The sequence below is a fragment of the Vombatus ursinus genome, unplaced genomic scaffold (assembly GCF_900497805.2).
Source record: "Vombatus ursinus unplaced genomic scaffold, bare-nosed wombat genome assembly UNPS02005197.1, whole genome shotgun sequence".
Taxonomy (NCBI): Eukaryota; Metazoa; Chordata; class Mammalia; order Diprotodontia; family Vombatidae; genus Vombatus; species Vombatus ursinus.
In genome coordinates this window covers 226,222-370,400 of record NW_020944975.1, presented here as the reverse complement: position 1 = coordinate 370,400, position 144,179 = coordinate 226,222, and the positions used below count along the sequence as shown (strand labels likewise).

Here is a 144,179-nt window from a genome sequence, read left to right as displayed (position 1 = left end):
CTTAAAATCCATTTTTTCTTTCCTCTCCCTTACTGCTCTAGGCTAAGGCTGGCTCCTTAGTAACTCAGGCCTTTGTTGATGATTGATCTAGTTTATGACTCTTGACTAAAGCTCCCCATCTGTTGGGATGGATGTTGGGGTAGGTCTCTTCTCCCTTACAGGACACCTGGACTGGCCAGTGTTGAGAGGCGGAGACTTGGGCAATTGCTGAACACTGCCCTGGGCATTGCACTTGTCTCGGTCTGACAGTGCTGGCAAAACACTGCAAATCCTGGGGGGAGGGGAGAGGGGTTGAATGGGGGGTATCCCTAGCTCTTTTTCACATACACACAATATTTGGGTAATAGCTTCTCTCTCCTATGAGGTAGGTAGTGAGTTGCTCAACAAAAATTTCTCTTCCCTCCCCCCACCCTTCCCTAGGCTCGTCTGCGCATGGTGGACACTGTAGAAAAGGAAGACGTGAATGAGGCCATAAGACTAATGGAGATGTCTAAGGACTCATTGCTAGGGGACAAGGGGCAAGCAACAAGGTGAATTAACTGGGGGAGAAGGGAACCTTCGTTGTTATTTAGTAGGTATTCAAACTATAGTCCTTTGACACTTGTCTCCCCATTTCCTTAGAACCCAGCGACCAGCAGATGTGATCTTTGCCACAGTGCGGGAGCTGGTCCCTCTGGGCCCAGGTAGCCAAAGCATCCGTTTTTCAGAGGCTGAACAGCGCTGTGTGTCTAGAGGCTTCACACCTGCCCAGTTCCAGGCTGCACTGGATGAGTATGAGGAACTCAATGTATGGCAGGTTAATGCTGCACGAACACGGATCACATTTGTTTGACCTTAGGGAACACTTGAGCAGAGCTCCTAACCTCTTCATTTTCTAATGCTTAATGCCTGAGTGCAGGGAAGATGGAAGTTTAAAACTGCTACAGTGTGTGTTTGTTACATATTTTCATTGCTAATAAAATGTTTATAGAACTCTGACTGCAAAAAAACTAGAATTTTCTTTGGGTGTGTGGAGTGGGAACCACCCAACCAGTTATGGTTAGTTCCCCGGGCTTTTCGCTCAAGTCTCCGAAGAAAACCATCTTTCTTCACATCTTCTAGTGGTATCCCTGGCCTCAGAACTTACATACAGGGACTCTAAACCCTAACTCCTTTTAACAGAGAGGACAGAATCACGGGAGGGGGAACTATTCCCCATTTATTAACAATTTGGGTGGAGGGAAGCTATGCAGGCTTGAGGGCTTCTCTAAAGGGGATATAAGCCACTTTCCTGCCTTTGGGGCAATTGTTTTCCTCAGTGAAGCAGATCTCTCTGCCCTTTGCCCTCACTTATTGTGAGGGAAGGGTTGCCCCCTTCTAGAAGAAAAGTCCTCGCATTCGTCTGCCGATGCCCTGGCGATCATACAGGACGTTGAACTTATTTACAAACTGGTTCATTGTGTTGCATGTTTTGGTGATGGTGCCAAGGTAGGCCATGAGCCCAACATCATTACATTGCTGGAAGGGAGGGGAGAGACAAAGCCTGGGTTACCTTCCAACCACCACTGTTCCCAAAGCTTGCAAAAACCTGTAGCTCAAGGGTCAGATGACAAACCTATAGTTATCCCCCAGGTAAAGGCTGAATGACATTCCCTTGCATATATTACTAATGCATCCATTTCCCAGCCCCACAGGTTAGACTCACATCATAAAAGTCTGTCTTGAACTTATCTGTGCTGAGCACAGGGAGGCAATGACACAGAGCATAGGCTTCACGCAGGATTTCATGATTAAAAGGAACCTCCCCTGAGGAGATAAGAGAATGAAAAGTATGAGACATTTATCTACAATTTCCAGCCCTTTCCCTGATAGGCTTTTTTGGCAAAGTGCTATGTTTCCCAAGGTTCCATTCTGGTTTAGTGAAATCCTTAAGAAACAGGTAAGGGACACATTTGTCCTACCTGCTTCAGAAGCCTTGACATATTCTAAGATAAGCTTGACCCGACTATGCAGCATCTTGATGGCACTATGCTGGGCTATTAGGTGCTCTGCCACTGTATTGTAAGGAAAGCATCAGAAATGCTAAGTTCCCACCTCTCAGGCTCCAGACAGTGGAAAGAACTCTCATCATGTTTCTCCACTTACCAGTAGAGTTCTCTCCACTACCTGTAGCTGTCATTCGAGCCACATGATCCACACCAATCCGCTCAGCTTCCTCTGTGGCTAGTGTGTAGGTCAGTTCAGCAAATAGCATTGTTGCCTGGAGAAAAAGTTATCAAAGAGGTGGGAATGCTGAAGGAGAACATCACAAGCAGATACTAAGGCCAAGGAATAGGCAGAGAGAAGGGGATGAGCCATAGCAAAAAGGCCTTGGGCAAGTAATTACCTCTCCATTGATGATGTCGATGACTGACTCAAAAACACTGACTGGCAGCTGTTGTGAGAGACAATGGGTCAGATAAAGGAGGAAACAGGACTGACATTGAGGAACAGATGTACTCAACTGACAGGCCCAACCTGAGGTCTGGAACACTCACATCAGTGTGCTTGGTCATGGGATTTAGCTTCAGGAATAGAGGGCTCTCGATGATCTCACACACCTGGGGAGGGAAGGGAAGTAACTACACCAATAGAGTCACAGAATATTAAAGAGTTAGAAGGAATCTGAGATCACCTATTCTAATCCCCTCAATTTAACCAATGAGAAAACAGGCCCAGAGTTGGGACCCAAAAGCCAAGATCTAGTCAACAACAAGAAGTGCTTTTCGAAACCTTTTATGTACATTTGCTCGACAGTGGCTATATATAAACCAGGCTTCCAGATTTCTATTCCAGTGCTATTTCTATTGCATTACCCTGTTTCCTAGAAATCCTTCCATATCCCCCCCTCCCTCACCCCCATCCACAGAATCATATAACATTAAAGCTGGTAGCCACCTTAGAGATGATTTAGTCTAATACTCTCATTTTACAAATAAGCCTAGGGCCTTACAAATGAACTGTGGTCTTTCAACTCATTATCCAGGGCTCTATCTACCATGCTGACTCTGCCCCACATTCTTCCCTGCCCAACTCACATGTAGCTGTCTTAGGGCTCTTACCTGCTTGTGGACGTGGATGTCAGAGGGATCTGGTGGACCCCCTGTGGTATACCAACCTAGAAACTCCAATTCCTTGAATACCTGCTTAACTGGGAAAGGCAAAGGGAAAGGGTAGAATAAAGAATTTCTCACTCTACCCATCCTTATCTGGGACTTCCTGGCATATTCTCTTTCCCATCATGCCATCCCAACCACTCCTGGATTCCTATATAAAACTGATCATTTTTACACCCACCTCCCCCTCCCCACTCCCCATCTAATCCTTCCCAACCCTGGCAGCCCCTTCCCTCTCACACTGCTCCTCTTTGGTGTAGTAATATTCTTTGTCAATGATGATCTTCTCCTCCACTGTGTGGGACAGCAGCTCAAATGAATTCATCACCTCAATATTTCGTCCCTCCTGTTTCCCAATCAACGCTCCAATCACTAGGAAAGGAAGGAAGACCAGATAAGAGAAAGACTCTGGATCCATCATCAATCACTTTAAGAGGACCTGGGGTTCATAGAGCTCTCAGATTCGTGGCTGGAAGGGACCTTTAGAGGTCGACTAGATCCAAACCCTAATTTTACAGATGAGGAAAGTGAAGCTCATAGAGTTGAAATGAAGGTCGGGACTTACAGATTACAACAGACCAGGAAGTAGAAGCCCTGAGTTCTAGCCCGGCCTCTGCGGGATGCCCGAGGCATTGACTGCGAACAGAAAGGGAGGGAAGGTGTCCAGGCTAGGCATTTAGGGATGGGGGTGGGAGGTGGGGCAGGGAGCAGCTCCTGGGGTGGTGAGAGAGCCCCCCCCCCGGGAGGAAGGCGGCCCCGCGGCGGGGGGCACGCACGCACCCTGCACGGGCCGTCCCTCCTGAGAGCGCATGCGGATCCAGTGGTCGGAGATGTTGAGGATGACGAGGGGATGCAGGGCCACGGACACGCTGCCGGTCACGCCGGAGGCCATCACGCTGGGGAGCACTGGGGGCAGACACACACAGACACACACAGACACACACAGACACACACAGACACACACACACACACTGAGTGAGGGAGAGGCCCGAGTCTGCCCCACTCTTTACTCCAGCCCCCCCCCCGCCACTTAATGGGGCGCAATGGTTTTATTTTCTCTATATATCGAGGGAGCGGCTCCCCAAGGAGCGGAGCATCTCCTCGAGGCAGCCGTGGGTGAGGGATGTACAAAGGCGGACCCCGTTACCTGCGGCGTCCACCTCCATCCCGCTGCTCCCACTAGCCCCGTTCGCCGCCGTTGACGCCATCTTGCCCGCATCTGCCGGCCTCTGCGGCCTCCCGTCCTTCACGGCCTCCGTAGGGGACCGGCGACGCACGACACATGCGCAGTGGCGCTGGGTCCGGGGCGCGCCGCCGTCGCTTTTTCTCCGTTCTCTCTCGGTTACCACCCACTTATTCCGCGCTGTCCTAGTTCCAGACCCCGGGCAGAAGGAGCGGTCCAAGGACCCGGAGGCCGCTCTCCCGACCCAGTTTTTCTGGGAGAAGCCGAAGTGTGGCCTGGGGGTTTAGTCGCCTCGTATTCGGGGCTTTGGGGTAACGGTAACTGCCCCCGCCCCGCCCCCCACCTCCTGGAGGAAGGCGGGGTTGTGGAGGGGCCGTGCCCAAGGGGGCAGCTGCTGACCCAGGAGAAAAGAGATCGTCCCTCTGGGCTGCAGCCGGGGGCCCTTCAGTTCTAGGTGCTAGACCTAGAACACTTAGCGGTGATAGAGAGCCCTTTCCTCTCCCCCCACATCCCGGGACCTGCCTGTCACCATAGAGGCTGGAGGTGGGGATGCTATTACTACTGCTGCTACTGTGCTAGAAGAGTAACAGAGGAAATGAGCGTCAGGAAAGAGAAAAGAAAATAATCACTTCTTGCAGATGTGATGATTTACTTGGAAAACCCGGCCTAAAGAATAAATTAAAAAATTAATTGAAACTGAACCAGCAATACTGCTGATAAAAACGCATGAAATTATTCTCTATAGGCTGCTAGGTGGCGCAGTGGATACAGCGCTGGACGTGGAGTCAGGGACACTTCGGCTTCTCCCAGAAAAACTGCCGAGAAGTTTGGAAAGGAACAGGTTTTGGAGGGAATGATGAGTTTACTTTTGGACATGTTGAGTTTAAGATGTCTACAGGACTTTAAATTAAAAATGTCCAATAGACAATTGGAGGTGTAAGACTGAAGATCAGCAGAGGTTAGTGCTAAATAATTAATTTGTGAATCATCAGTATAGAGAGCTGAGGAGATCACCAGATGAAATTATATTGGGGGGAGAAGAGAAGATGAATGAAAGAACATCATAATGAAAGAACACCACCAGCAGAGAATCAGCAAAGAAGCAAAACTATTTTCTCTTGGAACTGGTCTGTATGGACAAAGGAATGATACATGCACATAAGAATGGAATGTAGAGTTGATGTGTGAGAGGCTGAATTCTAAAGACCAAGCATTGGGAAATAGAGGTGGGACCAGGGATTGATGTTGACCAGGAAAGAGCATTTATGAAGCACCTATTATATACAATTCATAAGTATTAACTCATTTTAGGGGCAGCTAGTGGTGCAGTGGATAGGGTACTGGACCTAGAATCAGGAAGACTCACAAATCTGGCCTCAGATACTTAGTAGCTTCCCCGGGAAACTCACTTAACCCTGTTTGGCTCAGTTCCTGATCTGTAAAATGACCTGGAGAAGGAAATGGCAAACTACTCCAGTATCTTTGCCAAGAAAACCTCGAATAGGGTCACGATGAGTCTGAAACAACAAGAACGACAAGTAAGAATTATTTTTTCAGGGCAGCTAGGTGGTGCAGTGGATAGAGCACCAGCCCTGGAGTTAGAAGGACGTGAATTCAAATTTGGCTTCAGATACACAACACTCACTAGCTGTGTGACTCAGGGCAAGTCACTTAATCCCAATTGCCTCACCAAAAAAAAAAAAAAAATTATTGTTCCCATTTTGTAGCTGAGAAAATGGAGGCAGTTAAGTGATGGGCCTAGGATCACACAGATAGTAAGGTTATGAGGTTAGATTTGAATTCAGGTCTTCCTAACTCCAAGTCTAGCACTCTATCTATTGTGCTAGCTAGCTACAGTAAATATGACTTGATCATCAATTACTTATGGGTCCCTTATATCCAGCTAGATTCATATAGCATCCCACAAAAATATGTTGGTGAAAATATAGAATGTGGAATGCACTGCTGTGATTGACAGTTGGATCTCAAGTAACCACTATATTCCAGTCATTCTGGAATCTCATTCTGAGATATATTTGAAGAAAATATCCTTACAACCCATGAAGTTGGTGGACTGAGTAAATAATCCATATTTGAGATACATTGGAGAAGTTCAGGTTTCCTGAGGAGTTGGTGTCAGATGGCTCTAGTACAGCTGCCAATTATTCTGGAATTTCATCACTGATTGGAATAAATTTTAGTCTATTCAAGGTTCTAGCAGGATACTGCAAGCAGTAAATTGGGGCCCAATAACTGCACACTTTGACGATCAATTTAGCCTGTACAGAAGTCTATGGGAAGAGAGAAACAAATGATGGCAATTAACATCTTGAGGGCAGTAGCTCTTCAAAATTTAGATGTTTGACTATGATGACTCTTAGGGCAGAAAATTAGTGAGTGGAAAGATATGTTCTCTTTGTATGAATGTGTAACAGTCCTCTAGCAAGGCTTGGAGTGGCTCTAAAGACCCTCATCTTTCTTTCCAGCCTTGGAAGAGAGGAAACTAACTTGAAATCAGGACTAAGGAATGGACTTTCCCTCCTGTCTCACAGCAGGAGTTTTGGGAAGGATCTCAGGAGGAATCAAGAAGAGGAAGGTGGTAGGGTCTACATGTAGCAGCAGTGTGACCACAACACCTGGTGGAAGTGACATATGTAGTGCTCTTACTCACACCAGTCCCAACTATCAGTTATTTTTCTTGGCATTCTAGCCACTAGAGAGCCTGCAATTAAAAAAGAAAACCACAAAAACCTCACAGTCTTATGCCTCTCACTTGTCTATTTAACTTTCACTTCTCATGCTATTACTTGGAAGCATTATGAGGATAAAATGTGATAATATTTGTAAAGTGTTTTGCAAACCTTTTAAGCTCTATGTAAATGGACATGTGAGTTGGACATAAAGAGTGACATAAGCCAATTAAAGAGCAAGGAAGAAATTTCAGATCTTTGAATAGGGGAAGAATAGGTAGGTATCATGTTTCATCTTTAATCCTCTGAAATCTTGGTTTATAATCACATTGAGCAGATTTCCAAAGTATTTCAAAGCTTTTTTAAAAATGTATTTTTTTAAATGATGGCATTGTGTAAACTGTTCTAGTTCTGCTCATTTCACTTTCACTCTGAATCAGTTCACAGAGATCTTTCCAGTTTCCTCTGAAACTATCCATTTCATTACTTTTTATGGTGCAAATCATGGCACAACATTCCTGATGTCATGGGCCTCTTTGAAGATGAAGGACAAGCAACAATGGTGCAATAATACTCCATTAAAGACAGCTGGGTGGTGAAACATGAGGCATGGAGTCAGGAACTAGTGGTCTTTACTTCAGCCCTCTTACTTCAGATAGGTATGATGGGCACCCATTTCTAATTATGTCCTTTTATTCTGTTAAAGACTGCATCTGACTGACCTAAGATTAGTTCTCATAAAAACCTGTGGTTGACTCTGTCCTTGTGTTCCATTTTTTTTCATGGAATGAAGGTACAGTATGGCTCCAGGGGCCATGGAAGAGAGAATTATCTTTGCTAGCACAGAACTACTCCTTCAAGGGCAGAATTACTATGATCCTGGGACCTTTTAAAATCCATTTTATCAGACATGAGCCTAACAGTGACTTAGGGCTTCAAGTGGAACATAGAATGTGCCCAAAGAGCAACTCACAGGATTCATCTCACTGACTTCTGATAATTCAGAGAATTAAGTAGGAAAATTCCTTTATCCATTATGGAAGACCTCAGAAGCCATCTGAAAGAATATCATCACAGAGTCTAGCAGCCTATATATGTCAGTGGTGGTACAAAAGCAGAAGGTTAGACTCGGAATAAATAGAAGCACTAATTAATCATGTCCAAAGAAACTTGGAGGTCTAAGGGCTTTTCTAGGATTCAATGACAACTTTCACATGTTTGTTGAGAACTACGGTGCTATTGCTAAATCACTGAATGATCTCACTTATTTAGAGGATTGAAGAGAACCAAAAGCAGAAAGCCAAAAAAAGTCACTTGCTCTAACTAATATGAAGTCATTGGAGATCTACAGACAAACAAATGTAAAGAAGCTTTCAGAGACTTGGTCAGCTGCCTCAAACATGCGTCAGTGTGGGCCTGTGAAGATCCAAGCAAACCTTTTGTCCATGTCCAGATCTAGCTAGACTGGAGAGTCTGAGAAAAGCCCTGTACCAAAAGTGATGACCACCAGAAACTGATTTTATTTGCCAGCAGAAGACTTAGTGCATGTGAGTCTTGATACTCCATACTCTAAGAGGTAGAGTTCTTGGTTTTAAAGTGGATTGTCATTGAAAAGTTCAAAAACTACATTTCATACACTCTAAACCTTGTTTCTCCTTTGGAATTTCTAGCGTTTGAATTGCTGGTGATAAAAGGGAGTATCTTTATTCTCTGCCTTGAGATCTTTTAGCCTTTTTATAATAATAGCCAACATTTATATAGCACCTGGCATGTGCCAAGCACCGTGCTAAGGGCTTTACAAATAGTATCTCATTTGATCTTCACATCAACCCTGGGAGGTAGGTGCTATTACTATCCCCATTTCATGAATGAGGAAATTAAGGCAAACAGGTTAATTGACTTGCCCAGCTAGTAATTGTGTGAAGCCTTATTTGAACTCAGGTCTTCCTGATTTGAAGACTTATGGTCTATCCACTGCACCAATTGGCCTTCCTAATAAGAAGGTCAGATATGTTATATGGCACGTACCTTTTTCAGAAGTAGGAATGGATATTATCACCAAATAAAAACTTTTCAGATGTGTTTCACCTAATCTACTTCTTTCATTGAAGGATAGGAGGTAGGAATCTTCCAAATGAAGGTTTTGCCTTTGTATCAAATATAGCAAAGCTTTCTTAAATTTCAAGGTTTAATATTTAAATAGATCTATTAGATATTAATATGAATCAAGTATTATTTTTTTTCCAATTAACAAATATTTATTTTATGTCCTTCCCTAATATGGCCTCTGCTCCCTCCCCAACTGAACATCAACAAAAAAGAAAAATAAAATCCTCAGAACAAACGTAGTCAGGTGAAGCAAATTTCTTCATTGGCCATGTCCAAAAATGTATGTTTCATTCTGATTTTGCAATCCATTATGTTTCTGTCATCAAGTGGGTAATATGCTTCAAATTTGGTCCTGCAGAATCATGGTTTGTCATTGTTTAGAATTCTAAAGATTTTCAAGGTTGTTTTTCTTTACAATGTCTTTGTTACAATATATATTGTTCTCCTGGTTTGGCTTACTTCACTCTGTATCATTTCATAAAGGACTTTCCAATTTTCTGTGAAAGTGTCGATTTTGTCATTTTTTATGGCATAATAGTATTCCATTACATTTATATACCACATTTTGTTTAGCCATCCTCCAATAGGATACCCCTTTGGTTTCCAGTTCTTTACCACAACAAAAAAGAGCCACGATAAGTATTTTTGTACATATGGGTCCTTTTCTTCTTTGTTTGATCTCTTTGGGTTATATGTGAAGTAGTGATATAGCTGGGTCAAAAGATATACATACACACACACACACACACACACACAAAATAATTTAGCTATAGTTGGCTAAAAATTTATGGCTCCAACAGTGCACTTGTGTGCCTGTATTTCCATAGCCCTTCCAACAATTGTCATTTTATTGTTTTGTCTTTTCCAATATCATGGATATAAAGTGAAGCCTTTCTTCATATGATTGTTGATAGCTTAGATTCCTTCCTTTGAAAACTGCCTATTCATATCTTTTGACTATCTATTGGGGAATGGCTGTTATTATTACAAATTTGAATCAGTTCCTTATATAGTTTGGATGTGAGACCATTATAAAATAAACTTGATGCAAATACTTTTTTCGCAATTACCTGATTCCATTCTAATTTTAGCTTTGTTGGTCTTGTTTGTTAAAAAAAAAAACAAAACCTCTTTGATTTTGTATAATTGAAGTTGTACATTTTATCTTCTGTGGTGTTTATCACTTATTTTGTCAGAAACTCTTCACTTATCTACAAATTAGAAAGGAAATTTCTTCCTTGCTCCTTTACTTTGCATATGATGTCACCAATTGTATCTAAATCATGTTTCCATTTGGAGAGAGCTTTTTTAATTTTTCCATTAGTTTTTGTCAAATAGTTGATCCTTAACCCCAAAATTGGGGTCTTTGGGTTTGTCAAACACTATTCTACTGTGTTTGTTGGCATCTCTATGTCGTGTATCTGATCAAACTCAATTTCTCAATATCAAATTATTTTGATGATTATTACTTGGTAATACAGTTTGGAACCTGATACTGATAGGTTCACCCTCTTTCCCACTTTTTTCCGTTATTTCTCTTGAGATTGTTATTCTGCTAGATGAACTTCATTACTTTTTTGTAGTTAAAGTAATACTTTAGTAATTTGATTTTTATGGCACTGGGTAAGCAAATTAATTTAGTCAGTATTGTCATTTTTATTATATTGGCATAACCTACCTAACAGCAATTAATATTTCTCCAATTATTTAAGTCTGTCTTTATTTCTGTGAAGTGTTTTGTAGTAGCTGAGACAAATGATTATTTCTCTCTCATATTAATAGCCAGTTATTAAAATTGGGGAGATTCAAGAGTTTTTCCCCCTGTCCTATTTCCTTGTATAATTTCTCAAAGACAGGGCTGATAGAAGATAGGATTAACATTCTCCTAATAATAATATTGCTACTCCACTCAACCAGATCAGGATTCTAATCTAAGGTAAAACTCCATTCTTCTACGGCTTGGGTGGGAGGTAAATTCTTTGAATAGACTGCGTAAGGCTGGGAGTAACTTAAAAGTAGATAACATAATCAAAGTTCATAAGAATAGATTCAGCCCTCATTGTAATACTCATTCTCTCATTAATTGTTAACCCACCAGAGTTGAATGCCACCCTCAAAAACACCCCTCTTTCACGGGGTGATAATGGATATTCTTGCTTTACTTCTGGTCTTATTGGAAAGACCTCTAACTTTTCCCATTATATATAATGTTTGTTCTTGGTTTTGGGAAGATAATATTTACTATATTGGGGAAAAGTCCATTTATTCCTATGCATTCTAGGGTTTGAGTTTTTGTAACAGAAATTGTATTGTATTTTGTCAGAAGACTTCAGTATCTAATGATATAATCATGTGTTTTTTAATTACTGTTGTTAATATGGTTTATAATTGTGTAATCTTCCTTATACTGAAACAAACCCTCATTCCTGGTATAAATCCAACATTTTCAGAGTGTATAATCTTTCCAATATGTTATTGTAATGAAAAGTTTTCTGTCAATGTTCGTTAAGGTTTTCAGTTCTGTAATTTTCTTTCTCTGCTTTGTCTCCCTTTGGTTTAATATCAAAGACCATATTTGTATCATTAGAAAGAAAATAGAAAGATCTTTTCTTTTCCTATTTTTTTCAAATTAATTGAAATTGATTGTTCATTGAATATTTGCTAGAATTCACTTGTAAATCCATTTGACCCTGAAATATTTTTCTTTGGAAGTTCATTCATGGTTTGTTCAATTTTTTTTCATTTTGCTGATATTGGGTTATTTAAATAATCTTTTTTATCTGGTATTTTATTTTTTGTAACTATTAATCAATTTCTTCTAAGTTATTAGTTTTATTAGTATATGATTAGGCAAAATAGTTTCTTATAATTTCCTTTATTTACTTTTCAATTGTTATAAATTCTCCTTAAAAATTTTTTTTAATCAACATTCTGATTTTCTGCTCTTTTAAAAATTCAGATGAGCTGTTTCTTTTATTAGTTTCTTTAAAAAAAAAAAAGAAACCAGCTCCTATTTTTATTTATCATTTGAATAGAATTTTTTTTGTTTTCAATTTTTATTAATCTCTGATTTTTCAGAATTTCTGCTTTGATGTTTAATTGGAGGGGTTTTTTTTGTTGTTGTTCTAGTTTTGCTTTGTTTTTAGTTGTGTGCCCAATCATTTCCTGAAAGAGATCCCAAAATGAAAACTTCCAGGAATATTATAACCAAATTCCAAGCTTCCAATCAAGGAGAAAATATTGCAAGAAGCCAGAAAGAAACAATTCAAATATTGTGGAGCCATAGTCAAGATAGCACAAAATTTAGGAGCCTCTACATTAAAAGATCAGAGGGCTTAGAATATGATGTTGCAGAAGGCAAAGGAGCTAGGTTTACAACCAAGAATAACTTATGCAGCAAAACTGAGTGTAATTCTTCAGGGAGAAAATGCATATTTAACAATAAAGCATTTCAAGCATTCCTGATGAAGCAACCAAAACTGAATAGAAAATTTGACTTTCAAATACAAGACTCAAGAGGAGCATAAAAAAGTAAATATGAAAGAAATCATAAGGGCTTCAAAAAATCTGAATTGCTTACATTCCTACATGGGAAGATGATACTTGTAACTCCTAAGGACTTTATCATTATTAGGGCAATTTGAAGGAGTATACATAGACAGAGGACATGGGTCTGAGTTGACTATGATGAGATAATTTTAAAAAATAAAATAAAACAAAGGGATGAGATAGAGGGTTCTCCTGGGAGAAGAGAGAAGGGAGAAGCAAAATGGGGAAAATTATCTCACATAAAAGAGGTACAAAAGGAAGAGCTTTTACAATGATGGGGAAGATGGGGAGTGGTGGGCAATGCTTGAATCTTACTCTCATCAAAATTGTCTCAAAGAGGGAATAACATTACATCCTCAGGTGGGTATAGAAACCCATCTTACCCTATAGGGAAATAGGAGAGGAAGGGGATGAGAGAACGAAGGGGGCTGAATGAAGAGACGGTAGATTAAGGGAGGCAGTGGTCAGAAGCAAAATAGACTTTTGAGGAGGCACAAGTTAAAAAGAGAGAAAAGGATAAATGGGACATTTTGGTAAGTGATACCAAAACAGTTGTTTATTGGTGACATAATATCAACAGAAAGTTCTACTCTTTTCCTGGGGACATGTATCTAAAATGTGATAGAAACTTCCTGAGATATACCTAACTTGATGATGCCTACCCACTTCAAGTGATTCACATGCAGGCAAAATATGCCACCAGAAAGTACCTAGAAAAAATTTTTAAGGATTTTGAAGTCATAGACAAAAAAACATCTAAAGACTATAGGAGCAGAGGTGGTATTTTCATCAGGACTATGGACAGAGAATAGGGGATTTAAAAAAAAAAAAGATGCAGATCTGGGAAATAGAATCAAGATGACAGAGTAAGAAGAAGCATTATACCCTAGTTCACCCTCCAAACCTCCATAAAGATCAAGAAAACACACCAGACTCAATTCTGAGGGGAAATCCAAGAAAAAGTAAAAAATGAATCATTTTTCCAGCCCATGGAAGATTAGGGAGACAAAAATGTCTGTGCACACTGGGGACAGGGTCTGGCCAGCAGCAGCAGCATGTAGGGGACTGAAAGAGGGCTGACACTGGGCATCAGGTCAGGAAGATATCCCAGGGGATCCCTGGACTAGCACAGGGTACAGGAACAAGTACTACCTAGCATTTCTATCTTTCACTACCTAGTTCTAGGCCATAAATCCAGGGTAGAAAGGAGTAGTCCCATAGGAGTCAAGGTGGTAACAGGAGTACAGCCTGGCTCTCCACTAAACGTCCTCCACAAAGATCTATAAAGTGCACCAGACCAAATTCCAATCATGAAAGCCAAGGAAAAGTCATAGTGAATCATTTCTCCAGCCCAGCACAGCTTAGGGAGAAAGATAAGAGAGGTTTATGGACACTGGGGATGGGGTCTGACCAAGGGTGCAAGTGCTGCAGAACATTTCATCATGTAGGACTGAAAGAGGGCCAAAACAGGGGACCAGGGCAGAAAGAGATGCCAAGAGATCCCTAACTAGTGCTGAGTATAGGAAAGGATACCATCTAGCAACTCTGTCATTTACTACCCAGTTCTGGGAAACAGATACAAGATGGAGAGCAGTAGTCTGGGAGCAGGGCCCTAGCTGCACACCAAGCAAGGACCAAGTTCCTGAAGCAAACAAGATTGCTATGATCCCAGAAGCAGAGTGGAGACTCAGTTTTAGCCTCCAGTCTAGTGTAGAGGCTTACAGTGGAATAACCAAGGCAGAAGTCCCAAAGGGGGAACATGCAATTCAGTCACTCTTAACCTAGAGAGCCTCCCAACAGATAAATAGTAGCTGAGTCCAGGAGGAGCCTACTGAAACTCCCAACCAATGACAATCTAACAGACCCAGACCTGGGTTAGGAACTTCTAGAACCCAGACCAGCAAGGACAGTGAGCAGCCTTTGCCCAGAATCATATCACTTTGGGAGCACTGAAGCTCTAGCCTGAGCTGTGAAAGCGGCAGAAGGATGTCAAAGGACAGAAGCTCAGGTCAGACACACCCCTCAGAAGTACAAAGAGCCCAGCACTAACATAAAGTCCAAAGCCAAGAAGCAGGCAAGAAGAATGAGGAAACAAACAAACAAAAAAACCCATCATAGAGAGCTGTTGAATGACAGGGACACAAACTCAGAAGACGAGAATGACTTGAAAACATCTACAAGCAAGACCTTAAAGAAAAATGCAGCTGGAACACAAATCCAACCAGAATTCCTGGAAAAGTTAAAGACAGAGTTTAAAAAAAAAAAGCTAAAAAATGATTTAAAAAACCAAACAAGAGCAATGGAACAAAGATATAAGAGATATAAGAGCTTGAAATGAAAGGTACAAAATCTTACCAAGAAAATAACTCTCTCAAAATTAGAATTGACCAAATAGAAATTAAAAACCCCACAAGACAGTAAGAGATATTAAAACAAAGTCAAAAGACTGAAAAAAATGAAGAAAATGTAAATTATCTCACAGCAAAAACAACTGACCTGGAAGACAGATTGTGAAGAGCTAGCTAAAAAGATGGTGTCGGAGAATAGGATTTGGATATCTTATAATATAGGAATGGTTGGTTCTCGACCAGGAACACAGTACATATAAGAAATATCAGAGAAAAAAATATTTGCCTGGGATTTTGTAAATCTAAGCTAGAGTCTTAGAATCTCAGCTTTAGATGGGAAGTGGAAGGTGCCCATACAGATCTGCAAACCTGATACCATAAAGTAAGGTAAATACAACATTGGAAGAGTAATGCTAGAAGAGAGTGTTGAGGTCAGATTTCAGAGTGTGGTTCAGGTGTGAAAGAATTCATTTAGATGACTTTCTCTTAACTAAGGGGACCTTTATTGATGCAAAAACAGCTATTTACAGAGGGATGGGGGCTTGGTTTTATAAAGACAGCATAAGAAAGACAGGCAAAATTTTATGACCCAGGTTGAGGGAGACAAGGAATTTTATGGTCCAGGGTAAGGGGAAGTTTTCTGGTATTTCAAGATAAGGGGAAGACACTTTAGGATACCCTTAAGCTCAGGAGGGGCCTCACAAAGTACTGGAAAAGCAAACCTTAATATTCTTTTTAACCTTTAAGGTACCATTTGTATCCACATCAAGAGGATGAGTAAAACCTAGGAGAGAGTCATCAATAAATGCAGTAGCATAAGATATCTATGTACAGATGCACCAAATATGGATAATATGAAGAAAAAAAATTTCTTCTAATGAAGCAAATTAACTCAGGAACAAATAAGACTTTCAGGAAAGGGACCAGAGGCCTGACTTTAGACTGGACTATCCTCAAGGATTCAAGGCTCACAACGAGTTTTTTATGCATTCTGAAGTGCACAAAAACTACCCATTAACTACTTGTAAAGGAAAAAAAGATGCAGAACACAATCAGTTACTTGAATTATTTACAGTCTTACTAAGAAGCAAGCTTACATGAGCTATTAAAACAAAGAAGTGTTATAAGCTTAACATTACATTTCAAATTCCTGAGGTCACTTGTTGCCTCCTCAAGGTAAACCTTTCTGCTTAATTAAGAATTTGAGCTTTTTGTATCTTTATCATTTCCTCTCTTTTCGGATTTTTATCTTTATAGCTTAATTAAGTGTAAGTAACCAGACTGAATTTTCTCTCCCATCATGGGTTTTCAACATTTGTTGCATCCTAATTTTAGCTTTAGGCTGTGAGAGGGGAAAAGATTTTTGGACAAAATGCAAGACCATAAAAGACATAATCTAATAAACATCTATAGAACCACTAAATCAGTGAATGAGGAGGTGGTGGTCCTAAGGATGTATCTGCCCTAATTGTATAGATTGAGAAACAGAGAGGTGATGGTCATAAATTCAGAACAGTAGAAATATAAGTAATTGGGTCTTTTACTCCTATATTCTTATCACAAGGGGTTAAGGGATGTCTGATGATTGTACCACTAAGATATATCATTTGACTGTTGTCGTTCATTCTTGAAGAGGGCCAAAATAACATCACTATGTTGACAAAGGCTTTACCACAAGTCAGGCACAAATAGTCCACATAAACAATTGGAGAGGAGATGTCTCTAAATTTGCACATCTCACCTTTCTTTTGAAACTGCTGCAATTCTGCTTTGCTCATAGAGCATAGCACTTTCTTTCATGTGGGCATGCCATGCCACATGGTCCTTTGCTAGTGTCTCTCATGTCTCTCAATTGATTCCAAAGTTCTTCAGAGATACCTTGAGAGTGTCTTTGTATTGCTTCTCCTGACCTCCATGTAAGCACTTGCATCTTGTGAGTTTTACATAAAATAGTATTTTAGGGAAACATACTTTTTTTGTTTGAACAACATGACTAGTCCATCAGAGTTGCACTGTCTGTGGTAGAGTTTGAATGCTTGGCAGTATCAACCATTACAGAGCTTGTTCTAAGTAAGACAAACAAAATTAGGCTGCATGTGCATGTTTATTTCTATCAAAGCTGCCAAATTATACATATAGAGATATGTATGGGAGTTCATTGTGAAAATGAGCCCAAGGATGGATAGATAAAGGGGACCTTATATTCTCAGAGCAATTCCCTCTCACTCCTCCCTCCCCTCCTTGCTCAAGATGCCTGTGTCAGTCAAAATTATAATGTTCATATGTGTTAACCATAATATGATAAAGGTTTCTTAATAGGATAGATTGTAAATACAATAAGATAAGAGAAGCGTCAAAGTGTCCATTGAAATTATTGTTCCAAGATATCTATGTTTCTTCTATCATTAACATGACATAATATAACGTAACTAACATAACAAAGCGTGTGTCAATAAAATACCAAGATAATAGAGATGGCATTATTGAAGATAGTGATCGGTTCAAGGCACCTTGTCCTTGGCAGTCATAAACAGAAGAATGCTTCTGGTCAGCTTCATCCATCCTTATAATTGCTGACACAGGAAAGGGCATTTTGGCTTTACTCAGAGAGTAAAAGAAAACATGTCTGTTATGCCAGAGCGTGCAAAGCATTATGGTAGGTTAAGCTCGGAGTGGGCCAAAATGTCTTTCTTCTGATTGGTCAGTCCAGATTTTAGACCTTTCTCAGGTCTTGGAGGGCTGAAAATGATCTCAAAGGATCTTCAGTAATTTAGCTTGAGAAAGGACCTCAATGTCTGGCACCTTATCTTGCCAGGTGATCTTCAAAATTTTCCTAAGATAGTTCAAATGGAAGCAATTTGGTTTCATGGCATGGTGCTGGTATGCTGTCCAGGTTTCACAGCCATACAACAAAAGGTCAGCACAATAGCTCTGTTTGGTAAACAATCCAATACCTCTTCTCTCCCACACTTTCTTTTGGAGTCTCCTAAACACTTAGCTACCTCTGGCAATGCATGTGTCAACCTTGTCATCTATGTGTATGTCTCTGGAAAGTGTACTGCCCATGTAAGTGAATTTATCCACAGTATTCAAAATTTCCTCATTTGCTGTAACCAATGGTTCCACATATGGATGGCATGATGTTGGCTGGTGGAGAACCTGTGTTTTCTGGGTGTTAATTATTAGGCCAACATTAGCACAAGCAGCAGAGAATTGATCCATACTTTGTTGCATCTCAGCCTCAGAGGCTGCATTGAGTTCACAATCATCTGTGAACAAAAAAAATCATGCACCAACTCTCTCTTCACTTTTGTCTTGGCCTTTTCAAGTTAAATAATTTACCATTTATGTGGAAGATGACCTTGATGCCGTTTTCATCCTCATTGAAGGCATCTGACAACATGGCTGAAAACATCATGCTAAAAAGCATAGGAGCAAGCACACAGCCCTGCTTCACTCCACTGGTGACTGTGTGAGAACATCATCCATTATCCAGAACCTGGGCAAACATACCATCATGAAATTGACATAGAATACTGATGAACACCTCCAGGCAATCAAATTTTGACATAATTTTCCATAGGTTCTCACAAATGACAGTATGAGATCAATGAACATTGTGTACAGACCTCTGTTCTACTTCTGACATTTCTCCTGGAGTTGCCGGGCAGCAAACACCATATTGACTATTCCTCAGCTCTTTTTGAAACCACTGGCTCTTAAGTAGATGACCACCTTCCAGGTGAAGGATCAGCATATTAAGGAGGTCTTGCCAGCAATGACTAAGAGAGAGAACCCCCTCCCTCCCATGATTGTCACATGACAATCTATTTCCTTTACCTTTATAGAGATGGATAATAGAGGCATGCTTGAACTCCTGAACCTCCTCTTGCCATATAACCCAAAAATTTCAGTCAGCTTTTGTATGAGCAGTGGATACTCTTGTAAATCTCAGCTGGAATAGAATCAGCACCAGGCACTTTGCCACACAAGAGGATCCTGATAGTATTCAAAACTTCTTCATTTGGAATTTGGCTAAGGAGGGATTGACTTCCACCTGAGGTATATGGTAAATAGGTTCAGTCTTGATTGATGGTGGTCTGTTGTGAACACTGGAAACTTTCAGCCCACCTCTCCAGGATTATGTCCTTATCTCTAATCCATGTGCTCCATCAGCACTGAGTAGTATCATAAAAGCCCTTTGGATTGTTACTATCAGTGTAAAACTGAATTTCATCTGCCTTCTCACTGAGCCAAGAATCCTGTATCTCTCTAAGCTTTGCTTGCACTTTTTTTTTTTTTTAGGCAATTGGGGTTAAGTGACTTGCCCAGGGTCACACAGCTAGTAAGTGTCAAGTGTTTGGTCTGAGGCTGGATTTGAACTCAGGTCCTCCTGACTTCAGGGCCAGTGCTCTATCCACTGGGCCACCTAGCTGCCCCTTGCACTTTTGATGGAGTCAAATGCCACCTTCTTAGAGACTAATGAACTATTCTACTGGTAAACCCTGCAGAGTTCTCATTTTTCTTTTCTTTCTTTTTTTTTTGGAGGGTCATAAATCAGCATTTATTATTTAAGTTCAAGAACAGGTTATGAAAGAGGTGGAGAGCACATTCAGAACAAAGAGTCAAAGATGGAGCCCTAGGGGAGGGGGAAGAGGGAGGAGACCGGAAGACCAGAGTTTCTCATCTGTGTCCGTTCTAGATGAGATTGATCCTGATTTCTGAGCCTTGGTCCAGGGTACACAATGAAGCACACGATAAGATGAAGTTCCAGGAGATACAGTTTTAGGAAAACATCAAGGGGTGGCCAAAGTTACACATCCAACCAAAGGTGGGGGCTGGGATTCTCCTTGGATCTGCAGCATTGCTTCCTTTTATGGAATTGAAGCATCGAAGTTTGATAAATTCCAACCCAGGCATTTCAGCTCTTATAAAACATTCTTGTAGTTAAAGTCTTTGTGCTAAAGAATTCTTTCATCACCTCTCTAATTTCTTATAGTTTGCTTCTAGTTTCTTTGGATATGTATCCAACTTGTAGTGTACCTGCTCAAAAGCTGCTACCTGCTCCTCAATTAAAGTGATCTGATCGAAATGAGGCTAAAGTGCTGCATATTTCTGGTTTAAGTCTTTTAGGTTTCTACTTATGTTTACTTCATTATCTTTCATTTCTAGATACTTCAAGCTAGTTCATTCATATTTTAAAGAAGCTTATAGTCTTCACTGTCAAGTATGTGGCAATTTTGGAGAGCATGTCCTGGTGCAACCCTGTGATATCAGCCTGGGTAGGCTCTGTGACCTCGCTGTCTCCACCATTTAGGCTGAGGAAGGGAGGAAGGAGAAAGGATACAGGAAGGGAGGAGAGGGGAGAAGAGGGGAGGCAAGGGAAGGAGAGAACAGGGGGAAAGGAAAGGGCAGAAGGCCTCTTGTTTCAATTTCAACTTTAACATTTTTTTTGGTTGACTTCGCTTTTCTGACTCTGCTTCCCACCAAAACCATATGGCCTCTGTTGAGGATGGGAATCCTAGTCTAAATTCTCACAAAGATATTTGACAATTTTCTCTTTTTGGGGGGGGGGGATCTCTTTCAGGAGGTGATTGGTTGATTCTTTCAATTTCTATTTTACCCTCTAGTTCTAGAATATCAGGGCAGTTTTCCTTGATAATTTCTTGAAAGATGATGCCTAGGCTCTTTTTTCAATCATGGCTTTCAGGTAGTCCAATAATTTTTAAATTATCTCTCTTTGATCTATTTTCTAGGTCAGTTGTTTTTCCAGTGAGATATTTCATGTTGTCTTCTATTTTTTCATTCTTTTGGTTTTGTTTTATTGTTTCTTGATATCTCATAAAGTCATTACCTTCCATCTGCTCCATTCTAATTTTTAGGGAATTATTTTCTTCATGAGCTTTTGTACCTTTTCCATTTGGACAATTCTGCTTTTTAAGTTATTCTTCTCTTCATTGGCTTTTTGGACCTCTTTTACCATTTGGCCTAGTCTGTTTTTAAGGTCCTATTTTCTTCAGTTGTGTGTGTGTGTGTGTGTGTGTGTGTGTGTGTGTGTGTGTGTGTTTCCTTTACCAAGACTCGTTTTTCATGATTTTCTGGAATCATTCTCATTTCTCTTCCCAATTTTTCCTCTGCCTCTCTTGATTTTCAGAATCTTTTTGGGCTCTTCCACGGCCTGAGACCAAGTCATATTTTTCTTCCAGGCTTTGGATGGAGGAGGATAACTTTGTCACCTTCTTCTGAGTGTGTGTTTTGATCTTCCTTGTCATCATAGTAACTTTCTATGGTCAGAATTTTTTTCTGTTGTTTGCTCATTTCCTCAGCCTATTATTTGACTTTTAACTCTTTGTTAAAGTAGGGCTCTGCTTCCAGGGTGGAGGTACACTATCCCAACTTGAGGAGTTTTGTGCAGCTGTGTTCAGAGATATTTCTTGGGACTTGTAAGTTTTCAGTTCTTCCAGGTTGGTATGATCTGAGGAGAAATGTTTACTACTCTCCTAGCCTGTGCTATGGTCTGTGAGTGACCACAAGCACTCTTTTCTGCCCTGGAACTGTGATAAGAGTCCCTGCTCCACTGTGGCCACAAGCTCTAGTGTGCTAGTGTTCCTCCTCACCCCAAGACTGCCACCCAGGAGTGTGACTCAGATCTGTGTATGGACAAAGCAACAGATCCTGCCTCAGTGCTAGCAAAGAGACCCTTGTAATCTCCTTCTGACCAGTTGTTTGACCCCTTGACTGTATGTGAGCTGAGAACTCTGGAAGCAGCAGCTGCTGCTACTGATTTAATGGCTCCCAACTCCTGCTCCTGGTTTACTGGGGCTGGGGCTATGCTGGCACAGCCTGCTCTAGGCTCTGCTCCACTCTCACCCTGGTGCAACAGACCTTTCCTGTCGATCTTCTAAGTTGTCGTGGGCTGGAAAATTATTTCACTCTGTCTTTCTGTGGGTTCTGCCATTCTAGAATTTGTTCAAAGGCTTAAAGGTATTTGGAGGGGTTTGGAGGAGAGCTCAGGTGAGCTCCTGCCTTTACTCTGCCATCTTGGCTCCTCCTCCCTTGACAATTTTCTGATCAAAGGATCTTTCTAAAGGAAATTGCAGTTTTTTACTATCATGAGTAAAAAAAAAGTCCCACTTTTTCAGAAATTATGTATAACTTGAACCTAATTAGTATATATAAAATACAATAGCATCACCTTCGCAAAAGGTAAGCAAGGAGTATTAGAGGCAACTCCTCTCATTATTAAAACTACATAAATTTTCCCACAATCAGATTAAAATAGAGACTAAAACTGTAGTACTACCAGAGTTGTTCCTGACAAAATCCGCCACACTGACACCAAACTGTGAAGACTGACACTAAAATGCCAAAGTGGTGAGGCAATAAGGAGACTCTTCACAAATGTGAAGGATGCTGGTCTCAAAGACTCACTTCTGATACCAATACAGCAACTTCATTAGGGATACATAAATGGGACTGACCACAGCCAAAGGAAAGAACCAACATTAGAGAATTATAGCACTAAAGAGTATACTTAGCAGTGTAATAAGAGGCTGGTTCATGGGCAGAGAGCCTGGAGAGAGGTGCTGAGGAGCCTGTTCCTAGGAGAATTGTGATGACATGGAATGCAAGTGACTTGAAAAGAACTTGAACACAAGTGGACATTCTATAACCAGTTCCTGTTTCATAATCCCAGTTAGGAGGAGCCCTTTTTGATTAACTGCATTGCTGGAACTAAGGTTTCTTAAACATGCAAAGCTAGCCTCAACTTAGGCCTTTTTGGCCATCTGTTCTTTGCCTCAGCATTCTTGGGTGACCTTTGTGACTCCTTCACTCATGGCATCTACTGTTCCCTTCTGGAGAATGAGCCAGAGCATTCTGGCAATAAGTGGGGGCTAGTCCAGGATGTAGTGAGTATGCTCTGGGCTCACTCTCCTGGAACTAGGCAGGCTACTTTTACGTTTCAGGGTATCCTGAGGGGTTTTGGGTGGGCAGTTCTCTACTGCCATTGGTTTGACCCCATTGTTAGGCACCAATGACTAGCTCCCTAGTTCCATTTAACCACTTGATATCAATCATCTTTTATTAAAAAAAGATAATTTAGTTTGAAAATATAACAATAACAAAGTATGAATATTTCCCCCTAAAACCTTGGGGATACCCTCATAGCTCCTAACTGACATTGGTACCATCAAGTTTATGTCCCGATAGTCTGACTACTGAATGGTTCCTCATCACAGGCCTAGGTCCAGAAATTCACTCCTTGTTCTCTGGGACATTGATGCTGAGGTGGCTACAAAATCCAGATTCTGGAACTCTCTCCTCACCTTTTGAAATTTATGAGGTTGGAGGCTACAATCTTTTTCACCTAAAACAGGAAAAAACAAAACAAAACAAAACAAACAAGTGCAGAGGCCTCAGAGGGGAAGAAAGCCCTAAGACCTCTCTCCTTAAAGCATGTTTCACCAATGAACACTGTGAATAAAGGAATTACCAAGATCCCCAAGAGCACTCAAGTGAAGAACAAACAGCCAGAAAGGCCTAGGCTGAGGCTGACTCAACCTTTTTTGAGATGTCTCAAGTTCTGGCTATAAAACCATTTAAAAAAGGCCTAACCATAGACTTAACCCCTCTCAGCAATACAAGGATCTAAGACATCTCCAAAAGCCTCATGATGGAAAATGCTATCCACATCCAAAGAAAGAACTATGGAGTTTGAATGCAGATCAAAGCATGCTATTTGCTATTTTTTTCTTCTCTTGCGTTTTGTTTCCTCTTTCTGGTGGTTCCTCCTATTAGTTCTAATTCTTACTCACAACATCACTAATGTGAAAATATGTTTAATAGGAATGTACATGTATAGCCTATATTAGATTGCATGCCATCTTGGGGAGGGAGGTAGGGAGGGAGGGGGAGAAAAATTTAAAACTCAAAAGCTTATGGAAGAGATTATTGATAAATTAAAATAAATTAATAAAAAAATTTTTAAAAAAAGGCCTAACCAGTGTGGTTAACAGACTAGAACCATGCTTAAGTCTCTCCAAGGCATTTTTATTCTATATCATCGTGACTCTCCTGGAAGCAGGATTTTCAATGTTTCTACACAGTGAGGCTTTGTCACAGGTGCTTTGCATATGTTCCTTACCCCCATTATACTAGTATTCCACCTCTTGGGTCCTTGTTATCCCACTTCTGACACTAAAACTGTTAAGTAAAAAAATAATTCTCCGAACAAAGTGAATTAGCTCAGGAACAAGCAAGATTTTGCAGGAGAGACCTGAGGCCAGAATTTAGACTGGCAGACTTTAATTATAGATCAAGATTTGCAGACAGATTTTTATATGTTCCAAATAACAAAAAGTTTATCAATTAGCACAGTTAACAGCTTACAGAGAAAAAAAAAACATGCAGAAACAAAGGAAAGGGATATAAAAAAAATTCAGTTGCAATTAGTTAACTCAAATTATTTATGGAGTTAAAACAAAAAAGTATTTTATCTTAAAACCACACTCCAAATTCCAGAAGCCATCTATTGCTTCCCCAAGGTAAATTTTGCTGCACAATTAAGAATTAAGAATGCAAAGTGACCTTAATGATTTGGTTGGCTATAATCACTAAGGCCTCCTTTGTGTGGCAAGAGTTAAGAATTAGTGTTGACAGAGGATAGGATTAGGGATTGCTGAGGAGGCCCACTCTGATCAGGTCTTATCTGAGGATATAACCATAACTGTTTTCTTAGTGCTAAATATTACTATTCATGTCCATATCATTATTGTTCCCTTTTTGTTAATTATTGCAAAATCATAATTGAAAGCTGTGTGTTTTTATTCTTTTTGTGACTAAGGAGATTCCTCATCTTTTATTTCTCCATTACTATAAATGTGAGTTGAAATTGCTTTAGACAGAGAATCTTTGGCTAGCAGGGTTAATTCTTTTGGCCAATTTCCTTTCATATAATTGCTTGTGAAATAATAAAGGTGTCTCTGACAGACCACAGCTAAATGCAGAGTGAAGCTGTTCTCTTCCACAAAGGAATTACTGTTATTTGATGAGTTGGGACCAGGGGTGTGCTGGAGGCAGCTCATACTGGCCCATTGTTAAATTTTCAATGTGAGAATTTATACCTCAGAAATTGGCAAAGTCTACAAATCAGGGCCTGAATTATTGTTTTGTTGATTGTCTAGATTCTGGACTTAATAAAGTGGTAGAGAAAATATCAATACAGCACATTAAATTGTTTTATTAATTTATTTTGATTTATTAACAATCACTTACATAAGCTTTTGAGTTTTAAATTTTTCTCCCCTTCCCTTCCTCCCCAAGATGGCTTGCAATAAGCAGATTAAATTAAAAATGTGTCTGGTCCCTCCATTCCCACCCTCCAAGCTAGTTGTTAAACATTTACCAGCACAATCCTGGGTGAGACTCATGAGTGGAATATAGTTCTATAAAGTTATATACCTTATTTAAAAGGAACATAATAGATAAAAGGGCAAAAGTGTACTATTATATATTAACTATATGTTGTATCTTCTTAGGTTCCTAGGAACCTAAGGCAGAAAGCATAGATGGGAAACATATATGATATTGTTTTTTTTTTTAATTTTTTTTTTTAGGCAATTGGGGTTAAGTGACTTAACCAGGACAGCTAGTAAGTGTCAAGTGTTTGGTCTGAGGCTGGATTTGAACTCAAGTCCTCCTGACTTCAGGGCTGGTGCTCTATCCACTGGGCCACCTAGCTGCCCCCTATAAATGATATTATTGAAGGATACTACAGATCACCTGGACAGCAAAAAGAAAATGCATAAGAAATTTGGCCAATAGATCACAAATCTGGCATACAAGTATATTGTAGTGACAGGGGTCTGAATGTCAAGCTTTGCATTCAAGCTCTGCTGCAGAGCTTTCTGCCAAAAGAAGGACTAATAAATTTGTGACTTGTCTCATTAACATCTTCATTATAAAGGATCTGATTTTGATCAATAAGAAACTGAACACAGTATCCCAAAAGGGGCCCAATCAGGACAGAGTAAAGCAGGATTCTTTCATTATGGATATTCATGTAAGGGTGGTAGAGTGGAGTAGAGTATCTACTGAGTAGATAATCGCCATCTCCACTTAAAGTGAGTGATTAAAATGCTATGGCCAGATACCTTAGCCAGGTGAGGATATATCTCCATTCATCAATCAAATACTTTAAACTAATTGTGAAAAGCTATTGAAAGCATTGGATGAACAAGAATGACATGGAAGTATGTTTGGCTGAGAAAACCTAGTTATGGAACAGAAAGACCGGTAGTCCAAAAGATACCTTTTCAGCCTGAGGAAGAACTTCCAAACCTTTCCAACCCTGAGATGGAATTGCTTGGAAGCTGCCTTAGCCTTGGCTTCTTCTCTCACCTTGTTCAGGACATTGTGAACTTCAGGCAGATTTGGGACTTTCTATCTTCCCATCAGCATCTAAACATATTTGATAACTTTATAATTTCAGTGCAAATTGTCACCATCTTCATGCTGGATAAATTAAAATGAACTTCACTTTTGGCCCATTAATAAAGACATAATACAGAGTTTCTTCCTTCTCTGCTCTGGCATCTTTTGATCTAGGGTTGATAGGACAAACAATAATGTCATAGGCAAAGCAGTTTCTATAGATGAAACTTTTCTCTGCAGAGAGGACATTATGTCTTGGTATTATGCTACAGGGTCATATATACTCCCAACAGATGGAGTGTAGGGTACGTTCAGGGAAGGCTAGTGCCTCTGGTATGAGGGCTGCTGAGCCCTTTGCAGAGCTACTTTCCACCTTTGGTGTCTACCTGTTCTACCCAACTCTCACCTGTGGCTCTAAGAAGCTGTAGCATGTGTAGGCCACACCCTTGTAAACCATTTTGGCAGACAGACCATGTTGACAGTAACTGAAGGGTCTCAAATCCATTGGTGAATTAGGTGGGTATCTACCCCAACCAGGAGAAGACTTCCCCTGGTGGAATGGGTGGATAAGAACAATCTACTCCAATGGCCATGAAGGCAGGTGCTGTGGAGTGTTTAGAGCTTGGTTAGACATCAAAGATGCCACAGCCACCCACTGTATCTAGAGCCATTACTAGTCATCTTCACTTTGTCCTGCCATTGGACTGTGATGACTCTGGAAGAGAGAGTAAGGCCAGCTACTTCTTGCAACTCTGCCTCACTTAAATCCAATCAAACACCAATTTACAATTTTTACCTATCTCAAAGTCATGTGGTGACAGGCAAGTGATGAAGCAGCAAGTACAGATACATTGGGAGTTGCGGTCACAACCTTGTACACAGGTGGCCAAGGCCATACGGTTGTCTTCTCACTGGAAGCAGCAGTGGGATTCAGCAGCTCCTGGGTGTTTGAGTGGCCTTTTGGTGACCCCACTGCTCACCTCCTGGTGTGAGGAAAGGGCTAGAAAAGGTTCCCTAAAAATTGTCTGCTTACCCAATCCTGGCCTGCTTACCATGGCAGGCAGGGATCCCACCCTGTAACTGAAACACACAAAAAGTACAAAAACTTTTGCAAAGATGGAATGTGAGTACACTTATAGATAACTTAAAATCCAGTAGACCTAAAAGATGAACAGCTCTTTTGAGAGAACTCAGCAAGTATTGCATCCAAATGGCAGCCCTGAATGAAACAAGGCTGACAAATGAAGGCCAGCTTAGTGAAGTCGAAGCTGGATACACATTTTTCTGGAGAGGACACAGTGAAAGGGAGTGCCATGAAGCTGGCATAGGTTTTGTGATCAAAACTAATCTGGTCAACAAGCTTGTATGCCTGCCAAAAGGAGTGAACAACAAACTCATGACAGTGAGATTGTCACTTGCAGGAAAGTGCCATGTCACCATCATCAGTGTGTATGCTCCCACTATGATGAGCCTTGATGAGGTCAAAGAAAATTTTTATGAAGACCTGGAGACCCTTTTCATCAGTGGACAAGAGGACAAGCTTAGAATTCTGGGTGACTTTAATGCTAGAGTAGTCATGGACTACCAGACATAGCAGGGAGTCTTTGGGAGGAATGGAGTGGGAAACAGCAACAGCAATGGTCACTTATTACCAAGGACTTGTGCATCTCATGACCTTCTCATCACCAACACTATCTTCCATTTACCTAAATGCAATAAAACTTAATGGATGCACCCTTGCAGCAAACATTAGCATTTAATAGACTGTGTCATTGTAAGGAGAAGAGACAAAGAGGATGTGAGAGTGACTAAGGGGATGTGTGGCACAGAGTGCTAGACTGATCATAGACTTATCCTCTTCAAGCTAAATACTCACATTCAACAAAAGCAGCAGCCTTAAGGCAAAATGACTACCAGAAGACTAAATGTCAACAGATTGGAGCTCTTCTCTGAGCAGGAACATTGAAGCTGGGAAAATTGAGGCATCATAAGACTGGCAACAGAGGAGCAGAAAAGGAGTAGGCAGCTTTCAGAGATTTGGTGTACAGCGCTGCATTCATTCATCTGGGTCAGAACACTTGTAAACATCAAGATTGGTTTGACAAAAATGATGAGGAAATTCAGAAGCTACTAAATGAAAAATGAGAGCTCCACAGGGTTTATCAGCAGGATAGTTCACCCATCTCTAAGAAGGCTGCATTTAACTCTATCAAAAGTAAAGTACAAGTGAAACTTAGAGAGATACAGGATTCTTGGCTCAGTGAGAAGGCAGATGAAATTCAGTTTTATGCTGATAATAGTGATCCAAAAGGCTTTTATAATGTCCTGAAGGCTATTTATGGGCCAAAGACCTATGGTGTATCCCAACTACTCAGTGCTGATGGAGCCACATCGATTAGTGATAAGGACATGATCCTGGAGTGATGGGCTGAACATTTCCATAGTGTTCTCAATAGACCGTCATCAATCAATGCTGAAGCCATTGACTGTAATTTACCTCAGGTTGAAGTTAATTCCTCTTTAGACAAGTTTCCAAATGAAGAAGAAATTTTGAATGCCATTAGGCTCCTTTCCTATGGCAAAGCACCTGGTGCTGATTCTATTCCAGCTGAGATTTACAAGGTGGGGGGTCTGCTCATACAAAAGCTGACTGAAATTTTCTGGGTTATAGGGCAAAAGGAAGTTATCCCCCAGGAGTTGAAGGACACCTCCACTGTCCATCTCTATAAAGGTAAAGGAAATAGATTGTCCTTTGACAATTGGCTCTCTCTTAGTTATTGCTGGCAAGATTCTTGTCAGAGTACTCTTAATAGGCTGATCCTTCACCTGGAAGATGGTCATCTACCTGAGAGTCAGTGTGGCTTCAGAAAGGGCTGAGGAGCAGTCAATGTGGTGTTTGCTGCCTGACAACTCCAAGAGAAATGCCAGGAGCAGAACAGAAGTCTATACACACTGTTCATTGATCTCATACTGTCATTTGTGAGGGTTTATGGAAAATTATGTCAAAATTTTATTGCTTGGAGGTATTCATCAATATTGTATGTCAGTTTCATAGTGGCATGCTTGCCTGGGTTCTGGATAATGGATGATGCTTCCCCAGTCACCAATAGAGTTAAACAAGGCTGTGTGCTTGCTCCCAGGCTTTTTAGCATGATGTTTTCAGCCATGTTGTCAAATGCCGTCAATGAGAAAGATGACAGCATCGAGGTCAGCTACTGAACTGATAGTAAATTACTCAACTTGAAAAGGCTACATACCAAGACCAAACTGATGGGAGTGTTGGCGCATGATATTTTGTTTGCAGAGATTGTGCACTCATTGCAGCCTTTGAAACTCAGATGCAACAAAGTATGGATTGTTTCTCTGCTGCTTGTGCTAATTTTGGCATAACAATTAACACTATGAAAACATAGCTCTTCCACCAGCCAGCACCACACCATCTATATGCAGAACCACTGGTTACAGCAAATGGAGAAGTTTTGAATACTGTGGATAAGTTCACTTACCTTGGCGGTATACTTTCCAAGAATATACATTGATAATGAGGTTGATACATGTAATGCCAGAGCTAGCTCAGAGTTTGGGAAGCTCCGAAGGAAAGCATGAGAGAGATGAGGTCTCTGACTGTCTACCAAACTGTCTACCAAAGAGACTGTTTACCAAACTGAAGGTCTACAGAGCAGTTGTGCTGACCTCATTGTTGTATGCCTGTGAAACCTGGACAATATGCCAGCACCATGCCAGGAAAATGAATTGCTTCCATTTGAATTGTCTTAGGAAGAATCTGAAAATGACCTGGCAGGATCAGGTATAGGACACTGAGGTCCTTTCTTGAACTAAACTGCCAAGCATTCAAACTCTACTGCAGAAAGTGCAACTCCGATGGGCTGGCCATGTTGTTCAAATGACAAAGGTATGTTTGTCTAAAAGACTATTTTATGGAGAACTCACACAAGGCAAATACTCACGTGGTGGTCAGAAAAAGCAATGCATGGTCACTCTCAAGGTCTCTCTTAAGAACTTTGGAAATGGGGGGGGGGAGCCAAGATGGCAGAGGGAAAGCAGTGACTTGCTTGAGCTCTCCCCTAAGCCCCTCCAAATACCTATAAAAATGGCTCTAAACAAATTCTAAAGCAGCAGAACCCACAGAAAGACAGAGTAAAACAAATTTCCAGCCCAAGGCAACCTGGATGGTTGATCAGAAAGGTATATTGTGCCAGGCTGGGAGAGAAGCACAGTTCGTTGTGGGTGCGTAGGCCGCTGTGAACCTGGAGCAGGCCTCAGAGGACTTAATCACAGGCAGCTGTGGTGGTTTCCAGACTTCTCAACCCATGAATGCCAAAGACAACTTAGAAGGTCAGTGGGAAAAGTCTGTGTCTTCGGTGGGAGAGAAGCTAGGTCTCAGCCCCAGTTCCCAAGCGAGGCCCGGGTGGCAGCTGCCTCCTGAGCTTCTGGCCCACAGACTGAGGGGGAATCAGGTGGCTGATCAGAGGGGGATTCCAAGGATCTCTTTCCCCGTGCTTGGATCTGGGTCACAGTTCTGAGGGGTAGTCGTGGGGCGAGGAGGAGCGCTGGCATGGTGGAGCTTGTAGTGGCAGTGGAGAGGAAATCCTCCTCACAGTTCCAAGACAGAAAAGAGTGCTTGTGGTCACTCATAGACCAGAGCACAGGCCAGGAAAGGAGTAAACACCTCGCCCCTTGTCATACCACCTTGGAAGAACTGAAAATTTACAGGTCTCTAGAAGTGTCTCTGAAAACAGCTGTACAAACCCTGGAAGCTTGGGACAATACATTCTCCACATTGGAAACAGACCTCTACCTTAATAAAGAGTTTATAACTCAAGTAATTGGCTGGGATCATGAACAAACCTTGCAAGAAACGTCAGACCATAGAGTCTTTTTTTGGTAGCAAAGAAGATCAAAACATATAACCAGAAGACAACAAAGCCAAAGCTCCTACATCCAAAGCCTCCAAGAAAAATATGAATCAGTCCCAGGCCTTGGAAGAGCTCAAAAAGGATTTTGAGAAGCAAGTAAGAGAAGTAGAGGAAAAACTGGGAAGAGAAATGAGAGTGATGCAATAAAATCATGAAAAACAAGTCAACAGCTTGCTAAAGGAGACCCAAAAAAATACTGAAGAAAATAACACCTTAAAAAATAGCCTAACCCATAAATGGCAAAAGAGGTCCAAAAAGCCAATGAGGAGAAGAATGCCCTAAAGAGCAAAATTAGCCAAATGGAAAAGGAAGTCCAAAAGATTACTGAAGAAAATACTTACTTCCTTAAAAATGAGAATAGAGCAATTGGAAGCTAGTGACTTTATGAGAAATCAAGACACTGCAAAACAAATCCAAAAGAATGAAAAATTAGAAAACAATGTGAAATATCTCACTGGAAAGACAACTGACCTGGAAAACAGATCCAGGAGAGATAATTTAAAAATTATTGGATTATCTGAAAGCCATGATCAAAAAAATAATCTAGACATCATCTTTCAAGAAATTATCAAGGAAAACTGCCCTGATATTTTAGAACCAGAGGGCAAAATATAAATTGAAAGAATCTACCCATCTCCTCCTGAACGAGAACTTTGGAATTGGTTGCGTGACATGGGAGACACTGGCACAGGACCACCCAGCAGGGCGTACCCTCATCAGAGAAGGTGCTATGCTCTATGAACAAAGCAGAATTGAAGTAGCTCAAAAGAAATTCAAGATGTGCAAATTTAGAGAATCCACTCCTAATGTTCACATGGATTATTTGTGCCCAACCTGTGGTAAAGCATTCTAAGCTTGTATTGGTCTGGTCAGCCACAGTTGGACACACTGTAACTTGACTCTAGCATAGTGATGTCATTTTGGTCCTCTTCAAGAACATAGGACAACAACCAACTCCCAACAGGTGTGTGGCTGTTGCATGCCTGAGCTCTTCTAAGCACAGAGTGTACTCTTGGAAACAGATTACTCTTCCACATGCCTCTAGGTAGGAGAGTTTGCATAACTTCATTCCTTCTGTGCCTGCTGCCTCTGATTATAGGTATAGATCTGCACTTCAAATGTTCTCCACCAGATATGCAGCAAGGGTACAATTGCCTGGAACTTGTCACTTGAAGGAACATTATCATTTCCAGGAAAATCACATACACTTAAACAATTCCTATAACCCTCTCAATAAGGTGACAGAGAAGTCAGCAAGGTAAAACATAGCAACATGCAGCTGTATAGGAGGCACGTGATTCGATTATCTTTTGTTCTGTCAGAATGCTAACCTGTCTATGAACCTACACCACACCACTGACCAGTTTGGCTGCCAGCCACCAAGCAAGTGTCTGATGCTTTCAAAAGCACAACAGATTTCAATCTTCTAGCCCCTCATTTTAACTTTATGTGAATCTTTGTGTTTCAAATGTGTTTCTTGTAAGCAACATATTAAGATTCTTTTTCTAATCTATTCTTTGACCTTTCTCCATTTTATGAGTAAATTCATGGCTATGATTGTTAACATTTTTTTCTATCCTGTCCTCTTTTTTCTTCTCTTTTATCTTACACTCACAGAGAAGGTGACAAAGAAATGGGAGTTTAGGGGCAGCTAGGTGGCACAGTGGATAGAGTACCAGCCCTGAAGTCAGGAGGACCTGAGTTCAAATTTGGCCTCAGACCAAATACTTGACACTTACTAGCTGTGTGACCCTGGGCAAGTCACTTAACCCCAACTGCCTAAGCAAAACAAAAAAAAAGAAATGGGAGTTTGCCTGAAATTTGTGATCTATAAATGGAATTGTCTGTTTCAGCTTTGTTGTAGACCTTTTCTTCCCCTTGCTCCATTCCTGACCCCCAAGTTTTTACTCTTAATTTTTTTAATCCTTCCTCCTTTCTTCCCCAATATAGTCTCCTGTCTTTTCCACTTCTGTATTCTCTTCAGACCATCAAAACAGAACAAAGCTACTCCCAGGCCTTCCCCCTGTCATACAGGGCATGCCAAAAGTCTTAGTGCAACTTTAAACTATTATTTACCTTTCTCTTTGATCCTTAAAAACATTAGAGTTCTAAGGCATTTGTTTCACACCTCCCATGAGCATGTAAACAATTCAACCCCACATGTTCCTTTTAAATTGATTAAATGTGTCTATCTCTGTTTTTCTTGACTCATACTTTTCCATTTAAAAATACTGAGTTTTCCTCTCCACTTCAGCTGAGAAAAGCTTATAGAGATGGGGAAAGTTAAGATGTGGAAGTTCAATAGAGGGCACCTATATTACTAACTTCATATGAAACCCAAGTTCTTCTGAGATGGGCCATCTTTTTCTTCTCCTTCCCCCTAAAGAATGTTCTGACTCATTTTTAGCTTCTCAAGAAACTTAGGGGTGAGGAACGGAGGTCAGAGAGACTAGCACAGAGCCCTGGCCATACTAATGCGACAAAAAGCAGGTTATCAAGGCTGGGAATGTGTTATGTGATTTCTTTTGTTAGGGTTAGATTTAGTTCTGCAAAAGCTGATATAGAGGGGCACAAGGCAGGGCAACAGTTGGTTATATTTTGAGGGTACAATTATATTCCTCAGCCAAGATCCAACACACCTGAGACTTTAGCTTAGCACTCCCGCTATATCCTTTTCCAGCTAATTACCAGTTCCACAGCTTTACTTGGCTGTACAAGAAGTAGTTAAATCAAGTCAACTAACATTTATTAAGTGCCTTCTATGTGCCAGGGCCAGGAGTGGGGAACCTGTGGTCTCGGGGCCACATGTGGCCCTCTAGGTCCTCAAGTGCTGCCCTTTGACTGAATCCAAACTTCACAGAATAAATCCCCTTAATAAAAAGATTTGTTCTGTAAAACTTGGAGTTAGTCAAAACGCTGGTGTACCTTAGCACCCAGGCCCGTCCTAAGCACTGAATTACACAGGAAGGCAAAAAACAATCCCTACTCTCAAGAATCCCATAGTCTAATGAGGGAAACAACTCGCAAACAACTATATACAACAAGCTACATACAGGATAAATTGAGTGTAGTCTAAGAGAGAAGGCATTAAGACTTTACTAAGAAGACTGGGAAAGGCTTCTTGCAGAAAGTAGGATTTTAGCTGGAACTTGAAGGCAAGTCAAGCAAACCAGGAGGCAGAGATAAGAAGGGAGCATGGGGGTTGGGGATAGGGTGAAAAAACACAGTTGAGAAATGAAGTGATTGGAGATCAATGTCCCTGGATTATAGAGTAAGTGGGAAGTTGTAAAGTGGGAGAAGACTGAAAAGGAATGTGAGAAGTATCAGGTAATGAAATCCTTTGAATGCCAGAGGATTTTATCTTTGATCCTTAAGGTAATAGGGAGCCACTGAAGCTTACTGAATAGGTAGATGACATGATCAGATCTACCCTTTAGCAAGATTAATTTGATTGGTGTAGGTGTAGGATAGACTTAATTTGAGAGAGTCAAAGGAGAGAGACCAATCAAAAGAATATAGCAATGTACCAAGGTGGTGGCAGGATCAGAGGAGAGAAGGGGATGTTTTAAGAGGTAAAATAAACAGGACTTGGTTACAGATTGGATATGAGGGGTTGGTGAGAGTAAGGAGTTAAGGATGAGATTTAGATTGTGAGCCTAGGTCACTGGATGGTTATGCTTTTAGAAAATTTGAAAGGGAAGAGGTTTTTTTTGGGTGGGGAAAGGTAACGAATTCAGTTTTGGACAGGCTGAGTTTAAGATGTGAGGGAATATACAGTTCGAAATGTTTAATAGGCAGCTGAAGATGCAAGTCTGTAGGTCGTTGCTAGATAAGTGGACTGAAGAATCATCAGCACAGAAATTGAGTCCATGACAGCGGATAAGATCACCAAATGAAATAGCACAGAGGAAGAAATGAAGGTCTAGGACAGAGTTGGGAGATAAAACGTCCTGTGCAAGGAACAGCAAGAAAGTCACTATCACTGGATCACAAACTAAGTGGAAGGGAGTAAGGTATAAGAAGACTAGAAAGCAGGAGGGGCCCGGTTATGAAGAGCTTTATAAGCCAAACAGAAGATTTTATATTTAATCCCGGAAGCAAGAGGAAGCCGCTGGAGTTTTTAAGTAGGGAGGGAGTGTGTCTGACACTATCAAATCTTCTCTTTAGGAAAATCACTTTAGTGGCTGAATGGAGGATGGATCGGTGGGGAAAAGTTCTGGGCGGGCGGACCCCGCAGCAGGTTATTGCAATAATCCAGGGCCTGTGGCAGCGTCAGAGAGCAGAAGGGGGGTACAAGACACGGTGCAAAGGTAAACTCGACCAGCCCCGGCTACAGCTTGGACAAGGGGAGGAGGGGATGATTCGGGATCATTGCAAGGCTGGGAGTATGAGGGACTGGGAGGATGGTGCTGCCCTTGACAGTGATGGGTAAGGTAGTTGGGGGAGGGTTTATGGAGGACGGATAAGAACGTCGATCAAGATGGGCCGCACAAAAAGACCAGCCCGGCCGGTCCGTCTGTGGCTGGGAAAGGCCGGGGCCGGTGAGGTAGGGATTAGAGGCCGGGCTGGGGAAGCTGCTTCTCGGCGTCCTGAGCCCGTCCCTCGGGTCAGCGGGCCGGCTCTGTCCGTCTCCGAGGAGGGCGGCGGCCCCAGCAGACGAGGCGCTCGGGTCTCGCCGCCGGGGCCGCCGCATCCCCTCAGCCCCACGACGCGCCGGAGCACGGAGGAGGACACTTCCGGGTTTCCTAGAGTGGTCGAGAAGCGACACCCGGAAGGGAATGCGGAGAGAGCTTCCGGCCATTGTTCTGTCCTTCTGGCGTGCGTGGCTGGAGTTCGAAAGGTCCTGCCTGTTTCCCGGTCCTCTTGCCTCTGGTCCCCGCCGCCCACGGCCGGGTTCTCAGCTCTTCTCCCTGGACTGCTCCGGGCTCCCGGTGAGTGCGGCGGGGACTGAGGGCAGGGGGGCTCCCAGGCCTGTGGGGGTGCGGGGCGGGGGGAAGGCTCTCCTTTTTTACGGCCCCACGGGGTCTCCCAAACCGGCGCCGGGGGTGCTCCTCCGTCCGTTCCCCATCCCTCTTGTTCCCCCTGTTTCCTTCCTCTCTCCCCCTTCCATGTTTTCCCCTCCACTCTCCTTTCCCTTCCCGTTCTCCTGTTTCTCCTCTCCCCACTTCCCTCCCGTTTCTCTCTCCTCTTCCCTCTCCCTCCCGTTTCAATCTCCCGTTCCCCTCCCCTTTTCCCCACTCTCCCTCCCTTCCCTTGTTTCTCTCCTCCTGCCTTCCCCTGTTTCTCTCCTCCCATCCCGTGTTTCCTCCTCTTTTTCTGTGTTCCCTTCCGCCCTCCCCCACCTTTGGTGCGTACTGCCTTCCTCCTCCCCCGGCCTGTGCAGCGAGGGGCTATGGGAGAAGGGTCAGGAGGCTTTGTGGGGTGAACCTTCACAGGACTTCTTCTATGTTTATCAGAAAAAAAACAAAAACAATCAGCTGGGGCATTTAGCAGCTCAAAGAGGGTTGCAACCTCTTGGCAACTTCCAGTACTGGTAGCAATAACAACAATCATTTTAAGATTTACAAAGCATTTTCTTCACAGAGACCTTGCGGGGGAGGTAAGTTAAACAAGTAATATTATTCCAATCTAGAATAATAATGGAGATTATTAATAATAATGGAGAAACTGAGGCTTGAGAGGTTCCTTGACTTGACCAAGGTCACAGCCAGCAAGTAAATGACAGAGCCAGGATTCTAGCACAGGACTCCTGACTTCTTTCCACTTTTACACAATAATGATAACTTAGGAAAATATTTCATTTTACCATAAACTACTTGAGACCACAGGATGTAACCATGATAATAACAATAATAATTCTAGAAGGGACCTTTGAGACTGTCTAGTCCAACCTCATTTTATAAATGAAGAAACTGGAGGGAGAGGTTATAAAGCAGTCAAAAACAGGTCTCTTTAAACTTTTGGATGAAAAACCTGAATGTAACTTTACATAGAAACACAGGAAGATGATTCCTGAGTTTGCCATTCACTTGTTTGGAATCTTAACCTTTCTTCAAAGCTTTTAAGTCAAGTACTACATCCTACATAAAGTTTGTTATTTCTTTAATCTTATAAAATGATTAAATAAAATGAAATAATATTTGAAAAGTACTTAGCACAGTTCCCCAAACATTGTAGTTGCTATATAAATGCTTATTCCCTTCCCTTTACCTTCCTCTCTTGTTTTAATTTAACTGTGTATAATGTTTTATTTCTTCCTTCCCCCAGGGAATGTAAGCTCCTTGAGGGCATGGGCTGTTGTTTGGGGATATTTGTTTTGAAATATCCACTTTACCTATTACAACCTTGCATAGAATAGGTAATTGATAAATGGTGAATTGAATTTCTTTGTAATGAAGATGGACACATACTCACCTGTAGCTGTCTTTGTACCATAATTTTCTCAGCACCACACAAAAATGAATCCCTAATTTCAAGACCACACAGAAAGACACTTATTGAACACCTTCAAAGCCTGACATAAGATACAGGTGTAACTGATATCTAATTACTCTTACTTGAAAATGTAGGCATTTTCCCAAAACAACAAAAATTAGTTCATGTGTATTAGATTACTATAAATGATTCACTGATTAAAAATGAAATTTACATGACCTTCTTTAATTTATAAATGAAATTTCCGTGACCTTTAATTCATTTTGTTCTCACACAGCATATGCACCAAATAGAATGAACGTGCCTTTGTGTACTGCTCTTTCTACCTGGCTATCATTCTCCCTGTTTTTGAGGAGTGGGATTGGTAGGTGCATTGGGGAGGTTCTTTGATCCCCCATGAGGATTTTTTGAGGTAGAGCAAGGTCCCCAGCTGTTGGAATGAAGTGCAGACTTTTGCTTTCATTGAAAAGTGTTGATTGGTACCAGTTCTGGGGACTCATTCTGAAGAATGTCTTTTAACTTCCACCTTTGTTTTCCTTGTAATGAGGAATGCATCAGAGCCTTAGTCTCTTAAGTTTCTGTCTCATTTCCTCATTTCCTTTCATCACAGACTCTCCTCATGAATGGATTTGGCATCTGTTGTGCTGAAGTAGCTTTAGAAATAGTAGAAATGAGTAGTGAGAAGTAGTAGTAGTAGCTGCAGGCTAAGAATGAGGGAAACAAGGATGAGAAGTTTTGTTCACTTTAGTTCTATTCTGGACATGACTGGAACTTAGAGTTCATTCACTTTATTATGATGGGAAGAGCTCCTTAGCATGTTGTTGTTACTAGTATTTGAGAAGCAGAATAACATTATGACTAGAGTGCTGAACTTAAGTCAAGAAAATAAAGACATGAAATCTGCCTGAGATTTTCTTTCTGTGTGGTCTTGGGCCTCTTAGAACCCTAGTTTCCTTATCCATAGGATGGCTTCAGTAATACTTATACAACTTACTTCAAGAGATTGTGAGATCTTTGTACTTTGCAGATCTTAGAGAACTTTGTAAACATGACCTGTTATTTCTAGCTACCTGTCTGAATTAGGATGTTTTAAGAATCTCTGTAAAAGTGGATACCAAACCATCTCCTGAGTATTTTCCCTCCTTTTGATGCTAGGTTAGGGCCAGTAGGCTGTAATGTTGAGGCAAAAAATTGTTTCTGCATTGAAAGGAAGGGGGCAGAAACCAGTTTTCATTGTTTCTGGTATTCTTCACTGGGATGGCTACCGAGTCTGCTTTGGGTCCCAGTCACAATTAAGTCTTAACTTCTCTGCTAGGTATTAAGGTTAAAAGAAGTCTCTTGTGGACATAAGGGCAAAAGGCATTCAAGCTGAATTGTGGCATAAAACATCAAGGGATAATTATCCCCCTCCTTCAGTGTTTGACTACTGTTCAGATCCGGAGCTGGAGCTTCCACCTGGAGACTGAAGCTTTATTCTGACAACGCTTCTGGTAGCAACTAGGAAAGAAAGTGATAGGGATAAAACTAGAACAATATAGAGTCACATCGTTTCTGATACGATAATTCTGAATAATCTCCCTCAATGCAGTGGTCCACAGCACAGTCGATTAGCATTAACTAGTACTGTGACCCACAGAAATTTACAGTGGAGGAAGAAGGAGGGTTAAAGGAAGACTGCTCCCCGAACAGCCAAAAGCTCTCAGAAAATTTTTTGCTTCAAAAGAAAAAGTAGATGCTGCTACCCACAGAATCTGAAAAGATCCTGTCATGTGCTTTGTGATTATGGATAGCTTATAAAAAGAGGTTTGAACCCAGAGTTGAACTTAAAGGAAGGTTCGCTAGCCCTCAGACCAGGGGTGATAGTTAATGGAGTGAAAAAACCAGGAACTCATCGAATTTAATTCCAAATCTAGAAGAGTTAGAATTCTTGTGTAACCTAGGAAAGTGATGTTGTTTTTAAAGTTATAACTTGAAATAACTTCATGGGAAAAAACCCAAAACCTGATGAATTTAAACAATTGACATCACTCTTTGTTCACATCTAATGTATATTAAATGTGTACTCTTTTTTTACTTAATTCCATATAAATATTTTCATTTTTTTACTTAATTCCACATAAACATTTTCATATATAGACAGAGGCACTTATTTTTAATAGCTAGTAGTACAGTATTTATCTGTGCATTGGGTTGTTTATGATTTTTTATTAATAAATCATATTTTAAGTGGGAGTGGTTTGAGACACACAGGTGGTCTTGGGACTTGGAAATGAAAAGGAATTCAATTAGTATTGATTACTTTGATTTATTTTTAGTTTGATTATAGGATTAAACTCCTTTCTTTAGGAAAAGCTAGCTCTAACAGTTAAGCCAGACTAAACAGAGTTGCTTAAGTCTCAGTTATCTATAGATTTAGTGAATAGATAAATTGAGAAGACTTTATCATTTAGAGGCAGATAATTTAGAATAAGACATAATAAAATAATCATAGGATTATTCTTTTTAAAGGCTGTTTCCCTTTTTAGCAGAAATTGGGGTTTATCAGAGGCTAAGTTCCCCTTTCTGGCATCTGGAGAAAGATTAGCCAGAGGTGAAGTTCCTTTTTCAAGTCTTAATGGATAAGCTCCTTTTTTTCTTGAGCTGGTGTGTAAGTTGAGCATCTTCTAAGGAAGATAGGGGGTGGGGTGACTGCTAACTACTGACCACAGGTTTCTCTTTCCCAGTACACTTTCTGGTCACAAAAGGCACCATCACCTGTAAGAAGAGGACTTCTGGGTAGGATTAAGAACACCTTGGGAAAGCTAACTAACTAGTCAGGTGACCTGCCTTGTCTAGTTGAATTATGTTCAAAACAAGATTCTGTCACTTTTTTATTCCTCTTTTCTGTTATAAAAATCAGTTCAGTAAATCATTCAGGGTCTCTGACCTTTGAGGAGTCAAGTGACCTGATTTGATAGGCAGATCATAGATGGCTTGGTAACTTTGACCTCGGTTTCCTTTATATTTCAGAAAATTAATTCTAACAGAAAACACTAGTCTAGTCACAGCTGCCCTTTTCCAGCATTGCATTAGAAGACTCACACAATCTCAGAATTAGAAGAAACTCAAGAGACAATTTAGCCTAATTCATACCTGAACAGGAATACCGGGTACTAAAAAGTAGTCATCCAGCCTTTTCTTGAAGACTTCCAGTCAGCCCTCTTGAAGGAACCTGTCCTGCTTTTGAATAGCTCTAATTGTTAGGAAGTTTTACCATACATCAGATCTAAAAAATTCGTCCTCAGCAATGTCTTCCCATTGCTTCTAGTTCTGACCTCTGGGCTTAAACAGAATGAGTCTAATCTCTCTTCCTTGTGACAGCCTTCAAATATTTGAAAACAGCTATAATATTTCCATCCCTCTTTAAGTTTTCTCCAGGCTAAACATTCACATTCACATGTGACATGATTTTTAAGCCCATCCCCATCTTTTCTGCCCTCCTATGGATGCACTACAGTTTATCAGTGTCTTAGATTGTGACATCCAAAACTGAACATGATACTCCACTAATAGACCTGGCTGACTTTGATTCCTTGCTCTGTAACTTGCTTATTGTGTGACCTTAGTCAATCACTTATCTCTCTGAGCCTCAGTTTTCTTTTTTGCAAAATGAGTAATACCTACCCTGTAAAATTGTGCTGAAATGAGATATGAATATAATTGTATTTGTAAGGTATTACATAAATATAAAGTATTCTGGAGGTATTTCCTGTGGTTGTCTTTCCTTAAACTTTTTTTCCCATTGTGTTTTCCCAGTGTCATTAGAGACACATTCCTTGTGTATTGTACTCTGATAGAAGAAAGGAGTTCCAGAGCATCCCATGGAAACACAAGCTGATTGTGTGTCTCAGGAACCTCAGCTCCTGCTTGAGAATGGTGAGGAGCATAGATTCCTATGAGAGACAGAAAACTTTCTCCACTGTGGTGAGATAGAGAACAGTGGTAATGCAGAATGAAGGGGTTCTTCAAGAATGGGCATTGAGAAGGTCTCAGCAGCAAGTATTATTTGGATCTAGAATTACTTAGGATTCTGTAGTAAGGACATTCTTCCTATGAGATCCTGGTCTTTTTTATCTGGATTGGTTAAATTATCAGGCTGGAATCACAGGAGAATCATTAGCACTGCTAAATCCTATTCCTTATGCAGTCTTGCTGACTCCATTTCAACAGAAGCCTGTGCTTTTAAAGAGCTGGAATTCTGAAATATGTTGCTTGGGATTATTCCTTAGTTTACTCACAGGAGTAGGAAATAGTTGGTTGCCACAAGTATATTATATTGACTCTTGCCTATTATATGGAGTTTTCATTTTGAGTTAGTATGGTATTACTTCACCCATAGTGGGTGGTGTTTATAGGGTTTTCTCACTCATCATTAGGAAGCACTGTACAAAGTCATAGCCCTTGTGTATAAGTTGTGTATAACTCATTGGCACAAATATGCACATAGAAATTATCAAATAAAAACAGTGAAATAGGAATTTGCATTGTATTTTATACTCTTTGGGGGAAGAAAGTTTTATATCCCCAGCCAGGGCTGGACTAGTTGAAACTGTTAGCTTTCCTTTTAAGACCGATGAGGAGTGGAAGAGAGACAGGTGAGTGGGAAGATCAGGAGTATTTGGCAGAGCTTGAGATAGGACAGAAATAGGGTAAGACAACTCTAAGGGAGCATTGAACTGGTTTCCCGAAGAGAGGATGGGCTGAGGAGAGAATAGAGGAGGAGAAGTGAGATGGTCCAGGTGGCCTGATGAAAAGTTAGTATCCAAGGACTTTCTCTTTGGACTTTGCACCTCATCTCTAATAGTGCAGGAAACAGTCGCAGTAAGGACCTAAGTCAAAGCAGAATTTCCTTACCTCTTGAGATGTAAGAAAAATGATTGCTTTACTCCCTCTGTTGAAGAAGCAGTATAAAAGGCTAACAGAAGGAAGATGAGCATCTCAGTCTTTGTCCTGTGTCGTTTGTTTGGCAATAGGACATGTAGTTTAAGAAGCACTAATGATAGTATTGAGTGGAAATGAATTTATGAGGACAGTTGAGGGATGGAATATGTGCAGAGTCACATTTGTACATTGATGGAGATGTATTTTAGAAATTAGAGTTAAGTTTTTTAAGGACGAATACTCAGAGCTGTAGCTGTACAAATACTACATGTACTTGATAAAAGCTAGTTGAGGATTTAAAATTAACTACAAGTCAGGTATGTGGGAAGAGAATCTTCCTGGGTTCCAGTGAATTTTTTTTATTTAGGTTGGGGGAGTGGCAGGGCAAAGATAGACTTATTTATTACTTTTTTTCCCCCCTCAGCTCCACCTTCTCCCAAAGTTTCTGCTTCTCATGATAAAGGTAACCTGGGAGACCAGATGCTGGCAGCTGCACTTCTAAAAGCCAAGTCTCAGGTGAGCTGTGGTTTCACTTGTCCCACTCTTACCTAAAGGTGACTTCACTTCTTATTGAAAATTTTCTACCAAGTAATATCCTATTTTGGGTCCTGATCCTCATTTCTGTTCCCAGGTATGCAGTCCTTTCTTGTTGGGTGAGGGAAATCTGTATTTGCTGTTTTCTGATTCATTTCTGGTTTTACTTCACTAATACTCACTTCATGTCATCACCCTATCTAGAACTCTTTACTCAACTTCACTTCCTAACCCTATCCCATGGTTTTAGAATTACACATGTTTTTACAGGAACTGGTGACGTTTGAGGATGTAGCTGTGTACTTCATTCGGAAGGAATGGAAACGTCTGGACCCTGCTCAGAGGGACCTCTACAGGGATGTGATGTTGGAGAATTACGGGAATGTGTTTTCACTGGGTATGAAACATTGAAGTCCTTTAAAAAAGAGAAGGGTTAACCCTTTCCATGTGAAAATACACTGACTGTGCCCTTCTGCTATGTACATGAGAACATTATTGGGCTCTAGCTAGTTTCTTACATTCCTCATATGTCAGGTTGCCTATGGTAGACCTAGGTCACCTTGTTCTGGCTCTAATATAATTGTCTCTAGTTAAACATTTCTTAATAAAGACAGGGAACATAAACTTACCCTTGTAGGAACAGATTATAAACTTGACCCTATCTCAGCTTGCTCTTGAGAGCATATTTCTTTTGGTTCACCCAGTATATTTTTTCTCCATCTGCTCTCTGTAGATAATGGGAATAAGATTGAGTCCTGGAGCAGCTCAGTGTGAGCAGCACAAACTTTTCTGTCAAATTTCTTTCCTTATGAGCAGGCTTTCCATTTCCAAATCCTGAGATAATCTCTCACCTGGATGGAGAAGAAGAGCCATGGGTCCTGGATTTGAAGGGAACTGAAAGCCAGGGACTCCAAAGTGCCTCTTGTATAGGTGAGTAAGGGACACACAGTCATCCACATCTTTAATATTTAAGTGATTTACAGACTTAAAATACTAATTATTTAGCTCATTCATAGTTGTCTCCTTTGCCTTGAACTTTCTGTAAAAAAAATCCCATGGTAATAAATAAATAAATAAATAAATAAATAAATAAGTAAATACAGAATGTGAGCACTGAGCTTCCTTTCCTGACAGGGTTAATGTGCCCATATAAGCATGGGTCCTAAGATACGCCAGAAATGGACATAACTATCTATTGCCACCCCTTTGTTTTGCATATATATATGAGGCAACTAACCTGCAAGCAAGCCGGGGACAGGGTTCTGCAGGAAGTAGGAGAGCCTCATCTTTTTTGATACAGTTTCCCCACTTATCAACCTTATCAACCTCTTTAGCTCCAGGACCCTGTGACAGCTTTTCCTTACTACTTATGAATTTCTTTTCCAATTACAACTTCCCATAATCATTTCTCCATTCTTTTAGATTCTTCTGCTAGCTTATTCCTACATCTTACTTGATAGGTTCTTCTTCATTATTTACTTTTTTCCAGTTTGCTTATTTGTCCCTTGGCTTCTCTGCCTAATAGTTTGACTACTATAGCCCACTGCCCATTCAGTTCCATCTTCTTACTTGGCTTTGTGTGCTAATATGAATACTTCTGGGCTTTGCTGACCTTTACCAACCTTATTTTCTCTTACCTGAATATCCATAATTCTCCATATTGCCCTATCTCCCTACCTATTCTGTAAAACCTTTTGGCAGCACATAAAAGCTCTATGCTCTTAGTCCTGGATATATTAATGATACCTGATTTTTTTCCCTTTCTTTTTTACTTTCTGTTCTTTTCACTGAAGAGAATGTTTTCTGTTTATTGTGTCAGATGGTGAGACCAGAACTAGGAATGATCAAGACATTTCTGAAGCTGCAGAATCACATGGGGTGATACTGGGAAGATTCCAAAAAGATGTTCCTTCAAGTCTCAAATTTGGAGAAGCCTGTGAATGGGAAGGCAATTTAGAGAGGCACCTGGGAAACTCCATGGAGGAAAGACTGAGGAGAAAGATGGGAGATCTTAGACAAGTAATAGTTGAGGATCAGAAAAGCCCCACAGGTGAGAGAGTCCAGCAGTACAAAGAATTTGGGAATAGTTTTAGTCTTAATTCAAACCTTGTCATACATCAAAGAGGTTCTGTGGGAGATAAACCCCATAAGTGTGATGAATGTGGCAAAAGCTTTAATCGAACTTCAGACCTCATTCAGCATCAAAGAATCCACACAGGGGAGAAGCCCTATGAATGTAATGAGTGTGGGAAAGCCTTCAGTCAGAGCTCACACCTTATTCAGCACCAGAGAATTCACACTGGAGAGAAACCTTATGAATGTAATGACTGTGGGAAAACCTTCAGTTGTAGCTCTGCTCTTATTCTACATAGGAGAATCCATACTGGAGAGAAGCCCTATGAATGTAGTGAATGTGGGAAAACTTTTAGTTGGAGTTCAACCCTTACTCATCATCAGAGAATACATACTGGGGAAAAGCCTTATGAATGTAATGAATGTGGGAAAGCATTCAGTCGGAGCTCAACCCTTATTCATCATCAAAGAATTCATACTGGAGAGAAGCCCTATGAATGTAATGAATGTGGAAAAGCCTTTAGTCAGAGTTCACATCTTTATCAGCATCAGAGAATCCACACAGGAGAGAAACCCTATGAATGTAGGGAATGTGGTGGAAGATTCACCTATAGCTCAGGTCTTATTCAGCATCAGAGAATTCATACAGGGGAGAATCCCTATGAATGTAGTGAGTGTGGGAAAGCCTTCAGGTATAGCTCAGCTCTTGTTCGTCATCAGAGAATCCACACTGGAGAGAAATCTTTGAATGTGATGACTATGGGCAAAGGTTCCATCAGAGTTGCTGCATTAAATATCAGAGAATCCATCCACATGAGAGAGTGAGAGTCTGCTGCTCCAGTAAATACATTTAATGCAAGAAAATGTTTGATTAGAGCATGTTCTTGGAGTTCTGACAGACTCTATCCTGAGGAATATTCTATGAACATGAAAAATGTGGAAAGTTTCCTCTTAATTGGAATTCTGCCACCATAAAATGAAGTGTATTGGGCAAGATACCCCAACTTCTGTCCCATCAAGGCCAATGAAGAGGGGCCAGCAATCTAGGTACCTTTCCCCAGGATTGGTTTCAGTTATGAAAGTAAAACTCCCCAAAGAATAGTTGATTGAATGTTAAGCATAGAAAGGGGCTCTGGTCCTGATATTTCTTGGAAAGGAGTTTACCATTCACCATTATATATGTATAAATATACACAAGAGAAACTTTTTTGGAAGAAAGAGCTTTCATGACCTCATTTTCGGCAAGTAGATTGTAGAGGTGAAGATATTGATATTGTTAGGAAGGGAAAATGTAGGCTGTGTCTCAAAAGCTAGGTTTTCTAATATTTACTAAAGGGATTTCCCAGCATACCACTAAAGGAAGTGTGGGAGAGGGTAATATGGGTCTTGAGGAATGTGGTTATCACCATTCAGAGAGGGAAAAGTTTGGGTCTCATTTTTCCTTTTCAGGAGTATGGTAGCAGTTCTTTTTCTTGAGCCAGGATGGGTTTCCAAGCTTCCTAGATTGTTTTCCAATCCTTATCTCCCCCCCCCAGTACAAATGAAATGCTGTTTCACTTTTTCAGTCTGTTGAAACATGTTTCAGTGTGATTGAATATGAATACGTATTTGTGAGGGTTCAAGGATTTCTTCCCTTTCTGCCCATACCCCAAATAAACGGGAAATATTAGCTACCTGTGGCTGTGGATTTGACCTTTAAAAAATACCCAGTTTGGCCATACTCATTGTCCCTCATTTTTCCATTCCTTTTCAGAGTCCCAGCACCTGTCATCTGTTTTTTGTGTGTGCACAGAGCATTGTGCATGCACTGGGGAAGATGATCAAGGTTAGCTGAGACAACCCTAGCCCTGGAACTTAGCCTTGTAGGAGAGAAAACCACATAACTATAATCTGTGAGGAAGCTGCCAAATTGCTGACATACTGCACTTGGATGTTTGCAAAGTGCTTAATGTGATCTCAGCTTCATAACCCTCTGACGTAAATTATTCTCATTTAACAGGAAGAAATAGGTTGAGAGAGATTTAAGTGTTTTGCCTGTGGTCACACAGCTAGGATCAAAGGGAGAATTTCAAGTTGGTTTGCTATGCCTTGTGCTTGCTCTAAGTGTAACAAAATGCTATATTGGGGCTAAGGGGGGAAACAACATAAGAGAATCTGGAGGATCTATAAGAGGAAATAAGAATCAGGGAAGTCATCAAGGAAAGGTGGCATTTGAGTTGGGCTTGAAGGTCTGCATAGAATTACAATAGGAAAAAAAGGCAGATAGTAGGCAAAGGAAACAGCATTAGTAAAGGCACAAGTGGGAGGCAGAGAAGGCTGGAAAAATAAGATATTGCCAGGTTATGGAGGGTCTTAAATGCCAGGCAAACAAGTCTAACCCTTATTTGGCATCAGAGAGCCACAAAAGATTTGATATGGCCACATCTATGCACAAGAAATTACTTTATCAGAATTATGAATGGTGGGTTAGGGTGGGAAATAGTCTAGGTGGGTGATAACTAGGTGGGTGATAGTGAGGGCCTGTGAAGATGGCCTTGAACATAGGGAATGGATTTGAGAGTTGTTTCAGAGATGGGATTAGTAAGATTTCATTAACTGATTAATTAGATATGAAAGATAAGGGAGAGAAGGAAAAAAAAATAAGGTTCTGAACATTAGAAGCTGCATGAATAGGGGTGCCACAGATAGAAATAATGAAGCTAAAAGAGGAACAGTAAAGTTGAGGGGGAAATAATATGCTTAGTTTTCTACATACTGAGTTTGAGGTACTAGTAAGTACCTTTGTGTGCCTTTAAGATGTGCATCTAAAACTCAGATCAGAATTAGAAATAGAGATTTGGGGGTAACCTGCATAGAGGTGAGAATAAGATTGCTAGGAAGGTATAGAGGGAAGAAAAAGGGGGCCTTGGACAGACACTTAGAATACCCACATGAAGGATCAGAAAGGATATAGGAGAGTTGGATAAGGACTGACCAAAGGCCATTGGTTTTGTGATAAGCAGGTCTTTGGTAACCATTGGGATTTCAGTTTCAGGCAAGTGTTGCTTTTGGAAAACAAATGTATTTTGAGTAAAATGGAATGTTAAGTGGATGAAAGTAGAGGATGTAGGAAGGCTTTTTTTTTTTCCAGTTTTATGATTAGAGAAGATTAATTATGGTGATAATAATAGGCAGCTGGGGATAAAAATAATGACAGGCAGGTGGGAAGGAGTCAATGGAGAAAGAGGAGCCAAGTGAAGATTGGGGATGACTAATGGATTAAGTCTTGGAAGAGGCAGAAGAAAGTGATAGTAATACATTTCCATTAAAGGTTTGCAAAGCTTTCCAGGTTGAGGATAATGCAGATTTTAATAAATAATTTATGGAAGAAATGGAAAAAAAGCAGGTTATAATGCTGAGAATATTGAAAACTGGAGAAGAGGGATCCTGACAGTTTGTGTCAAATGGCCTCAATCTTTAGTGGAGTATAGGGGAAAGTCACTTGATATAAGTGGGTTGGGAATGTGATAGGCAACCAGAGTGAAGGGAGGGAGGATTGGGAACAGTTGCTCTTAGGGAATGAGGCAATTTAAGGTAGAGTTGGATTGTCAAGAATTCAAGCATTAGCTATGAAGCCCAGCTAAAGTTCTAGATCTCAAATTTTGTGTGGTTTTTAAAAATTGTATTATCTAGAACTGGAAGGAAACTTTAGGAGTTTCCCAGTCCAAGCCCACCATTTAAAGATTGAATTGAAATCCTATTCTCTGACTCCAAATCCAGGTGTTTTCTACTAAACCACACTACATTGTGCACTTGTTTGTCACAATCTCCTCTGACATGTATGTGACACTGTTAATATTAATTTACACACATTTTTGTACATATTCAGCTGTCCCCCTGTTCTTAACTCAATCCTTGCTCAGCAGTACTCTTAATGGAACAGTGGTAGGACAGAGACTACAAACCTTAGGTAAAGTGTTGGCACTGGGTTTGGTTGAGGCCAAGAAGTTTAAAAGGAACTTCCAGCATCTTTGGGGTTTTGGCTTGGCTACCCAGTTCAGAAGTTTTTGGTTGTTGATGGAAGTAGTTAATGCAGTGATGGGGACCAAAGCCTAAGAAGACAGGTTGGTAATTCAGATAGATTTCTTTGAAGGGTTTCTGATCTGGGTGTTATCCTGAATGCTGACTTTATAACTTAATAGACTTTGCCTCTACAGTTAACTATAATTAGACATTTGGACACTTAAAAGTCATTCAGATGCATAATATGTGTACAGCACTTTGCTAGACTTTATAAGGGATACAGAGATGTAGAAGACATCCTTGTCTTCAAGGGAAGGAAAGAATAATTATGTATAATTAAAATAGTAAATTGAATGGTACAGAATAAAAATGCTAGAGACCAGAAAATGGAGCAGTTAATTCTGGTTGAATTATTTGGGGAAAGGTTTTGTGTTGGAACTGGGATTGAAGTGCGTCTGGAAAGTAGGGCAGGATTTACGTAGATAGGAATCTTCCAGATGGGGCAACAGCATGAGCAGGGACTTGGAATCTGCTGTAAGCTAGCAGAAGACATGGGGACCAAGCCATTGCATTGGAAGGTTGGACACGGCCACCTTGGAGGGTCTGATACAGAACTGCATGGCATCTTAGAAGAAATCTAGCCCCAACTCCTTATTTTAAAGAGGCAAATGTGTAAACCCCCATCTCTGATTGCTCTTTACTCTTGTTTCCCCTTCCCCATCCTCCGACTCTGATCTCAGCCTGACTGTTGAGTGATTCTTGAATAATAATGACAGTTTTCGCATAGTATGTAGACAAATAATTTGAATTGAATGCCCCATGACACGAGTGGCTCCAGTTTGATGGTTGACCACTTCCTTGAAACTTGACTCCATGACACTACACTGGTTTTATTCTTCTCTATCTGATTATATCTGAGATGTCCTTTTCCTCATCCTGCTCGACCAACTGGATATTCCCAATAATTGCTGTTTTTTTCTCCTTCAGCTTTTCTCTCATCTCCCTCAGATATTTTATCCAGATCCATTGCTTCAACAACCACCTTTATGCCTTTCATTTCCATTGATGAAATCATATCTGTTGCTGATACTCAACAACTTGACAGTGGGCCTTTGGTGGGTTGACCTTTTCTGGATCTTCAGTAGCTAAGTTGCTGAGGAAGTGGGGGTTTAGCATCTGCATAGACAGTTGCTCCATTGTGTCACCATGTGACCAGTACTGGAGAACACTGCTACTCTACAGGGTCCTCAGCCAAAAGATAGTCCTTGGGCAACTCCTCAGTACTCTGTTAAATCTTTCCGTAACCTTAAGAAGACCATAGTCTTAGACTTTTGCAGTCAGAATAACTCAGAAGTAGTGGAGGAAGGTATCTAGGTTGCTCTTCAGCTGCTGGTTGCTGAAATTGTGGCTCAGATCTGTTAACAGCTGGATCAAATCATCCCCAATACCATGATTTATTATTGTGGATGGGTCATAGCTACTTGGGCCAAGGATATTCTTCACCTCCACACAATTCTTTATAGTCCCAAATTAGGTGTTGCTTTATGTCCATGACTCTCAAAGAGACAACGTAAGTCTCAAACAAAGGCTTTAAAACTGTTAATCTCCCCAGATTTATTCCTCATATCCTTTACTCTTCCCTAGTTTAAAATTTCTGGGCCTTCTAGATCACACCACTGGCAGAATGAACTGTCTTGGTGTAGTGCAGAGCAGGGCATTGCCTGCCTAATGCTCTCAATGGCCATCTAAACCAGATTAAAAAGCAACTGGGTACTTTTAATAAATGCAACAAAATATAGATAATATGTGGCTTTTCAGTCAATATGCACTCTGCAGGGATCCTTGTTTATGGGTTTAGTAGCCCTTGTTTCTGTGAGTTTGACACCAGTGGGGTAGTGGATTGGGTGCTGGACTTAACAGTTAGATCAGGAAGACATGGGTTCAAATCCTGCCTCTGGATACCTTTCAGATCTTCCCTGAAATGTACCCAGGACTGAAGCATGAGGTTTGACCAGGGCTGAGTATGGCAGGATTATTACCTCTTCAGTCCTGGCTATTTTGGCTTCTGTATCAGAGCTGACTATATTGAGTTTGTGATTCACTAAAACTTTTTTTTTTTTTAATATGGACTACTCCATGCTTCCCTTAACCTGTTGATGAAGTTGATATGAATGCATATCAATTCTGGTTATTTCTCTTGACATGGAAGGCTTCACATTTGATAAGCAGTTCACCTGGTACAGCAGTTTCCCTCTCTTAAATACCTACCTTACAGTCTTCATAAGGAGACCACAGCAGTGTGTACTTTCCACCAAACACCAAAAATAAATGATAAAAATTTAAAAAGCAACCACAAATAGCTAACAAATAAAAGGGTTGTTTTGAATCTCAGAGGGAACATATTTGGGCTCAATAGGGAGTCAACCATTCTCCATCTACGTACTTTGATTCTGTGTTTGGATGAGCCCTTTCAGATGTAACATCATCTATGTCCTCGGGCTGTGGCCTGAAAAATGGATTCGGTTCAATATTGGCTTCTTTGAAGCCACTCCTTATTCCCCCACCCAGGATTTCCCATGGGAACCTCTGAATATACAGCTTGTGTGTTTAGGCTTCAGTGGATGTGGTTAAAAGGTCTTGAGTAAGCATTCGAGCTAACAATGTATATTTGATACAGGATTCTACAGATAATGCAAAATGTAGAAACTCATAGGAACTCATATGATCAATATTTTTTAAAATCCTCCATTGAATCTTTGCTTTCTCCTAACTTCCCTTTTGGAACTCCCTTTTGGTTGAGACCACCTCAGAAGAAATGCTCACTTGTCTGACATGAACCTTAAATTTCTTTTTGTAACTTAGAGTGATTGATTATAGTTCTATCCTCAGGGGTCAAGCAGGCCAAGCTTAATTCCTTCTTCTATGTAGTAACCCTTAAGATACTTAGAGATGGCTAGCTCATCCACCCCACCCTCCCTCCCACCGGTCAGACTAGTTTTTCAGACAAAAAATCCACAATGAATTTGAAGTCTTTCAACTTCCTGATTGCCGTCCTCTGGACACCTTTCAAATCTTCCCTGAAATGTACCCAGGACTGAAGGTTCAGGTTTGACCAGGGCTGAGTACAGCAGGACTATTGCCTCTTCAGTCCTGGCCATTTTGGCTTCTGTATCACAGCTGACTATATTGAGTTTGTGATCCACTAAAACTTTTATTTTTTCTTTTGAAATATGAACTACTCCTTCCTCCCCTTGTTGATGAGTTGATGATGATGATGATTTTTTTTTTTTTGGTGACACAATTGGGGTTACGTGACTTGCCCAGAGTCACACAGCTAGTGAGTGTTATATATATCCGAGGCCGAATTTGAACTCAGGTCTTCCTGACTCCAGGGTCAGTGCTCTATCCACTGCACCACTTTGAAGTTGATTTTTGAGCACAAGTATTTCCATTATTATATTTCATCCTATTAGATTCAACCCAGTGTTTAAGCCCATTAAGACATTTTTGGATCTTGGCTCTTGTCAAATAATGTATTGACTCTTCAGCCTTGTGTCATCTCTATTGTGGATAACATTTTAATACCAGAAGAAACATCATTAGAATACTCCAAGAACAAGCTAGCATCCAGTTCAGGTCAATTATTTATTAAGCTTCTAGGCACTGGAGATACAGAGATGAAAATGAAAAATTCGCTGCTGACAAGGAGCTTACATTAATTCCAAAAGGACTACAATTTGGGTCTGGCTATTTGTAGTATGCCATGCCTGACCCAGGCTGATCACTAGACCTCAGGTTTGAGATTGAAAGAAAAGATTGGTAGAACATCGAGCAGTTAACAAAAGGCTTATTTAGCCAAGACGAGGTAACTTTAGTGAGCATACAGCATTGATTTTGCTGAGTGTAATTCTCCTGTGTCAGTATTATCTGTGATGACCTGCTGGTCAGAAGTTTGAAGGGTTCAAGTGACTACTGGTGCTCTGGCTTTTGTACGAAGAGCACGAGAAATCTCAAGCCTTTAGTCTCCTGAGCCAATTAAGTCTTAAAGATGGCTTTAATACATTTTACTTTGATTTTAAAAAAATTTGTTTTAATATTAAAATTTCCTCCAGTATCCCTTCAACTCACCCTCACCCACCAGTCATCCCATATAACAAAAAAACCCCTATTTTAATATATTATTTTCCCCAGTTACATATTAAAACAATTTTTAAACTTTTAAAAAATGTTTTGAGTTCCTAATTCTATCCCTTCTTCCCTACCCCTTCCCAGAGATGGTAAGCAGATACAGGTTTTACATGTGAGTAAAACATTTCCATACCACGTAACAATATTTTAAAAGGAAAAACATCAGCAAAACTCAGTACATCAAAAGGATCTGAAAAGATGTGCAATAGTATCATTCGTGTGGCCCTCCCATGTTTGCAAAAGGATGGGGATGAGGGTATTTTCTTTTGTATCTTGTGACGTGCCTTTTTTTTTTAATTTTGTGATATTCACTTAGCTTTTTTTACATTGTTACATTCTTTACATTGTTGTCATAGTGTATATAGTTTTATTGGCTCTGCTTACTTTACCTGCATCAGTTTCTTTAGATCTTTTCATGCTTGATATTTATCATTTATTACAGCACAGTAATATTTTATTAGATTTATAAACTACAGTTTATTTGGCCACTCTCCAACTGATGGGCATCTACTTGGTTTCCAGTTCTTTACTATCAAAACAGTGCTAGTGTATTTTGGTATGGATGGGAATTTTCTTATCAGTGGCTTTTTTGGGATATAAGCCTAATACTAGAATTTCTGCACCCTTTAGTCACTTTATTTGCATAATTCCAAATTGCTTTTCAAAATGGTTATACTGATTCATAGCTCTAATTACATTGCATAACCCCTCCAACGTTTACTATTTCCATTTTTCAGTCATCTTTACCAATTTGCAGGGCATGAAGTGAAACTTCAGGGTTGTTTTGATTTGTTTCTCTTATAATAAGATTTGGAACATTCTTTCATATGGTTAATAGTTTGCAGTTCTTTGCAAAGAACTTTTCTATCTTTTTGCCATGTAGCTATTGAGGAATGACTTTTGGATATACATACATACACATATATAAAGTCACAATAATACATGTCATATAATATATATTGTGTTTCGGATATCAAACTGTCTTCAGAAAAATTTGATAGACTTTTCCCCCATTCGATGTTTTCCCTTTAAAAAAAAACAATTTTATTAATGTAATTTGTTTTTTAAACATCACCATAACTCTCACTCCCCCAGAGTCATCCTATATAACACATTTTTTCCCAGAGGTTATATTTTTATTGGCTCATTAGATGATGCAGAACAAACCCTGGTATGTAAAACAGGAGAATCCCTGCTCTTGAAGACTTTACAATCTTAGCCTCAGCTTCAGCTCTAATGTACCCAACTTTCCCTAAGTCCCCTCTCCATAACAGTTCCCTAAAACAGACCTTCAGTGAGGAAATGTACAGTTCTTCATATACTAAAGAAATGGTACACAGCTAGTATTTATACAATACTAGCATTTTTATAGTGTTTTAAGGTATGCAAAACAATTTACATATGTTAACTTATTGGATCTTCATAACAACCCTGGGAGGTAACTGCTATTATTACATAACCTCATTTTACATATGAGGAAACTGAGACACAGAGAGGTTGTGATTTGCCTAGTCACACAACTAATAAGTGTCTGACATAGGGTTCAAACTCAGGTGTTCCTGACTCCAAGTCCAACATTCCATGTACTTCCCACCTAGTGGCTGGCCTGTGCCAGCATCCTCAGAAGTACAAAAGGAAGGGCCATAGTGTGTATAGGAAGAGCACATATCTACCTTTCCTACCCTCAGCCCTAGACTCTGATGCTGTTTAACTTGGGAGAAAGTGGCCAATGTGATTGTGTACCAATTGTTGAAAGCCTGTACTCAGCAGGGAAGCTAGATACACATGCTCGATACATCATTCAGGTCTTGAGGTGGAAGAGAGGAAGAGAGACAATTTGTGATTAGGTAAATGCCCCACAAAGGCTTGAAAGAAACCTTAAAAGGTCCTTTGGGGAAACCTTTCTGCCCAGAAACCACATGGTTTCTAGCCCAGTCATAAGGGTAGGAGCAGATGGATTCTTCTAAAGCAGAGAGAGTAACAGAGCAGGGAAGATTTCAGCTGTAGACATCATGGAAGAAGTACTATTGGTGCCCCCACATATGGAGAACCCACCCTTAGGTTCACCCCATCTTTCTTGGGTCACAGGCAGAGTATAAGCTTCTGACCCTGTTGATATAGGGCCAACCATGGTGGCACCACCTATAGTAAGCCAGGTTACTAAAGTAAATTTCATGGGGCTCTAGCTATTGCTATTACCTTATCTCCTATCAGGGCTGTAGGCTTAGGTCTAATTACTATGGGGATATTCAGCCCTGTGTCTATGGCATAAAATGTTCTTTCTTTAAAACTTTAGATCCCAATGGTCTCATGACCTGAACCAAGGCTACCAAGACTATCTTATGCTATACTTTACCTGTGTCCTTGTAACAACCAACCCCAGTGCTTTGGTCCTCTCTGTCAGGCAAGCCACATGCCTGTGACAGCACTGGTTAATGCTGACTGCCTGTTTTTGATAGCACAGCCTGGTAGCTTGCATGAAGAGGAAGAGGTGGGTACCCCTCTCTTTTTTCTCCCTCCAGGTGAGGGGGAGAGGAAGAAGTAGATGTCGGAGCTGTCAGGAGAGGAGTGAGAACATTTGGCTTATCTTGGGATGATACAGCTTTCCTGACAGGGCTTTGAAAAACATTTTTTCCTGATACAGGAATCTAAAAGCCCTTACAAGCAGGATGAGTTCCAGAGCAGAAAGCAATCAAAGGAAATGGGGGTGGGGCTGGGTTAGTGGACAAGGAAGGAGGGGCAGTCTGGAGAGGATTCACTTGAAGGGTGAGAGCCCTGGCCAGTGAGCATGGATGAGACTGGAAATCATAGGTTCTCAGAGATTCTGGGCAGACTAGGAGAAAGGTGATTGGGGCTTGAAAGATGGCAAAATCCCTTCCCCAACTCCTTCCAGTGGACTGCCTGGCATTGCAATTGCACCAAGTTGGAGACAAGCTGGAGAAAATGAATGGGCAGCAGATGAGTGAACTGTGTAGTCTGCTTCACAGTGGCTTTCTGCTCCAGAGTGGGCTTAGCTCCCTGTCTCAGCTGTTGTTGCTGGAGCTTACTGAGGTCCTGGTTGCTAGCTTCAGGACAACCCTGCTAGTGGAGCTACCCTTCCTATCCACTCTTCTAGAGGTGGTGGTGAGATAGCCATCTTATACATGGCATGATTTTTCAACCATAAGGCATAGATTGTGGATGGCCTCTAGTAACTCATGGGTCAGGTTTTCTGGAATCACCACCCACTTTTTTTCCCTCTGGCACTACTGAGTCATCCATTTTATAGTCAGGAAGTACTGGCATCTGTTATTAAGAGGAGCTGGGACCTGGAAGGAGCAGCCCTTTTTAAAGCTTCTGGCCAACCAAATGAGAGGCTGGCATTTCTTTGGTGCCTGGTGGGGTTGTACTCGGTGGCTTCACAGTCTTGCAGTGGCTACGTGGTACTTTTAAAACTGCTTTCTCTTTGGAGTTTCCAAAGTCAGTCATCAAAGCTCTGGCCAGGATTCTTTTTGTTTCTTTCATCATTATGCTAGTGAATTTACTAATGGCTGGTTCCTTAAACAAACTGCTTATCTTCTGTACTAGCAGAACTGTCCCAAAGCACTGCTGACAAGTATGACCAGAGCTGGTTGTCCCATGGATTATCTGAAACCACTCTGACCATCACAAGTTGTTCTTGATCCCTTGGTATCTGGAGGCCTAGAACTCCATAGTCATCATTCAGGCTCAGGGGTAGCTTCCCTCCAGATGGGGTCTGTGCTTCAGGGATCAAACCCGGGGGGGTTTTTTGGTCTTGTTTTGTTTTGTTTTTAGGTTATGAGGGTCCCCTTGAGCTTCTCTTAAAGGGCACTCCTTAAATGTAATCCCTGTTAATGAGAAGAATAATACAAACCATTAAAAGGCCCATACACATGTTAAGAAGACTAGCTTTCAGGTTAATTCACTGACAGCAGCCACTGACCAGTAAGGAAAATAAACAAAATGATTTAATAAGTAGAATAGCCAATAGCTAACTAGGTACAGTGCTAAACACTTTACAAATATTTGTAAATCATTTGATCCTCATATAACAAACCTGGGAGGCAGATGCTATTATTATCCCCATTTTATAGATGAAGAAGCTGAGGCAAACAGAGGGTAAGTGACTTGCCCGGAATCGCATAGCCAGTGAGTATCTGAGGCGCGAAGCAGCCTCCTTTAAGGACTTTGACCACTCAAGTGAAAGGCTGACAGTTCTTTGGCGCCTAGTGAAAGATACTGTATGAGGTTGCACTCAATGGCTTCGCAGTCCTGCTGTGGTTACGTGGTACTTTTTACCTTAGGTCTTCTTGACTCCAGACCTAGTGCACGGATCATCAAAAACATTAATGACTTAACTGTGACCCTTGGGGTCTTAACTGACACCCTAGGAGACTTTTTAGTACTTCCAGCTCAGTGTTTAAAGCAGATATGAAGTGAGAGAAAAAATCATTATGAATTACATTGGAAGGCATTTCTAAAATAGGAACTGCCATTAAATTACAGTCACAGGACCTGAGTTTGAATCTGGTCTCTATCACTTGCTTTGTGATTTGTGGGCAAATTACTTATCCTGTATGGGACTCGGTTTCCTTATCTGTTAAATGAGTGAGAGAGAAATATCAGGGGTAAAGTAAGAATGTCCATTATTGCCACTACTATTTGGTACAGTGCTAGAAATGTTAACTATAGCAATAAAAGAAGAAAAATAAATTTAGAGAATGAGCATAGACAAAGAGGAGACAGGTGATTGGTGGTTGGTTTTTTTTTCAGATTACATGATTGTTTTTAAGACCACAGACAACCAATAAAATTAACTGAAATAATTTCAGCAAAATTGGTGTACATAAAATACATCCACACAAATTATGAGCATTTCTGCATATTAACAACAAAATTCAGCAGGAGGAGTGAGAGAAATTCCATATAAAATAACTATAGAATATTTAAAATACTTGGGAATCCAATTACCAAGACATACTTGGGAACCATATTACTACAACTACAAAATACTTTATGGGAAATTAAAACAGACCTAAATGATTAGAGAAACATTAACGACTACCTAAATTAATTTACTTATTTAGTGCCACACTAATCAGACTGCTAAATGATTACCATATTAAGCTAGAAAAAATAACAAACTTCATTAGGAAAGGCAAAAAAATCAAGAATTTCAAGAGAAATAAAAAAATTGGGGGGGGGTTTAACAATATGAGATATCAAACTGTCATCAAGATGATTTAGTACTGGTTAAGAAATAGATCCATTAGTGGATCATATTGGGTATACAACCGTACAGTAGTAGCCTAGTATTTAATAAACTCAAAGACCTGAGCTACTAGAGTAAAAACTATTTGACAAAAACAGCTAGGAAAAATGGAAGGCAGGGGCAGCTAGGTGGCACAGTGGATAGAGCACTGGCCCTGGAGTCAGGAGGACCTGAGTTCAAATATGACCTCAGATACATAACACAATTAGCTGTGTGGCTCTGGGCAAGTCACTTAACCCCAACTGCCTTGCCAAAAAAAAAAAAAAAATGTAAAGCAGTTTGGCGAAAATTAGGTATAAACTAACATCTCACAATGTATACCAAGAAAAACTCCAAATGTAATTTAGACAGAATAACATTGAAAATCAGAGGCACAAAAAATAAATCACTTTTTAGATCAATGGATTTAACAAAGGATAGGATCACAGAAGATAAAATGGACAATTTTGATTATTGAGAATTAAAAAGGTTTTAATCAATTAAAAACAACACAGCTATAACTGGAAGGGAAAACGATAACTGGTGACAAATCTTTCTCTGATATAGAGGTCTCATTTCCAAAATATACAAAGAAGTGGTTCAAATTTTGAACAAGGGCAGTTTCCAGAAGAAGAAATACAAGTCATATGAAAAAATGTTCCAAATCCTAATAATTAATAATTGCCATTTAAAGCAACTCATACCCCTCAGATTGGCAAAAAAGGAAAATGACAAATGGAGGGGCTAATGGAAAATAGGGACACTTAATGGTGGAGTTGTGAATTGGTCCAGCCATTCTGGAAAGCAATTTGAACCTATTAAACAATGCACGTCCTTTGACTTGGCAAAATTATTACTTGGCCTAAACCTCAAAGAGATCAAAGAAAAAGGGGGAAGACCCCATATCCATAAAAACAGCTATTTTGTGTGTGTGGTGGCAGAGAACTCAAAAGCTAAGGGGGGTTACCCATCAATTGGGGAATGGCTGAACAAACTGTGGTATATTATCATAATGGAATATTATTAGAGGCAGCTAGGTGGCATAGTAGATAAGAGTGCTCGGTGGGCCTAGAGTCAGGAAGACCTGAGTTAAATTCAGCCTCAGAAACTTACTAGCTGTGTAACCCTGGGCAAGTCACTTAATGCTCTGTTTGCCTTGGTAAAATGAGGATAACAATAGCACCTACCTCTCAGGGTTGTTGTGAGGACTAAATGAGATAATATTTGTAAAGTACTTAGCACAGTGCCTGACACATAATACGTACTTAATGCTTATTTCCTTCCTTCTTTATTGTACTTTAAAAAATGATGAAAGGGATAGTTTTGGAAAAGCCTGGGAAGACTTGTATGAACTGATAGAGTGAAGTGAGAAGAACCAGAACTCACTCACTCTCTGTATGTATACATATATACACACGTGTGTATATATATACACACACATATACACACAACATTGAAGGAACTCTGATCAATACAATGACCAAGTTTCCCAGAGGACTGATGATGAAGCATGCTACCCACTTCCTAACAAAGAGGTGATGGATGGATGGATGGACTCAGGTTGCAAAATGAGATGTTTTTTGGACGTGACTGATAGAGGAATTTTTTTTTTTGCTTGTCTATGCATATTTGTTACTAGTTTTTTGTTTTTTTTAATAGGGGGAGAGAGGGAGTTTGGAGGGAGAGAAAATGGATTTTTGTTAATTGAAAAGAAATTAAAATTGTTTAAAAATGGGGGAGGGGTTGGAATAGATAACCTCTGAGGTCTTTTATATCTCTATATCTAAGATCTTGTGATTCAGATGTTATTTATTCTGTAAGCATCTGCTGAATGCCTACTATATATACAAGACACTGCTAGAGATAGAAATTAATGTGCTCTAACACTGTAGAGATGAAATCAACTTTACATATAAATAAAGTGAACGTTTGTCAATTCTTTTCAGAATGATAAACAAGTTGCATAACATTTTGAAAACAATTATGTTCTTTTATTAGTGTCACTAATATACTCTTGCTACCCTTTTGTTAGTTTGAATACTCTTAATATGCTGAATTAGGCAAAAAGGCTGTAGTTTAGCAATTAGGCGGAATACGTTAGAGGAAACAGCTTGGTGTAGTAGAAAAAAAAGGGTTGCTAGTTTTGGAATAAAAGGACCTCAGTTCAAATTCTCAATGTGTAACTGAATAATTCTATGATCTTAGACATGTCACTTAAACATTGTACATGGCTATAAAATGAGGGGGTTGAACTAGATAGACAGATGACCTCTAAGTTTCCTTCCAGCTATATATCTATGATCCTGTATGATATCTAATCTGTTTATATCATAATCACTGGAGGTGATATATTAAAATGGATCAGAATTTCAGTGAGGTTAGAGATGGTAAAAACTATTTCTGTTCTTTAAGTCACAAGATTTAAGACGGTGGGAAAATGTTCAGTCTGTTGGACACGTGGGTCACCTGTGGCCTTGCATCTATTCCTTCAGGAAGGTTACCTATGTGAGACAAGGAGCTTTTGAGATTCTCCATTCCAAATCACTCATTCTTCACAAACAAAGAGGCTTCCTTTCTTGAGGGTCACCCAGTTTAGTCCTGCCACAGAGACTGGAACAGAACCCATGTCTTCTAATTCTCAATCCAGTGTTTTCCAAGACACCACCTGCACCTTCTGGGCCACCAGGAAGGCACCCAGCCCTGTGGACAGGAAGTGTTATCTCACCAGAGGCATCCTGGGCCTGGCCTTGGATCCCACTCACAACACTTTGGTTGGGGATGGAGTGTGAAGGATCACAGGAGGCAGATTGACCCTGGGTCACCCCGAGGCATGGTCCCATCCGTGTACTCACAGGTTGTAAATGATTTCCTGTAGAAGTACATGACTTGTAGTATTGGTATGCATGTGGTTGAATTCCACCTTTCTGGGGCTTCCTCCTCCAGTTTAGGGCTCTTGATACCACACACTCCTAAGCTCCTGGCAGAACACATCAGGCAAGTAGTATTAAGAGGAAAGGCAGGACACATTCCCATTCCCATGTGTGACTTTGAATTGTCAGACCTTGAATTTACGTAGGCGTGATCCTGTTTGACCATGCCCTTCTCTGAATTCAGCCATACAGTGCACTGGGATAGGGTGGGCTACTTCTCCCGCTCAGCCCACGAATGGGTGTGGGATGTTTGGCTTCATGCAGGAAAAGTGCAGCAGCTTTTTGAAGCCAAATGGAAGTTTTCTAAGTGAAGGGAAGGATGGACCAGTTTGGAAGACAAAGGCCAGAGGCCTGTCAATTTCACCATGCCAACATCTATCCAAGATAGATTTTTTTCCTCTCTTGACAATGCCACCACTCTAGTGCAGACCTTCATCACCTCACATATGAACCACTTCAATCATTGCTGGTGGGTCTGCCAGCTTCAAGTCTCTCCCCTCTCCAATCTATCCTTCATTCAGCCACCAAAGTGATTTTCCTAAAGCCAGGTCCAATCATGTTACCCTCCCTCTCCCTATCCACTCAATAAACTCCAGTGGCTCTCTGTTGCCTCCAGGATCAAATACAAAATGCTCTGTTTGGCATTCAAAACCCTTCATAACCTAGCCGCCTCCTACCTTTCCAGTTTTCTTATACCTTACTGTCTGACGTGTGCTCTTTGATCCAGCAACACTGCCTTCCTGGCTATTCCATAAACAAGACACTCCATCTCTTGGCTCTGGGCATTTTCTCTAGTTGTCCCTCATGCTGAGAATGAGGGGGGAAAGCCCTCCTCTGCTCCAACTACTGATCTCCCTGGGCTCCTAAAATCTCACTTTCTACAGGAAGCCTTCCCTGACTCTTCCTTCCAGAGCCTTCTCTCTGTTAATTATCTTCTAGTTATCCTATATATAGCTTGCTTGGTATATATTTGTTTGCCTATTGTTCCCTCTCCCCATTAGACTGTAAGTTCCTTGAGGACAGGGACTGTCCTTTGTCTCTTTTTTATCTCTAACGCTTAGCATAGTGTTTGGCACATAGTAGGCGCTTAATGTGTATTGATTGATTGAATTTCTCTGGATATGAAATAATGTTCCCTATCCAATACCCATGTTGCACATTGAATGTAGGAATTGGGGATCCTATTACCCATGCAGCCAGGTAGTCTTTTTTCCTATACCCAGTGACACCAATCTCTTGGACAAGGATGTGGGGGTGTATTGTACAGGGAGAAAAACACATCTCAGGTGCTCTAAGAGACAAACACTCCAAATCCCAATCCCTCAGTCTGCTACCCAACTCTCAAATTGGGTCCAAAGGCAGTCATGGGGAGTGTATTCTGAATTTCTTCATAAATTCCCACAGATACAGAATTGGTCCATTAATCTGGCTCTGGATCCCCACCTTGGTTTATTAAATACTGGAGAAACTTCTTTTCCCAGAAGTTCTTTTATTCTCAATCTTAAACCCCAGTTTAATAGGCTCAAATATCAATGCTACTGGTAATATTAACAATAACAGATAACACAAATATATGTGTGTACATGTTATATATAGAGATACATGTTATATATGTATCTATATATATAATTTACACACACACACATATATGTATGTTATCTGCTACTCTCAATAAATATAGATGTATATGTAGGTCACAGTGAGTCATCTCTAACCCTCACCTGAAACTGCTGACTTCCCCACAGACATATGAACCACAGACTAAGAATAACTCAGTTCTTTTAGGATAGCAGTCAATGTTTCTTCTCAGGATGTCTTCTCCTGTCAAACTCAGTTCTCTCAGAATGTCTCCCCAGACTCTCAAGGATGCCAGTTAACTCTCGGTCTTCTTAGGAAAGTTCTCTTAGTCTTTTCTTAAAGCTTTCTGGTCACAAGCTAACTGTTGGTCAAGTAACAATACCCAAGTCTCTGTGGGAAGGGCTATTTAAACTGGAGTTACACATACATATTTGGGGAAACCTATACATGACTACACCCTGAGATATTTAGAGACTTTTCTGGAGTACTCCAGATGAAAGCACCAAACCAAAAGGAGAAACTGGGACTGAACCCAGGGTATCTGGTGGGTGATAGAGAGACTGGCCACAAATGGATATGTCATCTCATCAATACAATTATTACCTTCATCACTATAGACTGTAACCCATCAATGCCTTCTCATTCTGTGTAATTCTTATCCATGTTCTCCTATAGATAATTCCTAGAGGATCTAGCCCACATGCTAGAAGTTTTTCCATAGATGTTTTTACATTTTATGGGTACCAGGATAGTACATGAGCTTCCTGTCTGTTACCACTTGCTTTCAGTACACGATCAGCCTTTTCCAGTTATATGTGTCTTTGATTATATCGCTGACATCAATTCTTGAATGCAGATAGATCATTAAGTCTTAAGACTTAAAATCACACAGCATTACCAGGAGAGCATATGTGCTTTAAAAATTGGAGTTTTTGTGCCAGAGAACAGCTTGGGATTGTTGAAAACATGCACAATTTCCCAAATGCTCTCTTCCTGTTCAATTTCAGGTCCAGTTTATTGACCATTGATAAGAATGCTCCAGATACATGTTCTGACATGCCACCTCAATGAACTAGTCATCTAATTGCTTGTCACTGTCTGGACTATAAGCATTTTGAATCTATTTGATTTTTCCTGAATGGATTATTATTTTTAAAATAAGTTTTAATTAATACTTTTTGGAATTTTTTTGGTATCATAGATTATTAAATGAATCTCTTTTGAGTATTAAAAGTCTTTCATTAAATGGCCCTATTCTATCTACTTTTGCAGTCTTTTTACACATTCATTCTCCTTCATTCATGCTATGATCTGGTCACACTAGTTTTTATTTTAAAAATAAGTTTTTATTGATACTTTCTGTTTTTTGACATCACTATAGCATATAGTATCCCACATATCCCTTACCCTTTCCCATCCAGAAAGCCATCTCATACTGACAAATAGTATTTTTTGGAGAGGGAAAAAAGAGTCAGCACAACAATTTGAAAAAGTCTGAAAACATGTGCAATGTGTAACACTTGTGAATCTTTCACCTCCCCAAAGGGGGAGGTTAAGGGTGTCTTTTCATATATCTTTATTTTAGTACCATTTGATCTTTATAATTTTGTTACATGTACTTTTACTTTTTTGATGTTAATTGTTCTTCCCACTTATATTGTTGTAGTTACTGTGTATGTTGTTTTCTTGGTTCTGCTTATTTCGCTCTGCATTAGTTCATACAGATCTTTTCATGCTCCTCTGTATTTATCACATACATCATTTCTTACAGCATAATGATATTACATTACATTTGCATACCACAATTTGTTTACAGACATTCCCCAAATGATAGGCATCTTCTTGGTTTCCAATTCTTAGTTATCACAAGAAGTGCTGCTATAAATATTTTGAAGGATATGGGGACTTCTTTCTTATTGATGATTTCCTTGGGTTATAACCCAGTAATGGATTCTCAGGTTCAAAGGGTATGAATATTTCAGTCATATTTATTATTATATTATTAGTCAGTTTTATTTGCATAATTCCAAATTGCTTTCCAAAATAGTTGTACCATTTCACAGCTCCACCAACAATATATTAAGGTGTTTATTTTTCTACAATTCCTTCCAACATTGACTACTGCCATTTTTTGGTCATTTTTTGCCAATTTGCTAGGTGTGAGGTAAAGCTTTAAAGCTAGTTTGATTTATAGTTCACTTATTATTAGTGATTTGGAGCATTATTTTCATGTTGTGAATACTTTGCAGTTCTTTTGAGAATTGTTTGTTCACATCTTTTTGACCTTTATATTTATTGCAGAATAGCTATTAGTCATAATATAATACATATGTATGTATGTATGTATGTATGTATATATATGTATGCAGAGAGAGAGAGATTATCTTGGATACCAAACCCTTATCTGAGAAATCTAATACAAAGATTTTTTTCACCATTTAATCACTTCCTTTCTTATCCTAAGTGGATTAGGTTTGTCTGTGCAGAAGCTTTTCAGTTTCAAGAAATCAAAGTTACCTATTTTATCTTTTGTAATTGCCTCTAACTCTTGTTTGGCTAAGAATAAATTTCTTCCTCAGAGCTGTGAGAGGGATATGATTTGTTTCGCTTCTAATTTTTTTACAGTATGATCTTTAATATCAAAGTCACCTATCCATTTAGAATGTATTGTAGAATGTGTTGGTCCAAGTCTAATTTCTGCCACACTGCTTTTAAGTTTTCCCAGCAGATTTTATCAGATAGGGAGTTTTTCCCTAGGTAATTTGTTTTCCACTTTATCAAACACTGGGATATTGAGTTCTATTGTTTCTGAATTTCCATTTAGTTTTTTCCATTGAGCTATCTCTTTAACCAATACCAGATGTTTTTGATTGCTACTTTATAATATAATTTGAGGTCTGAAAGTGCTATTCCCTCTTCATCTTTACTTCTTTTCATTGTTTTCCTTGATAGTCTTGATTTTTTTTTTTTTTACTACTTTATCAAGTTTTGTAAAGTATCCCTTTGGTAATTTGATTGGTATAGCATAAAAGTGTAAATTAATTTCAGTGGCATGTCTTTTGTTGTATTGGCCCAGCCTGGCCATGACCAATGAATATTCCTCTAGCTATTTAGATTGTTATTTCTTTTTTTGGTTTGTTTTTGCTAGGCAATGGGGTTAAGTGACTTGCCAGGGTCACACAGCTAGTAAATGTCAAGTGTCTGGTCTGAGACCAGATTTGAACTCAGGTCCTCCTGACTCCAGGGCAGGTGCTGTACCCACTGTACCACCTCGCTGCTCCCAAGATTGTTATTTCTTTAAGAAGTTCTTTGTAATTGAATCTATAGAAGTCTTTTATGTGTTTTGGGATGCCGATTCCTTATATCTTATTGCTTTTTGTAGTTATTTACTATTATATAGGAGTGCTGTTGATTTTGAGGCTATTTTTGGAGCCTGCAATTTTGATGAAGCTATTGTCTCAATAAGTATCTTTAATGATTCTCTAGGGTTTTCCAAGCAAACCATCATAACATCAACAAATAGGAAGAGCTTTATCTTCTCCTTAACTATCTTTATTCCTTTAATTCTTTTCTTTTTTCTTATTGCTATTATTATAATTTCCAGAACTATATCAAATAATAGTGAGGAGTGTGGGCATCCTTGCCTCACTTCTGTATTTATTGGAAAAAATTTTTGTGTATCTCCATTGTATATGATGCTTACTTTTGGTTTTAGATGCTTTTTATGATGTTAAAGAAAGGTCTTCCCATGCCTATCCTTTGTAAGGTTTTTAGCATAAAAGAGTGTTGTACTTTGTTAAAGACTTTTTTCTGAATCTATTAGAGATGAGCATGTGGTGTAGGATGTTTTTATTTGTAACATGATTAAGTTGATTATTTTCCTAATGTTGAACCATCCCATTGAATTATAATGAATGATTTCTTAGATGAATCACTTATTCTGTTTGATAGGATTTCATTGAAAATTTTTGAGTCAATGTTCATTAATGATGTTGGTCTATAGTTTTCTTCTGTGTTTTATGTTTCTCTGGTTTAGGTACTGGGATTATATTTATCTCATAAAAGATTTCTGGTAGGATTCTTTCTCAAGTTTTGAGTGTAATCTGTGAAACATGGGTACTAACTGTTCTTTAAAAGTTTGATAGAATTCTCCTATGAATCCATCAGGACAGGAGTTTTTTCCTATTTCCTTTTCCGAGGTCAGTTTATTTAAAATCTGATAGCTTGGGTTTTTTGTATTTTTGAAGGTATTCTATTTCTTTTGTGTTTTGTTTTGTTAGCACATAACTGTGCATACTATGTTCTGATTCTTTTTATTTCTTGTTTTTTTTTTTTTACCTTGGTGATTTCACCTTGCTCATTTGTTATTTTATTTTCATTTCTGTTCTCTTCTTTCTAATCAGATTAGTTATGGTTGTATCAATTTTATGAGTCTTTTTAAAAAACCAGCTTTTTTTTTGAGGGGGGGGATTTACTTGATGCACAGTAAATTTTCCCCATAACTTTAGTTTTATTTTGTGATTGCCTTTGTTTTCTAAATGTCTTTCTTGTAAGCAACTGATTATATGATTTTGTCCAATGTGTCGCTCTTACACAATCTGTCATTTATTTTTGTTTTATTGAATAGTTTAATCCACTTATATTTAAAGTTATAAGAGCTAAATTTATATTTTCCTCCATCTATCTCTAACATTGTTTTTTCTCGTTTGACTTTTCCCCCTCTGCTGTAAACACAGTATTATGTTCCTTCAGTTATTTTACTTTAATTTGTTTCCATCATCTTTCTTCCTCTTACCCTTGATCCTCTCCTTTTGTTTGTTATTCTTTCCCTTTATTTAAAAAAAAAAGTTCATTTTTCTATCTGCTTTTATCAGGTTCTATATTTCTTTCCCCTCTTTTTCCCTCTCAGTCAAGTAGATTTCCCTTGTCCCTAGTCCTGTTCATTAGTTTTTAAGGTTTCATTTTTTGCACCCCTTTCCAAAAAGGAGTTCTCTCACTCTCTTCATTATCTTTCTGTTTTCTCTAGAAACTCATTCTCTGCTTCATGACCCCTGTAATTATCTGGTCTTTTTCTTTTCTATGTATTCTTCATGTAACAAAATCTTCCAAGGTATCCATTCTAGGCTCTTCCCTCTTGGTGCTTTCTGCCACTGCCTTGTAGGGCTTACTCCATGGATCCTCTTTTCCATTGTGCCTCACTCTCAAAATAATGCCCATTATTGTAGGTGTCAGAGAGCACACTGCCCATAGTGGGGGCCTTCCCCCACCACTGATCTATGCCCTCTCTTGTTGGTCTTTTTTTTTCTACAATTACCTGGAAATCTCCCTGTGTCCATGCTCTCCCATTCTTCTATGTGCCAGTCTCTCCCAAGGGTTCTAACTACCCCACACTAACCCCCCCCCCCACAAAAAGACAAAGTGACTTTTCAAGTACCAAATCCCCCCCAGGCCTCAACTAGTGTAAGGCTCACCGCCCTCACTGACCATCTCCATCCATAGGAGTGTTCATCACTGGATCCCCTTCCACTTCCAAAATAAGGCCTCCTTTCTTTCCCTCCCTTTTGAATCTTTGCCCCCTCCACTTCACCCAGTCCCCTGTAAGGCTCTTCTCTCTCTGAGACCACACAGGTCACCTTTCCTTGTTGCTAGCTCTTGATTTGACCTTGGTGCATCACACACTCCTTTCTATCCTCTGCTCCCCTCCTTCCCTTTATGTAGCCTCTCATATTGCAATGTAGTCCCAAAAGAGAAACACTGATTCACCTGTAAGTAGGGTGTCACCAAATTCTGTCTGTAATGCCCCCTAGTCATCTCTTCACTGTTAGCTCTACCACATTTTCGCCTTCATTCCTGTCTCCTTGTGTAGGTTTACAAAGAAGTCTCTTCCTAGCTTTTCTGTTGTCGCTCTGTTGCTATTGCTGTCTGTATTTATTCAGTCCTTCAGCATTTTTATTGTTTGGAACATTCCAGAAGCAAATAATCTCTTTAGCTATGGCTTTCTTTCTAAAAAATGTTTTAAACTCTACTTAATTTTTTTTTAACTTTTTTTGGGAGGGGCAGTTAGGGTTAGGTAACTTGCCCAGAGTCATACAGCTAGTAAATACAGCTGGATTTGAACTCAGGTCCTTCTGACTCCAGGGCCAGTGCTCTATCCACTGCACCACCTAGCTGCCCCCTCTCCTTTAGTATGGAAAATATATCTTTTGTCCTATAAGGTTCAGTTCAGGTTTGCAGGATATGCTATTCTGACCTCCACTGCTCTTCAGAACATTCCCTCCTCCATTTTCTAGTCGGTGTGAAATAGTCTTGCATTATTCAAATGTCCTTTCCTTTGGAGTTGAAACTTTCTCCTGATGACTTGTAGAACTTGTATCTGAACTGAACTGTTAAATTTAATCACTATGTCTCTAGGAGTTTGCAGCCTTGGGTGTTTTCTCCTGGAGGTGATCTGTGAATTCTTTCAATTAGAATTTCATTCTCTATGTTTAGAATTTCTAGGCAGTTCCACTATTTCCTTTAGTCATGGATGGCATTAGTTTTTTGCCTGTCATGTTGGTCTGGAAGACCTATATATATCCTTTGGTTGTCTCTGTATATCCTGACTTCAAAATCTACATTTTGCTTGCAAAGTGAGCACATTTTCTTTTAATGTTATTCTTTTTTGCTTCTCTTCTTCTGGGTTGTCTTTCCCTCCTGTGTATTTGCATTCTTTGTTTTTACTCTCTATTATTGTTCTCTATTTTGTTTTTTGGTTAGGCCTACCAGCAGATTCAAGTTTTCCTATTCTGCTCATTATTTCTGCTGTGTAGGACATAAATTCTGCACTCATAATTCCCATTTCTATTTTAAACCACTCAGGAACAGTATTTTGTGGTTTCATGTTCTCCTTAAATTCCACAGGTTTTCCTGTCTCATTAAGTACTGGATCATTTTCCTTTATTTTACAGTATTTATTTGTAAATTCCTGACCTTGTTTACTAGATCTGGGGCCATATTTCCTTCTGTTGTCTGCTTTTCCTGCTGATTTAATCTGTTTATGTTCAAAATCTTTGAGATTTCTTCTTCCTGAAATCTTTGGTACTTTCAGTCTTTTTTCTCCCTTATTTTCCATATCACTCAGTCCTTGACTCCCTCCGCTCTTAGTATAGTTTCTTAGGGGGATGTATCTCAAAGTGTCTCCCACACTGGGAAAACTCACAGTTTACTAGGCTAGGACTCTGTCCTTTTTGGGCAGTCAGAAATGGCTCCTGTTGGATGCTGTGCTCTTTCTCTCAGACTTGGTGGAGTGCTGCACAGACTCCCACATGCACAGGGTCCTGTCCTGGTGACCTGTCCCTCTGTTCCTCAGTTCTCTGGTCCTACACAGGCAGTACAGAGCTTTTCAGTACTGGTGCTTCCGAGCTGCAGCCCTTGACAGGCTTTTGCTCCTGAAGGGCTGTGGCCGAGCTGACTGTAAAGGCCCAAGCAAACTTCTGCAGTCAGGAGGCGGGATCACCACACCACTGGAAGGGGTGGGGAAGGGGGGAGCTGAGTGTAGTGGTACGTTTTGTTTTAGAGCCTGTGTTTTTGTCTTTGCTGCTAGTAGCATGGGAGGTTAGGGAGGAGTGTCATTCATTATGACAAAGATGGATTTATATTATGGATGCAAGAATGCTTTGACATTAGGAAAATAATCAACATGATTTATCATACAAAAATAAAAACATACAAGACCACCTGATTATCTCAATAGATACAGAAAATACTTTTAACAAAATATAACACTCTTTTATGCTAAAACAACAACAGCCTACCTACAAAGGATAGACTTGGAGGGATCTTTTTTTTAATAACATAAAAAGTATCTATCTAAAATCAAAAGCAAGCATACTATATAATTGGAAATTTTCTCAATAAATAAAGGAGTAAAGCAAAGATGCCCATTCTTTCCACTATTATCTGATATAGTTCTGGAAATGCTAGCACCATCAGTATGAAAGGAGAAAGAAATTAATAGTGTAAAGAGAGGCAAAAAAGAAATAAAACTATCCTTTTTTACTGGTGATATGGTGGTTTACTTGGAAAATCCTAAGGAATCAAGAAAGGTACAATTAATAGCTTTAGCAAAGTAGCAGGCAATAAAATAAACCCATAAAAGTCATAAGCATCTCTAAATAATAATCACAGAACTCAGAGGCAATAATAGAAAGGAATAACTCATTCTAAATAATTAAAACATAAATAAAACATATGGAGATTAAACTACCAAAGAACTTGTATTTTAAAAAAATACTTGTATAGAGTCAATTCCAAAATGTTCCTCAGGGAAATAACAACAGCTTAAATAGCTGGAGGAATATGCACTGCCAATGACTGGCATGACAAGAATAGTATGACAATACTATCAGAATCAATTTACTGATTTAATGCTATAACATTATAACATTATAGTATAAAAGGGATAATTTATAAAATTCAATAAAATAATAACAAAAAAATTCCTTTGGGGGAAATAAAGGATTTAAAATATCAAGGGAAACAGAGTCCCAAAAGAGGCAGAGATGAAGACAGAATAGCACTTCAAGCTACATTACAGAGCAGTAATTATCAAAATCACTTGGTATTAGTTAAAAGGTAAAGAAGTAGACCAATGGAATAGATTAGAAATGGGAGAATAGAAATGATGGAACTCAATAACCTAGTGTTAGATAAATCAGAAAACATAAATTACTTAGGGAAAAAAATCCATATTTGATTTTTCTTAAGTGCTAGGAAAACTAGAAAGCAGTTTGGCAGAAATTAGTCTTAACACTTTACATCATATTCCAAATACATTTAAAATGTATATAGGACCTCAATATTAAAGATCATACCATAAACAATTACCAGAAAACAAATCACTCACATCTTTGGGTAGGAGACGGATTCTTAAGTAAACAAAGAATAGAAGCACTTACAAAAGATAAAATGGACAATGTTGTTTCTATGAAATGGTAAAGCTTCTGCACAAATAAAATGAATTCATTTAACTTAAGGAAGCAATCAAATGGGGAATTATCTTTGTATCAAATTTTTCAGGTAAGGATTTGTTTTCCAAACAATTACCGAGTGCGCACGCACACACATGCACGAACACACGCACACACACCATTCCCCAATACATAAGTAGTCAAAGGATAAGAACAAGCAGCTGGCAAAAGAAGAATTGGAAACTATTAGGAATCATATGAAAGAATGCTCCAAATCACTAACAATATGTGAAATGCACATGGAAACAAACCATTTTATCTAATGCTCTGCAAATCAGTGTTGCAGGGGTTGTAAAAAGATAGCAAGACCAGTGGATTGTTGGTGGGTCTGTGAATTAATACAACCATTCCGGAAAGCAACTTAGAATTAAGCAAATAAATTGACTAAAATTTCTATACTCTTTGACGCAAGTATTCTACTACTAGGCATATACGCCAAGAAAGTCAGTGACAAGAAAGTTCTCATATACACCTTGAGCAGCACTTATTATGATAGCAGATAACTGGAAATAAAATAAATACTCAACACTTGGGGAATGGCCAAACAAACTGTGGTACATGAATGTAATGGACTATTTATTACTGTACTATAAGAAATGATGAGTAAGCTAAATACAGAGAAACATGGAAAGATTTACACAAACTGATGTTGAGTGAAGCAAGCTGAACCAAGAAATAATGTACACAATAATTACAACAATGTCAAAAGAACAACAAACACAAAACAATCAAAACTGAATGTTGCTGAATTACAAAGGACAAGCAGGCCTCAAAGAAGAGATATGAGAAGATACCCCCCCCCCCTTTACAGAGGTGGGAGATTCACAAAATGGAATACTGCATATATTTTTTGGCTTTTTAAATGTATTGATTGAATGGTTTTGCTGATTATGTGGGATGGCTCTCTGGGAGGAATGGAAGGGGAGGGATGCAGGAGGAAATCTAGGTGATGTAAAAACAAAAGATACTCAATAGCAATTTATTTTAAAAATTTAATAAAGCACTTGTGGACCATAAAATATAATAAAAGCACTTCTATGTGCCAGACACTGTGCTAAGTGATGGGAGTACAAATATAAACAGAAAGAAAGATAGTGTTTGTCCTCTAGGAGCTTATATTCTAATCACAGAAGACAATACATAGCTGAAAAGCAGGGGTTGAGGTGAGGGGAAGGGGGTGAAGGAACCCACTTCAAGGGCATGGTAGAGAGTACAGCCTGAAGAGGAATGAAGATATGGTTGACCTGGACACCCTCCTTAAAGTACAGGTTCTGGGAGGAACCAGCCAATCAGATAAAGAGGCCTCAGGGGAGGAAAGTATTTCCAATGTGTGAAGTCCAGGGGTGGATCAAGCTTCCAGGGTAAAGAGGTTTCTATGGTATCTGGAAAGTCAAGCCTGAAATTCCTGGAGAGAACTTTATTAACAACAGACTAAAAGAATAAAACTACCAAAGTTCGAGGATATTAATTCCAATAACAACTGGCCATTTTAGATCAAGAAGGCATTCTCCAGAGGGCAGCAGATGCACCAGCAAAACTTCTGACCTCAATTTCCTTTAAGCTTGGCCTTTTATACTTCAGGCGTCAAGGAAGCTTCTCTAATCCTTTAAGGGAACACCAAGAACATGGCACTGGATCCATGGCATGTGGGCCTTACATGGGTCCCAGGAGAAAGGGATAAGGAAGGGAAGGGAATAGGGATAAAAGCATAAGGATGATGATGAGCCAGACATACACTCCTGCCCTAAGTACTGCAGTCATGGCAAGTTGAGCATTCCTCCCTAGCAACATTTCTCCCCTCCCCCATTCCCCATCCTACTTGCTATCCATTACCAGATCACCAAAAGGAGCAGCAGCAAGGTGAGATCAGCTACAGTATTACAAAAAGGGTATCCTGCCCAACACATTTCACCTCTTGGTGGCAAAGTCCCACAAATTTTCAACTTCCAGCACAGAAATAACAAAACAACCTTAGTATAAGTAGCATTGGAGGAGGAACCTAATACAAATAATATTACATAACTGTAAATAATAAAAGCATAAAACAAAATAATCTTTAAAGAGTAGGGGTAATTTCAGTTCATAATAGATCTTCTAACATGATATCCTGGTGCTAGGAATAGTGCTAAGAACATGAGGTCCATAGCATAGATGACAATGCCTCCAGTAGTATCAATAGTCCCCATTGCAGGTCTAGATCATCTGTATTGGTAACTAAGAGGTCACAGGCATCTCACATGCAACTTGTTGTGGAGCCTGAATTGGTAGTGGGATTCACTAAGTATCACTACCCACAGTCATGATTATAAAAAGACAATTTTACCTTCCCTTATCATTAAAGAACAAGGCACCTCCTAATAATTCCACCCTTGGTTCCCCAAGTCCTTTCTAAAAGGAACTGTCTGAATCATCATGGGAAAAGGAAACCCAACAATTAAGAGGGAACTGAATTATTTCCTGGGCCATAAAGAACTTTCTAATGGGACAACAACCTCAAGGCATACACGAGACAACAAACCCCAAGGCATACACAAGAATGGAATAATGAAAGAGGTCTGGAAATGGTTACTTCAGACTATATTCAAAAGTAGTGATCCTGATCAGATAAGTTTCTGAAGGCTGGATCCAAGAAACTGCCAGAAAAGAAAGCCATCTACCTTTTTAGGGTAGCACTGATTTATCAAAGATACATCTCTAGGAGATAGGATACCCAACCCTGATAATCAGGGATGTTACGAAGAAGCTCTTGTCTTAAAAGTCCAGTCTACCATTCAATAGTAAATGCTAGCTGGCTGAGAGTAGTATGAGAGAAGGAAAACGTAGTCAATGAGGTGGCAATGGGCCCATGACCTTCTTAATAACGTGAGTATTTTGATCAGAAGTGATGGTACAAGGGGCAGGGCCATAAGGAAGGATATGTTCTCTATTTTTGATTGTGGTTGCTAGAGTAGCACTCTTGACCAGGAGTATAATCCCATATGCTGAATATGTATCAACTTGTCCTGAGACACAGGAAAAGGGCCAGTATGATCACTCTGCCAATCAGATATAGATTAAGAACTATATTCTGATTAACACAAAGAATGTCACTGAATTGCATAATCCTTAATTAAGGAAGATCATTTGGCCTTGAACCACAGCATTGGATCACAACTCTCATGCCCAGATCTGTGGGTCCAATTTTCAGTCTGCTCTTCTTGTGAGATCATCAACTTGATTATCTAGTTTTGCAGAAGGTGAAAGGGGGAAGGCATATGGTCCCCATTCTCCCTGCTGTCCTGCACCCAAACACTGATGGGCACTATGCCTTACAAAAACTATGCACTAGGAGACATCTGAAGAATTCCTTCACTGGTTCTGACCCCAACTGTTCAATTCCATCATCTCCAGGTTTTAGACCATTCAGTCACATTTATAACTACCTACAAGGAATCAGTACTAATAAAAATCTGGACTGCCCCATCTCTCAAGGTTTTCTCACATATCCTTACAGCTCATAGCTTGGCCCCCTTGGAAGACTTTCCAGGCACCTTACCTTTCAAGTGTCCCTAGTTATTTCACTAATGGCCAAGGTCCATGTGTATATCTCTCACAAAAGGCAAAGCCATTGTTGAACCAAGCGAAACAATGTTCCTCAAGAGCTAGGTTCACATAGGTAGGGGCCCTTTGGGCTAGTAGAGGAGGAAAAACATTGGGGCTGGGCCTAGATGTCTCAGCCTCTAGCAATATTACAACCTGTTCATAAAAGGTCCCTGAGGGGCCTGGGTGAACATAATCTTAGATGTATCATTTCCATTTGACAATGGAAACTTCTTGTGCCCTACCAATCTTGTTAGAGGAACCATGTATCACCTAATGAACAACTATGGATGAAGGGTTGCATCATCTATTCAGTATTAACCCAGTAACAGGCAAGGAATTATTTTTCACAAGTGGTGCAGTGAACGGACACTTCAGTGTGCTGACCAAAGGCTCCACTTGGCCTGATCCTTTTGGACAGAGACCTCTAAAAAGGCCTTACAGGACAACAAAGGCTCATGGAAAGACTCTGCCTGGCAGACCAGGTTATAAAGCCCATTTCAGTTCCCATTCAAAATAGGCAGTCTTATGAATTACTTAATGAGGGACATCAGAATAATAAATAGGCGAGGAATATGGGTTCTCCAAAAGCCAAATATTCTAATATGTCTCTGGACTTCCTTTTTAATCTATTGGGGAATCAATCAATAAACATTTATCAAGTACCTATTATGTGCCAAGCATTGAGAATACAAAAAAAAGGCAAAAGATCATCCCTGCACTCAAAGAACTTATAATCTAATGGGGGGGAAATGACATGCAAAAAAATCTATACAAAGCAAGCTATATAAATAGGACAAATAAGAAACAATTGATAAATAGAAGCTCTAAAGCATTTGGGGAAGGCTTCCAGTAAAAGTTGAGACTTTAGTTGGGACTTGAAGCCAGGAAGGTCCACAATTGGAATGGAGAAGGGATAATAATAATAATGTAATAGTAATTACATAGAATGGTAAATTCCACAAGCTCCTATTTGCCATTGCCTACAACAATAAGTATAAAAGCTAATATAATAGAAGTCCATACAGGTAGCAACTTCTAAGAACTCATAATAGCCATGCGGTGGTAGACCTGGCCTAATTTGGCCAATGTAACCTCATCGTAATAAAGGGAAATACTTGGGGCAGCTAAGTGGCATAATGAATAGATCTCCAGCCTTGGAGTCGGGAGGACCTGAGTTTAAATCCACCCTCAGACACTTGACACTTACTAGCTGTATGACCCTGGGCAAGTCACTTAACCCTGACTGCCTCACCAAAAAGCAAAAATAAATAAATAAAGTGAAACACTTGTAGGAGATCTGATAGTTAACAAAAGGAAATCTATATCCTCTATATAGCTATATAAATCTATATGTATTATCTATAGCAGGGGAAAGACATTCAGGAGGGAAAGAATATTTTGTGAAGATACAGCTTGATTCAATTCAGCAGTTCTCTACCTCTGAGTTACCCCTCATGGTGAATCCACTGGTCAAGTCCAAGCTAGAGCTCCTCATGCCTTGGGTTTTTTTGAACTCGGGCAACCATGAAACTATGTCAATGGCCTAAGCATTTAAATTTCAAGGACATTTTTAATGCCTTTTAAGGAAAAGAAGTGGTCTAATCTTACATGGCAAGGGATCCTGGAAGATAATTTTCCTACCACATTTGTCTGTCTCCTCCCTTGATGGGTTACCATAAAGGAGACCCAAACAGGAGGTCTCCCACTTACCTCTACCTCAGCAAAGGTGGTCCTTCCCTCAGCTGTCTTTCCCTCCTAAACAGTAACAGGCGTACTGTTATGGATCTGTTGAGTGGTCCCCTGGTATAACAGTAATCTGGTTGCCCTTTAGATATGTGGTGCTTTTCCCATTTTCCAAGCTAGAGTGACTCAGGCCTCCACTGTCCTGCAATTAGGACAGCTCAAGTTGGGGGGAAACTTCAGCCCTTGTCCTAAGGCAGTGACTTCCATTTAGTGCTTTGTGAACTCCTTGGAGTTTTGTGATGATGCTCCAAGGAGTTCATACTACAAATTCTTTAATGGCACCTTAAAGCAGTAAATAACTGCCCATTAATGTTGTGTGTTTAAAGCATTACAGGTTTGCTTCTGTAGCAATTCAAAACTGTCATGATCATGAACACAACCAGTTTGGTATTCATGTAGGGATTACATCGAACCAACTGCTTCCAAGCACACTATCTTCTTGCAGTTTCTCAACCTTTTATCAAATTGTTTCCAAAACACCTCAGACATTCAAATACAAGCTGATTCTCAGTGGATACTCAGATGCCTGGGCATACCCTTATTTGCATTTTATACACTGCACCAGAGTAGCTTCTGTGTTCACCTGTGATTTTGTAATCATACCTCGTTAGCTGTGTAACTGTATGATCAGGATGTTATGACTGTTTGCTTATAGCACATATGTCGGGATGTTTGAAAACTATGATTGCTGGGTATGCACATTACAAGCTAAATGCAAACCATCTCAAGTGTTCTACAGAAACAAATCTAATATCGCCTCTCATTTCAGTATTAAGGCTGTTTTATGGTTTAAACTTATCCTCTCTGTTACTATATTAGAGGCAGCTAGGTGGCACAATTGATGGAGCACTGGGCCTGGAGTCATGAAAAAAGACCTGAGTTCAAATATGGCCTCAGACATTTACAAGGTACATGATCCTGGGCAAGTCACTTAACCTACATCTGCCTTAGTTTCCTCAACTGTAAAATAGGAATAATAATAGCACCTACCCAACAAAGTTGTTATGAGAATCAAATGAGATATTTTTTAAGTGCCTGGCACTGAGAAGGTACTTAATAAATGCTTGTTACATTCCACTTTCCCTATCTTCCATCTGGTGGACTTTCAAATGAACTCATTGGCAATATTAGTCAATTATAGTAGTGTATTGGATGTGCCAGTTATAAAAGAGAAGTAATTTCTGAAGTGATTCTTTCCTTAACAAAGGTTAGTTTCTATATAAATGTTGTTAAAAACAAAGCCATATGTGCAGCTGAACTTTAAATGCATTTACTATTCAATATAGTGCTTGTCATTAGCCAATAGAAAAGTAAATATTTTATATCAGCTAGTTATTTATTTTAATTGGTTGTTTAGGTGGCTAAAAATAAATAATGAATTTTCATTTTTTCATCAAGAATTTGTAAAATTCTCCTATCATTTTCCACCACCTGTTATATGAACAAGCATTTTCACTTTATTCCTGTTTTAAATCAAAATAAAGAAATAAAGTAGATGTGGAACCAAATTTAACAAGACTGTCTGTCTGGTGTTGAGCCTACTATTGTAAACCTTTGTTCAAATAAAAAAGTTTAGTATCAAAATTAAGTTTATATGTGGTTATTAAATTATAATATCTTCCCAAGTTATAACTTAGTTCATTAAAATATTTATATTCAACAATATTTGTGAAATAAATTTAATGTGAAATCTTGCAATAGTAAACATGAGTCTTGCTGGATTATTTCTTTTAATTCTTACAGAATATCCCATATAAAATATTTTTAACTATTTTCTAATTAGAACTTTATAATATTATATACTTATATGCTTATAGGTAGAATAAAATTTTATAGTTATAATTATATATAACAAATTTTAATTTGGAGCTCTTGGGGGCAAAAGCTATCTATATAGTTATTTTAAGCATGTAAATAAATCTAAGAGAATATTACAAGTGGTGTATTCAATCCCTAGGAGGTTCAAATTTTTTCTTTTTGCTGTTGAAAGGAACAGAAAATGTTGGGAATGATTGTTTTTGGGGGGCTAATTCCAACAGCTCTCCAAATTTATACAAAAATGAACAATCAGTTAGGGTTGTCCTAAGTGGGTGAGGATATCCTAATACTGGCAAGGCAGAAGTATCCTTACTGCCCTGGTTCTAAATCTTCTGATGGAATTTTACTAATACCATTGTGTGTTAATGGTGACCACATGTTTCAAAAGCCAGATTTAAAGTTCCTTATAGGAAAGGGTATCATCATCATTTGCCTATCTATCATGGCAGTGGTGACATCATACCTGCTTGCATCATGTTCAGAGCACTTACTTATGTGGACAGCTTCCAGGACTGCCTCTCACTCTCTGTCTCTCTCTCTCTGTCTGTCTGCCTCTCTCAAACTTCACCAATCAATGTGCCCAGACATGTATAGTGAATGGTCTGGGCTGGGAAAGGCTCATAGTTAAACTCTGACCTGATTCAGGTGAGGCTGCCCCCAAAAGGCAGGATCTAATTGTATTTGAAGCTGGTAATGAGGAATAAGGAGTCCTAGGATTCCTTATATATTCCTAGGAAGGAAACATAAATCCAGCCCCCCAAACCAATTTCTTTTAAAAATCATATTTATAGAGCCAAAGTGTACAGAACCCTCCATTTCATCCACCTAGAAAAGGATAAAAGGCAATCTCCATCTAGAGCTTTCCACTGATTCAGCTGAATATAAGAGATGTAACTTTCTTGGACAATGGACCTGATAAAAATTCTGAACTGTCCTCTGATTAGCCATTGTTTACTCATTGTCCATCAATCCTCTGCCTTCAGAGGAAGACACTTCTTGGGAAGTAACACAGGGAGGAGGGGGATAAGATAAAGATAAGATATCTCAACTTAAGTTCTAGTTCCCACTTACTACTACTCCTATTCCTAGTCTTCTCCCTCATAAGCCTAATCTTGGCAGGGTTTAATACATTCTCCAAAGAAACCTCCAGGGCAGTGATCATGCATCCCATCTATAACCTACTAGACCCTTCCTCCATGAGCACTCTTTTTTTGTTGATCCACTGACCACTCCTCTGCCCTCAAGGTCCACATTTTTTAAAAATTAAAAGCTTATTTAACTCTCTCTTCAATTGCCTGATTTTGTTGTTTGTTGTTGTTCGTCGTCTGACTCTTAGTGAGGTTTTCTTGGAAAAGCTACTGAAATGGTTTGTCATTTCCTTCTCCAGCTCATTTTATAGATGAGGAAATTACGGCATTGACTTGCCCAGGGTCACACAGCTAGTGTCTGAGGCTGGATTTGAACTCAGGTCTTCCTGACTCCAGGCATAACACTCTACCTTGCTGCCCAGTTGCCTATAACACTATTAATAAAAGCCAGAGAATATTTTTTTTTTTACTTTTTTTTCTTTTGGTTGGGCAATGGGCATTAAGTGACTTGCCCAGGGTCACACAGCTAGTGTTTTATGTCTGAGGCCGGATTTGAACTCAGGTCCTCCTGAATCCAGGGCCGGTGCTGTATCCACTATGCCACTTAGCCGCCCCAGAGAATATTTTTGCTATCCCTATCAAAACCCTCAAGCATGTATCAAACCAATCCCACAGGATGAATGGGAGCATTCTCCTTAACCCACTGAAAGGGTTCCCCTCTGGCCATCCCATCAACCAAGACTCCCTGTCACAACATCCTTCCTTCCACTTAAAAATGAATTTAATCATTAACTACACAAAACATTTTGGCCCAGGCCAAACCCAGGCCACAAGTAATTCAGATTTCACGGATGAAATGTATTGAGACACCTGTGGACCATAAAATAAAATAAAAAATAACTTTACAAGTTAAAATGGGCATTAATTCTAATAAAATTCTACTCTGCCTTTCATCCCCAAACCACCAGGTCAGGAAGGCTTTCTACAGACTCCACTTCCCTTGTGTTGAGCAGTAAGGAAGTCAAATAGCCTTCCTTAAAGGATCAACCCTGCATACCCTACAGGAGCTACTGTCTGGGATGCAGGTTGCTGGATCAGGCTGAGGAAGAAGGTGGAGAGCATGGGGCCAGGAAGTGAAGAGGAAATATAGGAAAGAAAGTATCCAGAAGAAGGTAATCAACATTGTCAAATGCAGCAGAGGAATTAAAAGGAATCAGGACTGAGAAAAGGCCATTATTAGATCTGACACTTCAAAGTCCTGCATGCTGCCAGAGGAAGACAAAATTCTGAAAGCCTGTCTCATTCATCCATGCTGTCCTGTTTCATCTGTGATATAACTGAGCAACACTACTATTAATCTCACTGACTTTATAGCATACCTCTCTTCTCATTCCCAATCTCCCAACTGCTCCTCTCTCCTTTGGGCCACTGATCCTACCCCACTCACCATTCTGGATAAGGTGACCTTGCCTCCAACTTAACTGAGATAAGAAACATCCAGGACTTCTTTTTTAATAAAAATTCCTTGTTATAGCTCCCATTTTCCCATAGTTATCATCCTTGGGGTGTCCACTCCATTTCACTCAACCCTTTATTTACCCTTCCCCCCCACATTTGATTTCCTGCCTAGTCATATTCAATGGTTGGTAATCACTAAGATGGAAAAAGTGCTTTCCTCACAACAAAACTATGAGGTGGGTAGTGCATGTGTTATCTCCATTTTTATCCTTAAGGAAATTGAGGCTCTGAAAGGCTAAACAATTTACTCAAAGCCACACAGACAGTGCCAAGATACAATCTTAGGTCTCTTGACTCTGTTGGAAAGCTATTTCAGTGCTACCCATATGAAACAGTTGCCCTCTACATTTACATTTGCATATTCAAATTTCAAGAGGTTCATTCACCCTACCAAGACCTTGAATCTGTCACGAAGGATCTGTGACAGCAGGTGGTGGGGCCTCTGTCAGTGTCCAAACTCTGATATTAGGATTCAGCCATGCTTACTCCTCATATCCCGGTTATATGTTTTTGATTATTATCATTATCACAAGCTTCCAGGTTAAGCTACTTAAGGTACAAGAACAAGCTTTCTAAGTATTAAAGCCTTGCTTTTACGGCTGTATCTGTTCCCTTTTCTTCCAGTTCCTCTGGACCTCCTAATTTCTGTCCACCTGCCTTTCTTTGTTTGAATATCTCCTGCAGATTTTTTGACCGCTATATATTTGTAAAGATTTCAAATAAGCTGTCTGACCCAGTCCTGTGGTACTTACTGATTTCTATTTCTTATGTTGCCCAAACATTTTTGTGTCATCCTCATTCTGACAATTCATCTGGTTCTTTTGACCCAGTGGTTAACTGAAAATGCAATTACAACTATTAACTTTCTAAAGTAAAAACATGTATGTGTTTATGTATATTATATATGTGTAATATATATATGCAATATATATTAAAACACACAAATATAAAGAATATATATACATGTATATACACGTGAACTCCTCCAATGCCTTATTACAGCATGCGGTGACTCTGGGGTTGCAAAACCTGTATTAGCATAGTATAAGCTTTCATAGACCCTACACCACACTAGAAAAGCTTTAAGTGAATGATTATCTGTCATCCAAGGGCAGTATAAGTAAGTTCAAAGATGCTTAAAAACAAGGTTACAGATTTATTAACATGCCTACAGGGTTATATATTTTTTTGGCCACAGCAACTCTAGAAGACTATCTACAAAGTTGAGAGGTTGCAATCTTACCAGTGAAGAGGTTGAGGTTGTGTTGTGTATCAGTAAAGGGAGTACCCATACTAATAAAACTGCAGATTCTTGAAATATATGACATTATTAAAACAGTTAAACACAAAAACTTTAAAGACTACAATATTTAGAGATGAAATATATAGAACAAGCTTTAAAGGGGAAAAAAGGCAACTTAGGTACAATTCATTATCTTTTTTATTAATCCTTATCTATTACAAATCACCTTTTAATCTAACCCCGGTTTATCCCCAAACCTAATCAGAAAGCTTCTAACTCACCCTGGATCTTAGTGTCAGATCTATCCTGGAGTACATGGTTCCCAGATTTCAGGCCACTAAAACTTAGGTTTTTTCTTAGTCATTATTAGCTACATTAAGAATCCTGTGACTACCATAGTTATAGGATATGACTGAGTCACATAGTCACATGACTTTGTCGAACAACCAGTGGCTTCTCCATTTTCTTGTTGTATATTTTTCTAGTCTTTCTAGGACTCAAGTGGCATGAGGAAGAAATTGCAGCTTTTATGTCTGTATTTCTTCTCCCTGTTTACCCTATTTTCCTCTGTCCTAATGATGAAATATGCAAAACATATCTATGTTTGAGAAACAAATCTTTTCTGGTCAAACCTTATTCTTGAAGGATTAGCCCTACGTCTTCTCAACAGGTATTTTCAGCTGCTAGCTAAGGTCTTCTAGCAATTTCCAGGCAATGGTGCCCTTACCAACTGCTACACTAATACTCAGGGAAGATAAAGTACCAGAGAATTATTAGGAGAAGGGCCAAAATCTCAAAGGTGTGGTTTAAAGTGAAATAAACTTGTTCCCTTGAGTGGTAGCCAAAAGTCACTGATTAGTTACTAGATAGCATTCCATTTGGGGGTTGCCTTAAACTCTTTATAATTCTTCACTGATTCGCCATCCTAATTTCTACAGGAACTATAAAAGTATGGGGATTGTGTGTATATGTTGGGGAGAAATGGAGGCGGGTAGGGTGTTTAAGGCCTTTCTGCTTCTGTCTACTATGGATCAGGTCTGCGGGCCTTCTAAGAGCCATCAGCCAGAAAAATAATTATTCTCTGCTTAGTCTTTGTTTCTGGGAATGTTCCATTCTTCTAGCTCTCATGTAGTACTTATTATTGTGACTGAAGTTGAAGCTACCACTTAAATTTTTCTTAGATTTATTATGCTGTAGAGTTTTTCCCCAGGGGCCCCTCTTTGACATTTAATAAGGAATAAGCAAATTCTGAGTTTTCCCCATATCTGCCATGTTTTTCTCCCTTTGGCATGTGCACTCTCTGGTGCTGAGAAAGGTTTGACTTAGTACAGAAAGCTTTCTCACATTTACTACAATGGTAAGGCTTCTCCTTAGAGTGAATTCTCTGATGTTTAATAAGATTTGAACTATGACTGAAGGTTTTCCCACATTCGTTACATTTATAGGGTCTCTCTCCAGTGTGAAGTCTCTGGTGTGAAATAAGACCTGCTTGCTGACTAAAGCTTTTCCCACATTGATTACATTGGTATGGTTTCTCTCCAGTGTGGATTCTATGATGCTGAATGAGGCTGGCTTTGCTTCTGAAGGTTTTCTCACATTCTTTACATTTATAGGGTGTCTCCCCAGTGTGAATTCTCTGATGTTTACTAAAGTCTGAGCTATTACTGAAGGTTTTCCCACACTCAACACATTTATAGCATCTCTCTCCTGGGCTGAGTTTACTATGGATTAAATTTGAGACTTCCTTTGACCCAGTCTCTTGGAAAGAGTATTTCCGTGTTCTTTCTCCTATGGGTTTTTCCCACTGCCTTTGTAATGTACTCTCATGGTCATGTGCCTCTCTGTATTTGGTTTTCTCAGCAACATCACCTATGAATCTTCCTGATACCACTGCTGGAGGTTCTACTTTGGATATTTCATTTTTAGGTGTTGACTCTTCATTCTGAAGCTTGGACTGACAATCTGAAACAATAAATAGAATAGGCACATGTCAGTTCCCTGTGCTGGGAGAAGATAACTAATGGACTTTGCCCTCCTCTAGTTTGAAAGGTATTTAGGTTCGGCTTAATTATTGTCAGTCACAATAAAAAGAACACATACAAATCACCACTAAAATCTAATGATCTTGGTGCAACTACAAACTAAAGTTTCTGAATTTATGTGTACAGGAGGTCTTCATTATCCAAGCATAGTTGGAACCAGAAAAAGGCCAAAAAGTAAATGTCCTTAAAATAAAGACCAACACTTCAGAGGTAAGCAGTAAAAAGTTTTGATGGGAACTTTGTCATGACAAATGAAACAAAAAATTAAGTAAGTTTATTTTTTATCTTAGGTTTAATAAAATTTAAGTTATAAGTAAATGAGTTAATGATGTATCAGGTATTGCTTTTGGGGGGGACAAGTTTTATGATAGCATAATACAACATCTTTCACATTTGACTTTTGCAAAAGGATCACAAAGAGGGCCATGGTTACAAAAATATTCAAGTGCTTCATCAATTTTCCCAAAGACATTTCTTAATGTTTTGTTATTCAAATCAGTCTCTTTTAAAGTATCTACTGACAATCAGTAAAGAGATTTACCCATAAAAGATACTGACATAATGGGTGGTGATAGAAGCTAGTGTTAAGTGGGTGGTGATGTATGAGTGGGGATAATTTTTATAACTGGTTAATTAATTCAACAGTGAATTTTTAAAAAGTATGACCACTTTCAATTCTCTATGCAACTTCTTAGGAAATAATAGATAGGGAAAGGCCTCAGAGTGAGAAAGGTCAGGATTAAAGCCCCACCTCTGACACATACAGGCAAATCTCTTAATCTTTTAGTACCCGCAGTCAAAGTTGCCCATATGCATTGGAAGAAGGAGCTTCTTCATTAGCAATTCACTACACCTTTGAATCACAGGTCCGTAGGAAAACAAAATGCACCCTAACAGAGCATGGCATAGAAGTAATTTTGTATGACTACAGAACTGATACTAAGGAGAAAGGATGATGGAGCCAAGCAACAGGGCAGGGAGGGTAAATTGTGTTTTCGAAGGGGTCAGAAAGGAAGGGAAAAGCAAGGATAAGAGAATAAAAAGGGTAAAATGAGTAAATGCAGGACAGACAAAGTAACGATTCTATTTTTTAAATCCCCAACCTAAGGCCTATTTGTTTGGACGAAGACACTAATTTCCATGAGGTTTTAGCCATCAAGTCTGTCTCCCTGTTGTACTTAGAAATCAAGTAATTAAGAAAAAAATGCAGGGGGAGATCTGATTATACCAATTATTCCTTGAAACAAGAAGCCCATGAAGAAACTCCACTTTGAATTCTGTTTCAAAACCTTGTTATGTTCTGTTTAAACGTTTTGTGATTAGGGAAGGAGAAAGGTGTATTTTGGTGAACTTAGATGGCTGAGTAATCTGAAAACAAATGACTTGGGGGAAAACTCCCTATACAATAAGAAAACTAGGAAAAGTGGAAAGTAGTTTGGCAGAAATTAGGTTTAAATGAACATCTAACAATATATACTATAACAAGCTTAAAATGGATACTAAACCTGACTGTTAAAGGTCATGCCATTAAAAAAAAAAAGGAATAGAACCAGATCAAGATCTTTTTACTGCTGTTAGAATTCTTAACTAAAGAAGGGATGCAAAGGAATCACAAAAAATAAAATAGACTACTTTGATTATAAGAAACTGAAAAGCTTCTGAATAAACAAAATCAGTGTAAAATCTTAACAATTAGGATAAGGAAAGGAGGGAGAGCAGGGAAGGATTTATATAGAGCCTGCTACTACATGCTAAGCACTGTGCTAAGTGCTTTCTAAATATTATCTAATTTGATCTTCATAACAACCCCTGGGAGACAGGTACTATTAGCATCTCCATTTTACAGTTGAGAAAATGGAGACAAATTGTGTGACTAGCCCAGGGTCAAAAATTTGAACTCAGGTCTTCCTGACTCCAGGCCTAGTGCTCTATGCACTGCATAACCTAGCTGCGTTAGGATAAAAAGGGAAACTGTCAAATGAGAAAAAATCTGCATCAAATATTGCTGACTAGAGCCTGATATGCAAGAAATATGAGACTAACACAAAAATATAAAACAAAGAATTGTTCCCCAATAGATAAGTGGCCAGAGGACAAAGAGAAAAAAGTCTCAAAAGATTTGTAAGCTATTAACGACCATATAAAAAATAAGAAGAAATCAATAATAATAATAAGAATTCAAATCAAAACAGCTCTTCAGATTCAGGAAATTGGCAAAGATGACAAGAGGGGAATGAAAGGGCTGTGAGAAGAAAGGCACACTAATACACTATTGGTCCAACCATTATGGAAAGCAATTTGAAATTATGACAACAAAATATTTATAGCAACACTTTTTGTGGTAGTAAAGAATTGGAAACAAAGTAGATAGAAATGATGAATATAAGATTATAGAGACTAAGAAGATCTGATATGATATGATACAAAGTGAAGTAAGCAAAACCAGAAAAAAAATACATACTATGATCACAACAATGTAAATGGAAAGAAGAAAAACCACAAAATGCAACTGAATACTGTATAATTATAATGATCCAATTTGGCCCTAAAAAGAGAAGAGAAAACACACTTCCCTGGCCTCTTTGCAGAGTATAAGTTATTATGAATATTGAAATTATGAGTATGAAACTGCCTATATTGTCAGACTTAGTTGCAATGTTAGTTTCGCTGAGTTGCTTGCTTTCCTTCTCTTTCTTTTTTAATCTGTATTACAGTAAATAATTCTCTGTGGAAGGGAGGGAGGATGGACATATCTGGCAATGAAGATAGTATAAAAACAAAGCATATAAATGAAAGGGGTTTTTTTGGGAAGAAAAATAATAAAGCAGGATAGGTCAGAGACACATCCATGATAGTTACTAAGGGACCAAATCAGTGTAGATTAGGAATAGCACAGTTCTAGCTTTAAAAAATGAAAGAAATGGTTGGCTGCTTAAGAAACGTTTTATGGGGAAGAAATCCAGGCACAGGGGCTCATTTACTCAGTGAAAGGATATAGTGCATAACTGGAATCTCTCTTTTAGCAATCATGTGGCTCAGAAAGGCAAATGGCTCCCTCACATGAGGAAACACAGAAAGAAATCAGATAGTTAAGAAATAAAAATGCTGAGTATCATTAGCCAAATTAAAAGCCCAGCTTGGGGCCAGGATACTGGCTGAAGGAGGAGGCTTGGGTTAACCCCCTATGCTCTCACAAGACCAACTGGGGCTACTGTAAGCTGAAAAACAACAAAGTAGACCTGGGGCAGTTTGGGTTGACTTTGCCACCAGAGAGCTTGGCCTGGGATAGCTATGCATCCATTGGGTAAGGAGGATATAAAAACAGTTTTTGGACTTCAGCAGGAAGCTCTTGAGATCCCACAAACTTCCTTACTGATTGCTTTTATCTTTCTGTAGTGGGGGCTATTGGAAATGTCTTTATTAAAAGAAACTGTTTATCTGAACCCTTGGGCTCTGAGTGATCCATTGCACTAGAAGTGGAACAATGACCAAGTCAATGTCAATAGAAATTTAAAAAACACTCAAAAACAGAGTTAAAGCCTCTAACAGACAAAAGGCTCTTAGGATTCTCACTTCTGGTAAAGTTGTTAAAAATTCAAAAGTTATACAAGAAAGCATTTTTTTAAGAGGAAAGTGGTTCAGAGTAAGTTATTTCTTACTCAAGCATGGAACTAGAACTAGGTTAAAAATTAAGCAGGGCTTAATAATAATGAAAGATTAATGGGAAAGGTATGGAATTAGGTATAGTATAATGGCATACCCTATTTAAATACAATTTCTATGCTTTTTTATTATATATTTTATGGGCTTATTAATTTTTATATGTTTTAATAATTTTTATAAAAATTACCAAATTCCCTGTGGTGTATTAGAAAGAGCATTGGCCTAAGAGACAGTGAATGTGGGTTCTTGTCCTAGATTTGCCACCAACTAGCTCCCTGACTTTAGGCAAATCACAATCTCTCTGAACCTATTTCCTGAGCTACAAAACAAAATCTCACAAGAGTACTGTATTTTGTACTTAAGTATTTTGTAAAGTATAAAGTGCTATATAAATATAAGATGATGATGATTATTGTAAACTATGTCTAAGGAAAATCTTATTGTCCAATTAATTAATCAGAAAACAATGAAATACCGATTAAGTGTGAGATACTATGCTAGGTTCTGGGCATACACAGACAAAAAAGATAATACTCCCAACCCCTAGGAACAACCCATTTGGTCAAACCTATAGTAAGGAGAGAGAGAGAGTGAGAGTGAGAGAGAGAGTGAGAGAGAGAGAGAGAGAGAGAGAGAGAGAGAGAGAGAGAGAGAGAGAGATTGAGTGTGTGTGTATGTGTGTGTGTGTGTGTGTGTGTGTATGTGTGTTGGGGGGGAAGAAGAAGGGAGTGCTCACTATCAGCTGGGAAGACTTTGAAAGTCCTTTGAGGCAACAAACCTTGATGGAAAAAGCAAAGAGAAAGAAGACAGAATATCATGTACAGAGAATAGCAAATAGCCCAATTGGGCTGCGTAAGAGAAAATAATGTGTAATAATCCTGGGAAATTAAGCTAGGGAAGATTGTGAAGGGCTCTAAAAGTCAAACAGATGAGTTTACATTTTATCCCAGAGGCCACAGGAAGCCACTGAAGCTTCTTGGGTAGGGAAACGACAGAGTCAGATATATCTTTAGGACATCACTTTGGTAGCTATGAAGAAGATAGATTAGAGGCAGGAAGATCAATTAGGAAGCTACCATAATAGTCCAGGAAAGAGGTAATGAGGACTTGAAAGAGGGTGGTAGCCAGGTAAGTGAAGAAAAGGGTATAGATGCAAGAGGTTTAAATCAATAAAAATTGGCATATAACTTAATGTGAAGAGTGAGAGACACATAAGAGCTGAGGACAACTCAATCAATAAGCATTTATTAAGTGCTTACAATATGCGAAGTGCTAGAAACACAAAGAAAAAAATTAAACTATCCCTGTCCTTAAGGAGCTTACATTTTATTGAAATGACTCTTAGGTTGCAAACCTGGGCAAGTAAAAAGATAGTGGTGGTCTTGACAGAAATGGGGAAGGTGGGAAGACAGGTGAGCTGCGGAAGGGAAAATGAAGTTCTATTTGAGTTTGAAGTACTTCTGGGTCATCAGTTTAAACTGTCTAATACTAATACGTGATGCAGGGTTGCAGCTGAGGTGAAAGACTAGATCTGATGTTCATCTGCATAGAAATGATAAACTGATTCATGGAAGCTCATGAGATCACAGAGAGAGAGTATACAGAATAAAGAGAAGAGGGCCCAGGACCCGGTCTTGGGGTACATTCAAAGTTTTGGCATGACGATCCAGCAAGGACTAAGAAAGGGAGACCAGACTAGTAGGATAGCACTACAGTATTATAACATATCATAAAGACCAAGAGCGAGTCATCATAAGCTCAAAGACTAGAAGGGACGTTGGAAGCCTTCCAGTCTAACCTCCTTAATTTATATTGAAGAAACTAAGGCTTGAGTATGCAGAAGAAGAGGTCAACAGTGTCAGCTACTACAGTGAAAACAAGAAGACTGAGAACTAAGAAGGTCACTGGATAAAAACTGTGGTGATTTTTCTGGATTTATTTTTTAAGTTATTCCTTTACTGAAATTTCTGTTTCAATGAATTTCTGTGCTGATTCTCTGGGGTTTCCTAAGCAAGCCATCATGTCATCAACAAATAAATTTGCCTTTAATTTCTTTCTCTTGTCTTATTACAATGGCTAGCATTTCTAGAACCATGTCAAATAACAGTGGGGAAAAGGTACATCCCTGCTTTATTTTTGCATTTATTAAGAAAGATTTTAGTGTGTTCTCACAGCAAATAATACTAGCTTTTGGTTTAAGATATGTATTTTTTTTCATATTAAAAAATGGTCCTATGTTTTGTGAGTTTTTTTTTTAACATAAACGAGTGTTATGCTCTAACATAATTGTATGGTTCTGAGAATATGTTTTATTTTCATTTTTATTATTAGGAACTTGAGAAATATCAATAAACATGGCCATCTCTGTTTTGTTTTTAACATATTAAATATGTTCATTAATATTGTCTTCCTAATGTCAAACTACATTTGTATCCTGAAGATTCAGTTTGTTATTGTTCATTTAGTTGTGTCTTCATTTGGGGTTTTCTTGGCACAGAGTGGTTTGCCATTTCCTTCTCCAGATTATTGTAAAACTGAGGAAACTGAGGCAAAAACAGGGTTAAGTGACTTGCCCAGGGTCACACAGCTAGTGTCTGAGGCCAGATTTGAACTCAAGAAGATGAATCTTCCTGACTCCAGGCTGTGGCACTCTATCCACTGTACCACCTAGCTGCCTGACCTGAAGTTAAATCTAACTTAATTTTAGGAAATAACTTTTCATATGTTACTATAGTCTGTCAGTCAGGATTTTATTTCAAATTTTAAATTGATATGCATTAGTGATATTAATCTATATTTATCTTTCTTTACTTTATCCTATCCTTGGTTCAGGTATCAGGAGTACATCTTTCTCATAAAAGAATTAAAGATTAAGAAATGGAAGGTAATTCTGAGTCATCTAGTCCAATCCCCTTTAAAGAAAATTGAAGTAGTGTGCATCATTTTATAATTTTAAGACTAAAGTTATTAATTATTCTTTAAACATTTGATAGAATTCACTTATAAATCAGTCTGTATGAGGAAGCTTTTTCTTGGGTAGTTAGCTCTTTCACAGATAGTATGAATTCTTTTTTTCTGAAAGAGAATTAAGATTTATATTTCTTGTTAAATGTTAATTTGGGTATTTTTTATGTATTTTAAAGATATTTCTCTTTTAAATTCTTAATTTTGCTGGGATATAATTATGTATACTAGATTCTGAAAATCCTTTTTCTTTTTTATTTATGATTTCACCCCGTTCTTCTATTATTTTAGTAATTTGATTTTTCTCCCCCTTTTCTTTAACAATATCTTATAGTTAATCTACAAAATATACTTCAATACTTATATATATAATTATAAAATACTTCTCAAAGAAATAGTGAACAATTTAAATAACTTGAGGGGATATTAGGTGCTCATGACTCAGTCTTGCCAATGTAATACAAAGAATGACGAACCTACTTGAATAAATTTATGGATTTTGTGCTATACTACTCAAGCTACCATGGGGATACTTTAGAAAGCTAGACATAATTATAACAAAAATTTATTCAGAGGAACAAAAGGTCTAGAATCTCCTGAGAAATAGTGAAAAAAAGTAGTAATCAGAGGGAATAGCATTTTCAGACCTCATGTTATACTATAAAGCAATATTCATTAAAATTATTTGGCACTGGATTAAAAATAGCAAAGATCAATGAGAAGAGATTAGATAAAAAATTAGAACCAACTCTATTCAATAACCTAGTTCAATAAACTATTTGGGAAAGAACTTCCTATTTGACAATAACTGCTGGGAAAATAAAAAAGCAGCTTGGAAGAAATTAGGTTTAAAGAAAAGGCTAACTGGATTTAGTAATTAAGAAATCACTGGAGAGGGCAATTTCAGCTAAGTGATGAGACTGGAATCCCAGTTGCAAGAGGCTGAAAAGTGTTAAGATCAAAGCACTACTATCTACTAGGTAGGGATAGTCAGTTGAAAAGTGAAACAGTTATGCCTCAGAGGTTGTGCCAAGATAAAGGCATGAGTAATCTTGCAAGCCTATTTAAGAGATGTCAGGATTTCTAAGCTCCTTATACACTCTGAAAGATAAGACAGAAAAGCTCTTGGGGGGCTGGGTAGCCCACAATAGGACTTAAGAGCATAAAGTCTGTATAGCATTGTATGCCTAGGTTTGTAATGCTACCAAGGGAAAATAAACATATGATGTGTTAATGTACCAGAATTTATAAAGTAATAAAAATCTTGAATATCTGTGCTATAGTCCTTAGATTTTTAAATAGAAAGAAATTGTGTAATGGCATCAGCAAGATCCAATCAGTGTTTCTTTCATAACATATTTCACTAAGCGAATGTACCTCTTGGTGTGCAACTGCAATTCCCTTTGAACACATGACTCTTCATCCCTCAAAGTACATGGGATTGTTATATAAGCATACAGTGCACCTCCTTTAAATAATAAACCATTATATCTCTCCTCCTCGATATCATTCGACTCCCTCAAACATCATCAGTTAGTGACATACATACCCCACTCCTGCCTAAAAAAACCACTGGCACTTCTAGAATCTTATAAGTCCTTCTTTCCTGATGAGGAGAATCCCTATATTCTCTCACTGTTACCACTGCTGCCTATAAAGCACACTTTTCTTTATTTCTACATAACCTTCTATTATCTCCAACCTGTTTGTCCCCTAGCAAAAATAAGTACTATAACTATCTGAAGACCCTATTCAACCTACTCCTTGCCAGGAGCTAGAATCCCATAAGCAGCTTCCTTGGTCACTTCCAAAGTCTTCCAGTACTGAAGTTTAATATTCCATCCTTCTGTAATTGTCTGACATGCGAACATCTTGTTTTATCAAGTAGATTAAAAATTCCTTGAAAGCACAAAACATACCTTATGCTTTTTTTTTGTATCCTCCACAGTGCTGGACAAACATTAGGCCTCAAGTACCTGTTCACCTACTCTAAACTAACCACCTTGGCAAAACAATCCACCCTTCCCTCCCTTGAGATGAATCCCTTTCTCACCAATCTTTTGGAGAGGGTGGGGATCCACAGTGTCACATGTCAACTGAGTCTCCATGGCTTGAACCCGAATGCTTGGTGACTTTCTCAATGTCACTGGAGCTGGGAACAGGGGTGTCACCCCTTCCCACAGTAATGCTTGTTCCTGTGTATGGGCTGAGACCTAGAAATAATCAGATGAGGTTGAACTTATAATCAATCAGTCAACAAGCATTAATTAAGTGCTAACTATGTGTGATGAATTACAACAAGCAATGATAATACAATGATAAAAGTAATGGGGGAGACAACACATACACATACATATAAATACACACACACATATATCTATTAATGAGTACATACAGAATCCATACAAAATAAATAAATACAAAGTGGTTTTTTGAGGGTATACCCTACTAGCTAGGGAGACTAAGAAAGGTTTCTTCAAGAAGGTGGCAAAACCATTTGGGAAACTAGTTAAAACCTGAAAAGAGTTCTCAGGAACAATTCTAAAGGACAAAAGGCACTAGAAAAAGAAACCAATTGCTTTCAGTCAACAAGCTATCAGGGAACAGAAAAGAGAAAAAGAGGAACAGTTTTTTCTTAGTTTTAAAATGTTTTAAACTCAGCCACTCTGTCCCAAATTCTGTGCCCATTACCCCTTGTTGCAGTCTAAAGGTCTGCGCCCCTAGTCTCCTATGACACAGAATCATTCTCCCTACCTGCTGTCCTGGTTCATCCAACTCTCTCTCCAAATCTTCCAGTAGCATCACTACTTCCTCACCACTTTCTGGATGTCGTTCCTGTAACCAGATCTGGAGTTCCTCTGGTAGGATACTCAGGAACTGCTCCAGCACCAGCAGTTCCAAGATCTCCTCCTTAGTGTGCATCTCTGGCCTCAGCCACTCACAACAGAGCGTCCGCAATCGGCTCAGAGCCTCTCGGGGCCCAGGTGTCTCCTGGTAGCACAACTGCCTGAAGCGCTGCCGCCAGATCTCCTGGTTGGGGTGACTGTTACTCTGCTGACTAGATTCCTGCTCCCAGGTGGGATCATCTTCCACCTTGATTATTATAGGCCCGTCCTGATCCTGTAGAGCCTGGGGAGAAAGGATGGCAGTCTCTTTGGATTCTGCAGTCATCATACAGGCTCACAGGGTGGTCTCCCTCCAGACAGGATCTGTGCTGCTACAATCAAATCCCAATTGTCCTTTAGGCACCTAGAGATTCCTGATGAGCTTCTCTTTATAATATTCTTTAAGAAAAAGAAATTGTTATTACTGAAGGATAGCTGTCATTTATATAGTGTATGCCCACACCCCACCCCTAGTCCTCCCACACACAAATGCATGACCTTACCTGAGACTCAAAAACAATTCTGTGAGGCTATACTGACTTCTATTCTCTTTAAAGTTGCTACAAGTTCAATTAATTCAAAATGTATTAAATGCCTCCTGTGTGCAAAGTACTCTGCTAGTTGCTGAGATATAAAGACAAATGAAAAAAGTCTCTACCATGAAGGAGCTTGTGTTCTACTGAGAGATACAGCCTACCAGCAGATAAATACAAGGTAAGGAGGAAGAAGAAATCATTACCAAGGGGGAGGGAAGAAGAAGAAATCTTAACAAGGAAGAGGGCCACAGAAGGCTTTATGGAGGAGGAAGTCCTTGAACTGAACCTTTCACAAGCCTTCCTTAACCTAACTGGAGATATCTAAATGTTAAAAAAAAAAATCAAACCAGGGTTAAGAAAGACTGCTGAATACCCTGTGTTAGCACGTGGTAGTATACAGGCAGAGTGCCAGGACAATTCACTGAAATCAACATTTGTTAGTGGTCTTGACAATTTGAGAGTCGAATTACTTAAACAAGGATACAAATAATTTGTGACATTTGCTTTACTAAAACACAAATTGAAGAACACTATGATGTCTAAGCTAAAATTACCAATAACTCAAAGAACAATGAAAAGTCACATAATAGGTGTCATAGACACAGTGCAGCATGTTACCACTAACAATTTTAATGACAAGTAGAATGACACTTTAGAAGATGTTTGCCCAGCAAAAGGAGTCCCACTCTATGCATCCATTAAGATGCAAGGGAACAAATACTTTCAGCATTTGGAAGTTCCTCTATAAAGGATTTAAGAGAAGAGAAGGACAAGAATCATTCACGACAAGGCATGCCCACACTGATGAAATCAGAATCTATAAAAAGTATCTTTGGAGAATAGTGAGAATGTTTAAGTCACATAGAAAAGCAGTCCAGGATCACATAGCTAAAAGAGTCCTTAGAGATCAACTAGCTCAAACTCCTTTATTTCACAGATGAGGAAAATAAGATGACAGCAGGTAAATGACTTGTTCAAGGTTGGCTAAGTGTTGGGAAGATAGGAAAGAACCAGGATTCAACAACATTCAGAACTTCAGAATGTTAGCACTGGATTGACATCTCAGAGGCAGCACTATAACTAATTCATTTTGTGCCCAAGATAAGAATGTACAATTGTACCACCTAATGCATGACTTGTTGAGTATAGTATCTTCACATTTCTAACTGAGAAAAAACCTCACTAGCCATCTAGTTCAACTTATACTTGAAAAAGAATCTTTCATATACAACTGTCAAGTAATCACACAGCCTCTGCTCAAAGACCTCAAATGTGAGGCAACTCACGATCTCTAACACAGCCTATTTCACTTATGGATAGCCTAAGTAGTAGGAAAGGTTTTCCTGACTTCAAGCCCAGATTTGCCTCTTTGCAACTTTTACACTTTGCTTCTGGTTCTTCCATTTCCACACGACAACCCTTTAAATACCTACACACAGCTACCATATTTCTCCTGAGTATTCTCCAGGCTAAAAATCCATAGTTCCTTCAACCAATCCGCATATGACAAATTCAAGGCCACCATTCTGGAAGTCCTTCTCCAGACAATATCTGGTTACCAAAGTCTTTTCTAAAATGGATACTCAGAACTGAACACAAAATACACCCAAAGTTATCTGACTAGGACAGAATACAATTAAGACTATTTCCTCCTTACATCCGGAAGCTATGCCTCTCTTAAAGGTTCCAAGACTGAACAAGTTTTTCTGGCAGTTACATCACATTGCTGACTCAAGTTGAACTTGATGTTCACCAAAACCCTTAAGTGTTTTCCAGATGAACTGCTGTCTAGTCAAAAATCAAGTTCTTGAATTTAAATATAAGATTTGACATAAATTTTTATCTTATTAGATTAATTTTCTAGTCTGTCAAGGTCTTTCTGGATCCTGTCATCCAGTGTCAGCTACCCCACCTAGTTTTTTGTCATCTATAAAACATATGCACCATAGAAGCATATTTTATGCATTTTCTCTTCAAAGCCTCTCTGCTTTGCATGCCAGAAACAAATGCTTCACTTGCCTCACCCTTCTTAGGACTCCAATAATTTGGTCTAATTTTTACCTGACCAAGAATCATCCATAAGTAGTCATATAGCCTTCATGAAACATATGACTTTCTTTCATGGCTTTTTGTTCACTTCATCTCATCAGCTCCTAGGAGTTCAATTACTGTTTCTAAATAGATGATTCCCAGATCTTTATATTCAGTCCTAGTCTCTCTTCTAAGCGACAGCTCCACATCACCAATTGCCTACTGTCATCTTGAACTGGAAATCTTAGAGGCATCTCAAACTTACTATTGTCCAAAACAGAACTCATCCTCTTTACTGACAAACCCTCCTCTTTCCCAATTTCCCTATTACTGTTGAAGACACCACCATCCTTCCCCTCACCCAAGGTCTATAATCTCAGTGCCTTCCTCAATTCGTTGCTCTCATTTAGCCTCACATCTCCATTCCATTGCCAAATCATGTACTTTTCACCTTCACAACACCTCTCCTTTACTTTCTCTTCTCACCACTCACAGAGGCACCTCCCTATCCCCGCTCTTACCACCTCTTGACCAGACTACTGCAAAGAGCCTTCTAAACTGTCTCCCTGCTTTCTGCTGTATTTTGCCACCCAGCTGTCAAGGTGAATTTTCTAAAGGGAAGGTCTTACCATATCACTCCAAAATCTCCCATGTACTACAGTGTCTCCTATCTACCTCTAGGGTCAAATACAAATTCTTATTTGACATTTCAAACTTTCATAACCTGACCCTTTCCTACCTTTTCAGTCTTCTTACACTTTAGCCCTCTCTACGCACAGATGGATTCTGCTACACTGACCTACTTGCTTTTCCTCCTCTATCATGGCATTCCATTTCACTTCTCCATGTCTTTGCACTGGGTTCCCCATGCTTGGAATATTCTCCCTCCTCATTTCCACCTCCTGTCTTTTTCTGGCTTCAAGACTCAGGTCAAATCTCACTTTCCAAAGGATGCCTTTCCAGTCCCCCAGCTGCTAGTGTATTCCCCTCTGAGATTACCTTCCATCTACAATGCATAGATTTTGTATGTACCTAGTTACTTACAGTTGTATCTCTATTCGAATGTAAGCTCTTTGAGGGTGGGTTCGTTCTTTGTATCCCCAGAACTTGGCTCCTGCCTGGCACAGTTAAGTGTCTAATAAATCACTGCAGACTGACCTCACTTCTCAATGGTCTCCCTGCCTTTTAATCTTTCCCCACTCGACAACCAAGGTGAAATTTTAAAGGGAAGCTTTTACATATCACCCTCCCCCAAACTCCCAAGAGCTGCAGTGGCTCCCTATTACTTACCTCTAGGATCAAATATACTGTACGGTATAATGTGTGGGGTGGTAAAAAGAGAGAAGGGGCCTAGTGACAAATAAAGACAAGGAGCTTTGGTCGGCCGCTTAGTTATGTGGGACTTCGGCTACGTCACTTCCTCTCTCTAAGCCTCAGTTTCCACATTTGTAAACCAAACCTTTCCTGAACCAGGTCCGTGCTGTCTTCGAGGCTCAGAAGTATCCAGGAGCCCCGGGCCAGGGCCCAGAACCAGTGCCTGTTCGCTGGAGAAGAGGGGGTGTCCGTGTATCTGGGGGAGGAGTTCGGGGGGGGCACACGACCTCCTCCTTCCCTCACTGCCCCCCTCCCCCGCCTCGCTCTCTGCTCTCGCGGGAAAGGAGGGGGGGGAGGAAGGCCTCTTCCTCACACCTGCCCCAAGCCAGTTTGGGGGACCGCAGGTACTCAGAACCCACCCCCATCCCCCTTTCCCGGAACCCTAACCACTCACCAGCCCCAAACCGACCTCTCCAGAATCCTAGAAAACCGAACAATGCCGAGTTCACAAAGCCGGAAGTTTGGGACGAGAGAGTCCCTCCGCAGGGCGCGAGGCAGACAGGCTTGCCCTTCTCTAGGACGGCTGGAGGACTCCACACCTCTATGGTACCCTTCATTTGGCCAGCTAGGAGCCAGAAGAAACCTGGAGGACTTCCCGTTAGATTTGTTGAAAAACTCTGTGGCCAAGACATATTACCTTTATTTCAGGAGTTCTTAACGTGGGATCTGTGGGTTTGTATTTTAATCTTAAACACTTATTTGTTTCAACTAACATTTATGATCACTCTCTCACACCTCTCCTTCAACGATTTTTAAAACCCTCCAACAGGCATAGTCCTGCAGAATAAATGCCCCCCAAGGCATTGCCCCCTCCTTCGGATTGTTGAGCCCATCACATTGCTGGCAGGAGGCGGGTGGTAGGAATCACCGTTTATCATTGTTTTAATCAGAATTCTAAATTAGTTTTTTCAAAGTTGTTTTTCTCTGTAATGTTGTTTTGTTGTGTAAATTGTCCTCTTAGTTCTACTTACTTCATTCTGCATCAGATCATAGAGATTTTCCTGGTTCCTTCAGAAAATGTCCATTTCATCATATATTATAGCATGATAATATTCCATTACGTCACAATACCAAGATTTGTTTAGCTATTCCCCACAATAGTTGGCACCCCTTTCATTTCCAGTTTTTGGCTACTGTGAAAAAAACTGCTATAAATATTTTTGTACATTGTACATTTTGTACATTGGGACCTTTTTCTTTTCCTTTGAACTTTTCTGAGGTCTACACTTAGTAGTGATATAATTAGGTCAAAGGGCAGGGACAGTTTAACTTTGTGAGCATAGTTCCAAATTGCTTTCAAGAATAATTGAATGAACTCAACTCACAGCTCCATTAGCAATGTATTAATGAACCTAGTCCCTCAAACATTTATCATTTCCATCTTTTGTTATTGCACATCTAACGAGTGTAAAGTGGAACCTGAGAGTTGCTTTGAATTGCATTTCACTAATTATTAGTGATTTGGAGCTTTTTTTATGGTTATTGATAGCTAGGATGTCTTCCTTTGAAAACTGCTCCTTCCTATTCTTTGACTATTTAGCTAATGGAGAATGTCTCTTAGTCTTATGTATGTTCTGTCTGGTCCCACACTTTGTGACCTCTTTTCGCTCTATGAGTGAAGCAGAATCGCAGTAGTTCAAAATAAATGCAAGATGCGAAAATGTAGAGGTGGCTCCACTCCAGATATTCATATGAACTATTTGTGCCTAACCTGTGAGAGAGCATTCTGAGCTCCTCTTGGTCTGGTCAGCCACAGTTGGACACACTGTACCTTGACTCCAACATAGTGATGTCATTTTGGTCCTCTTTGAGAACGAGGGACAGCAGCCAACCAACCAAAGGGGAACATCTCTTAGTCTTATGTGTGTTCAGTCCTGTCCAACTCTTTGTGACCCCATTTGGGGTTTTCTTGGCAAAGAAACTGGAGTGGTTTGTCATCTCCTTCTTCATCTCATTTTACAGATGAGGAAATTGAGGCAAACAGGGTTAAGTGACTTGCCCAGAGTCATACAGCTATTAAGTGTCTGAGGCCAGATTTGAACAATTTGGTTTTTTCCTCTCTTCATCTCCATCTCATAGAATCTTTAACTTCCTTCAGGATACAGTTTAAGTACTACCTTTGATGTGACACATTTCCTGATCCTCTCAATTGCTAGGGTCATCCTTCCCTTATAGCTAACTAGTTTGGATTTATTCTCTTTTTATTATATATATATATATATATATACACACACACATAACACACACACACATATATATACATACACATATGTGTATACACACACATATATATACACACATACATATATTTCTCCATTAAAATGTAAGCTTGTTGCAAGTAAAGATTAATTCTTTGTTTTTATTGTTTTTTTTATATTTGTTTTTATATTCCAGTCCCTAGCACAATGCCTGGCACATAATAAATGCCTTACTGTAGTCCTTTAACAAAGTGGTGTTAATAAACAAGTAGTTTAATAATAGACAAGTAGTAACTCGTTGACTGGCTGCCAATTTTACAAATGAGGAAATCAAGACTCAGAGCTCATCATCACATAGCCAGTAAGTGTCCTAGGTGACATCTGACCCCAAGGATTCTTGATTGTAATTCCTATGTGCTATCCATCTTGCCATATTGATTCTCCAAAATAATGTAGTACAAACTGTTAAAAATGCTGAAGGAATACAAAATAAAGGAGTCAGTTGAACATAAGATCCTTGAGAAAAGGGACTGTTTCACTTTTGTCTTTGTATTCCTAGAGCCTGGCACATGGTCAGCCTAGATTATTCTTAAGGTTCCTTCCAGTTCTGTGATTCTACAATCTACTGCAAATGGATACAGACTGGTAAAGAACACAAGAGGTCATGATCAGCACTGTTATACTCTCCTAGGAATTGTGGGGAGGACATTTTGACCAGAATAGCAAACATATTATAAAACAAGGCTAGAAATGATGGTTGGAGATAGAACCTGGTGGACCTTGAATGCCAGGATAAGGAGTGTGCATTCAAGTGCACAGATGCATGAAAGGAAGAGAGGATACAGTGAGGCCTAGAGAGGTTAAGAAAAGTGGGGCAAGGGGAAAAGTTAAAGTTCAATTAATGTGTAGGTAGCCTCATAAAGATTTCATATACATAGGAAACATGTATGAGTATATAGTTTGGTAGTTGTTGGTGATTTCTTGGTTGCTTTTTTTTAATGTCAATAAGGCCTATGATTTCTTCTGTGCCTTTGCTATCTTCTTCAGATACCTTTTGAACCGATCCTCAGTGTACTCACAATTATGTCACCTCCAGCATGGATGTTTTATATACACATACATACATAAATATACATATGTATGTATATATACATATACATGTATGTATATGCATACTCACACACACATATAATCATAGTTCAGTTTTGCTGTTTTTTCCCTGGCTTTGTTCTCTGTAATGCCATTTCTATTGCCCCTAGAAGCTTGTCCAGAATTATGGAGTCAGAGTTTATAGGGGTGGCACCACTGTCTTTGATGTTGAAAACAGCTTGGTATAAAAATTTTTCCAAATCTTTTCCATTTTTCTCCTGTTTATATTATTCTTACCATTTTTGTCTTTTAATTTCCTAAGGATAGCTTTCCCTCCACTGCTTCTTTCTGCTTTGTCTTTGACTATAATACTGTTAAAATAATTAGCTCATTTTAAGCAGAGGGCAATGAAATGGCTCCTAAGGTCAACTTGGTTCTCTACCCTTTGGCTTTAGGATTTTTTTTTTTAATGAAATGTCCCAAGTTCAATGACAATGGCTATGAGCACCAAGTTAGGACAATATCTAACACCTGGGTTCTTTGTCTAGCCTTACCTTTGTATTAACTCTGGCCTTTTTTGTTGTTAAGACAAAACTCTGTTTACTAGAAATATTTGGGTAATGAAATAGCAGATATATTATAGTGTCTGTGGATAGAGAGTTTGACAGGCATCAAGAGAAATTGGAGGAATGCCTGACCTGTTCTTGGTACATTCCTCAACCTGGGTCTTCCACTCCAAGATACCTACCAAGCCAGTGACTCTCTTTGATATCTCATTATCTCTGCCACAGTTCTTCAACTGAAACTACTCTCTCCAAAGTTAATGCTTTTCTCTTAATTGCCAAATCTAAGGGCCTTTTCTAAATCTTCATTCTCCCTGACTTCTGTGCATCCTTTGACATTGCTGATCATCCTCCACTCCTTGATACTCTCTTCTAAGTTTTTGTGACACTACTCTCTTCTGGTTCCCTTACTACTTATCTGACCACTTCTTTTACGGGATCTAAATCCAGAGCATACCTGCTAACTGTGAATGCCCCACAGGGCTTGGTCCTGGGCCCTTTTCTTCTTCTCTAGAGGCTTCAAACTTGTGGCCAGAGGCTACAAGACTACTAAATCTGAACCAGATTAAAATGTAATTGCAAAATACTTAAAATTAATAAAAATACAACATAGATATAACATTAATTTGTTGTTTTCTAAGTCAATATGCAGCCAGAAGGGATTCCTTTGTATTTTACTTTAACACCATTGCTTTATACTGTTTTACTTGGTGATCTCATCAACCCTCATAGTTTCAACTAACATTTCTATGCAAATGATTTTCAGACTTATTTACCCAGCTCTCACCTCTTTCTGGACTTGCATCTCCAACTATCAATTGGATATTTGAACTAGATGGACATTTTAAATTCAGTATGTCCAAAACAAAAATTCATTATTTTCCCCTCCAAACATTCTCCTCTTCTGAACTTCCCTGTTACTATTTGAGAGTATTTGTTGTTAATCCTTCCTTTTCCAAGAAGGCCAATGACCCCACCATGTGATGATGCGTGATGCCTTGACTTGCAGGTGAATTGGATTTAAGTGAGGCAGAATTGCAAAAAGTTAACCACTTTCCACAACTCTGCCTCAGAGATTGAGTGAAAGAGGGGAATTAAAGATAAAGGTTTGGGCTTCGGAGGTCTTTTCTAGTTCGAGATCTAAGCCTGGGTCACTGGGAGGACAGTCTGGAAGAGAGAGTGAGGCAGAGTACACATACAATTTACAGCAGTAAATAAACATAACAACCTTGTATTTGACAAGTGTAAAGACTTAAGAATTCATTATTTGGTAAAAATTGGTGGGAAAACTGGAAAACAGTATGGCAGAAACTAGATATGGACCAATATCTCACACTACTTACCAAGATAACATCAAAATGGATAAATGACCTAGATACAGAGATTTTACAAGAAAATTAGAAGAACATTTTTATAACTACAAATTGTTTAGATCTCTTTATTGGAAAACTGCCTGTTCATATGCTTTGACTGCTTATCAATTGGGAACTGGCTCGTAGTTTTATAAATTTGATAAAGTTCGTTGTATATTTTAGACATGAGACCTTTATTTGATAAATTGTCTATAAAATTTCCCCTAATTTTCTGTTTTCATTCTAATCTTGGCTATATTTGTTTTATTTATAGAAATCCTTTTAAGTTTAATGTAATAAAAATTAACCATTTTACACCTAATTTTCTTGTAAAATCTCTCATTAAATCTAGGTCATTTATCCATTTTGACCTTATCTTGGGAGTGTGAGAATACTGGTCCATGTCCAGTTTCTGCCATACTGTTTTCCAGTTTTGTTTATCTACTGCTGTAAATTGTATATCTACTCTATTTTATCGAGCTACCTTTCTATTTCTTTCTTTTGCTAGGCAATGGGGTTAAGTGACTTGCCCAGAGTTACACAGCTAGGAAGTGTCGAGTGTCTGAGGCTGGATTTGAACTCAGGTTCTCCTGACTCCAGGTCAGTGTTCTATCACACTGCACCACCTAGCTGCCCATACCTTCCTATTTCTTAGCCAGGACCAGATAGTTTTGATAATTACTGCCATATAATACAGTTTAAGATCTGGTACAGTCAAACCTCCTTCCTTTACACTTTTTTAAAGTATTTCTCTTGATATTCTTGACTTCTTTTTTTTAATGAATTTTGTTTTTTTTTAATTCAGTGAAATAATTTTTTGGTAATTTAATTAGGATGGCATTGAACATATAAATTAGTTTGGGCAAAATTGTCATTTTTATTATAATAGCCCTGGCCACCCATGAACCATTAATATCTCTCCAGTTATTTAAATGTGACTTTATTTGTATAAAAAGTTTTCTTTAAAAATAATTTTGTTTTTATAGTTCCTGGGTTTGCTTTGGGAGGTGTACTTCCAGGTATTTTATATTGTCTAGTTATTTTAAATGGGGTATTTTTAAACTATCTCTTATTGTCATTTCATTTATGATATATAGGAATGCTGATGATGATTTATGTGATTTACTTTATATCCTGCTACTTTGCTAAATTATTGTTTCAGCTAACTTTTTAGTTGAGTCTTTGGGATTTTCCAAGAATATCATATCATCTCCAAAAAGAGTTTTATCACCTCATTCCCTATTCTGATTCCTTCAATTTCTTTTTCTTCTCTTATCATTATTATGAGCATTTCCAATACAATATTAAATAATATTGGTGACAATGGGCATTCTTGTTTCATACCTGATCTTACTAGGAAGGCCTCTAAGTTTATCTCTATTACAAATAATGCTTGCTGATGGTTTTAGATAAATGCTTTTTATCAATTTAAGAATAAATCCATTTATACCTAAACTTTCAAGTTTGAGTGTAGAACTTTATCAGAAGTTTTTTCTGCATCTATTTATATAATCATATGATTTTAAAAAATCTTTATTATTGATATAATCAATTATATTTTCCTTGTTAAACCATCCCTATATTCCAGGCATAAATCCCATTTAATCATAATATATAACCTTTGCAATATGTTGTTGTAATCTTTTAGCTAGTATTTTATTTAGGATTTTTGCATCCATATTTGTTAATGAAATTGGTCTATAATTTTTTCTGTTTTTACTCTTCCTGGTTTAGCTATCAGAACCATATTTATTTTATAAAAGGAGATTGACAGAATCCTTTCTTTACCTATTATTCCAAACAATTTATTTAATATTGGAATTAGTTGATTTGTTGATAGAATTCACATGTAAAATCATTTGGTCCTTGTGCTTTTCTTTTAGGAAGCTCATTTATGGCCTGTTCAATTTCTTTTTCTATAATACATCTATTTAGATATTCTATGTCCTCTTCTGCTAATGCAGGCAATTTATATTTTTGTAAATATTCTTCCATTTCACTGAAATTGTTAAATTTATTGGCATATAATTGGGCAAAATAACTCCTTATAATTGCTTTAATTTCATCTTTGTTGGTGATATAGTCACCCTTTTCATTTTTAATACTAGTGATTTGGTTTTCTTCTTTTAAAAAATCTATTTAAATATTTTATTTATTTTTTATCCATTTTTTTTTCCATAAAAGCCAACTCCTAGTTTTACTTATTAATTCAACGTTTTTAAAAAACTCTCAATTTTCTTTCACCTTTAATATTCAGGATTTCCCACTTAGTGTTTAATTGGGAATTTAAATTTTTTTTTCTAGTTTTTTTTTAATTGTATACCCAATTCATTAGTCTGCACTTTCTCTATGTATGCATTTAGAGATATAAATTTTCCTCCAATCACTGCTTTTGCTGTATCCCATAGGTTTTAATATGTTGTCTCAATATTGTCATTCTCTTTAATGAAATTATTATTTCGATGATTTGTTCTTTAACCCATTAATTCTTTAAGATGAGGTTGTTTAATCTCCAATTAGCTTTTAATGTTTCCTTGGTCCCTTATTAAATATAATTTTATTGCATTATGATCTGAAAAGGATAATTTTAAGATTTCTGCTTTTAACAATAAATATAAAATTTTTATGTACCAATATATGGTAAATCTTTGTAAAGGTACCATGAACTGCTGAGAAAAAGATATCTATCATATTTGGTATTCTTTGATAAATAGGTGGGTCCAATGAAGATCTCTCAGATCTGTAAGTTGCCTCAGGGGGTTTCCTCCTGGTGCTTTGACAATATGATGAAATAGGGTGTCTGGGTGGCTGCTGTCCAAGTCAAGTGTCTCTTACAGAACTCTCTTTGCATCCTCCCATTTTCCTGGGCCATGTAGCAGGCAGCGTGGCCTTTGAGTAGAAGCAAAGTAGAAGAACACTTATTAGCCATCTCTTGGAAAACGTAAGAGGCATTCTCAAGCTTTTCACCATCTATAACCTGACTGGCTTAGGCAGTGGCCATCTGTGTCAAGAGTTGTATCCTATATTTAGCTCCTACATCTTTATTGGCTCCTTGCAGGGTAGGCTCACTCTATTAAGCTTCAGAAGTATTAGCACACAGCCTCAGATACATAACACTTACTAGCTGTGTGATCCTGGGCAAGTCACTTAACCCCACTGCCTAGCCAAAAAAACAAAACAAAACAAACAAAAAAAAAACAACACCCCAGAAGTATTTGCACAATCACATCCATACACTCTAAGCTTTCCCCCTTGTACAGTGTGCACAGAGCACAAGTGTTTTTGTCATGGAAACAGAAGTTCCCATCAACAAGGTCATATTGGGTATTGGTCACATCAACATAACCTTTGGTCAAGATCTGCAACAATTGCATCTCTCTGGCTTTCATGGTAGATATTTTGCAAATATGCATATGTCCTGGAGCTCTGGAAAGTGGCTTTAATCTCATCCAGAGTAACAACATACTTTCTCTATGCAAAATAACATAATTGGCCATATTAATAACAAAAGTAATACAATTTCATTATATTAAAAAAGTTTTTGACAAAATACAATACTCATTCCTATTTTTAAAAAAATACTATAAAGGTTAGGAATAAATGGAGCTTTCCTTACAATGATGAATAGTATCTAAAACCAACAGCCAGAACTATTTGTAAGGGAAATAATGTTAGGGGTAAAGCAAGGTGAGGGAGATAATAAAGCGAAATTCCTCAGGCAACGAGAGAGTTATCTAGGCCCTAGAGTATAAGCGGATAGATGTAAAGACAAAGATGTATTAAGACTGAGATAAAGGAACAAGAGCTAGTTCAGGGTGTTGATTTCAGGAATCCGGGGTCCTTACCAGGAGTGGGGGGGGGGAAGGGAGTGTTAGGGTCTTAGTTTAGTGTGGAACTGCTACTTTTAGGGAGTTGCTAACTAGTTTCATTTAGCCTAGTTTTGTGACAAGAGCATGAGTTGATGATGGACAACACGAAACTAGTGAGTCTTCTAGGTTTTGCATCTCATTCCAGCACCACTCTGCAGCTCAGGAGCAGAAATAGAGAAACAAGACAGGGATAATCTAGGTTTGGTGTAGCAGACAAAGTAGAAAGTCGAGGGGGAAGACCAGGAAGAACCAAAACACAAAGCTCTTAATGAACTTGTGTCTAGTTATGGACATTATCTGGACTGAGACAGCCAGGACTTGAGCTATGAAAAAGACCTGAATTCAAATGCTGCCTCAGACACCAGATGTATGACCTGGCCAAATCACAACCTCTTTCAGCCTTAGATTCCTTATCTGTAAAGTAGGGCTAATAACAGCATCCACTATCACAAGATTGTTGTAGAAATCAAACGAGATAATATATATAAAGTGCTACAAAAATGCTACATAATAGGTTATGCCTAGCTATCCAGTGTTAACAAGGGGTGTGTGTATGCTGCAACTGTGATTTCCAAAGACCAAATCAAATCAGCTCTGAAATTTCACTTTCATCCCAGTTATAGAAAATTGTCCTATGAAGGGGGCAGGATTTGTGGTTAGATTGAAGCTGAGGATAAAGAGCATGGCAGAGAGAAGAAATAGAGGTCAGACCCTCTTTATCAAGTTATTCTGCATACATATCTATACAAAATTTTGGTCCCATCTAGGATTATAATTTTTGAGGAAGTTACATGTGCATCCCATGCAAAGCAGCACTTCTTAGGCAACTTAGAACTGTCTCTCTATATAACATATATAACAAACAGCTGTTTAACATTCTGCATATATTTACTGAGCAAATAACTCAGTAGTAAAGCTATTGCCAGCCCCAAAAATAATGCACTCAAATACACACTCTAATAGCTAGCCATTTATATAGTGCTTTGAGGCTTGCAAAACACCTTTAAAATATTATCTCATTTTAATATTGAATTTTTTAAAACATGCTTTGATTTTATTCTCTACATTCCTGGAAGCAAAGAGGAGCCTTCCTTAAGGATGGTAAAATTGTAGTCCAAAGAAGTGACTTGAGCCAAGTCACTATAAAATTCATTACAACGAACTTAAATTGAATGGGGTGAAGGATGGAGGGAAAACTGACTTTTTTAAAACAAAAATACTGCTTTACTTCTTTAAGTGAAACTCAACTACGGCTGAGAAAGTTTCAAATCATTTGGAACAATATAGCAAAAAATAAAAAAGTTTCATAAATAGGCTACAACAAAGTAAGAATGTAACTATTGCCTCAAACTTAGAGGGTTCCCAGGATGGGAAGGTTAAAAGAAACCATTCTACTGAGATGAGTCAATTCAGCCACCAGCAGTTAGTGGTTTTTGTTTTTTTTTCTTTTATGGGGGGTGGGGTAGGTAAATAATAATTTTAGATTTGTGTCAGAATATGGTGTCTAGTTTATCTTCTACCGACTTCATTCTCATCTTCATCCTATGAGAGCATTTTTCTGAATGAGCATGGAGTCAGAAAGCAAACTGTCCAGAGTGTTGTCATCTACAGGTGGAATATTTATTACATTTGATTGACCATGACCCAAGTAACATAAAAAGGAAAAAAAAAATATAATCCTCATAACCTCCATCCACAACCTTACCACCATATTTAATTTTGAAAAATCAGAACCTTTCCTCCCCAACATAGATCATTAATAGATCATTAATTACAAATAATCTTATTACCACTTACTTCATGAAGTACTAAAATATTAGCACTCAATCATGCAGATTTAAAGAAACTTACATCAGTGAACTAATTAAATATTTATTAAGTACATATTAAGCACCTGTATTCTTTAGACACTACTGTAGCTTCTTCTGTAGATTAAAGTCTTTCTTACTTTGGATTAATTTAGTCAAAACTGGGGATTGAAAAAGCAGGAAAAATTTTTTATCTAAGTGTACAAATTAAGATAAAGTCTGAATTAACCACATAAATCAATATATTAGGTTTCCCATTGTTGGCTAAGCTGAAAGTGTGTATATGCCTAAAAAAACCTCTTATTTTAAAATAATTACTGAATCTTAACTGTATACTCCCACCCTAACCCTCACACATATAATCTAAGAAAAGTAAGAATTTTAATTCACCCATCCCCTTTTCCCTCTCCCTCATCCTATTCTTTTTTGTTTGGAAAGAGGAACACCACTAACTGCAGAAGATTCTCTAAGCCAATGTTTTGGTTTTTGCCAAGACAAAGGCTGACATTTTAAAAACATCTGGCTGCCTGTAATTAACTAGGGTGGAAGACAAGTTAAACGTTTAAAGTCTAAAATGCTTACATTCTTTCCTCTACCTCCTCCCAACTACCCTTGATTTTCACCTCTATCTCCTCTCTAAGTTCAGGGTGCAGGGCTGTTGGCTCCCCAGATCCATCTCTAGCCTTGTGAAAGACATCATTAGTGAGCTGGAGCCGCACCAGCTGCCTGGCTGCACTCTTCTGGATCCAAAGGCTCAGACTTGGGAATTCGTACAAGAATGAAAATACCATCCTTTCAATTGTCCATAAAATCTTTGTCCTCTGAATGTGTCTTCAGCTTTATTCCCCTAAAGACATCTAAGCAGCGAGTAATTGCAGAGAGGAAAAAATGTTTTGTCCAGAAACCAATGAATGTTCTCAGTGAATAGTTGTAACCACTACAGGGGCAAAAGTCCCCCTCCAAAAATCATGAAGATTTTGTACAGGGCTGCAACAGAGCTCAGATGCTGGTCCTCTCCAATTTCCCTCTCTTCACTTGAGAACAAATGGAGAAGTTTAAGATCATCTATTCCAGTCCCTTCATTTTACAAAGAAACCCAAATTAAACAACTGCCCAAGGTCATATGAGTTGAATAGTACATGTGGGTGTTTGTTGCTGAAGAAAAAAACAGCAGATTATATAGATTTGCTTTAAATTATTTTAAAACTTGCTTTGAGTTGACAAATCTGTAAACCTAATTGGACAAAAAATTTAAAATATGTACTTTAGCTGATAAATGAAAGAGGTTTAGTTTTCAGATGGCAGAAAATGATCAAATCATTGCTTTTAAATGTTTAGTAGAGATATTTTCTACATTTACTGCTTGGGAAGAATTAAAATTGTCAAACTAAAACACTCAAGAATGAAAATTACTAAACTGGGTGACAAATCAAAAGCCACCCAGAGACCTTGGATGTAAACATTCCTTAAGGGTATCCCATCCTAGCAATTTTGCAAGGTTGACCTTAATTTTTCTGAAGTAGAAAATGTCTTCCCATCCCTTTCACAAACCTATTCTGCTTAAGACAAAAATTGGGAAAAATCAAAATATAGTTCCTCTAGCAATGGCAGATACTAACGAAATTTAAATTTTTACTTTAGTTTACAAACCAAGTCTCTTTTAAGTTTGCCTATGAACAAACAGTTCACTAGGGTTTGAATAGCTAACAAACTGCTTGACCGGCTACTGTAATAAAGATAACTAATCCTAAGATGTTATTAAGTAAATAACCAGGAAAAATGAAGATAAATCTTACACATCTAACCACCTTAACAATACCTTTTCCTGTTCATTCTCAGTATGCCAGGGGTACTGTCTGTCCAAAAAGAAACCTTTGAAGGTAACTTTTGAAGCCTCCTCTGAAAGTCTGATGGCAGCTGCATGAGGCCCATGTCTTCATCTGAACAAAATTCTCTAAGCAGAAATATTTAATTATTGGACTAGTATGTCATGGAATGAGAGCAGGATAGGTGGACCCAATGACTTTCTCAGCGTACTCACTACTTTCAGTTCTGTAATATTTCCTAATCTTTATTTTCTCACCTTCCCCCACCAACCCATCAAAGGATCCATTTCCTTCTCCAGTAGTTAAAGACCCAGCCTCTGCTGAGACACAGAGAAACCATTTTTATTTAACTACCAGTCAAATTTGGCTATTCTATAGAGCTTACCAGTCTCCCTAACTGACACCAAATAGTATGAAGCTCTTGCTTATTTTAATTTCTTTACCTCCATGGAGGGGCAGCTAAGTGGCACAGTGGATAGAGGGCTGGGCCTAGAGTCAGGAACACTCATCTTTCTGAGTTCAAATCCGGCCTTAGACACTTACTAGCTGTGTGACCCCTGTGCAAATCACTTAACCCTGTTTGCCCCAGTTCCTCATCTGTAAAATGATCTGAAGATACTGCAAACCACTCCAATATCCTTGTCAAGAAAACCCCACATGAGGTCACGAAGACTCAGACATGAGTGAAAAATGACTCAACATCAAGAACCGCCACGGAGTCATTTCTTATTGTCTACAACTAAATTGATTTCTTCTTCACTGCTCCAAAACTCTGCTGTTAAAATCTGGGGGAACAAGGTAGGGTGAAAAGGGAATGTTATCTTCTTATAGAAATTTTTAAACAAGAAATACCACACATACCCTGACCCCATGGGGCTTACAGAATAGTTAAGGAATGGAATAACAAAACAAACGCTGACATTTTGGTTAGAAGTAACATACAGACGACACTCAATATTTGTAATTTCTTAAAAGTTCTACAATTTGTTATTTCCTTATGGTCTCATTTTTTCTCTTATTGATCCTTTGGAGTTAAGTCTGAGCTCCCCCTACAAGGTTTCTAAATTCATTAAGCCATTTTTTGAAAGCAACATGCATTTCCTGGTGTCAAATGCAGTAAATGTTTAGATCAGTTGTCTCAAATTTCAGTTATGTATTTGTTTCACCTTTGTAGCACCATTTGCTACAACCTAACCTTTTTCTCCAAAGCCTTGTTCAATCTAGTTAAATCTATCATATCAAAGGAAGAAAGGACTGCAATATATATAGTCTAGAAGCAGCCTTTTCTCAGGCATCTGCTCTGAGTTTTCTAAAGGTGGCTTATCGTTGATTGCAATTATCTTTGGATGAACTCATTTTCTAGTAAAGAGAGGTGCAAACTTAAAAAAAACTAATAAAGACTGTTCAGGATTAGCAGCAGTCCAAGGGCTCAGATGCTTGCCACATTTTTCACATTTAAAGGGTTTCTCTCTCCAGAAGCAATTATCTTATGTAAGGTAAGGTATCAACTTCAACACCTATCTCAAATTTCTCTCTCATCTAGCAGGTTCCCTTAATTCATTTATCAAAATATACAAGTTCACTACATATCTAGATATTTTGCATATTTATTTCCTGGATTCTAACTTTCTTCCTGACTGGAGGCAAAACACAACTTTAAACTACTAGCAAATTGAAGATTTTCTTCTCCTTCTTCCTAGTAGAACTGGAGAAAACATAAAACAAAACTCTTCAAAGAATTTCATGAGGTCAACTACATATACAATCTTATTGAGTATTTCACTATATAATGCTTTAAAGGGATAAAATGACTAGACAGCTACTTCAGAATTACACTTTGGTGCTGAAAGGGAGCCCTCCCTTTTACAACACCATTACATTGTTATATTTGATAAACTAATGTCCTAAGACATTGTTTTAATCAGTGGCTAAGGTCAGCAATACCTTTAGAAAAAGCCTCTCTCCATGTGGCTCTTCTCCCACTTAATTAGTTTTGTTATATCCTGGGCAAATGCTGAGCCAGTGGGACAAATCCAAATTAGTGAGAAGTCTCAACAAAATGGAAATTAACTGGGCTCCATTATAATAATACTTAATTTTTGAAGATGAGGGTATGGCTATGTGGCTGAAAAGACCAATGTAAGAATTATAAAGTCTTTCCTACACTGTCCATACTGTGAATCTGTATCCAGCTGAAATTTCTGAATAACTTGTTACTGTTCTTGCTATGGCCCCCTAGTATACAGGATGAGCCAGTCTTTGCTCAAAAAAACCCAAATGAACAAACAAACAAAAAAACTCCAAACCTTCTGGATTATCAGTCTGGTCTGTGAACTGTAGTTATTGCCCATCTATCCACAGTGATGCCATACTTCAGAAGGCTCTGCTTCAGTGGATTCTTAAAGTATCTCTTTTTTCCCCTTTTCCTGAATCCTTGACTTGAGGTATGATTGCCACCTAGGTATCCTGTTCTTCGATGTCCAGATCAAATGTGTTAAGCATTACTTTTTATTAATATAATGGAGACATTCATGGACTTGGTTAATGATGATCTGGTCCTGCTAAACTCAGGCTCAGGACAAGATTGCCCACAAACGTCATTAATAACCCAGCTCGAGAAATTGGTCCAGGTTACAGAGCCACAACAGATGTTAGAAAAAGTAGCTCTATAGAGATTCAATTTATTTAGTGCCTGACTTTCAACTTCTCATAAAACCCTGCTATCTTTCTCAATTTTAGTTTCCAACTTGTCAGTTGTGTTCAGTGAATTCCTGGACAATGTGAAGTCTTGTAGAATTCAGTGATAGCTTTCAGTCGTTTCTCCAGTTAAGATTCTCATGCTGTGTGTACAGTTTCCATGCTGTAGTTTTGCACATCTTGGCAAATGTGTACTATGCAGATTGGGTGGAATAGTCCATTTATGCCATTTTCCATGCCCAATTAAAGGGCAACCATCAACAGCTCTACATGCTCTTGATGACTTTTTCCATAACTTATGATGAAACTCATGATTTATTAACATGGAAGTGTCCGCCTGCTAGTTTTTTTGCTCCCTATTTGTATTATGAAGCATGGCTAGCTCAAAAAGGCTTAATAACAATGAATTTGTAATTTTGTTCTTCCAAAAGGTTGAACAGTTAAGAGAACTCTTAGAATGGATCTGATCCTGTGCAATAAAGGAAGCTGAAGATTGCTGAAGGAGGAACCTTATGGAAAAAAGACTACTCTATTTCAGAATTTGTGAGAAATTAAGGCATAAACTCTCCAAAGAATAGAAAGGTTAGGTGGGATCTCATGATCTAAAATTCTAGAGAAGAGTCAGTTCCCAAGTATTAAATCCTAAAGACATAAACAATTCCAGTGAGCAAGGAAAGAGGGACTGGTTTAAAGAGAATGATGTGGATACACATCAATAAATTAATTTTTCGAAAGAATATGTAAAGAAGGTGGAACCAAAAGCAGAAAAAGGATACTAACATTCTTATAAGAATAGTGTCAAGAATCCTAAAGTAAAAAATAAACTGAAGTTGTTGATGAATGCTAAGGACAAAAGAAAAAAAAGTTTTGTTTTTTTTGTTTACTATGAGAAGGTAAGGACCAAAGTGACAGGACCACAGTAAGGGACCACGATAAGGAATCTATGGAGATGATAAAGAAAAGGCAGATTTAATTCTTATTTTGTTTGTTTTCTTGGCCAAGAATAATCCTTGAACCAGAAAAGATGTCTCAAAAAATGGTTAATAGAAAGTTAAAATCTAAAACAGGGAGAGAGTGACAGCACCCAGTTATTCTTCTTGAGTTCATGTCACCAGGTCTAGATAACCTAGGTCCCAGGGTATTGAAAGAGCTAGAGGATGTGATTATTGGGCCACTTTTAGTTACTTCTGAAAGATCACAAAGAGCAGATTTGTCCCTATTTTCCAGAAGGAAAGAAAAGAAGGGAGGGAAAGGAAATCTGCAAGGTATAATAAGCTGGTGAACTAACCCGTCACATAATCTAGAAAAGAGGAAATGATCACTAAGTTATTATGATTCCACCAAGAATAGGTCATGCCAAATATGATATTAAGGTGGTTTTGCTTACCTGTTTTAAGGAATATACTAAGCTCTTAAGATGAATGAAATACTACAAAGTGTATCTAGACTAGCAGAAGATATGATGAATTCTCTCATGCTAACCTTGTGGTGAAGATGGAAAGATATAGGCTAGTTAATGGTACAGTTAGGTGAATTCAGAACTGGTTCAATGACCAGACCCAAAGAATAGTTATTAATGGGTTACTGTTCAGGAAAGAAGTCTCTAGAAGTGCCCCATAAATCCATTCTTAGCCTTGTGTTATTTTACTCTTATTTTTATTGACTTGAATAGAGGGAAGATAGCATGCTTGCCAAATTTTTAAATGACACAAAGTTGGGAGTTGGCTAATTTGGTGGTAATAATCAGGATGCAACAAAATTTCTACAAAGCTATCATGATAAACCAAATGTATTAAGGACAGGGACTGGAACTGCTGGTGACTAACTTCCTCTGGCAATGTGGATTGATACTGTCTCTGCAACTTATAATCTTAGAGAACTACCTAGAGGACTGAGAAGTTAAGTGACTTACCCATACAACTAGTATGTGTCAGAGGCAGGACTTGAACCTAGATATTTTTGGCCAAGGCCAACTTTCTATCCATCATGTCACACTGCCTCTCATAAATCTATTAAAAAATTTAATAGAGATAAATACAAAGTCTTACAATTGGGTTAAAAAAATTAGCTTGACAAGCACAGGGTGAGAAAAATGTGACTTAGATGATAATTTGTCTGAAAAAGATCTGGGGTTGTAGAGAACTGAAAGCTAAATACGATAGGCAGCGTGACACAGCAACAGAAAAGCTGACACAACCTCAGGCTTCGGTTAGAGGCAGTGTCCAGTACAGGTGATGGTCCTACTTGTCTGACCACATCTGGAGGGCACCCTATTGGCCATGCTGTGTAGGAGCTAATATGAGAGAATTCTGGCTAGGATCTTACCACTGATAAACACCAAAGGGAGTCAAAGTCATTGTTTCAATTAACTTCTTAAAGGTGATAAAAATGATGCCTCTGAAATCTTGTGGCACTTAGCCAACACTTTATATATTTAAAAAGTTTTTAAGTAGGCATGTAAGCAGGGCCTTCCTTCTATGCTTAAAGAGCTCAGGGAGAATAGCATTCTACAGAGTTTTAGAATTTTACATGGCAACAACTGGTGGTTTCTGCAGAAGTTAGGCTGGGTTGTTCTACTTTAGCAGAGCTCCTGCTTCAGTGTGGGAGCCCTATTAAGAAGTCAGTGAGTAATTATTTAGCAAGGAACAAAATGACATCAAACAATAATCCCCCATCAGTTCTTACTAAGGCTATTAGGTAGGAGATCAGTTCCTTAGAATCTTGTTGGGGAGATAAGATTTACTACATTCATGAGACAATTAAAAGACAGTATACAATCAAAAGCTAAATTGTATATAAGACTACAGGAACACTATAGCACTATAAGAGTTCAGAAAAGGGAAAGAAGTATTGTCATTTCTATAGAATTTCTCTGTGATGAGGATGGAGTCAACTATACTCCTATGGAGAGCTAAGAGTTGAGTCATCCATACATACTCTTCAGGAAGAGATAGAAGTCTTTGGTTTGGTTTTGATCTGCATAGCCTTAGATCTCTTCAGCTTTGGCATCCCACCTTTGATTACTTATGTTTTAGCTTTAGCAGCATGTCCCAGCCCAGGATTCTATAAGTATCCTTCTATGGGTCATGATGTACAAAAAGATGTTAGGCAAGCATTACTTGCTTTGCAGGAAAAAATGCCTCAATCTCAGTTTAAGCCAATTAATCAACAAGTATCCATTAAGCACTTACTATGTGCCAGGCACTGTGCTAGGCACTGGGGATACAAATCTCAAGCTTGGTGGATTTAAATGATTACATTGGTGGCCGCAGACAGGGATCCCTTGTATTAACAAGTTTGACTAGCTTCTTATGAGTGTCCTCATTCCCAAAAAGTCTGATGTTTATTTTAATGTGTGCATGTATTCTTAAGTAAGATCATCTATTTGACTAACTTTTCTTGCAGAAGGTTATGCTGGAGAAATACCCACAGATTAGACCAACAAAGGCAAGACTGCTCTTTGATGTACTTTTTAAGTGTGATTTGATTATATATTAGAGACTAAATAGTTTTCCCATGGGCACACATTTTTGAAATTATGGAAGTAATGGGAAATTTCACTTTATACACAGCTTTTCAGGAATGCACCAAATGCATCTAGTGAGGTGGAGCTGTAGTCAGAGGCTCTCTCTCTATTATGAATTCTGTGATGTAGCGTAAGAGTTGAACTCCGGGTAAAGGCTTTCCCACACTTATTACACTTGTATGGTTTTTCTCTGGTATGAATTCTCCTATGAAGAATAAGGTATGAATTCCGGTTGAAAGCTTTGCCACATTCATTACATTCATAGGGCTTCTCTCCAGTGTGGATTCTCTGATGTTTGGTAAGGTCTGAGCTCTGACTAAAAGCTTTGCCACATTCATTACATTCATAAGGTTTTTCTCCAGAGTGGATTCTCTGATGTAGTATAAGATTTGAGCTATGACTGAAAGCTTTCCCACACTCATTACATTCATGAGGTTTCTCTCCAGTGTGGATTCTCTGATGAAGAATGAGGTTTGAGTTAAGACTGAAGGCTTTCCCACACTCATTACATTCATAGGGCTTCTCTCCAGTGTGGATTATCCGATGTCGAATAAGACTGGAACTCCTGGTAAAGCATTTGCCACATTCATCACACTTATGGGACTTGGTTCCTGTAGGGACTTCTTCTGGTGTGACAAGGTTTGAACTCAGACTGAAACTTCTCCCTAGTCCTTTGCCTTTCTCTCGATGGCCTCGCTCCCCTGTGGGTGCTTTCTTATCTTTGACTGTCACCTGTCTAAACTCTGTCTTTTCTAGTCTCAGTTTTTCTTCTAAGTTTCTCTGTTGCCTTTCTAACCTGCTTTCCTGGTCACATGTTTCTCCAAATTCCTTTTGGAATTTTCCAGATATTTCCCCATGAGATCCTGTTGCTTCTGAAATCTCTTCCTTTGAAGTTGACTCCTCATTGGTTGTCCTGCTTCCACAACCTGACAAACAGAAAATACAAATATCATCCATTTCTTCTGTTGAAAAAATAGAAGTGCTCAATAAGCAAGTGATGTTGTTTACTAGGAAAACATGGCTACGCCTGGCAAAGTGGCTTCACAAGGGAAGTAACTGACAAGGCCTAAGAAGGCAAAGCACCAAGGGACAATAGGGAGAAATAATTTTTAGAGGTGCTTAAAGGGAAAGTTAAGTCAGCAGAGATGAGCTGCATGGACAATAAAACAAGTAAGACAGATGGACAGAAAGTTAAGAGGGAAGAGGGAGAAAGACAAAGATTAGGTGATAAAAACAGGTAACTCATGAGAATGAGCAAGAGGAACAGGGCCCATTAGGTGAAGCTTATATGTGGAGGGGAAGGGCGATAGCTAGAAGAAAAAGATGTCAATGTGGAAAAAATAGAATAAAAGAAATGAGTAGGAGAAAGGAGGTTAGGAGCTGGAGTAAAGAAAAGGATAACAGTAAGCTGAAACCCCTATTGCCATTTCCTACAACTTTAATTCCTACAGTTAACTCCAAAATACCATGAATATATGTGTGTGTGTGTGTGTGTATGTATAAACATACATATACCTATACACATATATTTACATACATATACCCATATAAATCATTTGCTTAAACAACATTCTATTTTGTTTAATCAAATGAAATAATGTATATACAGCACTTTGTAAGCATAAAATAGCATATAAATGTAAATTATTACTTAATAAGATCTAGAAGTTTCCAAAAAAGAACATCTCTCCCTTTCTGTAAGGGCATTCTCTTGGTACGATGGCAATTAAGAAGCAGGGCAAGAAGTTTCAAAGAGGCCCGATGGACCTTCGCCTAAAGAAACTCAAAGCATTTTCTCCATCCCTATGATCTCGAACTAAAAAAAGTAGTGAGTGTGAGAATAAAGAGACAGAGGAGAGGAGGCTATTCCAGCAAGGTATAATTAGTGAGCACAATTAACACCTTCCCTGATGCTCTACTGAGAATAAGGTAGATCAAAGGGCAAACAGGATATAAACCTTGAAGTCTTACCTTTCATGGTAAGATAACATAAATAAAGGTACTCATGAACATGGTTTAATTATAGTTCAGTTTAGCAATAAATATATTTATTCCTAGGAATATTTTTATTTATACTTTGCTCTAAAACTTCTATACTGCTTTAAGCCAAAATCAGTTGTCTGCTATCTTGATAAAAATGTCTATTTTTATAGGAAAAGTGAAAATAGATCATTTCTTATATCACTGCTCTTCAGTTACGCAGCAGGAAGCTAGGTGGCACGGTGGACCTTTGTCCACTGGCACTGGAATAAAGAAAATTGAAGTTCAAATCCACACTCAGATACCTGGTAGTTGGGGGATCCTAGGCAAGTTACTTAATTTAGTTTCCTCAACTGTAAAATGGATGTAATCAGCATTTACCTCACAGGGTTGTTGTAAGGATCAAATGAGATATTTTAAAGTGCTTGGTACATGGTATTTAATAAATTCTTGTTTCCTCCTAGAAACTTAAGTACTGGACCTAGGCAACCCTAAGTAGGTACAGTCACCTAGCAGCAACTTATTGTGCTTCAGGCACAGTGCTTAGAAGAAATTAATTATCTCAGAGACTTAATTCAGTGATAAAAATAACATAAAGGCCAAACAAAATGAACAGGAAGTTAAGCCTGTTTTTACTTCCTCCCTTTCCCTGATTCCCTACTTCTCTTCTATGATAGTGGAAATCTTAGTGTTTGGCTTCCATTGCATGTTATTTCTTTGAGATATTACCTTGTGGGAACATAAAACTATAGAAAATTAATTGTAAACACTTTAAATAAATTAATATTTTCTGTTGGTCTGGTAAAACATTTTAAATGGTAAGACTGTAGAAAATGTACAACAGGAGAGGAAACAGACCAAGTCTCTCTAACAGGTTTTTTTTCTCTGGACCTAAAGCTCTTAGTAGATAATCACATGAGGTCTGGAAATCCTGGTCACGAAGAAGGAAATGGGGAATATTTGTGGAATTACACAGCAGTGTTCTAGAAAACCATTCAGTAGGAGTGAATGGCAACAGAGAGGAATTAACCAGAGAATACATGTTAAAGTGAGAGGACCCTCCATAAAGTTCAGTGACATGCTTCCAGGGGACTAGCAGGTATTTTGGTTCAAAAGGATAATTAATTTATTTGCTTGCTTCCTAAGAGACAAAGAAAGATCCTCAGTAATGATATCCAATAAAGCTGGGGGAAGGTCATCTCCAGGTAACTGGAGGGATGAAGAAGATAAGGCCACAAAACACAAGGAAGTTCTCTTTTTCCATTTTTACAGAGTGAACAAATGATTTTGTGACCTTGGAACAGGGAGTTGAAACATCCTGCTTCTGAAAACAAACTCAAATGCTCTCATCTATTGACAGGCCCTCTTGGCCATTTCTCTGCTCAACACTCCACAACTAACTCCACAACTAAGAAACCAGGAGGCAAAGAAATCTTATTAGACAATGATCTCCCTTTACACCTCCATTAGTTCTTACCCTGGGAAAACATGTTCCCATAATTCTCCTGTCTGTTGTCTCTACAGAGGTTCCTCCGAGCCAGGTTCTGACATCCCCATTCCTCCAGGATGAGAGACACAGCCATGTCCTCAATTTTTACCAATGCCTGAAACAATATGAGATTCTCAACTCAGTTTTCAACACATCTAGTACAAACCTATGGGGTAGAGACAGATGAATTAAGATTAAGAGAAAGCAGTGAGTACCATAAAGGATCCTAAATGGGTATGGGCTTTTAGATGAGAAGAAAGGAGAGACAGCAATTAAGACACAGGAAGTTAGCCTAATTTGAGTAGGAACACACTGAAAATCAATGTAGTAGGTGAAATCTACAGAAGAAACTTCCAGAAGAATATGAAAACAAAGGTCTCAGTGAAGACAGAGGAAGCCCACAACTCACCTGGGAATCTGCTGTGAATAGTGCCTGGTCTCTAGGACTCCTCTCATGGGAAACAGGAACATGGGAAGCAGGGTAAGCTGAAGAAGAAAGGAGCTGTGAAATCAATTCTGTCTTAAAACCTCCCTTGAATGCAGAATACAAGATGACTCTATTCCCCTACTTTTAACCTCCACCCCTCACCTATGGCTAAGTACAATAACTCAAAAGAATGTAGAACTGACGTGACTGCTGCCTACTCATCCTTCAGTTTCAGGCAGTAAAATTTCAAAAGTGATTAATGGTATTTTAGAGTTGGAGCAGACCTGAAAGATAAACTATTCCAACAACTTCATTATGAAGAAGGATCGAGGCTCAGACAAGTTAAAGTGATTTGCCCCAAGTGTGACTTCCAGTTGGTCTTTTACTGTCACAGGCTATTCTTGATTTCTAAGAGTCACGACATGAAGAAGTAGATAACTTTGAATCCATGTACTGGGATCTGACCTGTGGCTCAATTTTATCCAGGCCAAGAGGCAACGACTAGAGGACTTTGTCATAACTAGGAAAATAAAAAGTGGCTTTAAAAATACCTTAAGCAGTAATAGTCTAAAAGACAGTGATGTTTCTGTGTGAGAGTCTATGTATCTGCCTTTCCAATTTTATCTTTGTCTACCTGTCTGGTTTCTCTTCTTCTCAACAATTCTCTCCATTGCCCTATCATAATAAACACGCATTTTGAGAAAACACACGAGTTGAATGTTTAGACAGTGACAAATTTGGACAGAATTGGGATAACTTATTACAAAATGGGATAACAGTACAATGAATTAATAGGTATCAGTGATGAGTTAGTCATGGCTACACTAATTGCACTACATGTAAAAGGAAGAAATTCAAAACAGAAGAATAACTTCTGATGTTGAGGAAACGTAAGTAGATCTTAAAAGTTACTGTAAAACTAAAAATGTTCTAAGTGCAAAGACACTGGAGATAAGAAATGGAAAGTGAATCATTAATAGAACTGAACCACTGTAAATTGTACAATGAAGTACAGCACCTCAGCCTTGTGAATCCAGCAACACAAAGAGTATCATTGTCCAGGTCTTTTGATAACACTTTCCAGTATAATTCCTCTATTTCCACAGGAATAAAATCTTGTTCCTTACCACTCTGTTGTAAAAGACTTGGCTTTCGTGTTACATGCTTGATCTGGGGGGTCCGATGCTGGAATTCAAAGCTGGAAGATCCGTGTGCTGCTCCCAGTGGTACCATCTCCCGGGACAGCATTTCATGTCCATGTACACGGACTGGTACCTGAGGACAAGAAAGCTGGGCTTATTAGTGAATCACTGTGGTAATGAGATTTAAAACTTCAGAGAAAAGACAAAAATCATCCCCTCCAAACATAGGACACAGTTAGAAACAGCACTAGATTTAAAAGTCAAGAAAACGGGACAAAATGGGATACCTAGCATTCAACAGAGGAACTAGTTCCAATTTAACTCAATAAAACCTTGAACAAAGCAACCCCAATGTCATGCTGAATCCCTTACTCCAGTTTCAAGGCCCACACTCTGCTCACCCAATCTATGTTTAATTTCTCCTTTCCCACCTGCTGTCCTGATAAATCAAGCTCAAGATCCTCCAACAGTGTCACTGCTTCCTCTCCACAATCAGGACGGTACTCCTGCAACCAGCTTTGGATCTCTCTGGGCAAGACAGCCAAGAACTGCTCCAGCACCAGGAGTTCCAGGATCTGCTCTTTTGTATTCATCTCAGGCCTAAGCCATTGATGGCAAAGTTCTCGGAGGCGACCCAGGGCCTCTCGCGGCCCAGAAGTATCCTGGTAGCAGAACTGCCTGAAGCGTTGGCGGAAAATCTCTGGATCAGAAGGGCTATTACTTCTTTGAAGGCTAGAATCCTGGCCCCAGAGGTGTTCCTCTTCATCTTCCTCTTCCACCTTTACAATCACAAGTCCCTCTTTATCTTGTATAGCCTGAGGGGTCATGACTGCAGCGTCCCTAGATTCTGCAGTCATCATTCAGGTTCAGAGTTGTCCTCACTCTGACGGAATCTGTGAGGCAGACTGACCGGAGATATCTGAGGTTTTTTTCCTTGCACTGCTCCTGAATTACAAAAAAATTCTTATTAAAAAAAAAAAAAAAAGTAAAATGACTTATGTTTCTAGGGCATCCAACATTTGCCCACCTTCACCAAAGGAATTCCCTGAGGGCAACTACTCCAATTAGTAATAAAACTGACAAGCAACTGTGACGTTAATGTCTAACTTTATTTCTTTAGGTTTGTCACAATGACATTTACCCGGGGCAGGCTAGAAGGCCTACCTCAAAGCCAAGAAAAACTGGATTCAAGTCCTGCCTATTTAGGTAGTGAGACTGTGGGCAAGTCACTAAACAACCTGAGTGTCCCTAGGGCAACTCTCTAAGCTTCCAAGTTAGAGAAAAGTTGCTGATCTGCATGGGTAGAAGGAGCTTTCTCATAGAGAGTTCCTACAGCAATTAAATCACCAGTTTGGTAGTCTTCCTCCTCATCTTCCCTCCTCCCTCTACAAATTTTTCCTGCAGTTTTTGCTGCCAATAAGTGAGGAACAGTGCATTCTTTATGTGGACTCTGGTCTGAAAGACAAGGCACATGCTTTAATCTGAGATCCATAGTAGAACCATGAATTTTCCACTTCACAGCTTTTAAAAACTGAAAAATAGAACATTTATTAAAACATAAAACATTAACAGTATAATGGAAAATACATATATCTCTACATTTAAAGAAACATGAAAAAATGTGGTACCTTTTTCACTAAAATGAACTGTTATGATTCCTATTCCAATGCTAAACATGCACAGAGTTGATAAGAATGTTCTTTTGTAACTCATCTTACTTCTTTTAATTTAGATCTAAATCTCTTTCAAGGGTAGGGTTCTAGGCTTCAGGCTAGGCAACAAAAACCCTCATAGCAACCTACAGCTGCAGTAGGCTGTAGGCTACTAACATAATTCTCTAAAGGAAGCTTTAGCAGTTTCCTTTTTCTCCCTCAAAGTTCTTTCATTTCTTTTCAAAGACAGAAGCAAGAAGAGAGTGAAATGAGAGACACATGATCTCTTTATATAGACAACATGAATCCCAGTTGTCTTTTTCCAATCAGCAAGGATTAACTGTTCACTCTCTACTCAAAAAGAGGCTCCCCTCCTCCCAAGCTTCAGGAATTGTTTGAAATTTGCTAGTTCCTCACCTTGATCTATGCCACCTTATCTTATTTGTTAATGACACTATTCTTTTAGTCATCCAGGACCAAACCCTAGGAATTACGTTTGATTTACCCTTCTATCCACCTAATATTCTTTGTTCTTCTAGGGTCAGTAAAGGTCTAAGGAGGCAACATCGGGTTGCACAAGGAATTTTGGGAGCAGAGAGTAGTTGTTAAGAGGTGACATAACTTCATTTTGTCCTGTATTTGCCATTTTTTACCATGCAGGACAGCTGTCTCCTATAATACCTCCTTTCCCCCTGACTGTTTTTATGAATGCAAAAGAAAACTCAGAGGACTTCGAGAATTTAAGGAAGTTGTCCTCTTCTTTCTCCTACCAGATAAACAGTACAATTTCCTTGGGTCTAGGGTAAATGACTATGCTAACAAGGACATATTTTTTTTTCCTTTGTAACAAGAGATAACAATCCTCTTTTGTACCTTGTAAAATACCTTTACCCCATCTAAGTGATCTATCTGCTCAGGAAGAATCATATCTTCTCTTTTGTTAATCTCTCAGGCTGAGTAGCTTTGGAGAAGAGGATATATAAATGTCATCTGTTAAATTAACAGACACATTTCCATCAATTGCTAGTGAGATGTGTCACACTGAGTGAAATACCCTGCAGTAAAATATTTCTCTGATTCCTGCTAGTTTATTGGCATTAGCTAGTTGAAAAGATAAGAAAATACATGCAACAATAGATACCCTATCTTATATGGCACGAAGGCCAGCCAATTCTTTTTTCACAAAGTCTCTAAAATCTGTCTCCTTCCATTCCTTTGGGCCTTAAGACTAATCTTTCTAAGAAACAGACTTTCATCATGTTACTCCCCTGCTTAACAATCTTTCAATAGCTCCCACAGTCTAAAGGCAAACTCCTAGCTTTGTATTCAAGGTCCCCAACAAATACAGCACTACCTCTCGCAAACTTTATCAACCAGCCACAACCCTGTCAAAACAATCTGTCTGCTCACTCTTCTCCATGTGTTTTCTTGCCTTCAGTAAACCTTTGTTCATTCTTCAAAGCCAAGGTCAAATCACTCCTTTTAGCCCACAATAATCTTTCCTCATGGAACTGTAACACTAATTATTCATTTATTGCTGGGAGGCAGTGTTGTGTAGTTGAAGAGATGCTCTTGGAAATCAGGAGAACTAGGTTCCAATCCTACCTCAAGATACTTACTAGCTGTGTGACCCTACAGCAAATCATTTAAGTTCTGAGAGTTATAGTTTCCTCGTCTATAAAATAGGCTACTTACTTCACAGGATCGTAAAAAGCACTTTTTAAATCTTAAAATGCCACTTAAATGGAATTTATTATTGAAAACATTTAGTGGTAAAATATTTTTTCTCTTTAAATCATATTTGTGACTTCATACATACATACATACATACATACATACATACATACATACATAGAACTTCTAGTGAAGAAACTCCTACCACTGATTCAGATGATCACCTGTCCCACATCTCTTCTTAGAGATTTGCCTCGGGCCCTGAGATTTGGAGACTTGTCCTATCACCAGTATTTATATCAGATGAGTAGCAGGCACCTCTCTACCTACTACTCCTACAGCTGCCTTTTAAATTAATCATATTCTATCTTACAAGATTATTTACTTTTCTTGTCTATTTTATTTACTATGACTTGTCTCTCCAACTAGATTCTATGGTTGGGGTGGAGGTGGGATAGGAAACATTTTTAAATTAAATTTAAAAAATTTATTAAGGACCTTCTATGCATCAAGTACTATACTGGTGATGGGTTTACAAAGACTAAATAAGACAGATTCTGCCTTCCATGAGTTTATAATCTAAAAGGGGAAAAAGGACACAAAAACCAAAGTACAGTGTAAAATAGAGGTACAAGGCAGCACAAGATATTTAGAGGAATATTGAGCTTAGGTCAGAGTAGCGAAAGATGGCAGCAAAGCATAACAACGGGGTCACAAAAATAATGATTTTAAAAGGCAAGGATATCACGGGTGGTGGTGGAAGCATCCATTCTAGGCATAGGGGAGTGCATGAGTAGAAACTCTTCAGCTAGGAAAAGGAAGGAACAAGGAATAAGGGGGGAAAGCAGTTTGCTGGAATACTGAGTATACAAAGGGGTAGTATGAGATCAAGTTATAAAGATAAACTGGTGCCAGACTGTGGTAGGCTTTGAATGCCATAACAAGGAGTTTATATTTTACTTAAAAAGACAATGGAGATCCACAAAAGGGTGTATGCATTGTACATACGTGGAGGAAATCAGTTCTGAAACAATGCTTTAGTAAGATTACTTGAGAAATAGCCTAAAGGATGAATTGATTAGGTAACTACCTATGAAGATAAGACAATGAAATGGGCCTAAACCTGAGAGATTAAAGTTAGAATAGTAAAAAGAGGACAGAAAAGAGTTACTAAGGAGACAGTCCTACTGACTAGACTTTTGATTGAATAATACAGTCAGTACTGGACTCAGTCAGAAAGATCTGGGATTCAAAATTACCCTCAGATATTACTTGAGTGAAACTTGGATAAGTCACTTAAATTAACCTCTTTGTGCCTCAATTTTCTTATTAGTAAAACAGGATAATTAATGCCTATAGTACCTAACCTCTCAAAGCTGTAAAGAGGCTGAAATTAGATAATGTATAGCAAATGCTTCAAAGTTTTATAAATGTCAGTTATCATAGGCTGCCTCTCAATTCCTCACCTTGGCACTTAAAGCTCTTTATCGTCTGACTCCAGCCTACTTTTCCTGACTAATTTAATATTATTCTCTATCATACATGCTTCTTGATTTCCAATCAGAAGCCTTTCTTGATTCTCTTTAGTTGTTACTCCTTTCCCCCTCCTCAAATTATTTTGTGTTTATTTATCATGCTCTCTCCCTTCCCTAGTTCCCTCTTTCCCTTTTCTCCCCAAGTTCCTTGATGGATGGTTGGGACCTTTTCTTTCCCCTTCCATTTTTATTTTTGTATCCCCAGTGCCTAACCACAGTACTCTGAATACAGTAGGCCTTAATACATATCTGTTAAATTGACTTCAAAGAAGTGAGGGTTAGCAATATTAAATGATAGAGAAATCAAGTAGGGTGAGGACTTTAAAAGGCCATTTTATTTGCCTACGTGGATCTCATTAATGACAGGGTAGAACAGTAGGAACAGAAAAGAGATTATAAGAGACTGAAGACTGAGTGAGTGGTAGGGAAGGACAGGCCATGAATGTAGGCTATTCTTTCTAGAAATCTGGCAGTGAAGGCAAGGAGCAATTGAAAGACAGCTTGGGTAAGCTAGAGGGGGTATATATACCTTCCACATACATAGCTGATACCACAAGCAGGCACTTAATAAATATTTGCCAATTGCTTCATTATATTTCTACAGGGAGACAACATGTACATACATAAGTATTTACAAAACAAATACAAGGTAAAGGCTATGTGAGAGGAGCAAAGTGGGTAGGGGAAGGGAAGCTTTGCTTTAAACTTTCTAGGTAACTAACTTGATCCAAGTTTGATTTGGTTGATTTGAAGAACAAGATGCCTACACCTACTCCTTTTAGAGAATATTTTAAACAAATATAAAATTCTGCAAAATAAATACATATATGCATATGCTTTTATAAATAAAATGGCTATCTTTTTTTAATCTATTCTAAAAAACCATAAAGAAATTCCTGAAATATGATGATCTGGCATTTCACACCTGGAAGAGTAACTGATGAAGCAATCTACCACTTTTGCAAATTTGAAGATTTCACTCTGTACAAGATTTTTCAGTTCATTTATAATATATTCAAATAAAAATGGAAGACAACAGAGTACAGTAGGCAGGACAATGATCTAAGTGTCAGGAAACCAAGTAGTTCTAGTGCTTCAAGTTGGTGTGATCCTGGGCAATTCAATTCAATAAATATTTACTGAATGTCTACCAAGTCCCAGGCACAGACTCAAGTATCTAGGGATACAAGGAAGAATAAGACTGAATCTTCTCTCATAGAATTTCCTATCTAGTGGGGAGTTAACTTCATGAGCCTCAGTTTTCTCATCTGTAAAAAGAAGGCCCCTAAGAAGAGTGAATGGCCCCTAAGGTCCCAAAGAACTCCTAAGTTCTATGATCTATGATCCTCTCCAGGTGAGATTATAAAGCTAAGAAACCAGCTTTCCCATAGCATTATATACAAATAACTCACTAACTTGAGATACTAGCATCCCCAAAAAAATCTTTTGTTCCAGAAACTGTTTCTAAAAGGACCAGCACAAAACTTTTAGAAAAAATAAACAGAAAATCCACAAGGTTTTAAAATAGAGCCATGAAGCCATTTCACCATGTGAATACAATGCTAATTTAACAAGAGATTCTACCCAAAGGAAAAAGCTAAGATTTAATATGATAGCCATTTAACATTGAGATCCAACTCAAAGCATGTTAAAACACATAAAGAATATTTAAATCAAGAATAAGCTAAACTCTTATTAAATTTTGAAATATGCCCAATGATCCAGAAAGGTATCTGCCAAGTAAACAGTCACAATAATTAAAGTGAAAGTAGTAACCAGCAGAAAACTTTCCAGGAGAGTGAAATGATCTTTTGTATGACAAAGCTGTTTTTTCATAGATGGCTGGCAAACAGCAACCGTGCTCTGTTTTGGTTGCACTAAATTCTCCACAATTCAATGGGGGAACTATTCATAAACCATAATCTGCCTAGAACTGGGCTTCACAATAAATGCTTTCTTTGGTCCCAGTCCATGTAATTTCCACTTTCTATGATGACAGAATCGTATTGTGTATTTGTGGGGGTGTAGGGAAGGAGGAGATTCAGCTCGGCTGAACTCTTCACAGCTTTATTCACAAAATAATAGGTCTGGAACGGTCTTTGGAAGATCATGCGATTCAATTTCTTCATTTTACTAATTTCTTAATTTTACAGACTGGGGAAACGTTGATCTAAAGAGTCCAAAGTTACTCGTCCAAGGTCAGCCGGCTAGTTAGAGACAACACCAGAGCCAGAATCCAGATCTCTATGCTCTGGGGTCTAGTGCTTTTTCTGCTAAAGTATGCAGCAACGCCCTTCAGAATACAAACAAAATTTCCAGCATAGAGACGTCAATTCAACCCTGGTCGCCCTGACCTAAAAACAAAACAAACAAAAACAAACAAACAAAAGAAGACATACACACCTGAATGCTAAATCGCTCATTAAAATGCAGCACTGAGTTCCACAAATCGGAACACAAAGGATGGGGTTGCACCTAAGGCCGCCCCATTTCACCTCTTAGGCCCAAATCCCGGCGTGAACAGACACAAGCCGGGTAATGACCAGCCTGGGCGCAGCAGGTGGGCCAGCTCCAACAATGTACATTCTGGAAATCGCCCCAAGAGCCTCGGACACCAAACAATCCCGACGGGCTCCTGAGGATGAAGCGTCTCCTGCCCTTTACACCTCGGTCTCCCTCCGCCCCGGAGTCGTTCCCGTGGCTGCCACGGAATCAGAAAGCCGCAGCAAGAATGACAGCGGGGTCACCGCTCGGCCCCGCCAGGGACCGCAGTCCGAGCCCAGACCGCAGGGCTCTGGGCTGACACCGCCCCTCCTTCCCATCCCCCACTCCCAGCTCGGGCTGCAGCCCGAGGCGGACAAGACGCCCCCACGCCCACCCACAAGGACACCCCCCCCACCCCTCTCCCGTGCCTGTCCGGGATCTCTCCTTTATCGTTCTCCGTCCAGGGGCATCGCGAGTCCTCCGGCTGGAGCCGGGCAGGTAGCCCCTCCACGCACTGGGCCCGGGCCCGGCTCGGGGTGGACCCCGCGAGGCTGCAGACTCTCCGCCCTGCTCCGGGGCCCACCCGTCCGCAGCGCACCCCCACCCCCACCCCTCGGGCCCAGACTTACTCACCGCGGACCCAGGGGCAGCTCTGGGCTGGGTGACAAGGAGGGGAGCGCAGACCCCTGGAGACGGGAGAGACGAGAGGAGGAAGGACGAGAACCAAGGCCCTCCGGACGCCTAGAAAGACACAATGAGTCACAAAGGGCGGAAGTAAGTCAAGGACTTAGCTTCCGGGGCGGAACAGGAACTCTGGGGACTCTCTAGAAAGTCCGGAGGTCTCCACGTCTCGTTGGTTCTTTGGTTTACCTACTTTCTGTCAATCCTTGGCCCCGGGCACCTCAGCGGAGTTTAGGAGGGAGGACGTCTTTGTTAAGAATGAACTGACGGGCTACAAAATAAACCCTCAGAAATCAACTATTTCTATAACAATAATAACAAAATTCAAGAGGCAACAGTAGAAAGGGAAATGTCCCAGGTAACAACAATATGCATAAAATATTAGGGGATCAGTCTACCAAAGCAAGACTTGTATAGATACAATTACAAAGTGCTTTTTTTTTTTTTTAGAATAGTGGGCAGCAATTATCTTTATACCAAAAATATACATTTTCCTTAACATTTAAAAAACAACAACACAAAATCTGAGTGGCTGTCAAATTCTCCACTGTTTTACAAATAGTGATGGATGGTGGAGGCAGAAGGGAGAACAGTGTGCATTCCTTAACCCTATAGGAAAATATCTATTTCAAAAGTTTTACTTTTTCCTTTAAGATCCTGAAGCTGGGGTTCTTGAGGATCTTCTTGTTAAAGATGACCAGAAGCTCCTCTTCAGATTTGTGGTGTTCGTTAGTCACTGCATAGTATTGCGCTAAAACCTTTTTCCTTAACTTTTTAACTGATATTTCATTGTCAGGGGCCTGGTTCAGAACAGCTTTGATAGTTCCTTTCCAGTTGAATTTCTCTTTTATAGGTGTTTCACTTTCTTCAAAAGCACTTTTTTAAAAAATGAAAAACAACTTAAATAGCTTTAAAGCACTATTCAGTGCTCACAGCTATTCTGTACCAAGGAAGGAAGCATTTATTAAGCACTTACTATCTCACAACAACCCTGGGAGGTAGGTGCTGTTATTATCCCCATTTTACAATTGAGGAAATTGAGGCAGACAGAGGTTAAGTGACTTGCTAAGGTTCACCCATCTACCAAAGTGTCATGAGGCCAGTTTTGAACTCATTTTCCTGACTTCTTGCCTAGTATGCCTCCTAGTAGCCAATAAAATAAGAAGTGACAATCAATAGTACTAAAGAATGAGCTGTCTTGGGATGCTGCCTGGAATAAAATATGGGATATCAGACTTCTGTGCTTTTTAGTGTTTTAGTGTTCAGTAATAGTATATATATACCAAAACCTCTTGAGTAGGCATTGTATAGTCTACAGAGAGCATTTTATCCATATGCAATAATAATGATAGTGGCTATGTTTGTCATAGTTTATAATAATTAACAATGATGTGACATAAGTATGTGAATGTAGTAATAATCCATAGAATCCTGGGAGGTTGAGGTGATTCTTTGCTAATACTGTCTTCTTGAGCCTTCATTACAACATGTCAATTGCTAGTGTCACTTAGCAATTAATATCAATTAGCTTTTTCAGAGGGATATTTACTGACATGATATAGCAAGAAGAGAAGTATTAAAATCTATCCCCGACACCTAGGGGCATACTGTCCCCTATACAATCTTGATTCCTGGGGAGAGTCGGCACAGTATTTTATTTATGACTTGGAGAAGGCTTTTATGAATTTATTTTTCACTTTTTTATGTGTGTGTAATTTAGCCTTTATTATTTCTCCCTTCCACTTCTCATAAAACTCTTACAACACATGTACTTAATCCAACAAAATAAATAGGATCTAAATGCTTAATGGAAAAGTTAATTCATTTTGTGGGGAGAAATAGATAGCAAAACTATAATACCCCAGGACTTCAATGTACCCCTTTTAAACCTGAGCAGTCTAATAAAAAGATAGGCAAGAAAAGGCATAAATAGAACTTTAGATAAATTAGAGATGACGAATCACTAGCAATTGATGAATGGAAGCAGGAAGGAATTTATATCATAGCCCATCCACTCCTATTTATTTTGTATCACTCATTGTGTTCTACCCCAAATGAAAAGTGGAAGAGGCTGTTTTCTTATTCACTCCCTAAATTTCCCAGCTCACAGTCTACTTGTTAGGAATATAGTAGCTTCCCTGAACTTGTTACGAGAAGCCTCAAACTCAAAATCCCTAATTCACCCTGTCAGAGAAATACCAACAGTTATAACTCCCCTTTTTGCCACTGACAGGGAGTATGAACATCAACTAGCCTTCAACTCCCCAGGAGTCTCTTCCCACCCCGAATTCCACTAACATGAATCAGCATTAGACCCTAGGTCCAGACTCCTTGAACCTTCCTCCAATGCCTGATTCTGCTGGACCCAGATAAGAAACCTGTAAAAACCTACCACACTTAACTGGTTGTGGAGAATATACCCTATTCCCTCTGGAGACAGAGAAGGCCACCTAACTCCATTCAGAATCTTATTGGATTCTCCTGTGTTCATCCATCCTGGATTTTGTCTTATTATAAACTCCATGTTTCCTTGTATGAGACTATGGTATTCAGAGTGGAACCTTCCTAAGTTGCGTTGACAACACCCTCCATGGGACATTTTTCTCAGCTATGTGGTGATCTGGGGCGGGGGGGGAATTTTTCTTGGGTAGGGGGAAGAATTTTCCCAGTGGCATCTTCTGATTGCTGCTGTGGTGACTGTGTATCAATTAGGTTATAAATGCCTTAAACCAACTCCTTGCTCAGAAAAGGGAGACTGTTGGGACCATGCACAACAGGAAAAGGGGATGGAATGGAGAAGTATTGGGTCACACAGAGATAAGTGTAGTTGTGTTGGAGCCAAGATTGCTGCTTGCATAGACTTACTTTCCCCAAACTTACTCCAGCAAAAACATTAAATTCTTATCAGACCAAATAATGATCAAGAACCGTGAGAAACTATAGCGACTTTTTTGATCCCAGAAATGCACAAAAAGTCAGCCAGTCACCTATAGGAAATAGGAAAGAGGGGCACTGACAAGCTAGTACCAACTGAGGCAAATAAGGCCATAGCCTCCAAGATACATATAGTCTTTAGGGCTTTCTATCCCTCTCACTCCCAATCACCAGAGTGCTGTTTTGGGGAGCGGCAGAGACCAATTTGGATGCAGTAACAAACAGACTGGCTTAGTACCACTCAGACCAGAATAGCCCAGGAACTAGGGACTCCAAGGTCCACAGCATTCTATCCTGTCATGCCACAGACAGCACTAAAGATCCAACACTCCATGACATTTGAAAAGTTTAAGAGACATAATTTCTGGGTAATTTAATAATTGTATTGATAATGCTAGCATGTTTATTAATAAAAGGATGGTCATTTGGCCGTCTCTCTTAGACCAAAAACCCCTCACAGGTGGGCTCACAGTTTTTGTGTCCTTGGAAGAGCAGGTGTTCCTAAGGGTGGCAATCAACTCTGGTTAATAATTAATGAGAAAATTAATATTACAACAAGACACTGGGCTATATTACAATAAGGGTTTTGGGGTATCTGACTTGGATCACCCACATCTTGGTCAAAGAGACTTAACAATTTTCATATCACCTGTCTGATGAAAGAGAGAATCAACACTTTACCAAACCTGTGTGAATAAATACAATGAGCAGGAATGCATCCATTAGATTAAACTTAGAATTTCTTTTACTGTCCGATTAGATCTTGGCCTGGGTAAATATTTGAGAGAGATTTCCCATACTTTTAATTTCTGGGTGAGGAAGTAGAACTGATTGAATAATTAGTTATTAATACAAGAGAGAAATAATCATTTCTGATTCAACTCTGAACCCCCCAAATCTTGAGACCTTGGGAAGTAGAAAGCAGTATAGGAACCTAGGGGACACAGGGCAAGACCAAGCAGGCCTAAAAAGAACAGCAGGAGTTGGAGTGGTGCTCAGCATCTGATCTAACTTGTCCTATATTGTAGAAGGAATCAAGTTCCTGGTTATTATTGTTGTTCTTCCCCCCCCCCCCGTTTATGTCAGATACAGATTTCTAGTTATCAGGTTTCTACAAAGAGAGGATATTACTACTAATGACTACGTGACTGTTGTCGGCCTGTATCAGATAGGTAACTAGGTCATGGGGATACTGCAAGACTGGGGCAGCCAGGTTGCTATGCCACTGGGCTGCATCTATTTGGGTTGAAGTCAGTAGAATGCTCAGCCCCTGAATTCTTTACAATGCAATATCTCTTTAGATTGAGTCAATCTATTGTACTCTCTAGGGTCTCTCTTCAATGAGTGACTGAAATCTTCACCACCTTCATCCTCTAGGTTGGCTAGGAATTATTGAGCTCTCTTCAGTTATGAGAATGGATAAATTTAGGGGCAGCTAGGTGGCACAGTGGATAGAGCACCAGACCTGAAGTCAGAAGGACCTGAGTTCCAATCCGACTTCAGACCAAATACTTGACACTTACTACCTGTGTGACCCTGGGCAAGTCACTTAACCCCAATTGCCAAAAAAGAAGAGAAAAGAGAATGGATAAATTTGACCAATTAATAAATGGTCGAAGAATATGAACAGGCAGTTTTCTAATGAAGAAATCTAAACAATTTGTAGTCATATAAAAATACTCTAAACAATTATGGATTAGAGAAATGGAGATTAAAACAACCTTGAGATACCATTTTATACCTACCAGATTGGCTAAAATGATAGAAGGGAAAAGTGACAAACATGGGAGAGGATGTAAAAAAACTGGGACACAAATTCATTGTTGGTGGAATTGTAAAATGATCCAACCATTTTGGAGAGCAATCTGGAATTGTGCCCAAAGAGTTATTAATCAACCTATATACCCTTTGACCCAGCAATACCATTACTTGGTCTATTTTCAAAGATGATTAGGGAAAAAGGAAAAGAACCTATATGATCTAAAATATTTATAGCAGCTCTCTTTGTGGTGGCCAAGAACTGGAAACTGCAAGGATGCCCATCAATTGGGGAATGGCAAGTTGTGGTATATGATTGTGATGGAATACTACTGTGTTATAAGAAATATTGAACTCAATGATTTTGGAAAACATGGAAAGACTTGCATGGAACAATGAAGAGCAAAATGAGCAGAACCAAGAGAACATTGTATACAATAATAGCAATGTTGTTTTAAGAATAACTTTGAGTAAATAAGTTATTTTGTCTGTTATAAATACCCAAATTAACTATAAAGGACGTATGAAGAAAGATGCTACCTGCATCCAGAGAAAGAACTGATAAATAGAGGCATATACAGAATAATTTTACATACATATATAGTATGTATGTATGATGTATGTATGTGTGTATATATACATATACACACATACATACATTTTATATATATATATATGTATATATATATATATATATACCTATTTGTGTCTAAAGGTAGACATCTCTAGGGTGGGATAGGGGAGGAGGGAAGGAAAAAAAAGAAAAAAATTTACATGATAATTTTGTTGTATATTTGAAAGGACTAGCAATTTGTACATAGTAGCAGTTTCATGTAAAATCATCTTTTTATTGTACTGTTATTAAAATGCTTGTTTTATTTCATAAATTAAAAACAAAATTAAAAAAAAAAGTGTTACAGTACTCTTTTCACTTGAAGTGCTACAATGTTTTTTTCCCCTCAGCCAAGGCAACAACTTGGTATTAAACTGGCAGAAGCCAATTCTTTGACGCTCATTGACTCTCAGGTCTTTGTCACCTCCAAGTGACAGGTAGGATAGGCATAGCTTCTCTAGTTTGACAATCCTGCTTGGTTCAAAGAATCTTCCCTAAGTGAGAATTTCTACCTTTTCTTATGATGACCAACCCAAGTTATGCTTCCCAGATTCCTGTTGGGTTTTATGCAAGTAAATGGCTGGGAGCCAAAGTATTAAGAAAATCATTCTTCCATGGGGTAGGTTCATTGGTTCTGCTCACCTTTCATTTTCGGTTGAGATGTTCAAGCCTTAGACCCTTTCTATAGTATAGAGTATTTCCTTTACATCTGAAAAGACTCTCTTTAGCCTCTACTCTTTCTCTCTGTCTCTATCTTCAGCTTTGCTAAGTCTAAAGGGGCACATACAAGTATATGTATTGAGAATATGTGCTGAACTACTAAGTCTGTATCCCAAAGAGATTAAAGAAAAAGGAAAAGGACACATATGGACAAAAATATTAAGCAACATTTTTTGCAGTGGTAAAGAATTGGAAATTGAGGCAATGCTCATCAATTGGGGAATGGCTAAATAAATTGTGGCATATGATTGTGATGGAGTTTATTGTATTATAAGAAATGACAAAGGGATGGTTTCAGACAAACATGGCAATAACTATATGAACTGAAGCAAAGTGAAGTGAGAAGAATTGGCATAATAATAGCAATGTTGTAATGATGATCAACTGAGAAAGACTTGGCTGCTCTGATCAATACAATGAACCAAGAAAATTCCAAAGGTCTCATGATCTGTAAATGTTAACCACTTACAGAGAGAGGGAACTGATGAACTCTGAGTACAAATTGAAGTATAATTTTCTCCCTTTATTTTTCTCGATTTTTTGAAATATGGCTAATATAGAAATATGTTTTATATAATTTCACATGCATAATTGATATCATATTGTTTATTTTCTAAGTGGGCATGGGAGGAGTTGGAAGGAAGAAAGAGAATTTGGAACTCAAAATTTAAAAAGAAAAGAATATAATAAGTAAATAATAAAATGTAATAAAAAATAAATGTAAATGGAATGTTAACCCAATCAATGGACAGAACTCCTCCTAAACTATTATTGAATACTAAGTGCCTGTCTTGGACTTTCAAATCAATGAAAAAGATTCCTCAAATGCATCTACCTCATGGAGTTATTGAGAGGGAAATTCTTTGTTAACTTTAAAGTGCTGAGCAATTATTATTAGTAGTATCCTCTTGGAAAAACCTAATAACTAGACATCTGTACTTAATATAAATGAAACAACAACAACAACAACAAGTACTTGGTTCCTTCTACAGTACTTGAAAAGGCCAAGTCACCTTGAAAAGGCTGAGCACCAATGCCACTCCCTTTACTAAGTCTGGGGTTCTTTATTCACTCCCAACAGGCTTCCATACTGCTGCAGTCACTGAGGCCCTTGATCTCATCAACAATCCATCAGTTAAAAAAATTTTTTTAGCACATACTTTCAATATATTGTGTAGAATATCGCAATAGTCTCCTAACTGGTCTTTCTACCGTCAATTTTTCCTCCTTCCATCCCATCCTGCATACTACCAATAATCTTTTTTAAAGCACTGCTACCAATACTTCCATCATATCCCATTCCTGTTCAGATGACACAAGTGGTTCCCTGCTTTTCACTCCTTGGGACAGTTAATAAGCCTCCTCAGGCAGTACTATAACTATATAATAGTTTTGTATCATACTTGGACCTATTACTACTCATATACCCCACTTTCTCTAAGCTTTCCATTCTCTGTCCTTCATTCCTGAAGCAGGCAAAACCGATTGCTTTTGGGGTTCTGGTGTACTTTGAGGCATTAAAGGACCCTTTGTAATGTACTTTCACTGGAAGGAGTGAGAACAGGGTAACTGGCTCTTTGGCAGCCCTGTGGACCTCCAGCCATGTTTATTCAAGAAAACGCAAAACCCAAGAAGAAGGAGACCACAGTGCGTCACACATAAAGTGGGGGTTTTGAGCTGTTCTAATATAGTAGCTAGTCTGTATTAGGGAGTTGCTTGGATGTTGAAAACTGTTTGCACAGGAAGGGAGGAAGCCAGCGTAGTGTTTACCCAGACTGGGAATAAGTAGCCTTCTGCCTCCTCTCCAGCTCTAAGCTATTTAAAGGACTAGGGAACCTATAGTCTGCTTGTCTGGGAAGTTAACTCCAATGTTTTAGGATTGGCACTTGGATTTTTGACTCATTTTGTATATCATTGTAATCATTATAATTATTCATAATTAATTCTAATCAACATTATTAGCAATGCCAAACATTTATATAGTGCTTCACAGTTTACATAGCTTTTTTTCATAACAATCTTGTGAATGCCACATAGGTAGATCCAAATAATATTTCTTGGTAATAATATTACTTACACTACCTACTCCACTATGCTGCAGGATCTTTAAAAAAGAAAACTAAACTAAGTACCTTGAGGCCAGGGACCATGTCTTATCTGAACAGAAGAGTTCCCCTTACTTCATTTATTTTTTATTTTTCATTTTTGGCTTTTTAATTAAATATTTTATTTTACCCCAGTTACAGGTAAAACTATTTTAAACATTGATTTTTTTAAAACTTTGAGTTCCAAATTCTCTCCCTTCCTTCCCCCCCACCTCTACATTGAGAAGGCAAGCAATTTGATATAGGTTATACATGTCCATGATAGTCATATTGTGAAAAAAAAAACACAGACAAAAAAAAAACTCAAGAAAAATAAAGAAAGTAAGCTTCAATTTGTATTCAGATACCATCAGTTCTTTTTCTGGGGATGGATAGCATTTTTTTGTCATAAGTCCTTCAGAGTTGTCTTGTATCACTGTATTGCTGAGAATAGCTAAGTCATTCACAGCTTACAACATTGTTGTTACTTTGTACACAGCACATTTCCCTTTGCATCAGCCCATGCAAGTTTTCCAGGTTTTTCTGAGAGCACCCTGCTCATCATTTCTTACAGTGCAATAGTATTCCATCATCATCTCATACCACAACTTGTTCAGTCATTCCCTAATTGATGGGCATCCCTTCAATTTCTAATTCTTTGCCTCCAGAAAAGAGCTGTTAGAAATATTTTTGTATATATAGGTCCTTTTCCTTTTTGTTTTTATCTCCTTTGGGATACAGACTTAGTAGTGATATTGCTAGGTCAAAGGGTATGCCTGGTTTTATAGCCCTTTGGGCATAGTTCCAAATTGCTCTACAGAATGGTTGAATTAGTTCACAACTCCAATAATAGTGCATTAATGTCTCATTTTTCCCACATCTTCTCCAACATTTGTCATTTACCTTTTCTGTCCTATTAGTCAATCTAATAGATATGCGGTAGTATCTCAGAATTGTTTTAATTTGCATTTCTCCAATCAATAGTGAGTTAGAGCATTTTTTCATGTGGCTATAGATAGCTTTGATTACATCATCTGAAAACTGATCAAAACTTTTACTCTTTTATCAACTGGGGAATGGCTCTTATTTCTATAAATTTGACGCGGAAAGCAAGTTCTTTCAGATTTCTAACTTCATTCCCTCCTGCTTCAGTGTTTATTGACCTAATCCCTAGCTGCCCATGGCCAGCCTAGCATGTAGACAGAATAAATTACATAAATCTTGACATGGAGACATTTAAGGAAGTCCAAAAGTCCACCTGCTACAAAACATCTCCTCTCATCCACCTGCCTATTTCCAAGTTCATTTTTGAAATTACCCTAAGTGTTTTTGATCAGGGAGAGCCCTGAATTTCAACTGAGTTAAGGTACTCGAGAGTTTTTTTTTCTCTTGTAACAACTATGTATGGCTAGGCAAAAGAAATTCCACATTGTCCAAATCCAAAATATATGTTTCAAATTGCACTCTGAATCCATCACCTTTCTCTATCAGATTTCATCATGAGTCCTCTGAAATAGTGATTGATCAGTTTTTAAGTCATTCATAGTTTGTTTTTACAATATTGTTATTGCATAAATTGTTTTCCTGGTTTCATTCACTTCATTCTGCATTAGTTCATGTGAGTCTTTCCAAATTTCTCTGAAACCTTATTCTCTTCATCATTTCTTCCAGCACAGTAATATTCCATCACATCGCATACCATAACTTGTTCAGCCATTTCCCCCTTGTTGGGCACCACTCTCAGTTTCTAATTCTTTGGCACCATAAAAAGAGCTGCTATAAGTATTCTTGTACATATGGGTCCTGTTCCTCTTTTTTTTTATCTCTTTGGGGTATAGACCTAGTGCAGTGATATCATTGGGTCAAAAAGCATGCAGAGTTTGATAATTTGTGTGGGGGTGGGATAGTTCCAAATTGCTTTCCAGAATGATCAGACACCAATATACATTAATAAGCTTTAAAATATTCACTGGACTCAATCCAGGATAAGTATAACTGATTAATCAATCAAGAGTAATTTAACTGAGTACTATGCTAATTTATTTCTTTGCCCCCTCTTTCAATCCCATTGACATAATCTTAATTGAGAACCTTGTTGTTTTTCACCTAGACTACTGACTAGGTGATAAATTTCTAAATGGTCTCTCTGTCTGAAATGAACTCTGTTACTATAACAAGGTTATATTATCTTGAAGTCTTGCTCTGATCACCATGCCTTTGCTCAAAGTATTTTAATGACTCCCCATTGCTTGCTAAATAAAGCCCTAAATGTTTAGCCTGGCTTTCAAGGTCTTGCATTGATCTGACCTCAAACTATGTTTCCAAACATATTCTATACTCTTCCTCAATACAAATCCTAACACTAGCCAACCTGCAATATTCACTTCCTCCAAATTGTCTCATGTTTTACTGCCTTCAAACCTCAGTTTATGCTATTCTCTCTGCTTTGAATGCTTTCCCTCCTTAATTGTCACCTAGCAAAATCCTCTCCAGAATTTAAGGTTAAGTTCCAATGCTACCTCAATCTTGAAGTCTGCCTTGATCGCTCCAGTAGGAAGTGGTTCCTGCCTGTTGTACATCTCTAGTACTGAATTTGTACCACTTCTATGTAACTTGTCACATGCTGCTGTATAATACATATGTGTTTGTACCTTATCTGTCTCATTTGATTGTGAACTACTTGAGGGTAGGAACTGTGTCCTGAATCACTTTTTAGTTATACAATGCCTAGCTCAGGTCTTTGACCTAGTGTACAGACCTCTGTTCTGCTCCTGGCATCTCTCCTGGAGTTGTTGGGCAGCAAACACCATATCAACCATTACTCAGCCCTTTCTGAAGCCACTCTGGCCCTCAGGTAGATGAACATCTTCCAGGTGAAGTATCAGTCTATTAAGGAGGACTCTGGCAAGAATCTTGCCAGCAATGACTAAGAGGGAGACCCCCCTGTGATTGTCACAGGACAATCTGTTGCCTTTACCTTTATAGAGATGGACACTGGAGGCATCCTTGAATTTCTGATTTAATACACACTCAGTAAATGATTATATAAATGTCTGATCCCTGACATGGCACAAAGCTAGAAAAGGAAGAAAAAATAATAAATAAATGTTAAATTTGTTATTATGAAAATTTAAATATTTTTACAGCATTTCTTTTCTTTTTTGGGGGGGGGGGTGGGTGGTGGGTAGGTGGGTCCAGAACTGTAACTTTATTGATATAGGGAATTTCTGGTGAGGGGATTCTGTTTAGCAATGCCAATCAGTAACTGTCTTACAACTTGATCATTTTAGATAGTTGCCTGGAACACTGAGAGACTACCTTGCCCAGAGTCACATAGTCAATCAGGTAAGACTTGAATCCAGGACTTCCTTACCCTAAGACTAGCTCTCTACTATGCTAGGCTGCCTCTCTACAAGGTAAATAATAGTTTAATATCACAGAAGAACTATATATGCTTAATTGCCAAATCAATGGTAGAGGCAGAAGAATAATAGAATTTCAGAGTTGGAAGGTTCATCTGGTTGCACTTATAGCTGAACAAAAATCTCTTTTATAACTGCTGACAAGGTCATCTGGCCTCAGAAGAAGACAGCCAGTAATAGAGATTATGCTCTGTCCTGAGACAGCCTACTCCACCTTTTTACATCTCTGATTGTTGGGAATATTTACACATGTTGACCTGAAATCTGATTGTCCTGGTTGTTCTGCTGTTCCACATGGCAGCCATTGAAGACAGCTTTCTTGACTGTTCTTAGTTAGTTCTTTCATTCATTCATTCAACAAGCATTTGCATCTACAATGTGCCAGGCACTGTGTTAGATCCTGGAAATAGAAAGACAAAAGCAAAGTAACGTCTGCACTGATGGAGTTTACATCGAGATGTCCAGGGAAGATGATGTGCACAAAGATAAGTAAATACTAAAGCTGAAGTAATTTATGGGGGGGGGGGGCGGGGGAGATGATGCTCACAACTAGGGTGGTCAGGGTAAGTCTCATGTGGCACTCTAGTTGCCACTTGATGGAAGCCAGAGGTTCTATAAGGTGGAGATGAGGAAGGAGTGCATTTCAGCAGGAGACAGAATGTTGGGAAGAGAGAATACTAAGTAGATCATTTGGGCTGCAATATAGAGGACGTGAAGGAAAGGAAAGTGCAGTAAGACTACCAAGTGGGCTGGAAACTAATTGTGAAAGACTTTAAATAACAAACAGGAATTTATGCTTTCTCCTGGAGGCAACTGGCTCTAGAGAGTTACAGGAGCTTTTTTGGGGAGGAGGAGGGGGTTGAGGTGGGGAGGGTAGCCTGGATGATGCTTTAGCAATATCAGTTTGGTAGCTACATGGAGGATTGATCAAAGAGGGGTGACAATGGAGGCTGGAAGGCCAATTAGGAGGCTATTGCAGTGGTCCAGGTGAGAAATGATGAAGTATTAGGGTGGTTGATCATGTGAGTGAAGAGAAGGGGAGAGAGGTTGTGGACTTGAAGTTGACTAGATTCATTCATTCCCTCTCACCTTCACCCACTTCCTCTCCACTGTAAAAGCCTTTTCTTGTCTGTTTTGTATGAGATTCTACCCCATTCTACTTCTCCCTTTCTCCTTCTCCCAGTATAATCCTCTCTTACTCCTTAATTTTATTCTCCAGATATCACCCATTCATCTTTGACTCACCCTCTGCCCTCTGTCTATCAATCTATCTACACATATAATTGTTTTTTCCCTCCAGCTACCCTAATACTGACAAAGGTCTCACGAGTTACAAATATCATCTTTCCATGTAGGAATGTAAACAGTTCAACCTTAATAAATCCCTTATGATTTCCCTTTCCTGTTTACCTCTTCATGCTTCTTTTGAGTCTGGTATTTGAAAGTCAAATTTTCTATTCAGCTCTGGTCTTTTCATAAAGAATGCTTGAAAGTCCTCTATTTCACTGAATGTCTGTTTTTTCCCCTGAATGATTATACTCAGTTTTGATGGGTAGGTGATTCTTGGTTGTAATCCTATCTCCTTTGCCCTCTAGAATATTATATTCCAAGCCCTGTGGTCCATTAATGTAGAAGCTGCTAAATCCTGTGTTATCCTGATTGTGTTTCCACAATACTTGAATTGTTTCTTTCCGGCTGCTTGCAATATTTTCTCCTTGACCTGGGAACTCTGGATTTTGGCTACAATATTCCTAGGAGTTTTCCTTTGGGGCTCTCAGAAGATGATCAGTGGATTCTTTCAATTTCTATTTTACCCTCTGGTTCTAGAATATCAGGGCAGTTTTCCTTGATAATTTCTTGAAAGATG

The 144,179-nt window shown here is 38.9% G+C and overlaps 5 protein-coding genes across 10 annotated transcripts in view; 2 read left to right on the top strand and 3 right to left on the bottom strand.

The window, feature by feature from the left end:
• The window catches only part of MCM7 (minichromosome maintenance complex component 7), a 10,257-nt gene extending 9,279 nt beyond the window's left edge, over positions 1 to 978 (top strand). Inside the window, exons 14-15 of the mRNA XM_027843691.1 lie at positions 421 to 530; positions 622 to 978. Coding sequence (XP_027699492.1) covers positions 421 to 530; positions 622 to 832 — 321 coding nt within the window. The 3' untranslated portion in view covers positions 833 to 978. The remainder of the gene's footprint in view (positions 1 to 420; positions 531 to 621) is intronic.
• A 194-nt stretch (positions 979 to 1,172) lies between these two features.
• COPS6 (COP9 signalosome subunit 6) lies at positions 1,173 to 4,383 on the bottom strand. Its single transcript, XM_027843749.1, has 10 exons — positions 4,282 to 4,383; positions 3,915 to 4,040; positions 3,375 to 3,506; positions 3,081 to 3,169; positions 2,517 to 2,579; positions 2,366 to 2,413; positions 2,125 to 2,239; positions 1,941 to 2,033; positions 1,685 to 1,785; positions 1,173 to 1,497 (listed from the first exon to the last, which is right to left on the bottom strand). Exons 1-10 carry the CDS (start codon positions 4,340 to 4,342, stop codon positions 1,357 to 1,359), a joined length of 969 nt encoding a protein of 322 aa, XP_027699550.1. The 5' UTR covers positions 4,343 to 4,383; the 3' UTR covers positions 1,173 to 1,356.
• A 31,770-nt stretch (positions 4,384 to 36,153) lies between these two features.
• On the top strand, positions 36,154 to 49,738 carry ZNF3 (zinc finger protein 3). Its single transcript, XM_027843883.1, has 6 exons — positions 36,154 to 36,314; positions 41,614 to 41,733; positions 43,163 to 43,254; positions 43,543 to 43,669; positions 44,089 to 44,202; positions 45,092 to 49,738. Exons 2-6 carry the CDS (start codon positions 41,679 to 41,681, stop codon positions 46,168 to 46,170), a joined length of 1,467 nt encoding a protein of 488 aa, XP_027699684.1. The 5' UTR covers positions 36,154 to 36,314; positions 41,614 to 41,678; the 3' UTR covers positions 46,171 to 49,738.
• Positions 49,739 to 55,047: 5,309 nt separating this feature from the next.
• LOC114029292 (zinc finger and SCAN domain-containing protein 31-like) lies at positions 55,048 to 99,289 on the bottom strand. 4 transcript variants are annotated; one of them, XM_027843677.1, is made up of 4 exons: positions 99,184 to 99,289; positions 94,718 to 95,247; positions 94,017 to 94,176; positions 55,048 to 57,383 (listed from the first exon to the last, which is right to left on the bottom strand). In XM_027843677.1, exons 2-4 carry the CDS (start codon positions 95,135 to 95,137, stop codon positions 57,286 to 57,288), a joined length of 678 nt encoding a protein of 225 aa, XP_027699478.1. In that variant the 5' UTR covers positions 95,138 to 95,247; positions 99,184 to 99,289; the 3' UTR covers positions 55,048 to 57,285. The 4 variants fall into 4 exon arrangements, with proteins under 4 accessions (XP_027699478.1, XP_027699456.1, XP_027699464.1 ...); XM_027843655.1 differs by lacking the exon at positions 55,048 to 57,383 and adding an exon at positions 83,475 to 85,256 and having other exon boundaries at positions 99,184 to 99,288; XM_027843663.1 differs by lacking the exon at positions 55,048 to 57,383 and adding an exon at positions 83,475 to 85,256 and having other exon boundaries at positions 99,199 to 99,285.
• A 7,364-nt stretch (positions 99,290 to 106,653) lies between these two features.
• Positions 106,654 to 130,855, bottom strand: LOC114029271 (zinc finger protein with KRAB and SCAN domains 1-like). 3 transcript variants are annotated; one of them, XM_027843638.1, is made up of 7 exons: positions 130,734 to 130,855; positions 123,187 to 123,700; positions 122,741 to 122,888; positions 121,596 to 121,672; positions 121,175 to 121,301; positions 118,514 to 118,643; positions 106,654 to 106,880 (listed from the first exon to the last, which is right to left on the bottom strand). In XM_027843638.1, the coding sequence occupies exons 2-7, from the start codon at positions 123,613 to 123,615 to the stop codon at positions 106,823 to 106,825; spliced, it is 969 nt and encodes a 322-aa protein (XP_027699439.1). In that variant the 5' UTR covers positions 123,616 to 123,700; positions 130,734 to 130,855; the 3' UTR covers positions 106,654 to 106,822. The 3 variants fall into 3 exon arrangements, with proteins under 3 accessions (XP_027699439.1, XP_027699445.1, XP_027699434.1); XM_027843644.1 differs by lacking the exon at positions 106,654 to 106,880 and adding an exon at positions 112,120 to 112,279; XM_027843633.1 differs by lacking the exon at positions 106,654 to 106,880 and having other exon boundaries at positions 116,179 to 118,643.
• Positions 130,856 to 144,179: the final 13,324 nt, after the last annotated feature.

Coding starts and splice junctions, on each gene's coding strand:
- COPS6 (XM_027843749.1), bottom strand. CDS start 4,342: ATGGCGTCAACGGCGGCGAACGGGGCTAGTGGGAGCAGCGGGATGGAG. Junction 3,507..3,914: donor GGAGGGACGGCCCGTGCAGG/GTGCGTGCGTGC, acceptor TTCCTTTCCTAG/TGATTGGAGCGTTGATTGGG. Junction 1,498..1,684: donor TCAAGACAGACTTTTATGAT/GTGAGTCTAACC, acceptor CCTCCCTTCCAG/CAATGTAATGATGTTGGGCT.
- ZNF3 (XM_027843883.1), top strand. CDS start 41,679: ATGGAAACACAAGCTGATTGTGTGTCTCAGGAACCTCAGCTCCTGCTT. Junction 43,255..43,542: donor TTCTAAAAGCCAAGTCTCAG/GTGAGCTGTGGT, acceptor ATGTTTTTACAG/GAACTGGTGACGTTTGAGGA. Junction 44,203..45,091: donor CCAAAGTGCCTCTTGTATAG/GTGAGTAAGGGA, acceptor TTATTGTGTCAG/ATGGTGAGACCAGAACTAGG.
- LOC114029292 (XM_027843655.1), bottom strand. CDS start 95,137: ATGATGACTGCAGAATCCAAAGAGACTGCCATCCTTTCTCCCCAGGCT. Junction 94,177..94,717: donor TGGATGAACCAGGACAGCAG/GTAGGGAGAATG, acceptor GATTATTTCTAG/GTCTCAGCCCATACACAGGA. Junction 85,257..94,016: donor CCACCCTCTCCAAAAGATTG/GTGAGAAAGGGA, acceptor TTATTGTTTCAG/ATTGTCAGTCCAAGCTTCAG.
- LOC114029271 (XM_027843633.1), bottom strand. CDS start 123,615: ATGATGACTGCAGAATCTAGGGACGCTGCAGTCATGACCCCTCAGGCT. Junction 122,889..123,186: donor TTGATTTATCAGGACAGCAG/GTGGGAAAGGAG, acceptor TCTTGTCCTCAG/GTACCAGTCCGTGTACATGG. Junction 118,644..121,174: donor TGGGAACATGTTTTCCCAGG/GTAAGAACTAAT, acceptor TCTGTTTGTCAG/GTTGTGGAAGCAGGACAACC.